The following is a 144,179-nucleotide window of genomic DNA, read 5'->3' as shown; positions in this document are numbered from 1 at the left end:
TGACAATAGCTCTAGGCTGTTTTTAACAACTTCCGGTTGTCACAGGAAGCTCTTGCTCCACACACGTTGTCTTTGGGGTAGACATAAACAGAATCCTGAATATGAAGTCTCTACCTTAAGAATTGACTGAATGACAGATGGTTGAGTTGCGTGATTTTCACTATGTGCAGGTTAAATGACAATAGCTCTAGGCTGTTTTTAACCACTTCCGGTTGTCACAGGAAGCTCTTGCTCCACACACGTTGTCTTTGGGGTAGACATAAACAGAATCCTGAATATGAAGTCTCTACCTTAAGATTTGACTGAATGACACATGGTTGAGTTGCTTGATTTTCACTATCTGCAGGTTGCTTATATGACAATAGCTCTAGGGTGATTTTAACAACTTCCGGTTGCTCCAGGAACCTTAGAATCGACACAGGTAGACCTCACAGTAGCCTGATGGATTGTTATAGAAGACAGGTTCATAAGGCATTCATAACCCACATAGACTTCAGGTTGAATTTAGGAGAATTGTCAATGTATTCCTATGGGGAGAAAAGTCATTGCACACTTTTTGATCTAAACACCTTCTTTTTACTGTGAAGGGTTAATGCCACAGGGTCAAGGTTAGGCTTGCACAGATCGGGAGGACCTCGGGAACGCTCCTGAGGTTGAATTGTGCTTCTAACCCTAACGGTTCTCTCACTGTCACCCAAAAGCACTTGACATATTGGTGCAGGCATCATTTTGGGCCTAGTTTTCTCACGGTCATGCGCTCAGACCGAGCGAGCTACGGTCAAGCGGGGCGTCTCATTGAACTCGGCACAGCCTAGAGATAATGGTAATGCCATTGCAGGCTCTTTGTGTCTTTAAGCACCGCACTGTGTCACTCCGTCCTTGCTTTGTGTGTGTGTTAGAGAGCTTTTCTTTGACATCTGATGGGATATATGACTGAATTACAGTTCACGAGGGTTGCCTAGTCACACATATGAAGTTGTGGAAAGATCTGACCTTTTTAACCCTTCAAAACAGCCCCTATGACACCATTTTAAGGCACTTCTGGTTGACACAGGAATCTGAACGTTAGGCTCTTATAGAATATTGAGTTTTAGGTCTTTATGTTAAGAACTGACTTATTTACAGAGGGTTGAACAAGTGTGTGTTGTTTCAGAAAATCACAGAAAATCACAGAAATCTCGCAGAGCTCCGAAACCCGCCTTAACGGACTCATCTGAACACGCTGCAACTGGATATGTAACTTTTTTGAAAAAAAACCTCCTGTTGTTGAATATCACCAATGTGTCATTGTACAATTTCTCTGAAATGAACATTGGTAAATGCATGGTTCCTTTTTTCCTGACACCGTAGGCTCATGTAGTTTGATGTGAAGCGGTCAAATCAGCACTCTATTTTCCTGTTTGACTTTCAATCCCAGAAAAATAGCCTTAACTCGAAAAGCGTCGAGGCCTCGACTCCATCCTGTTCGGGGCCAACTGCCCATAATGCCAAACCCACGCAGACCGAGTTTCGTCTTCGAATTCTTTTCCGTTTAGGAGAAAAAGCCATGTCGTGATTGGTGATATATGTTACATTTGCAATATGATTCCTTTCGCCCTCTCGTGGAATAATCTGGGACTGCAAAGAAATGACCAAATTTTGAAAATTTTATTAAATGGAAACGGAAGGTCCGAGAGACTCCGTTCGATGACTTCCTGGAAGATCCGGCCCCTGTGAGCGGCCCGACGCCGTCCGCGGATTTATCGGACGTAGTCGGACGTCTAGTAAGGGAGCGTACATTTGCAACATGCACTTTCTCACTAACCACACAGCTGGCGCATGAGAGTTCCCTTCATGTATGGAAGTTTTAATGTACGGTGGGGACGTGTCCGTAGGATATGCACCTGGTTTTACTAGGTCCATGCCCGGATAGGGAGCACCCTATAGGCGGCTCCCTACCCCCCTCTCACACACCCATATCTCCGGGCATGAGAGTAGAGCTTACTCCCAGGTCGAAATTTTTAAAACGGTTTTAAATACTTTTAAAGGGTATACATACCTACATACCCACCCTGAGAGCACCCTAATATGGGCCCAAGTCAATGGGGGCCGGCCTGGATGATTTATGGAAGTTTCAAAAAAGTCTCAGAAAAATGACTATGTTCAAACTGCTCAGAAAATCGGCTATGTTTTTCTTCTCAGAAATTGCACTATGTTTTTGGGTTACCAGGGGTGACATTTTTAAAAGGGTCTAAATTACTTTTAAAGGCCATCACCACCCCCAGGACACCTGTTTCAGCACCCCACTGCTGTCCCAAGTCAGTGGGATGAAGAATGAGTGTTTTATGGAAGTTTTAAGGTTTTGGTGGGGACGTGTCCGTAGCATATGCACCTGGTTTTATTTTGGGTTACCAGGGGTGAAATTTGAAAAACGGTTTTAAATACTTATAAAGGGTATAGAGACCTTCATACCCACCCCTAGAGCACCATCCTGTGGCCTCAACTCAATGAGGTACAGCAAGAGGGAATTACATAGCTTTTCAAAAAAGTCTCAGAAAAATGACTATGTTCAAACTGCTCAGAAAATCGGCTATGTTTTTCTTCTCAGAAATTGCACTATGTTTTTGGGTTACCAGGGGTGAAATTTTTAAAACAGTTTTAAATAACTTATGAGAGTATACAGACCTTCATACCCACTCTGAGACCACCATAGTATGGTCCCAAGTCATTGGAGCCAGCCTGAGGTATTTTTGGATGTTTGAAAAAAATCCCTTCTCTACTTAAGAGAGTCCCAGTTACTCACACATTTACCCCTACCTTAAGAGAGTGATTCTTACTCAGACATTTTACCCGAGTTCATTGATGGCTCATCATGTCTATATGTTGGGATGGTTCTTAATGGCTTCAGGGGGGTGATGAAGGTCCATGCCCGGATAGGGAGCACCCTATAGGTGGCCCCCTACCCCCCACTCACCCCCCCCCCCCCCAACCCGGGATTGTCCACAAGAGGGCGCCACTGGACATTTTAAACATCAATGTAAGTTAGTGACAGAGCTTTGCTGAGTCCAAAATTCTCAGAAATTGCACTATGTTCAACTTTCGCTCCAGAGACTATGTCCAGCTGTGGGCATGGTATTATTTTGGGTTACCAGGCCAAAAAAAAAGGGGGACAGAGCAGCCAACCTCCACAGAGGTTGTCCGATTTTAAAATAGCTTTTCGGTGAAAGCACATTTTGCAATATTCTCAGTAGATAGCCCGGCAGAATCAGAACGACACACTGAGCGTAAATATATATTGATTGCAATTGTTCCCGAATGAGTGAGCCTTCAATTGTCAATTGTTAATATTAATGAACCCTGTATAACTTCTCAGCCGACCTTTTATGATCCATTGTTCAACAGGCCGACCTGCCTGTTTAGCCAGTAGGGCACATTCCGATACCAATCCTTTGTGATGATAATTACTGTTTGTATGTTTTTCTGTTAATTACTTAGGGTAGTAAATAAATGATTTTAAGACAATTGATGTATGGATGATTTTAGTAAAGACTGGGTTCGTGCAGATACAACAATTTACGACGTTTTGGAATGAGACTGGACTAGAGGTAAATACACCATTTAAACTAGAAGATAATCGACCTATACTATACTATAATAGAATATAATATTATAGTACAGGAAAGTTATATTAGGAAAATTATAGCTTTGTAATCTGAATATTCTCCTTGGTGCCCCGATCTCCTAGTTAATTACAATTAAACGATTAATCAGTTTAATCGCGTGATAATAATTACAGGGAGCTAATTGATAAACATATCTTCCGTTTAATGGTACCCCCAAAGACACGACAGCTATGAAAAGCCAACTGACATTTACTCTTGAGGTGCTGACTTGTTGCACCCTCGACAACTACTGTGATTATTATTATTTGACCATGCTGGTCATTTATGAACATTTGAACATCTTGGCCATGTTCTGTTATAATCTCCACCCGGCACAGCCAGAAGAGGACTGGCCACCCCTCATAGCCTGGTTCCTCTCTAGGTTTCTTCCTAGGTTTTGGCCTTTCTAGGGAGTTTTTCCTAGCCACCGTGCTTCTACACCTGCATTACTTGCTGTTTGGGGTTTTAGGCTGGGTTTCTGTACAGCACTTTGAGATATCAGCTGATGTAAGAAGGGCTATATAAATAAATTTGATTTGATTTAAAGTGGCCCTAAAAATTGTCAAAGACCCCAGCCATCCCAGTCATAGACTGTTCTCTCTACAACCGCATGGCAAGCGGTACTGGAGTGCCAAGTCTAGGACAAAAAGGCTTCTCAAAAGTTTTTACCCCCAAGCCAAAAAACTTTGATTTGAATTACCCTTTTGCTTTCTACAATAGCTAATAAACATTACAGGGCAACTAGAGAACTTGACCAGGGTTAAAGCACATTCCTTTCTCTGTGGAGAGGCTCTGAGTTTTTTTTTATTGTGCAATGTTGTCATATTGAGTTATGTCACTGTATGAACTTATTAAGAGCTTGGCCATGGGACCTGGGTGGTATTTCATGAACAGGATGGAAGAAGTATATAGTTACCTTTTGATAAACACCCAGTAAATAACAGAGTTTATGAAGGAAGATAAAGTTGACAAAGTTTAAGGGATAGTTCAGTCAAATTACACATTTTATTTGTTTTCTTCCCTTGAAAGCAGTCTAGGCCTATGTACAAGGAGAGGCTGCAATCCACGCTTTAGTTAAAGATGCTCTCCGCAATTTTTTTCTAGATTTCCAGTTCAAAAACTATATCCCAAGAAAAAATAAGGTAATATAAACACTTAAAATGTTTTGAGCAAAGTAGTGTTTTTAGACAACTGCAAACTTCAAGGAGTAGGCCACTCAAGGAGTTGGTCTGATGTGATGTTATTGGCCTTGCTTGCGGGAACAATGGAGGACAAAAGAGAATCTCCCTAGCTCTGACATTTTGAGTTACTATGTCAAACAGTCCTCACTGGAAGTCTAACTGTGCAAGTCAGCAGGAACTGGCCACATTCATGTTGCATAAGTTAGCTATCCACACAGCTGCAGCACTGCGGTATTATAACTCACACAGAACAGGGACACATATAGGATCGGGGGGGGGGGGGGTGCTAAGGCAGCACATTGGGATCCTTCAGGCTGGATTGAGGCTGTGGTATTTTAGCTGTGCTCTTGGGGTGGCAGTAAGGGGTGTTGCAGGTGTCCTGGGGTGCCTGGGTTACTCCGCCCCAAGTCTTCACAGACATCGCACAGAGGGCACTGACTGACACTGCACCCATAGACAGAGATGAGAAAGGGTATAAACCCTATTTTCCTGGGATGTTAAGTTAAATGTCACTGTGCTACCCCAAGGGAGACACTGACAGAGCGACCCTTTTCACAGACCCCAAATCTCAGCAGCACCTTTGGCAGTGATTACAGCCTCAAGTCATCAAGAGTATGATGCTATAACCTTGGCACACCTGTATTTGGGGAGTTTCTATGGAGCCAGATAGCTGCCGAAAGGTTGAACGTAGGTATTGTTAGGATCGTAAGAAAAGCCATGCGTAAAACATCAAACGTAATCATTACATTAGACCTGTAAACATACAAACCCTAATTTACGACTTTGAAAGAACATTTACACATTCAATTCTTACTTTACATCTCCCTTTACTCAGGTACTTACAAACTTTTGTCAGGACTCGATGCAGTAATCTTTGCCAAAGGTGCTTCAACAAAGTACTGAGTAAAGGGTCTGAATACTTATGTAAATGTGATATTTCATTTTTTTAATATATAGATACATGTGCCAAAGATTCTAAAAACCTGTTTTTGCTATGTCATTATGGGATATTGAATTCTATGCGTTACAGCTGGATGAGTCAACAGACGTGGCGGGTCTGGCACAGCTCCTGGTAAATGTCCGTTACGTTTTAAGGAAGACATCCTCTTCTGCAAACCACTGGAAACCAGGACAACAGGAGAGGATATTTTTTTAAGTACTGGACAGCTTTGTGACATCAAATGGACTTTGGTGGTCAAGATGTGTTGGTATCTGTACTGATTGCACAAAAGCCATGACAGGGAGACATAGTAGACTGGTAACACGCGTGCAAGCAGCTGCTCTCGACACCACTTGGGTACACTGCAGCATCCATTGAGAGGCTCTTGCTGCCAAGGGAATGCCTGACCGCTTGAAAGATGTTTTGGACACTACAGTGAAAATGGTTAACTTTGTTAACCTCTCTAGGGTAGGTGGCACCAAATCGTCCCACCTACGCAACAGCCAGTCTAATCCCGTGGCGCGATATTCAAATACCTTAAAAATTCTATTACTTCAATTTCTCAAACATATAACTATTTTACACCATTTTAAAGACAAGACTCTCCTTTATCTAACCACACTGTCCGATTTCAAAAAGGCTTTACAACGAAAGCAAAACATTAGATTATGTCTGCAGAGTACCCAGCCAGAAATAATCAGACACCCATTTTTCAAGCTAGCATATAATGTCACATAAACCCAAACCACAGCTAAATGCAGCACTAACCTTTGATGATCTTCATCAGATGACAACCCTAGGACATTATGTTATACAATACATGCATGTTTTGTTCAATCAATTTCATATTTATATCAAAAAACTGCTTTTTACATTAGCATGTGATGTTCAGAACTAGCATACCCCCCGCAAACTTCCGGGGAATTTACTAACAATTTACTAAATTGCTCACGATAAACGTTCACAAAAAGCATAACAATTATTTAAAGAATTATAGATACAGAACTCCTCTATGCACTCGATATGTCCGATTTTAAAATAGCTTTTTGGTGAAAGCACATTCTGCAATATTCTAAGTACATAACCCAACCATCACGGGCTAGCTATTTAGACACCCAGCAAGTTTAGCCTTCACCAAAATCAGATTTACTATAACAAAAATGTTATTACCTTTGCTGTTCTTCGTCAGAATGCACTCCCAGGACTTCTACTTCAATAACAAATGTTGGTTTGGTCCCAAATAATCCATCGTTATATCCAAACAGCGGTGTTTTGTTCGTGCGTTCTAGACACTATCCGAAATGGTAAATCAGGGTTACGAGCATGGCGCATTTCGTGACAAAAAATGTCTAAATATTCCATTACTGTACTTCGAAGCATGTCAACCGCTGTTTAAAATCAATTTTTATGCAATTTATCTCGTAAAAAAGCGATAATATTCCGACCGGGAATCTGCGTTTCGGTAAATAGAGGGAAAAAAATAAAGACGGGGGCGACCTGTGCACGCGCCTAAGCCCACTGATCGGCCACTTGACAAAGGCGATAATGTGTTTCAGCCTGGGGCTGGAATGATGACATTCAGGTTTTTTCCCGGGCTCTGAGAGCCTATGGGAGCCGTGGGAAGTGTCACGTTACCGCAGAGATCCTTTGCTTTGGAAAGAGATGTCAAAGAAAGCCAATAAATGGTCAGACAGGCCACTTCCTGTAAAGGAATCTCTCAGGTTTTTGCCTGCCATATGAGTTCTGTTATACTCACAGACACCATTCAAACAGTTTTAGAAACTTTAGGGTGTTTTCTATCCATATCTAATAAGTATATGCATATTCTAGTTACTGGGTAGGAGTAGTAACCAGATTAAATCGGGTATGTTTTTTATCTGGTGGTGTAAATACTGCCCCCTAGCCCTAAGAGGTTAACCTCTTACATCTAGACGTTCCGCTAGCGGAACACCTGCTCCAATATCCAATGATAGGCGTGGCGCGAATTACAAATTCCTCAAAAATACAAAAACTTCAATTTTTCAAACATATGACTATTTCACAGCATTTTAAAGACAAGACTCTCCTTTATCTAACCACACTGTCCGATTTCAAAAAGGCTTTACAGCGAATGCAAAACATTAGATTATGTCAGCAGAGTACCCAGCCAGAAATAATCAGACACCCATTTTTCAAGCTAGCATATAATGTCACAACAACCCAGGAGACAGCTAAATGCAACACTAACCTTTGATGATCTTCATCAGATGACACACCTAGGACATTATGTTATACAATACATGCATGTTTTGTTCAATCAAGTTCATATTTTTATCAAAAAACAGCTTTTTACATTAGCATGTGAAGTTCAGAACTAGCATACCCCCCGCAAACTTCCGGGGAATTTACTAACAATTTACTAAATTACTCACGATAAACGTTCACAAAAAGCATAACAATTATTTTAAGAATTATAGATACAGAACTCCTCTATGTACTCGATATGTCTGATTTTAAAATAGCTTTTTGGTGAAAGCACATTTTGCAATATTCTAAGTACATAGCCCAGGCATCACGGGCTAGCTATTTAGACACCCGGCAAGTTTAGCCTTGACCAAAATCAGATTTACTATAACAAAATTGTTATTACCTTTGTTGTCTTCGTCAGAATGCACTCCCAGGACTGCTACTTCAATAACAAATGTTGGTTTGGTCCCAAATAATCCATCGTTATATCCGAATAGCGGCGTTTTGTTCGTGCGTTCCAGAAACTATCCGAAATGGTAAATCAGGGTCGTGCGCATGGCGCAATTCGTGACAAAAAAATTCTAAATATTCCATTACCGTACTTCAAAGCATGTCAACCGCTGTTTAAAATCCATTTTTATGCAATTTATCTCGTAAAAAAAGCGATAATATTCCGACCGGGAATCTCCTTTTCGGCAAACAGAGGAAAAATCACAAAGACGGGGGCGGTCAGGTCACGCGCCTAAGCCCAGAGTCCCTTGATCGGCCACTTGACAAAGGCGATAATGTGTTTCAGCCTGGGGCTGGGATGACGACATTCAGGTTTTTCCCGGGCTCTGAGCGCCCATGGAAGACATAGGAAGTGTCACGTTAGAGCAGAGATCCTTTGTAAAAGATAGAGATGGCAAAGAAGTTCAAGAAATGGTCAGACAGGCCACTTCCTGTAAAGGAATCTCTCAGGTTTTGACCTGCCATTTGAGTTCTGTTATACTCACAGACACCATTCAAACAGTTTTAGAAACTTTGGAGTGTTTTCTATCCAAAGCCAATAATTATATGCATATTCTAGTTACTGGGCAGGAGTAGTAACCAGAGTAACCTGTTGGGGATAGGGGGCTGTATTTGCACGGCCGGATAAAAAAACGTACCCGATTTAATCTGGTTACTACTCCTGCCCAGTAACTAGAATATGCATATAATTAGTAGATTTGGATAGAAAACACCCTAAAGTTTCTAAAACTGTTTGAATGGTGTCTGTGAGTGTAACAGAACTCATATGGCAGTCAAAACCCTGAGACAAATCCTAACAGGAAATGTAAATCTGATGTGTGGAAATCACTTCAAACATTTGCCATTGAAACACACAGGGGCTTATTAATAATTTAGCACTTCCTAAGGCTTCCACTAGATGTCGACAGTCTTTACAAAGTGGTTTGAGTCTTCAATGGTACAAACTGACCCAAAGAGAGGCTGTGGAACTTGGTCACAGGGGGAGGGCCACTTACCATTATGACGCGGCCGCCCATGGCTACCCTCCCCTTTCGAATCATTTAGTAAGACAATGCAATCGTCCGCCTTGAATATTATTGAAGCTCTGGTTGAAAAAGGCCCTAAAGATTTATGTTATACAACGTTTGACATGTTTGAACGAACTTAACCTCTTACATCTAGACGTTCCGCTAGCGGAACACCTGCTCCAATATCCAATGATGGGCGTGGCGCGAAATACAAACTCCTCTAAAATCCGAAAACTTCAATTTTTCAAACATATGACTATTTTACACCATTTTAAAGACAAGACTCTCATTAACCTGTTAGGGCTAGGGGGCAGTATTGACACGGCTGGATAAAAAACGTACCCGATTTACCATGAGGTATAGTTAACTTTCAGTAGAGGAATTGGATGGTCAAACCTTGGCTCTCTCTTCTGAGATAAGCTGGTCTGAAGAAAGTAACCCTGGGTGGGGGTTTTATTCGTGAACATAGAACAGGCTTGTCACATGACGCCTGGTCCTGTCTGTGTCCCTGGGGGGGCGTGCCGATGACTGATTTAAGCTTTGAACAGAAATACATTCTATCACATTAACTTCAGTACATAGCATCTCAACGTATTCCAAATAGCTTTATCCTTATTAATACATTTTATATAACCATTTAGATGCAAGTCCCATAGCTGAGGCTATTATATAAACAGTTTTATGGTAATATGGCTATATTGTATCTTCTGAGTATCACACAATTGTACCAAGCGGACCAGTTCGAGCTGGATTCTTCACCAATCTTTTATACCTTCTCCAGAACATAAATGTCGTTCGGTTCCCCAATTCTGTGAGTTGGAAGAATTTCCTTGTCTCTCTATGATACCCCTCTCTGTCTCAACTGGGCCTGTTAGGCAGGACATTTCCTTTGGAATTTATGACCGCCTTGACAGGGCCTGGGTAGGGAGAGGTAGGTAGGGGGATGGTGCAATTGGGAGGGGGTCAGCTGTGCTCCCTGTTCCCAGAGAGAGGGCAACGTCATGACAAAAGAAACAGCAGCTATGCTATCGTAAATACATTATCTTATGCATTCTAAATTACTACCCATTTGGAAAAGGAAAATGCAATAAATATTTACTCTGAGCTGCGCTCCGGTAGGTTGGTCGTAGATGCTGCCCGGGTTGGCCAACAGATCTTCCTGTCCTCGGAAGAATGTCAATGGTGGTAAAGTGGATACGTGGTGGTATCTTCGTCTGTGGTTGTTAGACTGGATCCGTCGTCCGTCCTTTCCTAGCCCACGTCTACAGCGGCCGCTGCTAACTCAACGGCTAGGAAGTATCACTTCTGTAGTGAATAAGCTCAAAGTTCATACCATTCGCCACCAAAGCTCACGCTGAGGTTGGCTTAGTTCTGTACTTGACATTTGTGTCCTTCTAACGCAGAGGCTGCAGACCTCACGTAGTGGAACATGTAGTTATCTTTTCATCAAAGGCTTATATAGTGGAGAGGGGGAGATGGATGATATTTCATCGTTTAGAACCCCTGTCTCTTCACACACTGATCAAGCAGGGCACTTTCCTTATGAAAACCCAATTCTCTCATTTGGAAGCTAAAATTACATTTAATCTCCTAACAAACAATTTCAATATCAAACATTTCAATTGCATAACAATTCCATGTGACTCTGATAAGTAGAGGGTGTATACTTTCCCAGGTACAGTTTTTGTCATCCTGTCATCAGTCATAATGTCTCAGATGACAACCGAACTGACATTCATACTCATTACGTTCCAAAGCATATTTCCAACTGGTTTTATTACCAAAATATGGTTCCTTTTCCCCATTTGTTTGATGTTCCCAGACTCTCTATATTTAACACAGGCTATTCAACAGTCCTTCAGTAGGGTCAGAAAGAGAGGGGAAGGGAGAAAGGTATTTATGGGGGGGTCATAAACCTTACCCACAGGCCAACGTCATTTACATTTACATTTACATTTAAGTCATTTAGCAGACGCTCTTATCCAGAGCGACTTACAAAATGGTGCATTCACCTTATGATATCCAGTGGAACAACCACTTTACAATAGTGCATCTAAATCTTTTAAGGGGGGGGGGGGGGTAGAAGGATTACTTTATCCTATCCTAGGTATTCCTTAAAGAGGTGGGGTTTCAGGTGTCTCCGGAAGGTGGTGATTGACTCCGCTGTCCTGGCGTCGTGATGGAGCTTGTTCCACCATTGGGGTGCCAGAGCAGCGAACAGTTTTGACTGGGCTGAGCGGGAACTGTGCTTCCACGTCATGACATGGGGCTACCGCACATTGCATCCCTATGAGCTAAATTGTTTAGGATAGATGGCCAGTCCCATATGGGCTTCTACACAATTCCTTTTTTCTATGTTTAAGGTAATTTGGGTGGGTTTCTCTTTGTGTCCTGCTATTTATTTCATGTGCATGGTCTTATTGACACTAAAGATAATTACGTCATTAATACTAAAACAAATATTTGAAACAATGGCAACACTAACTAATCTTTCTTGTAATTTTAAAGGCCTAAACTCATCTATTAAAATGTTCCAGCTGATATAGCAATGCTCCAAGAACCACACCTTCTCAGAAAGGATGCACATAGAATAGAGAACCATTTGTACAAACTGGCAGATTTTTCATCAGCCCTAAACAAAACTAAAGGTGCAATCATAATGATGCATAATAAACTCAAAATTACCATCTTGGTTAAAGGTGAAAACCAAGAAGGCAGAATCACTTTCCTTAAATGTATCCAACATGGAAATAAAATTGCCTGGATTAATGTGTATGCACCAAGTTCATATGATCCTATATGTTTTGATTCTCTGAACAACATATTGTTAGAATTAACTGAATTCCATCTGGTTATTGGGACAGACATGATTGCCGTTTTGAACATGCGGGACAAATCTAAATTAGACCAACTACAATTCTCACGTAAGCAAGTGTCACACCCTGATCCGTTTCACCTGTCTTTGCTTGTCTCCACCCCCCTCCAGGTGTATCTACACCTGTGTTCTCTGTTTGTCTGTTGCCAGTTCATTTTGTTCGTCAAGCCTACCAGCACTTTTCCCCTTGCGCCTGTCTTTTTCTAGTTTTCCCGGTTTTGACCATTCTGCCTACCCTGAGCCTGCCTGCCATTCTGTACCTTGTCACACCACCCTTGATTATTGACCTCTGCCTCCCCTGACCCCGAGACTGCCTGTCGTTCTGTACCTTATGGACTCTGATCTGGATTATAACCTTTGCCTGCCCTTGACCTGTCGTTTTGCCTGCCCCCTGTTCTAGAAATACACTTTTGTTACTTTGACACTGTCTGCATCTGGGTCTTTTCCTGAAACGTGATACCAAGGCTCTCCAGCATATACTCTCTGATTATGACCTCATTGATGCCTGCCAAGCACATAATACAAAAGCACAAGAGTACACTTTATACTCAAGCAGGCATTAAACATTTTCACAAATCGATTTCATACTGTTATCTACACCTCTATTTTCTTTCATCAATAAATTATAATTCGACATATGTGACCAACTGACTCGGTAGCAAAATTTGAAATTATGTTTATTACAATGGATAAAAGTAGAGACTCAGAGCTAGAAAATGGTATATTACACCCTAGAGTTGAGGAACAATGGGAAAGTAATTCTGCTTTAAAAGTTGATAAACTTGTTACATTACTGTTGAGAAAATGGCCCTTGTATGTTTTGGTACCTACTGAAGAGCTCTTCTTTGTCAACACTCATTCAGTATCGTTAGCCAAATCCCATCTCTTTAAGAATTTACATGTGACGCTATGTACTAAACAACCAAAGATTTCAAGAATAAAGGTTGTTTTAAACTACGGGTGTGATCGTAAATTAATTCTATCGTGCCAGTGTTCTCTGGGCGTTCGTAAATTCAGAGCGTTGTCAGATTGTCGGTTCGAAAATTCTGAGCATTTCAGTCTCGTGCATTCAGAGCTCACACTGGATGCTCTGGCCGAGGAGTAGAGTTGATCCGAGCGTTCTGACCTAACAACAGCAGTCAAGTACCCAAGCTAACTGGCTAACGTTGGCTAGCTTGCTAGCAACTTCCAGACACAAATGAGAGAACAGCTCACTTTGACCATTTTACTCGCAGAGCTGGTTAGGCTTTTCTTATGTTGGGGACAGGGTGACAGGGCCAAACTTCTTTAATTTAAGAATGATGGAGGCCACTCTGTTCTTGGGGACCTTCAATGCTGCAGACATTTTTTGGTACCCTTCCCCAGATTTGTGCCTCGACACAATCCTGTCTCGGAGCTCTACGGATAATTCCTTCGACCTCATGGCTTGGTTTTTGCTCTGACATGCACTGTCAACAGTGGGACCTTTTTTATGAGCATTGGTGACTGGAACTGTGCTGCTTGCAACAATTTAATTACTTTTTTTGCCAACATTTACTGACACCGGCCATATTCAACGGGTGTTGGGAGTTTGTAAATTCGTCAGTTATTCTGCGCTCTGAAATCGGAGTAGATTTTGCCAGCTATGTCTATCGACAGTTGTCGCAGTGACATCATAAACATTCTATTGAAATAGGTACTTGCATAGTGGAGTCTATTGTTTAGACATGTAGATAGCTAAACAATGAACCATAGGCCCAACTCATAATGTTACTACCCTGCATGAATTTCCAGGTAGCTAACCAACCAGGTTCAATGTTAGTTAGCAAATATTTGGCTTTAACTAGCTACTGCAAATGCAAATATGAATAATATTACTATACAGATCATACACATAATATTAACTAGCTAGTCAGCCAGCTAATGTTAGCTAGTTTGCTAACAGTACACTTTAACTTGAAATGAAAACAACTTCTGACAAAATTAGAAAAGTGTAATATCTGAAAATGCAGCCAGCTAGACACTCGTACACATGGATGGACGCTTCTCCCTCTCTGTCATGGATACCATTGTTGTGTCTTTGGCTATGCCGAATTAAGTGATATGACATGCTATTCTATAAAATAATTTCTCTGTAATTAATATTACCTGATTAAGCTACTCAGGTAAATAATTAACTAGAAAGTCGGGGCACCACGAAATAATGTTTATAAAGCTGTTATCTTCCGAATAAACTCTTAAAGACCTGGTAATATTTTACATCAGTAGCAGTCAATATTTAATCCTCACCTTATTTAGTCTCATCTGAAAGTTGTAAATTCTTAGTTATCTTCACGAACCCTGGCTAACAAGTTGAATCAGCAATACAAAATGTGGTTTAATTATTTATTTACTAAATACCAAACTAATCACACAGAATTACATATACACATAATGAATCGAACATTGATGGACCTGGTGAACGGAGCCAATATAGAGGCTGGTTACACAAAGAAAAGGGGGGGGGGGTTTGAGTGAAAGAGCAGGAAGACTGAGGAACAAAGGGAGAAGCTATGCTATTGTAAATACAGTATCTTATGCATTCTAAATGACCGCCCATTTGAAAAAGGAGAATGCAATAAATATTTACTCTGATCTGTGCTTAGGTAGATTGGTCGTCGTTGGAAGGCCGGTTTGTCCTTTGAAGAATGTCTCTTGGTAAACTGGAGCATGGTAGAATGGATACTCTTTCCATCCTCTCCTAGCCCACGTTTAGCGGGCGGAGGGGGTAGCACTTCTTTAGTGAATAAGAGTTCAAAGTTCATACTAAATTGCCATACTTTAAGCTCATGCTATATTCTGGCTGGTATAGTCAAAATTCATCCTTCCGGCATGTAGGTTGTCAGCTTCACATTGAAATTTGATGCTAATTTCGTTAGGTTCTCTAAGGTTGGCTTAGTTCTGTAGGTGGTCCTTGTCCTTTCAACGTGGGGACCTCAAGTCCACACGTCCTTGGAACAGGAATTATCTGAACCCTTTTAACTTCTTGCGGATTAGTGGGACGCTACCGTCTCATTTCGACAATTTCCGGTGAAATTGCCGAGCGCCAAATTCAAATTAAATTACTATAAATATTTAACTTTCATGAAATCACAAGTGCAATACATCAAAATAAAGCTTAACTTGTTGTTAATCCAGCCACCATGTCAGATGTCAAAAAGGCTTTACGGCGAAAGCAAACCAAGCGATTATCTGAGGACAGCGCCCAGCACACAAATGCATAACAAATCATTTTCAACCAGGGAGTTACGACACGAAAGTCAGAAATAGTGATATAATATATGCCTTACCTTTGAAGATCTTCTTCTGTTGGCACTCCAAAAGGTCCCAGTTACATTACAAATGGTCCTTTTGTTCGATAATGTCCTTATTTATATCCATAAAAACTCAGTTTAGCTGGTGCGCTTCAGTCAATAATCCACTCGGTTTCCCTCCTTCAAAATGCATACAAAATGAATCCCAAACAATACCAATAAACTTATCCAATCAAGTCAATCAACGTTTATAATCAAACTAATACGCAAATAAATGATAACATTTAAGACGGAGTATCGTTATTGTCTTTACCGGAGAAAAATACCAAAGAACGTGCTCTCAATCACGCGCTTGGAAACACTACAGCCAAAATGGGAGCCACCTAGAAAAACTACAATTTCTGGCTCATTTTTCCAAAACCAGCCTGAAACTCTTTCTAAAGACTGTTGACATCTAGTGGAACACTAGGAACTGCAATCGGGCACGATTTCACGCTATTATAAAAGTGCCAGCCATTTGAAATCAGTGGTAGAATGATTTTCTTTGGGGGGGATGGTTTATCCTCAGGGTTTTGCCTGCCATTTTAGTTCTGTTATACTCACAGACATTATTTTAACAGTTTTAGAAACTTTAGAGTGTTCTCTATGCACATCTACCAATTATATGCATATCCTAGCCTCTGGGCCTGAGTAGCAGGCAGTTTACTTTGGGTATGCTTTTCATCCGGACGTCAAAATACTGCCCCCTATCCCAAAGAAGTTAACGTAGGACCATCGCACTAACGTCCTCAGAACAGAAAGTTACATTTTCGTCAAGGGGATTATATAAGATTGGGAGAGAGGGCCGTGTTTCATAGTTTATAACCACTGTCTGTTCACATGGGTGGGGCCACTGAGTTGGCAGAGTTTACCCTATGACACCGTTCCCTCATTAACTTCTTAAAGTGTAGGGGGCAGTATTTTCATGGCCGGATGAAAAATGTACCCAAATTAAACTGGTTACTACTCTGAACCAGAAACTAGAATATGCATATTATTAGTAGATTTGGATAGAAAACACTCTGAAGTTTCTAAAACTGTTTGAATGGTGTCTGTGAGTATAACAATACTCATATGGCAGGCAAAAACCTGAGAAAAATTCAACCAGGAAGTGGGAGATCTGAGAATTGTAGTTCTTCTTTCTAATCCCTATCAAAACATCAGTGTCTGTGGGGTCAGGTTGCACTTCCTAAGGCTTCCATTGGCTGTCAAAAGGCTTCAGAAAGTTTTTTCATCCATCTCCTGTAACCGGGCAGAGAATAGGAGCTCAGTCAATGAGTGGACTGCCTGGGGACAAAGGGATTGATGATGCGCGATCCCGCGAGCGCGCCGTTCCTTCTTTTTCTTCTTGAATGAATACACTATTGTGTGGTTGGAATATTATCGCATTTTTTCATTAAAAATACCATAAAGATTGATCGTAAACAACGTTTGACATGCTTCTAAGAACGGTAATGGAACATTTAGCATTTTTGTGTCTCGAATTACGCTCGCGCATTATGCCTTTGGATAGTGACCTGAACGCATGAACAAAATGGAGGTATTTGGACATAAATATGGATTATTTCGAACAAAAACAACATTTCTTGTGGAAGTAGCAGTCCTGGGAGTGCATTCTGACGAAGATCAGCAAAGGTAAGAGAATATTTATAATACTAATGCTGAGTTTAGGTGACCCCAGAACTTGGCGGGTGTCTGTATAGTTTGCTTTGATGGCGAGCTATGTACTCAGAATATTGAAAAATGTGCTTTCGCCGAAAAGCTATTTTCAAATCGGACACCGCGATTGCATAAAGGAGTTCTGTATCTATAATTCTTAAAATAATTGTTATGTTTTTTGTGAACGTTTATCGTGAGTAATTTAGTAAATTCACCGGAAGTGTTCGGGGGGAATGCTAGTTCTGAACGTCACATGCTAATGTAAAAAGCTGGTTTTTGATATAAATATGAACTTGATTGAACAAAACATGCATGTATTGTATAACATAATGTCCTAGGAGTGTCATCTGATGAAGATCATCAAAGGTTAGTGCTGCATTTAGCTGTGGTTTTGGTTTTTGTGACATTATATGCTAGCTTGAAAAATGGGTGTGTGTTTATTTCTGGCTTGGTACTCTCCTGACATAATCTAATGTTTTGCTTTTGTTGTAAAGCCTTTTTGAAATCGGACAGTGTGTTTAGATAAAGGAGAGTCTTGTCTTTAAAATGGTCATATGTTTGAAAAATTTAAGTTTTCGGATTTTCGAGGAGTTTGTATTTCGCGCCACGCCCTATCATTGGATATTGGAGCGGTGTTCCGCTAGCGGAACGTCTAGATGTAAGAGTTAAGGACTTGTAAGTAAGCATTTCACAGTGAAGTCTACTCATGTATTTGGCGCAAGTTTGGTTTGAATAAAGGGCTGCTCTAAAATGTGCAGTTTTGTCACACAACGCCACAGATGTCTGCCAGAGAATTGAATGTTCATTTCTCTACCATAAGCCGCCTCCAATAGAATTCCGCAGTACGTCCAACCGGCTTCACAACCGCAGACCTTGTGTAACCACGCCAGGTCAGGACCTCCACATCCGGCTTCTTCACCTGCGGGATTGTCTGAGACCAGTCTTTCGCACAGCTGATGAAACTGAGGACTATTTATGTCTGTAATAAAGCCCTTTTGTGGGGAGAAACACATTCTGATTGGCTGGGCCTGGCTCCCCAGTGGGTGGGCCTGGCTCCCCCATGGCTGTGCCACTGTGAAATCCATAGATTAAGGCCTAATTATTTTATTTCAATTGACTAATTTCCTTATATGAACTGTAACTCAGTAAAATCATTGACATTTTTGCATGCTGCGTTTATACAGTATTTTTGTTCAGTAAACAGTGCATTCAAAAAGTATTCAGACACTTTGACCTTTTCCAAATTTTGTAACAGCCTTGTTCTGCAATTGATTAAATAGTTGTTTCACCCTCAATCTACACACAATAGCCCATAATGACAAAGCAACAGGTGTTTAGAAATGTTTGCAAATTTATTACAAATGAAAACTGAAATATGACATTTACATAAGTATTCAGACCCTTTACTCAGTACTTTGTTCAAGCACCTTTGGCAGCGATTACAGATTACAGTATGACGCTACAAGCTTGGCACACCTGTATTTGGGGAGTTTCTCCCATTCTTCTCTGCAAACCCTCTCAAGCTCTGTCAGGGTCGATGGGGAGCTATTTTCAGGTCTCTCCAGAGATGTTCGATCGGGTTCAAGTACGTGCTCCGGCTGGGCCCCTTAACTTCTCTAGGGCCAGTGGGACGATTTCGTCCCACCTACGTAACAGCCAGTGGAATCCCGTGGCGCGTTATTCAAATACCTTAGAAATGCTATTACTTCAATTTCTCAAACATATGACTATTTTACACCATTTTAAAGACAAGACTCTCGTTAATCAAACCACACTGTCCGATTTCAAAAAGGCTTTACAACGAAAGCAAAACATTAGATTATGTCAGCAGAGTACCAAGCCAGAAATAATCAGACACCCATTTTTCAAGCTAGCATATAATGTCACAAAAACCCAGAAGACAGCTAAATGCAGCACTAACCTTTGATGATCTTCATCAGATGACAACCCTAGGACATTATGTTATACAATGCATGCATGTTTTGTTCAATCAAGTTCATATTTATATCAACAACCAGCTTTTTACATTAGCATGTGACGTTCAGAACTAGCATACCCCCCGCAAACTTCCGGCGAATTCACTAAACATTTACTAAATTACTCACGATAAACGTTCACAAAAAGCATAACAATTATTTTAAGAATTATAGATACAGAACTCCTCTATGCACTCGATATGACCAATTTTAAAATAGCTTTTTGGTGAAAGCACATTTTGCAATATTCTAAGTACATAGCCCAGCCATCACGGGCTAGCTATTTAGACACCCGGCAAGTTTAGCCTTCACCAATATCAGATTTACTATTATAAAAGTTTGATTACCTTTTGTTGTCTTCGTCAGAATGCACTCCCAGGACTGCTACTTCAATAACAAATGTTGGTTTGGTCCAAAACAATCCATCGTTATATCCGAATAGCGGCGTTTTGTTCGTGCGTCCCAGACACTATCCGAAATGGTAAATCAGGGTCGCGCGCATGGCGCAATTCGTGACAAAAAAAATCGAAATATTCCATTAGCGTACTTCGAAGCATGTCAACCGCTGTTTAAAATCAATTTTTACGCCATTTTTCTCGTAAAAAAGCGATAATATTCCGACCGGGAATAGAGGAAAGAACAGAGGAAAGAAAACAAAGCTTTCTGTCGACGCGGGCAAGAGCCTGAGTCTCACAGTACTGTAACCAGCCACTACCCAAACGCGCTACTTTTTTTCAGCCAGAGCCTGCAAAGCCACGATTCAGCATTTTGCCGCCTTCTGAGAGCCTATGGCAGCCGTAGGAAGTGTCACGGGACAGCTAAGATCCTCACTCTTCAATAAACAGAGACAAGAAGAACGACACCTTGTCAGACAGGCCACTTCCTGCATGAAATCATCTCAGGTTTTTGCCTGCCATATGAGTTCTGTTATACTCACAGACACCATTCAAACAGTTTTAGAAACTTTAGGGTGTTTTCTATCCAAAGCCAATAATTATATGCATATTGTAGTTACTGGGCAGGAGTAGTTACCAGATTAAATCGGGTACGTTTTTTATCCAGCCGTGTCAATACTGCCCCCTAGCCCTAACAGGTTAACTAGCTAGCTAGCTACATTTATTGAAAGACTCTCGCCTCAGTGTGCCAGGGCACAGAATAACTGATGCGTTTTTGAACGCTCAACACCGGTTGAATATGTCCGGTGTCAGTAAACGTCGGCAACAAAGCATAATTCAATTGTTGCCAGATGCACAGTTACAGTCACCAACGCTCTGGATAACATGAAAACAGCCTAACCAGCTCTGCTAGTGTGAGTAAAATGGTCAGAGTGGGGTGTTCTCTCATTATGTGTCTGGAAGTAGCTAGCCAATGTTAGCCAGTTAGCTTAGGTGCTTAACTGTCATTGTGAGGTCAGAGCTTTCGGAACAACCCTACTTTTTGGCCAGAGTGTCCAGTGTGCGCTCTGAACGCGAAGCGCTCTGAACACGAAACGCTCTGAATTTACAAAGGACAATCTGACAGCACAGTTGCAGTCACCAACACTTTGGATAACATACTGTAACAGCCTAACCAGTTCTGCTAGGGTGAGTAATGTTCAGTGAGCTGTTCTCTCTCTTTTAGATGTCTGGAAGTATCTGGCAAGTAAGTACAGAACGCCCGGATCAACCCTTAGAGATGGGTGGGGCTAAGGCTTAACCAAAGGCCCTAAAGTTTTTCAGCCAGCGGCTGGAATTACATCATTCAGATTTTTCCCGGGTTCTGAGAGCCTATGGGAGCCGTAGGAAGTGTCACGTTACAGCAAAGATCCTAAATTTTCAATAAACAGAGCCAAGAAGCCCAAGGAATGGTCAGAGAGGGTACTTCCTGTACAGAATCTTCTCAGGTTTTTGCCTGCCATATGAGTTCTGTTATACTCACAGACACCATTCAAACAGTTTTAGAAACTTTAGGGTGTTTTCTATCCAAAGCCAAAGTTTTGTTGGTGCGTTTTGTTCAGTAATCCAAAGGCACAAAGCGCGCTCTCAACATGCAGACGAAAAGTCAAAAAAGTACAATAAAACATGTCAAACAATGTTTAAAATCAACCCTCAGGTTGTTTTTGTCATAAATAATCAATAATATTTCAACCTGACAAAAGCTTTGTCAATAGAAAAGGAGAAACAATAAAGGCACGCTCCCGATCACGCGCTGGACTCATGTCTGTAAATTTCCACTGTCCACTCATTGAAAGTGCTGTATCTCCCTCATTTTTCAGAGTAAAAACCTGAAACAATGCCTAAAGACTGGCCACATGTAGAAGAAGCCATTGAGATCATGAACTGTGTCCTAAGTCTTTGTATGGTTTATAGGCTTTCAATGGAAAAACAGCCTTTCAAAATAATAGTACTTCCTGGATGGATTTTCCTCAGGTTTTCACCTGCCATATCAGTTCTGTTATACTCACAGACATTATTTTAACAGTTTTGGAAACTGTAGAGTGTTTTCTATGCATATCCTAGATTCTGGGCCTGAGTAGCAGGCAGTTTAATTTGGGCATGCTTTTCATCCAAAATTCCGAATGCTGCCCCCTACCCTAGTGAAGTTAACAATTGAATTCGTATTTACAGATGGCATACAAGTTTGATATTAACCTGTTGGGTCTAGGGGGCAGCATTTGCACGTCTGGATAAAAAAAATGTACCCGATTTAATCTGGTTACTAATCCTACCCAGTAACTAGAATATGCATATACTTATTATATATGGATAGAAAACACTCTAAAGTTTCCAAAACTGTTTGAATGGTGTCTGTGAGTATAACAGAACTCATTTGGCAGGCAAAACCCTGAGACATTTTCTGACAGGAAGTGGATACCTGATGTGTTGTATTGACTTTAAACCTATCCCATTGAAAAACACAGGGGTTTAGGAATATTTTGGCACTTCCTATTGCTTCCACTAGATGTCACCAGCCTTTACAAAGTGTTTTGAGTCTTCTGGAGGGAGATCTGACCGAACAAGAGCCATGGAACGGTGATGTCCCATTAGACACCTGGCGCGCTACTTCATGTTGGGTACCCTCGTTCCAATACGTTAGAAAAGAGTATGCATTCGTCCACCTTGAATATTATTCATGTTCTGGTTAAAAAAGGCCCTAATGATTTATGCTATACAACGTTTGACATGTTTGAACGAACGGAAATATATTTTTTCCCCTCGTTCATGACGAGAAGTCCGGCTGGCTTACATCATGTGCTAACGAGACGGAGATTTTTGGACATAAATGATGAGCTTTTTTGAACAAAACTACATTCGTTATGGACCTGTGATACCTGGAAGTGACATCTGATGAAGAGAATCAAAGGTAATGGATTATTTACATAGTATTTTCGATTTTAGATCTCCCCAACATGACGTCTAGTCTGTATCGCAACGCGTATTTTTCTGGGCACAGTGCTCAGATTATTGCAAAGTGTGATTTCCCAGTAAGGTTATTTTTAAATCTGGCAAGTTGATTGCGTTCAAAAGATGTAAATCTATAATTCTTTAAATGACAATATAATATTTTACCAATGTTTTCTAATTTTAATTATTTAATTTGTGACGCTGACTTGACTGCCGGTTATTGGAGGGAAACGATTTCCTCAACATCAATGCCATAGTAAAACGCTGTTTTTGGATATAAATATCAACTTGATAGAACTAAAAATGCATGCATTGTCTAACATAATGTCCTAGGAGTGTCATCTGATGGAGATTGTAAAAGGTTAGTGTATCACTTTAGCTGGTTTTATGGTTTTGGTGACCCTGTCTTTGACTTGACAAAACATTACACACAACTCTTGTAAATGTACTGTCCTAACATACTCTAAATTTATGCTTTCGCCGTAAAACCTTTTTGAAATCGTAAAACGTGGTTAGATTAAGGAGATGTTTATCTTTCAAATGGTGTAACATAGTTGTATTTTTGAAAAATTTGAATTTTGACATTTATTTGGATTCAAATTTGCCGCTCTTGAAATGCACCTGCTGTTGATGGAGTGCACCACGGGTGGCACGCTAGCGTCCCACCTAGCCCCAAGAGGTTTTAAGGCACATGAAAGTTCACATGTTTGAGAAGGCATTTCTGCCCAAAAAAACGCATTTTTATCACAACATTTTTTTACGTTCAAACAGCTCTCCTGTGAAGTCATGATTTACGACATACAAATCGTTTCCTGAATCAGGTCACATTTGTTTACATCCTTTTTAGTGAGAATTTCTCCTTTGCAAAGATAATCCATCCACCTGACGGGTGTGGCATATCAAAAAGATGGTAAAACAGCCTGATCATTACACAGGTGCACCTTGTGCTGGGGTCAATAAAAGGCCTTTAAAATGTGCAGTTCTGTGACACAGCACAATGCCACAGATGTCTCAAGTTTTGAGGGAGCCTGCATTTGGCATGCTGACTGCAGGAATGTCTACCAGAGCTGTTGCCAGAGAATTGAATGTTAATTACTCTACCATAAGCCGCCTTCAATGTCGTTTTTGAGAATTTCGCAGTACGTCCAATTGGCCTCATAACCACAGATCATGTGTAATCACGCCAGCCCAGGACCTCCACATCCGCTTCTTCACCTGTGGGATCATCTAAAACCAGCCACCCGGACAGCTGATGAAACTGTGGATTTGCACAACCCAAGAATTTCAAACTTTCAGTAACCGTCTCAGGGAAACTCATCAGCGTGCTAGTCGTCCTCATCTATGGGATTATAATGACAGAACTACACAAGTTTGTATTTCACAGTTGCACATTGAGATTCATGGTTGCAAGTACCATTCACAAATGTGTAATTTAATTTCGCAAGCTTGTATCATGATGTGTGAAAGATTTGACAAGGGTCGCAAACTTGTAACTTGACATTTGAATACATTCAATAAGATTTGCAGGTATAATTTATTTTCAGAATTAAGTCCAGCTACGAGTATGAATATTCTGTTGTGAATCAAAGATACACTTGCAGATTTTCAATCTGCGCTTGCTCTGAATTCTGTCACTGTTGTCACGTTACCGAGAGATTTGTAAGCTTGTAAAAAGTTTTGTATGTTTGTAGGAAGATATTCGCAGGTAAAACATTTGATTTCCGCTCTGAGGGCAGTACATTTTACTCCTGACCAAACAGTTCCCTTTGCCAAAACCACAACTGCCTAACCATTGGCTGGATTTATTTGCACCAAAGAAAATAAGTGATCGACAACAATACAGATAAAAACACATTAAAAAAACGGTGTGCAGTTGTGGTTGGAAGCCCAAGGGCTTATATGAAAACCACAACACAAAAAAACAACATTAGTACAAAAATAAATAAAAAAAGGTTTTAAAACAGATAACAAAACCTACTAATTATGAATGTATAAATGAATTGATCAGTAATCACAAAAAAAATATATATATGCAGTATTTTTGTTTTGTTTAAATATGTGTGTGCATGTGAGTGTGTGTTAGGGTATATGGAGGAGATTATTAAGTAGTTTGGTTCATCAGGCTGACCCCCTGTCTTCGCTTGAAGTTATTGAGGGATGATGATGTTTTGGCAATGTGAAGATAAGAATTCCAGAGTATGGTACCTTTGTATCTGATAGAGAATTGACTATGTGAGGAATGGCATTGGGGAGGGTGAAGGTTATCGTAGTGTCTTGTGTTTTATATAGACGGATTTCAGAATTAACCAGAAAGAATCAATTGAAGGGTTTAGATAAACTATCTGGGAGGTCTATTTGTAGATGAAAGTGCATAATTGGCATACGTAAAAAGACAAGATATTACATTTCTTTACAAAGGTGCGGATGGAGCCAGGTAATTAGTGGTGTCGTCTAGTCTTGCAAATGTATTTTGTATGACGAGTAATTTGTGTAGGTAGCGATTGTCACAAGCGTCGCAGTGAACAGACCAAGGCACAGCGTGTTGAGTGCTCATTCTTAATTTATTATATGAGAAACTGGGTGCGCAGAGCAGGCACGGGGCACACTGGGCCGTGGAGGCGCACCGGAGGTCTGGAGCTCAGGGCTGGCACACCCCGTCCTGGCTGGATGGTCACTGTAGCCCGGCACGGGCGGAGCGCTGGCACAGGGCGAACTGGGCTGTGCTGGGGAATGAGGGCTGCCGTGCGTAGAGCAGGCGCAGGATAAACTGGGCCGAGGAGACGCACTGGAGGCCAGATGCGTTGAGCCGGCGCACTTCTTCCTGGCTGCCGGCCAACTCTCGCATGGCAACGCTGCTGAGCCCGTACCGACCACACTGGACTGTGCGTGCGGATGGGCGAGATAGTGCGCATCACACCGTAATGCATTTCTCGCCCCTCTGCACGCCCGCTCCGCAGTGCCCTTTCCGCCAGCACCATTTCCCGGAATCTTGCGTCGAACTCAGCGCTTGACTCCTTAACTGGCTCCGGTTTGCTCCACGGCTCTCTCCTATATGCCCGGTCAGGGCTCCCCCCTGACCTAGCCAAACTACCCGTATGCTGCCTCTCAGCCTCCTCTTGCAGTTCCAGCCATTCCTCCCAGTAACGCCGTTCCGCCTTCGCTGCCTCTATCTCCTCCGGCGGGCGGCGATACTCTCCCGGCCTTGTCCACAGTCCTGCCCCATCCAGGATTTCCTCCCAGGTCCATGACTCCACGTACCTCCTCCCACGCTGCTTGGTCTTCTTTTGGTGGGTGGTTCTGTCACAAGCGTCGTAGTGAACAGACCAAGGTGCAGTGTGTTGAGTGCTCATTCTTAATTTATTATATGAGAACACTTAAACAGCAAAATAACAACGACCAACAGCTCCATCAGGTAAAACAACTAAATGGAAAATAACCACCCACAAAACCCAAAGGAAAACAGGCTGCCTAAGTATGGCTTCCAATCAGAGACAACGAAAGACACCTGCCTCTGATTGGAAACCATACTCGGCCAACATGGAAAAATGAAGCATAGAAAATGAAAACTAGAACAAATTCCCTTTAAACCAAAAAACCCCAAAACACACAAAACAACCCCCCTGCCACGCCCTGACCATTCTACAATGGCAAATGAACCTTTTCACTGGTCAGGACCTAACAGCAATTTTAGCATGTCAATCTTGGTGGGGGGAAAAAGAAACGTGATGCATGCCAGCAAAGCCACAACACAACACTAAACAATACATTAATTGCACTATAACAGTGACAAACGGTGCCCACAAACTGTTAGGGCCTCTACATAAAGCTGTCCCAACAGCAGTCCCAACACCTTACCACTGCTACATCTGGCTATCAGCAGAGCCTTGTCTGGCAGTGAAACAGTTAGTTCAGCCTCATTTACTGCCTTTTAAAAAAACATAGCTGATATGGCTGACTTGCTTACACAAATGTGGTTTCTACTGACAATTGAGATGTACAAACTATGGCATAAGGGGACGACAAGCGGATTAGAGGCAATCCGTAATTTCGATTAAGACATTACTGAGCGAGCTAGGACAGACGTAATCAATATAATTATTTGTACAGCACTTTTGAAATATACAGCGACAGAATTCAGAACATGGCCAGTTCTTACAGTGCTCTCCCTGTACACCAAGTCAGAACCGTAGGATAAATAAAGGGGGCATATAAGCAGACAATGAAAGCTCTTACAATATTCGATGATTACATTTCTCAAAAACAGTTTATAGGCTACATGTGCACCACCAAGTCAGAACCGTAGGTGAAATTAAGAAGTGAAAATAGGGTGAGGCACATGGGCTACTAACAGTTTACTACACAACATACATTTAGTATTACATTCTTAGCTACAGTATACATATCTCCCTGGCATATTACATCATTTTTGCAGCAGCATACAATACATTTTTGGACATTTCTGAACAGGAAGGTAGTGCGGCGGTCCTTCTCTGGATTTATGGTGCTTTCAAGACAACTGGAAACTCAAAAAAATAAAATAAAAGTTGAATCATGATGACATCAGTGATCTTCAGGTCGTAGCTCTAGAAAGAGGCCAGAATTCCCAATTTTCAATTCCGAGTTGGATGAAAGTTCAAAATGTATTTTCCCCATTGTAGCTCGTTTTTCCCAAGTTCCAAGTTGTCTTGAACTCACTAAAGTCAGATTTTGCAGATCCGAGTTGTTGTTTTGTGCGCGGCACAAATCATGGTTCATTTGACAGCATGGCCAATGTTGAATGTTTATAATTTTAAACTAGAAAAAGAGACCCTTAATCTTAAACTTGGGACCACACAGCCACTCCACTGAATAGCAGGCTAATGATTGCTTTGCAATGCTTGCAGTTAGCCACTGATTCCTTCCAAACCACTCATTGTTGAACTTGTTGTGTAATGTTTATGTCCAATGGCCGATGAGCACTGATACATTTTATCTATAATTTCACGCCATTATTTCCCTTCATATGACAAGGATTAAAAATGATTTGCCAGTAGATTGTCAAATTGATTCATGATGATGACTGCTAGCTATGATTTTGAAAGAATTATGTTAATATGATCTGTCCAATCAAAGTTACTGTACATATAATGTGATTTGACGTCATTTTATCTGTGGCCAATGACCTTGTGCCTTCTTGGATGGGCACTTCTTATGTAACTCTATGGCAGCACCAAATAAAACCGCTTCTACAGTGCCTTGCAAAAGTATTCATTCCCCTTGGAGTTTTTCTTATTTTGTTGCATTAGAACCTGTAATTTAAATGGATTTTTATTTGGATTTCATGTAATGGACATGCACAAAATAGTCCAAATTGGTGAAGTGGAAAAAATGTACTTGTTTCAAAAAAGAAAGAAATAATTAAACCGGAAAAGTGTGTGTGCATATGAAGTCACATAATTAGTTAAATAAAGTCCACTGTGTGCAATCAAAGTGTCACATGATCTGTCACATGATCTCAGTGTATATATACACCTGTTCTGAAAAGCCCCAAAGTCTGCAACACCTTTAAGCAAGCGGCACCATGAAAACCAAGGAGCTCTCCAAACAGGTCAGGGACGAAGTTGTGGAGAAGTACAGATCAGGGTTGAGTTATAAAAAAATATCAGAAACTTTGAACATCCCACTGACCACCATTAAATCCACTATTAAAAAATGGAAAGAATATGACAGCACAACAAACCTGCCAAGAGAGGGCCGCCCACCAAAACTCACAGACCAGGCAAGGAGGGCATTAATCAAAGAGGCCAAAGATAACCCTGAAGGATCTGCAACGCTCCACCTCGGAGATTGGAGTATATGTCCATAGGACCACTTTAAGCCATACACTCCACAGAGCTGGGCTTTACGGAAGAGTGGCCAGAAAAAAGCCATTGCTTAAAAAAAGAAATAAGCAAACGCGTTTGGTGTTCACCAAAAGGCATGTGGGAGACTCCCCAAACATATGGAAGAATGTACTCTGGTCAGATGAGACTAAAATGTAGCTTTTTGGGCATCAAGGAAAACACAATGTCTGGCGCAAACCCAACACCTCTCATCACTCCGAGAACACCATCCCCACAGTGAAGCATGGTGGTGGCAGCATCATGTTGTGGGGTTGTTTTTCATCGGCAGGGACTGGGAAACTGGTCAGAATTGAAGGATGGGGCTAAATACAGGAAAATTCTTGAGGAAACCTGTTTCAGTCTTCCAGAGATTTGAGACTGGGACGGAGGATCACCTTCCAGCAGGACCTTGATGCTAAGCATACTGCTAAAGCAACACTCGAGTGGTTTAGGGGAAACATTGAAATGTCTTGGAATGGCCTAGTCAAAGCCCAGACCTCAATCCAATTGAGAATCTGTGGTATGACTTAAAGATTGCTGTACACCAGCGGAACCCATCCAACTTGAAGGAGCTGGAGCAGTTTTGCCTTGAAGAATGGGCAAAAATCTCAGCGGCTAGATGTGCAAAGGTTATAGATGCATACCCCAAGAGACTTGCAGCTGTAATTGCTGCAAAAGGTGGCTCTACAAAGTATTGACTTTTGGGGGGTGATTAGTTTTGCACGCTCAAGTTCTGTCTTTTTGTCTTGTTTTACAAAATATTTTTTTTATTGTGAATCTTCAAAGTGGTCGGCATGTTGTGTAAATCAAATGATGCAAACCCCCAAAACATCTATTTTAATTCCAGGTTGTAAGGCAATAAAATAGGAAAAATGCCAATGGGGTGAATACTTTACACAATATTTTTACACTGTAATTAGAAATTACAATACTATTATGACACAGCCTGACAATGGATCACAGAAAATAGATCTGGATGAAACTTGATATTGCATTTATTGACCAAGGTCTTTCAACGCAATATTTTCCAGACTAGTATGTCAAACAACTGACCAATAAACATGCATGTTGGCGTGGGCTGGCACATAAATGCATATACATCAGACACATATTTATTGTAAACTAACTTTAGTACATACTCAACATATGCAAGCACATTCAGATTGACCACACGGTGGCACTACAATAGGCACATATTTATATCTCTTGATCTGTTTGACTCGGTATTGAAAAAACATTGATTTTCATGTGCTGTGAAAATCTGACTAATTGTAACTACTTCTTATTTTTCTGCTATTCAAAGGTGCTGTCAGGAGAAACACTTTCACATCCAAGGCTACAGATGGCGAGACGGAAAAGTTCGTCATAAGGTGGCTGCAGTTTGCACCAGACGGAGACGGAGGCAGAAAGGAGAGGACCGAGCACAGCAAAGGGCAGATGGACAGATACATGTACAGTATGTATGTAAATGTAAGACATAAACACTGATGCTTTGTACATTTATCTGGAAATAATCGGTACTGCTCAAGTTTATTAGTTCCAGATCATGTACAAAGCGGAGGCGTTTATCCCGCAATACCACGATTGCCAAAGAAAACAAGCACACATTTACTGGTAAAACTGACCTGTTTTCTCCGATTTAAATTCATACTATTTTTATCCTTCTACTATACCTGGTTGTTTGTTCTATTGGTTAGGTTGCTAGAGAAGCGGACTTGTTGTTCATTCTATTTGTTTGATTGCTATGCAGGCTGGCAATGTTCTTATCCCTTGCTTGCTAGCTAGTCAACTAGTCACAGTCGTGTCAACTGCAAAGAGAATGACATCAAAGTTGCTGCATTTGCATTTAAGCTCTTTTCTAGTGATATTTATTTGGATACATCCATGCTACTGTACTGTACTGTTGAGGGATGACACCCACCTCAACCCTATCGAACACCTTTGGGATGAATTGGAACGTCAACTGCGAGCCAGGCCTAATTACCAAACATCATTAATGCTCTTGTGGCTGCTGCGGGGACTTCCGTTCAATGTTCCAATATCTAGTGAAAAGCTTTTCCAGAAGAATGGAGGCTCTTCTTAATTAAGGCTAGGCGTCCCGCTAGCAGGACAACTTCCGGTGAAACTGGAGGGCTCGCAATTCAAAGAAATAATCATAAAAATTATGGATATTAAACATTTATGTACATACAAGTGTCTTATATCGGTTAAAAGCTTAAATTCTTGTTAATCTAACTGCACTGTTCGATTTACAGTAGGCTTTACAGCGAAAGCATGTAATCTTGTCATCCAAAGGGTCCCAGCTACAACATGTAGTGTCGTTTTGTTAGATAAAATCCTTCTTTATATCCCAAAATGTCAGTTTAGTTGGTGCCATCGATTTGAGTAATCCCCTCATTCAACCTGCAGAGAAAGGAATCCAAAAAGCTACACTAAACTTTGTTAAAACATGTCAAAATATGTTTCTATTTAACCCTCACATACCCTAAAATGTAATTAAACTATAATATTTAATACAGAAAGAAGTATGTTCAATAGGAAAACGATATTAGCAGGTGCGTGTCCTCTTCATGGCGTGCGCATACAGTGATTTCCAAGTCTGTGTTCCTGTATCAAAACTCATTATTCTTCCTCGTTTGGGAAGAAACAAGTCTGAAACCTTGAACAAAGACTACTGAAATCAAGTGGAAGCCATAGGAATTGCATTCTGGGAGCTAGATTTCATTTTTTACCTATACGTTCCATTGGAAGAGCATACTCTCAAAAGAAAAACAAAATTCTGTTTGGTTTTTCTTAGGATTTTCTGCTACCATATCAATTGTGTTATAGTCTCCTACATTATTTTAACATTTCTACAAACTTCAGAGTGTTTTCTTTCCAATGGTATCAAGTATATGCAACAGGCAATTTACTTTGGGCACGTCAGTCAGGCGGAAATGGAGTAAAATAGACCCTATCCTGGAGAAGCAGCAAAAAGGTGACCAACTTCCTATTAATACCCTTGATTTTGGAATGAGATGTTCGACGTGCAGGTGTCCACATACTTTTGGTTATGTATGTGTGTATATATATACACAGTATTCAGACTCTTTTCCTTTTCCACATTTTGTTACATTACAGCCTTATTCTAAAATTGATTAAATACTTTTTTCCTCATCAATCAACACACAATACCCCATCATGACAAAGCGAAAACAGGTTTTTAGATTTTTTTTTAATTTATAAAAATACCCAATAGAAATACCTTATTTACATAAGTATTCATACCTTTTGCTATGAGACTCAAAATTGAGCTCAGGTGCATCCTGTTTCCATTGATCTTCCTTTAGAATGTTCTACAACTTGACTGGAGTCCACCTGTGGTATATTTCATTTGATTGGACATGATTTGGAAAGGCACACCTGTCTTTACAAGGTCCCACAATTGACAGTGTACATAAGAGAAAAAACCAAGCCATGAGGTTGAAGGAATTGTCCGTAGGGCTCTGAGACAGGATTGTGTCGAGGCACATACAGTTGAAGTCGGAGGTTTACATACACCTTAGCCAAATACATTTCAACTCAGTTTTACAATTCCTGACATTTAATCCAAGTAAAAATCCCCTGTTTTAGGTCAGTTAGGATCACTACTTTATTTTAAGAATGTGAAATGTCAGAATAATAGTAGAGAGAATTATTTATTTCATCTTTTATTTCTTTCATCACATTCCCAGTGGGTCAGAAGTTTACATACCCTCAATTAGTACTTGGTAGCATTGCCTTTAAATTGTTGAACTTGGGTCAAACATTTCGGGTAGCCTTCCACAAGCTTCCCACAATAAGTTGGGTGAATTTTGGCCCATTCCTCCTGACAGAGCTGGTTTAACCTCACTAGAGTAGGGGGCAGCATTCGGAATTTTGGATGAAAAACGTGTCCAAAGTAAACTGCCTGCTACTCAGGTCCAGAAGCTAGGATATGCATATCATTGGTAGATTTGGATAGAAAACACTCTAACGTTTCCAAAACTGTTAACAAAATGTCTGTGAGTATAACAGAACTGATATGGCAGGCAAAAACCTGAGGAAAATCCATCCAAGAAGTGCCTTTATTTTGAAATGCCTGTTTTTCCATTGAAAGCCTATCCACCATACAACAACTTATGACGCAGTTAACGATCTCTATGCCTTTTTCTACATGTGGCCAGTCTATAGGCATTGTTTTAGGCTTTTAATCTGAAAAATGATGGAGATACAGCACATTCAATGAGAGGACAGTGGAAATTTCCAGACATGAAGCCAGCGCACGACCGGGAGCGCGCCTTTCTTGTTTCTCCTTTTCTATTGACGAAGCTTTTGTCCGGTTGAAATATTATTGATTATTTATGACAAAAACAACTTGAGGATTGATTATAAACATAATTTGACATGTTTCTATGAACCTTTATGGTACTTTTTAGATTTCTTGTTTGTCTTTTGTAACCACGCTTTGTTCCAATGGAATACTGAACAAAACACACCAACAAAACAGAGGTTTTTGGATATAAAGAGGGACTTGATCGAACAAACAAACATTTATTGGGTAACTGGGAGTTTTGTGAGTGTAACCATATGAAGATCATCAAAGGTAAGTGATTCATTTTATCGCTATTTCTGACTTTTGTTACTCGTCTACTTGGCTGGTTACTGTTTGTAATGATTTGTCTGCTGGGCGCTATTCTCAGATAATCGCATGGTTTGCTTTCGCCGTAAATTATTTTTGTAATCTGACACTGTGGTTGGATTAACAAGAAGTTTATATTTAAACCCATGTAAATCCATGTTTCATCAATTGTTATAATGAGTATTTCTGTTTTTGAATTTGGCGCTCTGCAATTTCACTGGATGTTGGCCAGGTGGGACGGTAGCGTCCCACAGACCCTAGAGAAGTTAACTGAGTCAGGTTTGTAGGCCTCTTTCCTTTCACACGCTTTTTCAGTTCTGCCCACACATTTTCTATAGGGTTGAGGTCAGGGCTTTGTGAAGGCCACTCCAATACCTTGAATTTGTTGTCCTTAAGCCATTTTGCCACAACTTTGGAAGTATGCTTGGGGTCATTGTCAATTTGGAAGACCCATTTGCGACCAAGCTTTAACTTCTTGACTGATGTCTTGAGATGTTGCTTCAATATATCCACATACATTTCATGATGCAATCTACTTTGTGAAGTGCACCAGTCCCTCCTGCAGCAAAGCACCCCCACAACATGATGCTGCCATCCCCGTGCTTTGCGTTTGGGATGGTGTTCTTCGACTTGCAATCCTCCCCCTTTTTCCTCCAAACATAACAATGGTCATCATGGCTAAACAGTTATTTTTTTGTTTCATCAGACCAGAGGACACTTCTCCAAAAAGTATGATCTTTGTCCCCATGTGCAGTTGCAAACTGTAGTCTGGCTTTTTTATGGCGGTTTTGGAGCAGTGGCTTCTTCCTTGCTGAGCGGCCTTTCAGGTTATGTCGATATAGGACTCGTTTTACTGTGGATATAGATACTTTTGTACCTGTTTCCTCCAGCATCTTCACAAGGTCCTTTGCTGTTGTTCTGGGATTGATTTGCACTTTTTGCACCAAAGTACATTCCTCTCTAGGAGACAGAACGCGTCTCCTTCCTGAGCGGTATGACGGCTGCGTGGTCCCATGGTGTTTATACTTGCGTACTATTGTTTGTACAGATGAACGTGGTACCTTCAAGGCGTTTGGAAATTGCTCCCAAGGATGAACCAGACTTGTGGAGGTCTACAATTGTTTTTCTGGGGTCTTGGCTGATTTATTTTGATTTTCCCATGATGTCAAGCAAAGACGCACTGAATTTGATGGTAGGCCTTGAAATACATCCACAGGTACACCTCCAATTGACTCAAATGATGTCAATTAGCCTATCAGAAGCTTCTAAAGCCATGACATAATTTTCTGGAATTTTCCAAGCTGTTTAAAGGCACAGTAAGTGTATGTAAACTTCTGACCCACTGAGATTGTGATTAAGTGAAATAATCTGTCTGTAACCAATTGTGTCATGCCCAAAGTAGATGTCCTAACCGACTTGCCAAAACTATAGTTTGTTAATAACAAGAAATTTGTGGAGTGGTTGATAAACGAGTTTTAATGACTCCAACCTAAGTGTTTCCAAACTTCCGACTTCAACTGTATCTGGATAAGGGTACCAAAACATTTCTGCAGCATTGAAGGTCTATTGTGACGTATTATGGGTGTCAAATAAAGCCTTACCTGTATGTTTCTTTCAAATCTTGGAATGTTCTCAAACTGATATCCATGATATCAGTAAGGATACGGATTCCACATTTGGACCATTGGGGGAATGCAAAAGGCCACCCTCCAGATCGCAAGGCATTATTGTGGTATATTGGAGTATGAGCATAACATTTTGGATTCACAGTAACGTTGTTTTCAAATTTTGTGCAAAATATAAATTGTGTGAGCAATAATTAGACCAAAGTGTAATTTGGGATATATCAGTGAAGACCACCTCTTCCAGGGCAATAGGAGACACAATATTTATCTCAACTCAGCAAGGTGGCAGTCATGTTTAAACCAATTTAGGATGGGGCGAAATGCTGGAGCCTGGAAATAGATTTTTACCTTTTCACACACATCAACAAACGGGTGTGATCATTCTACAGTGGTCCCTGCAGCGTACACTCAAACCGGTGTGATTAGAACCCTTATTTAGAATGTCCAGTTTCAATTGACACAACAGTCAGTGCTTGAGCTGGTAACACAGTTTTTTCACAGAAACATTTTGCACAAACACTGTCCTTACAAAGTTATGTCCTGAATGAGACAACCTTTGTTTTTGGATGCAGTGTTCAGACATTCACAGAAGTAGCTACAGCATAACACAATCATCCAAACCAGAAAATGTAGGCTACATTTGTCCTAGTGCTAACTAAGGAAAGATTGACATAATATAAGCAGTCAAATTTAGATAACTCTCGGCTGACAGAAACTACAATATTAATTAGCTAATAGCAATTATTATTTATAATGAATTACATCACAGGTGAGCTCACCATTGACTGAAATAATTTAGTAAAACACTTTCTAGAAATCGAAAGAAATCCTTTGGGACAAGTCTCTGAATGTCCTTAAGAGAGTGTGAACAATGCTGAATGGGTGTAGACAAAGAAGGGCTCTCCACTAGTAGTACCAAAACATTGAAAGACGGTTTTCTCAAAGTGAGTTTACAAGTTGATCAACTTTCAAAGCAGAATTACTATCCCATTGTTTCCTCAAATGCAGTGAATGATATACCATTTTGTAGCTCTGAGTCTCTACTTTTATCGAATGTGAAAAAACGGAACTTAAAATGTTGCTACATAAGACTGAATCCAGGTGGTGAGTCACAAATGTGTGCACAACATTTGAGAGAAATAAGCTTTTTGTGTATGAAACATTTGTGATCTTTTATTTCAACTCATGAAACATGGGACTAGCACTTTACATGTTGTGTTTATATTTTTGTTCAGTATACTTGACTCTGTAAAGAGCAATCTCAGCTAAAGCCACACACATACAAACCAGTTAGTGCCTTTAGAAAATATTTTTGACATTTTGTTGTGTTGTTGCCTGAATTTAAAAGTAATTCAATTGAAATTTGTTGTCACTGGCCAACACACAATTCCCTTTAATGTCAAAGTGGAATCATATTTTTTGTATTATTCTTTTGTACAAGTTAATAAAAAATGAAAAGCTGAAATGTCTTGAGTCAGTAAGGGCTCCCGAGTGGCGAAGCGGTCTAAGGCACTGCATCTCAGTGCTACAGGCGTCACTGCAGATCCTGGTTTGATTCCAGGCTGTATCACAACTGGCCGAGATTGGGAGTCCCAAAGGGTGGCACACAATTGGCCCAGCGTTGTCTGGGTTAGGGTTTGGCCAGGGTAGGCCTTCATTGTAAATAAGAATTTGTTCTTAATAACTGACTTGCCTAGTTAAATAAAAATATATTCAACCTCTTTGTTATGGCAAGCCTAAATAGGTTCAGGATTAAAAATGAGCTTAATTAAGAAATCACATAAATTGCATATAATAGTGTTTAACATGATTTTTGATAAGACTACCTCATCTCTGTACCTCACATCTCAATTTCAAACACAGATTCAACCACAAAGACCAGGGTAGTTTTCCAATGCCAATTGTGCGCCGCCCTCATAAATGACACCTCTAGCACTGCGATCAAATCAAATCAAAGTTTATTTGTCACGTGCACTTATAGTAAAATGCTTACTTACAGGCTCTAACCAATAGTGAAAAAAATATTAGGTGAACAATAGGTAAGTAAAGAAGTAAAAAGACAGTAAAAAATAACAGTAGTGAGGCTATATACAGTAGCGAGGCTACATACAGACACCGGTTAGTCGGGCTGATTGAGGTAGTATGTACATGTAGATATGGTTAAAGTGACTATGCATATATGATGAACAGAGAGTAACAGTAGTGTAAAAGAGGGGTTGGCGGGTGGTGGGTGGCGTGACACAATGAAGATAGCCCGGTTAGCCTATGTGCGGGAGTACTGGTTGATCGGCCCAATTGAGGTAGTATGTACATGAATGTATAGTTAAAGGACTATGCATATATGATAAACAGCGAGTAGCAGCAGCGTAAAAGAGGGGTTGGGGGGGCACACAATACAAATAGTCCGGGTAGCCATTTGGTTACCTGTTCAGGAGTCTTATGGCTTGGGGGTAAAAACTGTTGAGAAGCCTTTTTGTCCTAGACTTGGCACTCTGGTACCGCTTGCCATGCGGTAGTAGAGAGAACAGGTCTTTGACAATTTTTAGGGCCTTCCTCTGACACCGCCTGGTGTAGAGGTCCTGGATGGCAGGCAGCTTAGCCCCAGTGATGTACTGGGCCGTACGCACTACCCTCTGTAGTGCCTTGTGGTCAGAGGCCGAGCAATTGCCGTACCAGGCAGTGATGCAACCAGTCAGGATGCTCTATAAGGAATTTGAAATGGTTTATACTTTTACTTTTTCTACTTAAGTTCATTTGAGCAATTCCATTTACTGTTGATACTTAAGTATATTTAAAACCAAATACTTTTAGACTTTTACTCAAGTAGTATTTTACTGGGCGACTTTCACTTTTACTTGAGGCATTTTCTATTAACATATCGTTACTTTTACTCAGGTATGACAATTTAAGTACTTTTTCCACCACTGGTTGCCATACTGGCAAATCAAAGAAAATGTTAAGACAGATTACATATGACATATAAAAGAGAGTCATCAAGGTCCTCTCTACCTGGAACTTTGCCAGTTTCCTGAGACAAAAAAAGGCGTTGTTGGCCTTTCTTACACAGCATGTCAGTGTTACACTCGAAGTTGAATTTATTATCAATCATTGTGCCAAGATACTTGAAGTTGTTGTCTACTGTGACCACCACCTGGCCCTTGATGGTAGTGTTCTGAGGGGTACGTGGTTGACGCCTGAAATCAATTCAAGGCTTTGTTTTTGTATCATTCAGTAAAAATGCACTGTCACACCAATGCACAAAATCATCCAGAAGAGGATGATGCAAAGGTAGAACCAATGTTGCTGAAGTGTTGAAACAACACTGTATAACCCAGAGAAAGACTGCATGTTTAGCAATCTGTGCTACCGTAGACCTCCTTAGTTCGGTATGGGTCCAGCAGAGGGAACCTAATGCTAGTCACTGGGTGTAATAGTTGAGAGGTGGGGATGGTAACGCACACCCAACAAGACACCCAAGGAGTTGAGCCCTGCCCTCCCTAAGAGGGACACGTGCACATTCATAGCCTACTTTCTTTAACTTCTTTCTTCGAATGACTATCTGTAATTGCGTATGGCACATGCTAGGGAATGACACTGCAGGAATTAATGTGGCCAAGAATAGAAAAGTACTGTATGAACTAAAGGGGAAACGTTTGAGTTGATAGATCCCGTTGGTCACAGAACATGGGCAAATGTGGCATTTTTCGATCTAAAACTTCTAATATTTCCTTTACCCCTCACCTTATTGGGGTTATGAAGGGAAGGCATATTGATGGACAGAGCGTATTGACGGACGAGTGTTGATGACAGCAAGACGTATGAATGAAAACAGAGACTGGGAAATACCGAAAAGAGAAACATATTTTTTTATAAATATAGAATGGAGAGTGTGAAAGAGTGATCTAGCAACACAGGATCAATATTTATTTGAATTACTTAAAAAAATTACATTTGCACATTTTGTTCTTGCAGAAGTACAGCAAGCGAACAGTCAAATGCTACAGCATCGAGTAATGTGTTCCGTTGTTCATTTATGAGTTATAGCATGACTCTCGAGATTTTGTCGTAAGCCATTCATTGACAATGACCATTAACCAATGAGCAACGTTTACCATACAAAGTCCAATGACCTCTCACGTAACTGCACATTCTACCTCAACCCACTTCAGTCTGGCAACTCAGAACACCACTCTATGGACATCGGCTAGACAACACTTAGTGTTTGGCAGACATGTGACTAACCTATTGGAAGGTATTTCAAGATGAAACGTGAACCCACAGCACCATGCGTCTCTCATTTGAAGTGTCTAAAGCATTTGACACAGTAGAGCATGATATATTGATGTAGAGATTGTCAAACATAGGCCTTTCAAGTAAAGCTTTTGGTTGGTTTAATGATTAAATGACAATGTGTACAGATTGATTGCATGACATTTGACAAGATTTTTTGTAAATACTGGAGTGCCACAGGGTTTCATTCTTGGGCCGTTATTGTTCACTATTTATATAAGTAACTTTTGAAAACATTGCTGGTGCAAAGGTACGTCTACATGCAGATGACACCATCTATGGTACTGCTCCCACGCTAGATGAGGCATTTCCCAAAATCAGGAAGCGTTTGCTGTCCAACATAACCTCTTTCAGCTCAAATTGGTCTTAAATGCAGATAACTAAACTAATGGTATTTTCAAGATCAAGAAAGCAAATCTGCCTCAGTCACTTTGCAAAATAAGCCAATAGAGGTGGCGTCATCATACAAGTACTTGAGATTTCACCTTGATAAAGCTCTATCTTTAAAGCCCAACATTCAACAGCTCACTAGAAAGCTTAAAGGGGCAGTGCAGTCAAAAACGTGATTGTCCTGTGTTTAATATACTTATATTTTCACACTGAGGTTGGAATAATACTGTGAAATTATAATAATGCACTTTTAGTGTAAGCTGTTTGAAAATAAAATTTCAGCTTGTTTGGCTGGGTGGGGTTTTTGGACCACCTGTGTATAAGTTAATAGTCCAATAACAAAGAGTTTTCCCTCCTCTCTGCCAATAACAGCTAGTTTTCAGGTTTCACATCCCTCCCATTAGGCTCCTCCAATTAGGCCCCTCTCTCAGACCACTCCTGGACATTCCTAGCAAAATGATTGCTTGAGAAATTTTATTTTGCTAAGAAGCTATTTTAAAACAATCACGATAAGGTACTTAATTGTTACCCATAAATGATTTGATATTTAGATGAAAATGGCTGCATTGGTACCTTTAAATTTAAGTTGGGCTTTGTCTTTAGAAACAAGTCTTGTTTTTAATTTCAAACTAGAAAATACCTTCTTGCAGCCAGTTTTTTGGTTTTATTGGATTATGGTGAAATGCTGTACATTAATCCCCCAGCGTCTTACCTTCACACACTCTACCATGCTGCTCTTAGATTTGTAACAAACACAATATCTTTTACATATCAATGTACCTTATATCAGTTAGCTGGAAGGCCAGCCCTAACTGTAAGCAACAGACTCACTGGTACGTTTGTCTATAAGGCCATCTTAGGGTACCTGCCAATATATTTAATCACTTTATTCATCCTACCGAGTCATGGATATTACCATCTGAGATCTCAAAACTGTATTTTATATAGTATTCCTAACACAACAATGAAGTCTGGTACGAGTAATGTTAGTTTTGCTGCCCCATAATCTTGGAACACTTTGCAGAAGGAGCTGAAACTAGATCATTTTATTCCAGATTGATGAGGGTAATAGGGGTATTATTTTCTATCAGACAATAAACTGCATTGACAAGATGGGGTTGGTTAGCAAAGATAAAAGAAAATCAATGAAAGAAATATGTAATTCAGATTCTCACTTTATTGGTCAACTTGATGAAGACAAATCTTTTTCAAGTTATCAAATCTGTACAAACCTAAATTGTGTGTTTTTTTACAGCTCTGGCTCTTATGCATCTGATCTATGAAAAGGGTAATTGTATGTGTGTGCATGTGCGTGCGAGTGGAGGGGATGCTTGCTTTCCTTTGAGACAATCGACACACTTAACCTCTACTGCTCGAGGATATTCAAACATCTTACATGAAGCGGGAGAAGTCACACGGCACACACACATATTTGTTTGACATTTTACAGCACAGGGAAAAACAAAGCAATCCCCCTTGCACAAACACACACACACACAATCTGTTTGCAGGAGTTTGCTGCTAAATTCATCAGGTCAGCTGTGGCCACTGTCTCCCGAACGCAGATTTTAACATAGAGGCTGACACTGGTTTCATCCTTTCAATGGGGCAAAGTGGGTAGAGAAGGGGATTGTACAAATCTCGCACATTTTCGCACATAATGTACACACACTTTGTAATGCTCACACGCAGACGGAAACACACCCACTCTTAGAAAATTCATAGCATTAAATGTTTTTCTTAAGAATTACAATAAAAAAATTAAAAGCCATGGGTACTTGTTTTATGTCTGGCTGTTTGTTAAAAGAGAGGAAAGAGAGGTAGAGAGGGCAGGCAGGGTGGGGCGCAGGTGGAGGCTGAGAGAGGGGCGGTCATGTTTTGGCTTTCCTGGGGGGGAATGTCTGGCTGTTTTGGTGAAAGAGAGGTAAAGAGGTAGAGAGGGCAGACAGGGTGGGGCGCAGGTGGAGGCTGAGGGAGGGGCGAGGGGGCGGTAATTTTTTGGCTTTCCTGGGGGGAATGTCTGGCTGTTTGGTGAAAGAGAGGAAAGAGAGGTAGAGAGGGCAGGCAGGGTGGGGCGCAGGTGGAGGCTGAGAGAGGTGCGGTCATTTTTTGGCTTTCCTGGGGGGAATGTCTGGCTGTTTGGTGGTAGAGAGGGCAGGCAGGGTGGGGCGCAGGTGGAGGTTGAGGGAGGGGCGAGGGGGCGGTCATTTTTTGGCTTTCCTGGGGGGAATGTCTGGCTGTTTGGTGAAAGAGAGAAAAGAGAGGTAGAGAGGGCAGGCTGGGTGGGGCGCTGGTGGAGGGGCGGTCATTTTTTGGCTTTCCTGGGGGGGAATGTCTGGCTGTTTGGTGAAAGAGAGGAAAGAGAGGTAGAGAGGGCAGGCAGGGTTGGGCGCAGGTGGAGGCTGAGAGGGGCGGTCATTTTTTGGCTTTCCTGGGGGCAATGTCTGGCTGTTTGGTGAAAGAGAGGTAGAGAGGGCAGGCAGGGTGGGGCGCAGGTGGAGGCTGAGGGAGGGGCGAGTGGGCGGTCATATTTTTGGCTTTCCTGGGGGGGAATGTCTGGCTGTTTGGTGAAAGAGAGGAAAGAGAGGTAGAGAGGGCAGGCAGGATTGGGCGCAGGTGGAGGCTGAGAGAGGGGCGGTAATTTTTGGGCTTTCCTGGGGGGAGTGACGGGCCATCCGGAACCTATGCCTCCTCTGCCCCCGTAGAACAGCTTCTTGTCTGCAGGCTTGAGGATCTGGGGAGGATTGAGAAGAACAAACAAGACACTTGCGTTCGAAAAAATAACTATAATAAATGCCAACTATAATACAACATACACTCCCCTGCGTACAGTATGTAACTGCACAGTGATGCAAAAACAAAATATTTGGCTATGTATTTACTGGCGTTTATGACATCTTCAAATGTGGGGACGAGGTACAGTATAAAGTGCTTTCATTTCTATTTTCATTTCATTTCTCAGATACGTTTGAAAATACCCTGAAATAAAAGGGGACATTCTGTACTGTCACCTCACATGTAACATTTGCTCTCAAATCCAAAATGCTGGAGTATAGAGCTAAATGTAAAAATGTTGAATCACTGTCCAAGTACATATGTAGGGGAGTGTATACTAACACTTAAGATAAGAAAGTACTTTATGGATCCCCAAACTGGAAATTTGTTCACACCAGCTAATACAGACAACTACCATTACAGCCAATACAGACAATGGACACAGACAACAACAAAAACACATTACTAAATCACATTGAGATATTGTTCAAATTAATTATCTCAGTAATTTCAGTAATATCCCTTTACCTGAAAGGAGCACGAGGGTCTCGTCCATGTTCATCATGGCTCCGGCGTTGTCAAACTTGCCACAGTAGTTTGGGGCCAAGAACAGCGTCACCAGCCTCTTCGCAAAGAACTCGTAGCCGTCCTCAACCACCTGAGAAACCAAGCAGGGCTATGTTCAGTAGGCATGAAACAAAACAAAATGGAGCGAAATGAGGTGGTACGATCTGAATTTGACCAATAAGACATGCTCACTTTTGTATTCCATTGCAAAACATTTTGCTATGGTGTGCCCTAATGTACCTGACCCCGGTTTGGAATGGGTTGACAGTAGTGTTATATCTAGCTTAGATGTCAAGAACGCACATCTGCACAGTTTCACATTGTACATCACTCAATCGTTTAATGACATGTGCCACTCATTCTGACAACCCATTCATCCGTAGAGCAGTACACTGTCGTAAACCATAACAACGTACAGTACGACAAACAGCACGTCGTACCGTACATAGCATTTCCCACCCTTTCCAAAACCAGGGACTAGTACCATATATAAAAATGTCCTTTGGAAGCCCACAGAGGCTGGGGCTTGGGTGGTAGTAGTGGAGGAGGTCCATCAGGTGGCGTCTCTGGCCTGTATGTCAGTTTTGTGGGCATTTGTATTTCTTGAGGGGCAGCGACTTTTCTGAGGCAGCTGGCGTGCCAGCGTGATCCATTGCTCAGTAGGAAGGTGGCAGACACCAGTTGTCGACTGACCTGCAAGGGGTCCGACCAGAATGAGGCCATTTTGTTTAACCGCTGAGGCCGTCGGGCTCGGACCAGTCTGACACTTGGATGATCGGCTTCTTCATCCTATGGGCCTTGTCGAAACGCTGTTTCATTGCTCTTTGGTGCCTGCCTGCTTTTCTTGGGTGCGCCTAGTCGCCGGTTCTGCTACTCTCTGTGTTCTGAGTCTGTCCAGTGGCAGTTCCATCTCACGACCTAGCATGACAGATGCCGGGTAGACCTGTGTTGTTGGGTGTTTGCTTGCTCTGTAGTGCATTTGCGTTTGGTTCAAAGTAGTTTGGAATGTGCACCCCTGGACCAGGTGCGCTCTGATACCATTCTTCAGCATTTGGGTAGCGTGTGGGTTGTAGTAGGCGGATGAGTTTGATTCCCTTGTTGCTGAGATAGGAGGATAACGCAACAGAGGTTAGCTGGGGCCCATTGTCCGTGGTGAGGGGTAGGCCCCACCTTGTGAACAGGCTGTATAGGATGTCCTCGATGGCCTGTGCTGTGACAATTCCGACAGGAACCACTTCTGGCCACTTAGCCTGTTTAGGATAGGGGGCAGTATTGACACGGCTGGATAAAAAACATACCCGATTTAATCTGGTTACCACTCCTACCCAGTAACTAGAATAAGCATATACTTATTACATATGGATAGAAAACACCCTACATTTTCTAAAACTGTTTGAATGGTGTCTGTGAGTATAACAGAACTCAAATGGCAGGTCAAAACCTGAGAGATTCCTTTACAGGAAGTGGCCTGTCTGACCATTCTTGAACTTCTTTTCCATCTCTATCATTTACTAAGGATCTCTGCTCTAACGTGACACTTCCCACGTCGTCCATAGGCGCTCAGAGCCCGGGAAAAAACAGAATGTCGTCATTCCAGCCCCAGGCTGAAACACATTATCGCCTTTCTCAAGTGGCCGATCAAGGGACACTGGGCTTATGCTCGTGACCCCGACCGCCCCCGCCTTTGGGATTTTTTCCTCTGTTTGCCGAAAAGGAGATTCCCTGTCGGAATATTATCGCTTTTCTACGAGAAAAATGTCGTAAAAATTGATTTTAAACAGCGGTTGACATGCTTCGAAGTACGGCAATGGAATACTTAGAATTTTATTGTCACGAATTGCGCCATGCGCGTGACACTTCTTTACTATTTCGGATAGTGTCTGGAACGCACGAACAAAACGCCGCTATTCGGATATAACGATGGATTATTTTGGACCAAACCAACATTTGTTATTGAAGTAGCAGTTCTGGGTGTGCATTCTGACGAAGACAACAAAAGGTAATCAAACTTTTATAATAGTAAATATGATTATGGTGAGTGCTAAACTTGCCGGGTGTCTAAATAGCGAGCCCGTGATGCCTGGGCTATGTACTTAGAATATTGCAAAATGTGCTTTCACCAAAAAGCTATTTTAAAATCGGACATATCGAGTGCATAGAGGAGGTCTGTATCTATAATTCTTAAAATAATTGTTATGCTTTTTGTTAACGTTTATCGTGAGTAATTTAGTAAAATGTTAGCGAATTCCCCGGAAGTTTGCGGGGGTATGCTAGTTCTGAACGTCACATGCTAATGTAAAAAGCTGGTTTTTGATATAAATATGAACTTGATTGAACAAAACATGCATGTATTGTATAACATAATGTCCTAGGGTTGTCATCTGATGAAGATCATCAAAGGTGAGTGCTGCATTTAGCTGTCTTCTGGGTTTTGGTGACATTATATGCTGGCTTGAAAAATGGGTGTCTGATTATTTCTGGCTTGGTACTCTGCTGACATAATCTAATGTTTTGCTTTCGTTGTAAAGCCTTTTTGAAATCGGACAGTGTGGTTAGATTAACGAGAGTCTTGTCTTTAAATGGCTGTAAAATAGTCATATGTTTGAGAAATTGAAATAATAGGATTTTTAACGTTTTGAAAATCGCGCCACAGGCTTGCAGTGGCTGTTACGTAGGTGGGACGAATTCGTCCCGCCTAGCCTAGAGAGGTTAAAGTGGAGGTCATATGCCACCACCAGGAAGCGCTGATGGTGAGGGACTGCATGCCCACGTATCTCGCCACAGATGTCCAGCTGGATGTGCTTCCAGTGGCGGGACGCCCACGCGAGAGGCTGCGGAGGAAGGGGGGAGAGAGATTTTCCTGTTTCCCCACTGAGGCGGCATGCAGCACAATCCCTGACCAGGGCTTCAATGTCGTGGTCAATGCCTGGCCACCACACAAGGTCTGGACATCGCTGCTTGACCTTCGCTATGCCCAAGTGACCCTTGTGCGCCATTGATAGAACATGCGCACGCAGGCCACTCGGGACCACAGTGCAAAACTCTCAAGACAGACTTCTTCCCAGCAAGAAAGTTTGTGCTTCACCCTGGTGAAAGTCGCCAGCTCTTCTGGCAAACGTGCTGGCCATCTAGTGCATATGTAGGTGTGCAGGGTAGACAGTGGGGGATCCTGTTCCGGTGTTTGCTTCAGCTCCTCCAGTGAGACGGCTGACTGAAGGGGAGCGTAGAGCATTTGTACGAGCTCTGTTCCGTTGTCGTCTGGCAAGACGGTTGGAGTAGGAGCGTCAAAGGAGCGTGAGAGGTCTGCCACCACGTTACCCCTCTCCGGAGTAAACTACAGCTGATAGCCATACTGTCTGAGGCGGAAGGCCCATCTGTGCAGCTGAAGTGGCCTGTCTATGTAAGGTCCCACAGTTGACAGTGCATGTCAGAGCAAAAACCAAGCCATGAGGTCAAAGAAATTGCTCAGAGGCAGGATTGTGTCGAGGAACAGATCTGGGGAAGGGTACTAAAACATGTATGCCGCATTGAAAGTCCCCAAGAACATAGTGGCCTCCATCATTCTTAAATGGAAGAAGTTTGGAACCACCAAGAATCTTCCTAGAGCTGGCCACCTGGCCATACTGAGCAATTGGGGGAGAAGGGCCTTGAACAGGGAGTTGACCAAGAACCCGTAAGTCAAGTTTGACAGAGCTCCAGAGTTCTTCTGTGGAGATGGGAGAACCTTCCAGAAGGACAACCATCTCTGCAGCACTCCACTAATCAGGCCTTTATGGTAGAGTGGCCAGATGGAAGCCACTCACTCCTGAGTAAAATGCACATGACAGCCTGCTTGAAGTTTGCCAAAATGCACCTAAAGGACTCTCAGTCCATGAGAAACAATATTCTCTGGTCTGATGAAACCAATATTGAACTCTTTGGCCTGAATGCCAAGTGTCACATCTGGAGGAAACCTGCCACCATCCCTATGGTGAAGCGTGGGGGTAGCAGTATCATGTGGTGGGGATGTTTTTCAGCATCAGGGACTGCGAGACTAGTCAGGATCGAGGGAAAGATGAACGGAGCAAACCAGAGAGAGATTCTTGATGAACGGATGACTCAGGACCTCAGACTGGGGCAAAGGTTCACCTTCCAACAGGACAATGACCCTAAGAACACAGCCAAGACAATGCAGGAGTGGCTTTTGGACAAGTCTCTGAATGTCCTTCAGTCACCGAGCCAGAGACCGGACTTGAACCTGAAAATAGCTGTGCAGATCAAATGGTAAATTGTTAAATCATTTAACGGTGCATTTGACAATGGGTCAATTAATTTAACCAGCAATTAATGTGAGCCCCAGCCATAAAATGTTCCTATTCGTGCAAGACTGCTCAAATGTCTGCATACTTGATCTGCGGAAACATTGGTGAAGTGCTTGGGCTCTCCTCGAAGAGAGAAGTTTGTTTGTCTCAGTAAAGCCTCAAACATAAATTGTCCGCAACACTGAAATGGGTTACTTCTATTTGAATTAATGAGGAGGCGGAACACACCTCAATTCAAACTGTTGTTAGAAAATAAAACTTGTTAAAAAATAAATTGAAATTGACAAGTTGAAACATAGCCTATAGATAATTACCACATGCTTCAAGAGGGCCACCATTGTTCCTGTTCCCTAGAAAGCTAAGGTAACTGAACAAAATGACTATCGCCCCGTAGCACTCACTTCCGTCATCATGAAGTGCTTTGAGAGACTAGTCAAGGACCATTTCACCTCCATCCTACCTGACACCCTAGACCCACTCCAATTTGCTTACTGCCCCAATAGGTCCACTGACGACGCAATCACACTGCACACTGCCCTCTGTAAGAATGCTGTTCATCAAGAATGCTGTTCAACTACAGCTCAGCATTTGACGCCATAGTACCCTCCAAACTCGTCATTAAGCTCGAGACCCTGGGTCTCGACCCCGCCCTGTGCAACTGGGTCCTGGACTTCCTGGCGGGCCGCCCCCAGGTGGTGAGGGTAGGAAACAACATCTCCACCCCACTGATTCTCAACACTGGGGCCCCACAAGGGTGCATTGTCAGCCCTCTCCTGTAGTCCCTGTTCACCCATGACTGCGTGGCCATGTACGCCTCCAACTCAATCATCAAGTTTGCAGACGACACTACAGTGGTAGGCTTGATTACCAACAATGAAGAAACGGCCTACAGGGAGGAAGTGAGGGCCCTCGGAGTGTGGTGTCAGGAAAATAATCTCACACTCAATGTCAACAAAACAAAGGAGATGATCGTGGACTTCAGGAAACAGCAGAGGGAGCAGCCCCCTATCCACATCGACGGGACAGTAGTGGAGAAGGTGGAAAGTTTTAAGTTCCTCGGCGTACACATCACGGACAAACTGAAATGATCCACCCACACAGACAGCGTGGTGAAGAAGGCGCAGCAGTGACTCTTCAACCTCAGGAGGCTGAAATTCGGCTTGTCACCAAAAACACAAACTTTTACAGATGCACAATCGAGAGCATCCTGTCAGGCTGTATCACCGCCTGGCACGGCAACTGCTCCGCCCACTCTCCAGAGGGTAGTGAGGTCAGCACAACGCATCACCGGGGGCAAACCACCTGCCATCCGATGTCACAGGAAGGCCAAAAATATCATCAAGGACAACAACCACTCGAGCCACTACCTGTTCACCCTGCTATCATCCAGAATGCGAGGTCAGTACAGGTGCATCAAAGCGGGGACCGAGAGACTGAAAAACAGCTTCTATCTCAAGGCCATCAGACTGTTAAACAGCCATCACTAACATTGAGTGGCTGCTGACAACATACTGACTCATCTCTAGCCACTTTAATAATGAAAAATTGATGTAATAAATGTATCACTAGCCACTTTAAACAATGCCACTTTATATAATGTTTACATACCCTACATTAATCATCTCATATGCATATACCGTACTCTATACCATCTACTGCATCTTGTCTATGCCGTTCGGCTATCGCTCATTCATATATCTTTATGTACATATTCTTATTCATTCCTTTACACTTGTGTGTACAAGGTAGTTGTTGTGAAATTGTTAGATTACTTGTTAGATATTACTGCATGGTCAGAACTAGAAGCACAAGCATTTTGCTACACTCGCATTAACATCTGCTAACCATATGTAGGTGACAAATAAAATTTGATTTGATCTGAGGAGAAGAATATCTAAAAATTAAAGCTGCCAGTCTGCACTTTAACATTTCAAATCCAAAGTGCTGGAGTACAGAGCCAAAACAACAAAAGTGTGTCACTGTCCCGATACTTTTGGAGCTCACTGAATATACCTCACATGCGACCCATGATAAGACTATGCAGTTAGCCTATTAAAATGTTTATCTGAATTCACGAAGATGACTTAGCAATATGCAAGAGACTATAGTTACAGTAATAGGCAATCAAGAAATGTCTCAGAATAAAATTCTAAATAAGTATTTTTAATTACTTTGTAAAAGGAATGAAATCACATACAAGGCATAAACTTAAGTTACAAAGTATTAACAAGCATTACAAGGCATTAATCTAGGCATGACCAGAGAGAGGCGAGAATGAGAGAGAGAAGTCCTAGCCTGAAAGGCCATGCCCCAAAAACTCCCTGGGGTGGAGAGAGAAAGAAATAGAGAATGTATCTCACCAACGCAGGTCAGGAACAAAAGAGATAAAGAGACATTGCATCTAAGACCCATATCATTATAGTTAGGATTCAAAATCTGAGTTGATCACTCGTGAGCTAACCTCCAATCAGATATCAGACCAACAGGATGTAATGACAACAGACCCTCTGCTACCCAGAAGTGTGACAGTGAGGGTTGGTGAGATCAACACAGAGAATGTTGAATTCCTAAGACAACACAGAGGAAACCTTGCATACAGTTGATAAGAGTCACTTTGGGGGCTTGGCCACCCTACATAATCCTTCCCTTGAACACATCTGATTTTGCGTCAGATGGAAGTGTTGTCTGTAGTCACTGTAGACAATCTTCAGACCAGCAGTTCAGGGTCCTAGCAGCATCACTTCAGAAGTGTCCTTTTGGCGGGTAGCATTGTCATTATTTAGACATGCAAATGTCCTTAGGTAACACCTTCCTGCAAGCATGCTAGAAAGGAATGCTCCATTCTTCTTTGTGAGAGCAAAACAAAGAATTGAAGGTACATCTAAGGAAGTCTCGAGCCATTGCTCGCCTGAAGTAGAGTATCTCATGATAAGCTGTATACCATACTATCAACCTAGAGAGTTTTAATGTATATTTCGTAGCTGTTTACATACGACCACAGTCAGAGGCTAGCACTAAGATAGCACTGAATGAGCTGTATTCCGCCATAAGCAAACAAGAAAACGCTCACCCAGAGTCAGTAATACCAACATGTTTTAACCTGTTGGGGCTAGGGGGCAGTATTTGCACGGCCGGATAAAAAACGTACCCGATTTAATATGGTTACCACTCCTGCCCAGTAACTAGAATATGCATATAATTATTGGCTTTGGATAGAAAACACCCTAAAGTTTCTAAAACTGTTTGAATGGTGTCTGTGAGTATAACAGAACTCATATGGCAGGCCAAAACCTGAGAAGATTTCTTACAGGAAGTGGCCTGTCTGACAATTTCTTGCCCTCCTTGATCATCTCTAACAAATACAAGGGATCTCTGGCATGACGTGACACTTCCTACGGCTCCCATGGGCTCTCAGAAGGCGGGAAAAAGCTGAACGATGTAATTCCATCCCCAGGCTGAAACACATTAGCGCGTTTGGCAAGTGCTCTATCAGAGGGCCGTTAGACTGAGGCTCGTGCATGAGAGGATAGCATGCTTTTACTTTCACTCTCTTTGTAATAAAAAACGATTTCCCGGTCGGAATATTATCGCTTTTTTACGAGAAAAATGGCATAAAAATTGATTTTAAACAGCGGTTGACATGCTTCGAAGTACGGTAATGGAATATTTTGATTTTTTTTGGGCACGAAATGCACCATGCTCGTTACCCTTATTTACCCTTTCAGATAGTGTCTTGAACGCACGAACAAAACGCCGCTATTTGGATATAATAATGGATTATTTGGGACCAAACCAACATTTGTTATTGAAGTAGTCCTGGGAGTGCATTCTGACGAAGAACAGCAAAGGTAATAACATTTTTCTTATAGTAAATCTGACTTTGGTGAGTGCTAAACTTGCTGGGTGTCTAAATAGCTAGCCCTGTGATGCCGGGCTATCTACTGAGAATATTGCAAAATGTGCTTTCACCGAAAAGCTATTTTAAAATCGGACATATCGAGTACATAGAGGAGTTCTGTATCTATAATTCTTAAAATAATTTATGTTTTTTGTGAACGTTTATCGTGAGTAATTTAGTAAATTCACCGGGAATGCTAGTCACATGCTAGTCACATGCTAATGTAATTTTTTTTTTTTTATATAAATATGAACTTGATTGAACAAAACATGCATGTATTGTATAACATAATGTCCTAGGGTTGTCATCTGATGAAGATCATCAAAGGTTAGTGCTGCATTTAGCTGTGGTTTGGGTTTATGTGACATTATATGCTAGCTTGAAAAATGGGTGTCTGATTATTTCTGGCTTGGTACTCTGCTGACATAATCTAATGTTTTGCTTTCGTTGTAAAGCCTTTTTGAAATCGGACAGTGTGGTTAGATTAACGAGAGTCTTGTCTTTAAAATGGTGTAAAATAGTCATATGTTTGAAAAATTGAAGTTTTTGCATTTGTGAGGTATTTGAATATCGCGCCACGGGATTACACTGGCTGTTGAGTAGGTGCCCATAGAGGTTAAGCAGGTCACCATAGTCTCTGTGCCCAAGAACACTAAGGTAACCTGCCTCAATGACTACCGACCCGTAGCACTGACATCTGTAGCCATGATGTGCTTTGAAAGGCTGGTAATGGCTCACATCAACACTCACTCCAATTTGCATACCGTACCAACAGATCCACAGATGATGCAATCTCTATTGCACTCCACACTACCCTTTCCCACCTGGACAACAGGAACACCTATGTGAGAATGCTATTCATTGACTACAGCTTAGCGTTCAACACGAATACACTCAAAGCTCATCAATAAGCTAAGGACCCTGGGACTAATCACCTCCCTCTGCAACTGGATCCTGGACTTCCTGACAGGCCGTCCCCAGGTGGTAAGGGTAGGTAACAACACATCCACCACGCTGATCCTCAACACAGGGGCCCTCAGTGGTGTGTGCTCAGTCCCCTCCTGTACTCCCTGTTCACTCATGACTGCACGGCCAGGCACGACTCCAACACCATCATTAAGTTTGCTAATGACACAACAGTGGTAGGCCTGATTACCGACATGACGAGACGTCCTATAGGGAGGTGGTCAGAGACCTGGCCGTGTGGTGCCAGGACAACAACCTCTCCCTCAACGTGACCAAGACAAAGGAGATGATTGTGGAATACAGGAAAAAGAGGATCGAGCACGCCCCCATTCTCATAGACGGGGCTGCAGTGGAGCAGATTGAGATCTTAAGGAACTTAGGTGTCCACATCACCAACAAACTAACACGGTCCAAGCACACCAAGATAGTCGTGAAGAGGGCATGACAAGCCTATTCCCCCTCAGGAGACTGAAAAGATTTGGCATGGGTCCTCAGATCCTCAAAATGTTCTACAGCTGCACCATTGAGAGTATCCTGACTGGTTGCATCACAGCCTGTTATGGCATCTGCTCGGCCTCCGAGGGTAGTGCGAACGGCCGAGTATGTCACTGGGGCCAAGCTCACTGCCATCCAGGACCTCTACACAAAGGTGGTGTCAGAGGAAGACCCTTAAAATTGTCATACTCCAGCCACCCTAGTCATAGTGTCACACCCTGATCTGTTTCACCTGTCCTTGTTATTGTCTCTACCTCCTCCTGTCGCTTGTTTTCCCCAGTGTATTTATCCCTGTGTTTCCTGTCTCTCTGTGCCAGTTCGTCTTGTATGTCCAAGTCAAGCAGCGGTTTTTCCCTTTCTCCTGCTTTTGATATTTCTCCTTTTTCTAGTCCTCCCGGTTTTGACCCTTGCCTGTTTCTGGACTCTGTAGCAGCCTGCCTGACCATTCTGCCTGCCTTGACTTCGAGCCTGTCTGCCACTCTGTACCTCCTGGACTCTACTGGTTTTGACCTTTTGCCTGTCCACGACCATTCTCTTGCCTACTCTTATTTGGATAATTAAACATCTAAGACTCCAACCATCTGCCTTCTGTGTCTGCATCTGGGTCTCGCCTTGATTTATGATACATAGACTGTTCTCCCTGCTACCTCACAGGGTACCGGAGCGCCAAGTTTAGGTCCAAGAAGCTTCTTAACAGCTTCTACCCCCTAGCCATAAGACTCCTGAACACCTAATCAATTGGCTACCCAGACTATTTGCATTGCCCCCCCCCTTTTACCCCCCCGCTGCTACTCTCTGTTATCTTCTATGCATAGTCACTTTAATAACTCTATCTACATGTACATTATACCTCAACTAACCGGTGCCACCACACATTGATCCTGTACCGGTACCCCCTGTATATAGTCTTGCTATTGTTATTTTCCTGTTGCTCTTAAATAACTTGTTACTTTTATTTCTTATTCTTATCCATATTTTAAAAAACTGCATTGTTGTTTAGGGGCTCATTAGTAAGCATTTCACTGTAAGGTCGACACCTGTTGTATTCCGCGCATGTGACTAATAACATTTGATTTGATTTCATCACTTATTAATTCACATTTCAATTAACATAAAATAATGTTTGTCTTATTGGATTGGTCAATAGCAACTTCACATGTGGTTTTATCAAATCAGTCAGATGACTACAAAAGAGATCAAAGATCACTGCATCATATAAGACAGTATAATTGAAAACAATTCTTGAAGTTAAATCAAACATTTTTCAAGCAACTGGTTTCACAAGCAATTTGAAAATTATGTGTATTATCATCTCAGTTTACAGCACCAAACATTAGCATACCAATGGTGAAAGTTCTAAAGCCATTTTGTGATAAACAAATCAATAACTTTACTCGCAGCACACACTTTTATACATTCAGATGGACATAGCCTTGTGCACTAACCATAGGAAAACAAACTATTTGTGTCTTATTAACAGAAGCCATTACACAAGCATTTCGCTACACCCACAATAACATCTGCTAAACACGTGACAAGTAAAATTTGATATGATATTTTGTCTAGTGATCTGTATACATCAAAGAAAACACATTCAAAAAAGTAACCTATATAGTAGCTGTTACGAATGAATGAATATAGAAATTATTGAGTTGCAAAGGAAGAAATTATTACCACATCATCGTCAAATAATCAGCCTAAATTTTAGGAGAAAGCTCCAAATCTACCCTATGCTGCAAGTAGAATGGAGACGGTCTGCCCTTCCGTAAATCCCAAAATTTCTGCATCCTTTGACCACTTCTGTGACAAGAGTTACAAACGGAATAGTTGGTCTTTCTGTGGGCATTCAGGCAGAAGGATTCGATCTGCCTAGGTTTTAACAGTGTCTGACTAGAAATTCCCTTTTACAGAAATCACAACAACACTTTGTGGGATGTTTGGGATTAGCCTCTATACCTGTCCCAATAGCTGCAATAGGGGCTATTTTGGTAGCTTGGCCCGCTTGCACACTAGCGAGCAGCGTCCATACCACTATCTGTATCCAAGACATACAAGTCAATTTGGAGTCTATTCGTGTTCTGTTCTAAAAAATCTCGCTGCGCGTCATGTAGAAATGACCTAGTCAAATGATGCTCTTTTTTGCATGCTTGAAGTTTTGATTGCAATTGCTCTATTTTGTGCAATGATGTCCTCTAGGACCTTACAGTGGTATCAAGCATGTTCATCACTAGTGTTATGCCCTTCAGCCACTACCTGTTGTCCAAATGGACCGAAACACTTACCTCTGATCAACTGTCGAAGGTAACCACTTTCTTAGGAGACAACTGTGATGTGTTAAGCACTACTTCAACTGCCTTTGGTAGAACTGAGATGATTAAACACAAGATTCACAGTCCTGCTTTAAATGACGTGCAGCTTATAAAGCCTTCATAAAACCTTCATTAACACTACATCAATGTGCCACAAATCTTCTATAGCCGTATGTCATGCTCTATAAAGGTTTCATAAATGTGGTATAACTGTGACATAACCACCAATGTAAAATGTGACATAACCCACTATGTGAAATATGACATAAACCTGGGCTTTATAAAGGGTGGTATAAGCACCGCTTGATAAAGGCCTTATAAATCGAATTAAATTGAGGCTTCACAAAGCATTTATAACCTTGTCATGCATCTTGGTAGAGCATTGCAACGCCAGGATAGTGGGTTCGATTGCCGGGACCACCACCCATACGTAAAAATGTATGCACGCATGACTGTAAATTGTAAGTTAACCTTTATTTATTGTAATTTTTATTAATTTGTACTGCTCTACGAAGCAGAAAGGGAGTAACTGCTCATAGCTTGGAAATTAGAAAAATTGCTTCAAAGTTTAACCTCTTAGGGCTAGGGGGCAGTATTTACACCGCCGGATAAAAAAACGTACCTGATTTAATCTGGTTACTACTCCTACCCAGTAACTAGAATATGCATATACTTATTAGATATGGATAGAAAACACCCTAAAGTTTCTAAAACTGTTTGAATGGTGTCTGTGAGTGTAACAGAACTCATATGGCAGGCAAAAACCTGAGAGATTCCTTTAAAGGAAGTGGCCTGTCTGACCATTTATTGGCTTTCTTTGACATCTCTTTCCAAAACAAAGGATCTCTGCGGTAACGTGACACTTCCCACGGCTCCCATAGGCTCTCAGAGCCCGGGAAAAAGCTGAATGTCGTCATTCCAGCCCCAGGCTGAAACACATTATCGCCTTTGTCAAGTGGCCGATCAGGGGACAGTGGGCTTAGGCGCGTGCACTGGTCGCCCCCGTCTTTCTTTTTTTTCCTCTATTTACCGAAACGCAGATTCCCGGTCGGAATATTATCGCTTTTTTACGAGATAAATTGCATAAAAAATGATTTTAAGCAGCGGTTGACATGCTTCGAAGTACGGTAATGGAATATTTAGAATTTTTTTGTCACGAAATGCGCCATGCTCGTAACCCTGATTTACCATTTCGGATAGTTTCTTGAACGCACGAACAAAGCGCCGCTGTTTGGATATAACGATGGATTATTTGGGACCAAACCAACATTTGTTATTGAAGTAGAAGTCCAGTGAGTGCATTCTGACGAAGAACATCAAAGGTAATCAAACTTTTGTAATAGTAAATCTGATTTTGGTGAAGGCTAAACTTGCTGGGTGTCTAAATAGCTAGCCCGTGATGGCTGGGCTATGTACTTAGAATATTGCAAAATGTGCTTTCACCAAAAAGCTATTTTAAAATCGGACATATCGGGTGCATAGAGGAGTTCTGTATCTATAATTATTAAAATAATTGTTATGCTTTTTGTGAACGTTTATCGTGAGTAATTTAGTAAATTGTTAGTAAATTACCCGGAAGTTTGCGGGGGGTATGCTAGTTCTGAACGTCACATGCTAATGTAAAAAGCTGTTTTTTGATATAAATATGAACTTGATTGAATAAAACATGCATGTATTGTATAACATAATGTCCTAGGGTTGTCATCTGATGAAGATCATCAAAGGTTAGTGCTGCATTTAGCTGTGGTTTGGGTTTATGTGACATTATATGCTAGCTTGAAAAATGGGTGTCTGATTATTTCTGGCTGGGTACTCTGCTGACATAATCTAATGTTTTGCTTTCGTTGTAAAGCCTTTTTGAAATCGGACAGTGTGGTTAGATAAAGGAGAGTCTTGTCTTTAAAATGGTGTAAAATAGTTATATGTTTGAGAAATTGAAGTAATAGCATTAAGGTATTTGAATATCGCGCCACGGTATTAGACTGGCTGTTGCGTAGGTGGGACGATTTTGTGCCACCTACCCTAGAGAGGTTAAGCCAAATGAATTCTAGGGAGATCATTGGAGATGTAGCGATCTGTTGTCTTACTAGGAGTACATTTTTTATTCATGCTGACCCTGACTGTAACGGCTGTCGTGAGAGAGAGTAGACCAAGGTGCAGCGGAGTTAGTGTTCATCATTGCATTTAATAACAGAAAGAACACTATACGAAACAAAACAAGAAAACCGACAGCCAAACAGTCCTGTCAGGTGCAAAACACTAACAGAAACAATTACCCACAAAACCCAAAGGAAAAACATGCTCCTTATGTGTGACTCCCAATCAGCAACAACGAACTTCAGCTGTGCCTGATTGGGAGCCACACACGGCCCAAAACAAAGAAATACAAAAAACCTAGAAAACGAACATAGAACGCCCACCCAATGTAACACCCTGGCCTAACTAAAATAAAGAACAAAAAACACCTCTCTATGGCCAGGGCGTTACAGTCCCCCCCCCCCCCAAGGTGCGGACTCCGGCCGCAAAACCTGACACTGAAGGGGAGGGTCCGGGTGGGCCTTCTTACGGCGGCGGCTCAGGTGCGGGACGTGGCCTCTGCTCCACCCTCGGCGTCGCCCTCTTAGGTGGCGCACCTGGCCGCGCCGAAGGTCTGGTGGGTGACCCTGACTGCCCCCGGCTGGCGGGCGGTGATAGCTGCGCCCGGCTAGCGGGCGGCGATGGCTGCGCCCGGCGGTGATGGTTGCGCCCGGCTGGCGGGCGTCCCTGGCGGCTCCGGCGGCACTGACCCAGGATTCACCAGGCTGAGGAGACATGTAAGAGGCCTGGCCCTAGGCGCAGGGACAGGACTCACCGGGCTGGCGGGCGGCTCTGACTGCTCCGGACAGGCGGGCGGCTCTGGCGGCCCCGGACAGGCGGGTGGCTCTGGTGGCTCCGGACTGGCGGGCGGCTCTGGCGGCTCCGGACTGGTGAGACCCACTGGAGGCCTAGTCCTAGGAGGCGGCACAGGACGGACCAGGATGGGGAGACCCACTGGAGGCCTAGTCCTGGGAGGTGGCACAGGATGGACCGGGATGGGGAGACCTACTGGAGGCCTAGTCCTGAGAGGTGGCACAGGACTGACCAGGATGGGGAGACCCACTGGAGGCCTGGTCCGTGGAGGCGACACAGGACTGACCAGGATGGGGAGACCCACTGGAGGCCTGGTCCGTGGAGCAGGCACAGGACTGACCAGGATGGGGAGACCCACTGGAGGCCTGGTCCGTGGAGGCGGCACAGGATTCACCAGGCTGGGGAGACATGCAGGAGGCCTGGTTCTGGGCGCAGGCACAGGATAGACCGGCTCCTGAAGACGCACTGGAGGTCTAGAGCGCACGGCCTGCACAACCCGTCCTGGCTCGATGCCCAATCTCCCCCGGCAGATGTTAGGAGCTGGGATGTAACGCACCGGGCTAACCACGCGTACTGGGGACACCGTGCGCTTTACTGCATAACACGGTGCCTGACCAGTACTACGTTGCCTCCTGTAAGCATGGGGAGCTGGCTCAGGTCTCCAAACTGACTCTGCCACACTCCCCGTGTGCCCCCCCCAAAAAATGTTTGGGGCTGCCTCTCAGGCTCTACCTGCCTCCCAGGCAGGTTGTCACAGTGGTCCCGCAATTGCTCCCATGTCCAGTCAATCCTTGACTCCAACACCTCCAGCGACCAGGATGCCATCTCCTCCCGAGCGCGCTGCTTCCAATAGTCCTCCTTGACTTCCATCTGCCCTCTTCTCCGCTGCTTGGTCTTTTTGTGGTGGGTAATTCTGTAACGGCTGTCGGGAGAGAGAGTAGACCAAGGTGCAGTGGAGTTAGTGTTCATCATGATTTTAATTTAATAAAGAACACTATACAAAACAAAACGAGAAAACTGACAGCCAAACAGTCCTCTCAGGTGCAAAACACTCAACAGAAACAATTACCCACAAAACCCAAAGGAAAAACATGCTCCTTATGTGTGACTCCCAATCAGCAACAACGAACTTCAGCTGTGCCTGATTGGGAGCCACACACGGCCCAAACCAAAGAAATACAAAAACATAGAAAAAGGAACATAGAACGCCCACCCAATGTAACACCCTGGCCTAACCAAAATAAAGACCAAAAACCCATCTCTATGGCCAGGGCGTTACACTGACATGACCTTTAACCCTTAAACGGCAGTTACTGCCTTCTTCCTTGGCATGATACGTTACAAATTGTAGGGTAATAACAAAGCAAATCAGCAGTATCTGCCATTTTCATTTGTTAGTTTACTATACTTCTCATTTATGCTATTAATAAAAGAACAGTGTAATTAATGACAGTGTAACAGAGTTGAAACTGCATTATTTGTCTTCCCCTAAGATGCCAGTTGCATTTACACGGAGATATAGGTTCTGCGTCAGTCACATTACATACTGTGTTTTACAAGTAGAATATGTCTTGTTACAAGAATCAATGTGAAAAGCAGCACTGCAATTGTTTAAATTACATAAAATTATTACCTTTCTTGTAATATATAATGATGTATTGGAACATGAGAAGTATGACGTAGTGTAATAATAATTATAAAAAATTTACCATGGGATTGCAAATTAAAAATAGTTTATCTAATTTGTTTTTCAAATGACACTTAGAGACAATTTTTAATAAATAACAGCTTAATTTTAACATATTTACATTTTCATGACATTAACATGTTATGGCTAGGGGGCAGTATTTTCACGGCTGGATAAAAAACGTACCCGATTTAATCTGGTTACTACTCCTGCCCAGTAACTAGAATATGCATATAATTATTGGCTTTGGATAGAAAACACCCTAAAGTTTCTAAAACTGTTTGAATGGTGTCTGTGAGTATAACAGAACTGAAATGGCAGGCAAAAAACTGAGAAGATTTCATGCAGGAAGTGGCCTGTTTGACAAGGTGTCGTTCTTCTTGTCTCTGTTTATTGAACAGTGAGGATCTTAGCTGTCCCGTGACACTTCCTACGGCTGCCATAGGTTCTCAGAAGGCGGCAAAATACTGAATCGTGGCTTTGCAGGCTCTGGCTGAAAAAAAGTAGCGCGTTTGGGTAGTGGCTGGTTACAGTACTGTGAGACTCAGGCTCGTGCCCACCGAAAGCTTTCTTTTCTTTCCTCTGTTTAGCTAAATGGACATTCCCGGTCGGAATATTATCGCTTTTTTACGAGAAAAAATGGCATAAAAATGGATTTTAAACAGCGGTTGACATGCTTCGAAGTACGGTAATGGAATATGTCGAATTTTTTTGTCACGAATTGCGCCATGCGCACGACCCTGATTTACCATTTCGGATAGTGTCTGGGACGCACGAACAAAACACCGCTATTCGGATATAACGATGGATTATTTTGGACCAAACCAACATTTGTTATTGAAGTAGCAGTCCTGGGAGTGCATTCTGACGAAGACAACAAAAGGTAATCAAACTTTTATAATAGTAAATATGATTATGGTGAGTGCTAAACTTGCCGGGTGTCTAAATAGCGAGCCCGTGATGCCTGGGCTATGTACTTAGAATATCGCAAAATGTGCTTTCACCAAAAAGCTATTTTAAAATCGGACATATCGAGTGCATAGAGGAGGTCTGTATCTATAATTCTTAAAATAATTGTTATGCTTTTTGTGAACGTTTATCGTGAGTAATTTAGTAAAATGTTAGCGAATTCCCCGGAAGTTTGCGGGGGGTATGCTAGTTCTGAACGTCACATGCTAATGTAAAAAGCTGGTTTTTGATATAAATATGAACTTGATTGAACAAAACATGCATGTATTGTATAACATAATGTCCTAGGGTTGTCATCTGATGAAGATCATCAAAGGTGAGTGCTGCATTTAGCTGTCTTCTGGGTTTTGGTGACATTATATGCTGGCTTGAAAAATGGGTATCTGATTATTTCTGGCTTGGTACTCTGCTGACATAATCTAATGTTTTGCTTTCGCTGTAAAGCCTTTTTGAAATCGGACAGTGTGGTTAGATTAACGAGAGTCTTGTCTTTAAATAGCTGTAAAATAGTCATATGTTTGAGAAATTGAAGTAATAGGATTTTTAACTTTTTGAAAATCGCGCCACAGGCTGCAAGTGGCTGTTACGTAGGTGGGACGAATTCGTCCCGCCTAGCCCAGAGAGGTTAATCTGGTTACTACTCCTGCCCAGTAACTAGAATATGCATATAATTATTGGCTTTGGATAGAAAACACCCTAAAGTTTCTAAAACTGTTTGAATGGTGTCTGTGTATAACAGAACTCATATGGCAGGCAAAAACCTGAGAAGATTTCATGCAGGAAGTGGCCTGTCTGACAAGGTGTCGTTCTTCTTGTCTCTGTTTATTGAACAGTGAGGATCTTAGCTGTCCCGTGACACTTCCTACGGCTGCCATAGGTTCTCAGAAGGCGGCAAAATACTGAATCGTGGCTTTGCAGGCCCTGGCTGAAAAAAAGTAGCGCGTTTGGGTAGTGGCTGGTTACAGTACTGTGAGACTCAGGCTCGTGCCCACCGAAAGCTTTCTTTTCTTTCCTCTGTTTAGCTAAATGGACATTCCCGGTCGGAATATTATCGCTTTTTTACGAGAAAAAATGGCATAAAAATGGATTTTAAACAGCGGTTGACATGCTTCGAAGTACGGTAATGGAATATGTCGAATTTTTTTGTCACGAATTGCGCCATGCGCACGACCCTGATTTACCATTTCGGATAGTGTCTGGGACGCACGAACAAAACACCGCTATTCGGATATAACGATGGATTATTTTGGACCAAACCAACATTTGTTATTGAAGTAGCAGTCCTGGGAGTGCATTCTGACGAAGACAACAAAAGGTAATCAAACTTTTATAATAGTAAATCTGATATTGGTGAGTGCTAAACTTGCCGGGTGTCTAAATAGCTAGCCCGTGATGGCTGGGCTATGTACTTAGAATATTGCAAAATGTGCTTTCACCAAAAAGCTATTTTAAAATCGGACATATCGAGTGCATAGAGGAGTTCTGTATCTATAATTCTTAAAATAATTGTTATGCTTTTTGTGAACGTTTATCGTGAGTAATTTAGTAAATTGTTAGCAAATTCCCCGGAAGTATGCTAGTTCTGAACGTCACATGCTAATGTAAAAAGCTGTTTTTTGATATAAATATGAACTTGATTGAACAAAACATGCATGTATTGTATAACATAATGTCCTAGGTGTGTCATCTGATTAAGATCATCAAAGGTTAGTGCTGCATTTAGCTGTCTTCTGGGTTTTTGTGACATTATATGCTAGCTTGAAAAATGGGTGTCTGATTATTTCTGGCTTGGTACTCTGCTGACATAATCTAATGTTTTGCTTTCGCTGTAAAGCCGTTTTGAAATCAGATAGTGTGGTTAGATAAAGGAGAGTCTTATCTTTAAAATGCTGTGAAATAGTCATATGTTTGAAAAATTGAAGTTTTTGTATTTTTGAGGAATTTGTAATTCGCGCCACACCTATCATTGGATATTGGAGCAGGTGTTCCGCTAGCGGAACGTCTAGATGTAAGAGGTTAACCTCCCTAGTCAACAGCCAGTGGAATCGCGTGGCGCGAAATACAAATACCTAAAAAATGCTATAACTTCAATTTCTCAAACATATGACTATTTTACACCATTTTAAAGACAAGACTCTCGTTGATCTAACCACATTGTCCAATTTCAAAAAGGCTTTACAGCGAAAGCAAAACATTAGATTGTCAGGAGAGTACCCTGCCAAAAATAATCACACAGCCATTTTCCAAGCAAGCATATATGTCACAAAAACCCAAACCACAGCTAAATGCAGCACTAACCTTTGATGATCTTCATCAGATGACACTCCTAGGACATTATGTTATACAATACATGCATGTTTTGTTCAATCAAGTTCATATTTATATCAAAAAACAGCTTTTTACATTAGCATGTGATGTTCAGAACTAGCATACCCACTGCAAACTTCCGGTGAATTTACTAAATTAGTCACGATTAAGGTTCACAAAATGCATAATTATTTTAAGAATTGTAGATACAGAACTCCGTTATGCAATCGCGGTGTCAGATTTTAAAATAGCTTTTCGGTGAAAGCACATTTTGCAATATTCTGAGTACATAGCCCGGCCATCACGGCTAGCTAATTTGACACCCACCAAGTTTGGCCCTCACCAAACTCAGATTTACTATAAGAAAAATTGGATTACCTTTGCTGTTCTTCGTCAGAATGCACTCCCAGGACTTCTACTTCAACAACAAATGTTGTTTTGGTTCCAAATAATCCATAGTTATATTTAAATAGCTCAGTTTTTTTTGTGCGTTCAGGTCAGTATCCGAAGGGTGACGCGCGAGTGCATTTCGTGACAAAAAAATTCAAAATATTCCATTACCGTACTTCGAAGCATGTCAAACACTGTTTAAAATACATTTTTATGCTATTTTTCTCATAAAATAGCGATAATATTCCAACCGGGCGTCATTGTATTCATTCAAAGGCTGAAAGAAAAAATGGAGAATTCTCATGAACACGCTTCTCAGTCTCACTGTTCCCAGCCTGACCACTCACAAACAGAGCTGCTGTACTTCGCCCAGAGACTGCAGACACCCCATTACACTTTCTGGTGTCTTCTGAGAGCCAATGGAAGCCTTAGAAAATGTCACGTTACAGCAGAGATGCTGTATTTTTGATAGAGATGCCACAGAAGGAGAACAAATTGACAGACAGGGTACTTCCTGTATGGAATCTTCTCAGGTTTTGGCCTGCCATATGAGTTCTGTTATACTCACAGACACCATTCAAAGAGTTTTAGAAACTTTAGAGTATTTTCTATCCAAATCTACTAATTATATGCATATTCTCATTTCTGGGCAAGAGTAGTAACCAGTTTAAATAGGGTACGTTTTGTTATCCAGCCGTGCAAATACTGTCCCCTAGCCCCAACAGGTTTTAAGCTACAATTGATAAAATACATTTCATTTGTAAGTAAATTAAAAATATATATTCTTCTCATTTTTAAGTAAAACTTCTTCAGTGGTCTTCCATAACACTCTTCACACTCAACTGAAATAAATACAGCAAATAATCAGGGACATGCATCCTAATGATTCTATTCTGTCATGGATGATAATAATTAATACTGACATTTTGTCGTATGCAAACATAATATGATAATCCTTTTCAGTTATTCTATTCTATAATATAGGATATAATCAATGTTGATCTTATCTTGTGCGAACATTATCATGATAATCATAAATCAGTTAATCTATTAATTTCATACCTGCTCCCAAAAAGGCTCTTAAATGTGCATCTTTCTTTACAAATCTAACATTAAGATCATAAGAATAGCACTCTTAATAGCCCTAATGCTTATTTAGATTGCATGGATAGACATTGACAGGAATAAATCCTATTATTGACGTGGTTGTACAGTCCTAAAGCACCCTCACATGGCAACTTTGATCGGCACAAATACTATAATCATATAGGCCACAGGGATTGGTGGAAGTCATTTTGGCAAAACAGTTTTTTCCCAGATTAATGTAGTGATGGCACTGAAGCAGAAACGTTGAGCATACATTTTGCATGCCAAAGCTTACATACTCCACCAACAATGGTAACAGATAACATTTTGGATTTGAACTTTCCTGAAAGGCTGATTTGTAATTCATGTATACAGAAAAGAAACGATGAATATCTAACTCCCTTCATCTGCATTAATCTGAGGACACAGGACAGTATTTAAATAAGATACTTAATTTCAACCAGTGGAGAATGTGAAACGCTTTATTGAAAGAAGTTCATTATCCAGGTGTTATAAATATATAATACATGCATTATAAATATTATAATTGTAATATTATAAATACAAGTTCAATCTGTACTTCAACGCACATATGGTGTGCATTATAAAACAAGGAAGAAAGACAAGGTGGAGAGAGAGGTGTAGAAGACAGAAAGGGAAAGAGGTAAGAACAGAGGCAGACAGCATATGATTAATGAATTACAGTGCTACCCTAATATTCTCTCTGTTCATCACAATTACAGTGTCTCCTAACCAGCCTTGGGCCCCCAGTTGTCCCGAAGGTTATCTTAAGAGCATGTGAGGTGGCGATGACGGGACTGTCATCATCATAATCATCAGGAGGTAAATTGGTAAATTGCCCTTGGATAGTTAACTCTGGGACTACTACATCTCTATCTGTATTCAATGTAAATCATCTCTTCAATAATACTTCCTGTTGACCTGATCTCTCACCTATGATCATGCTGTGCCCTCTGTGTCAGCCAGTTCAGATGCGGGACGGTTCACCGACACAGCAGACGACACCATTCTGTATACCTTTGGCCCTTCGTTGGACACTGTGTTAACTAACCTCCAGATGAGCTTCAATGCCATACAACTCTCCTTCCGTGGCCTCCAACTGCTCTTAAATGCAAGTAAAACAAAATGCATGCTCTTCAACCGATCGCTGCCCGCACCTGCCCGCCCATCCAGCATCACTACTCTGGATGGTTCTGACTTAGAATATGTGGACAACTATAAATACCTAGGTGTCTGGTTAGACTGTAAACTCTCCTTCCAGACTCACATTTAGCATCTCCAATCCAAAATTAAATCTAGAATCGGCTTCCTATTTCGCAACAAAGCATCCTTCACTCATGCTGCCAAACATACCCTCGTAAAACTGACCATCCTACCGATCCTCGAAAATGTCATTTACAAAATAGCCTCCAACACTCTACTCAACAAATTGGATGCAGTCTATCACAGTGCCATCCGTTTTGTCACCAAAGCCCCATATACTACCCACCACTGCGACCTGTATGCTCTCGTTGGCTGGCCCTCGCTTCATACTCGTCGCCAAACCCACTGGCTCCAGGTCATCTACAAGTCTCTGCTAGGTAAAGCCCCGCCTTAGCTCATTGGTCACCATAGCAGCACCCACCCGTAGCACGCGCTCCAGCAGGTATATCTCACTGGTCGCCCCCAAAGCCAATTCTTCCTTTGGCCGCCTCTCCTTCCAATGACTGGAACAAACTGAAACAAATCTCTGAAGCTGGAGACTCTTACCCCCCTGACTAGCTTTAAGCACCAGCTGTCAGAGCAGCTCACAGATCACTGCACCTGTACATAGCTCATCTGTAAATAGCCCATCTAATCTACCTCATCACCATACTGTATTTACTTATTTATCTTGCTCCTTTGCACCCCAGTATCTCAACTTGCACATTCATCCTCTGCACATCCTACCATTCCAGTGTTTAATTGCTAAATTGTAATTACTTTGCCACCATGGCCTATTTATTGGCCTATTTATTTATTTCCTACTGTATTATTGATTGTATGTTTGTTTATTCCATGTGTAACTCTGTTGTTGTATGTGTCGAACTGCTTTGCTTTATCTTGGCCAGGTCACAGTTGCAAATGAGAACTTGTTCTCAACTAGCCTACCTGGTTAAATAAAAGGTGAAATAAAAATAAATAAAAATATAACCTAGGGAGAAGGGGGAGAGGGATGAAGTGAAGGAGAAAGACTTATTGTGTGTGTGGTCTCACCTGGTGTCCACACTAAGTGGCTACAGAGTACTTTACGCTGAAAAACAGACACATGAGGACAAACAATAGAAGATGTCATTATTAGACATAAATACCACTTGAAGGTTGATGATGACTTGATCATTTGAATCAGCTATATAGTGCCAAGGCAAAAACAAAAATGTGCACAGGTGTTTGGAGCATTCCGATATGCCACAGCAATAAAGCTTCCACGGCCTGTTCCTCGGACAGTGAACATCTGGCAATATGTATATTTTTGACCCCTTGATCAGCTCGCACTCAGAGTAAAGAAAACAGCTTATTTTTTGTAGATATGAAAACAATAACTGATATATGACCGTTCAATCTAAAGCAGCAGATGTCATTTTCAGGATACGTCAATACAGCACAGAGAGCCTAACACCAGACTGGTATTGTGGTTGTTCATTAGGTGATGGGAAATTTGCAATATGTATACATAATAATATACTTACCTGTTGAGCAATGCAACGAAGCTGGATCATTCTGGCAATGATACCTGCACCACCTACACGCTGCAAAGACTCCCTAACTCTTCTCCATTGTACACGATGGCCCATTGCTCTGAGACTTCCTTTGACCATTCTAAACCCCACATGGGGCATCCTTGCCTTCATGGCACTGACTTTCTGGTCTAACGCTCCATCTGACATATCAGAATAGCATTCCTTGACAGACATAGTGTTCTTTCATCCTCTGTAAAAAAAAGCTAACCTTTACACTGTCATGAAATATCATTATATATCGACTATGAAACAAATAGGACATGGCCTGCTTATTAGTTGCCATGAAAGAAGTTAGATTAATTCAACTGAAAATGGCGAGAACGGGCATCCGTAGCTAAAATGCTTTTGGTTAGCTTGAGAATAATAATTGAATGATTTATCATTCTACGGTGTGTATGTATGTATGTAATATAGTACAATGTATGAACCGGCACTGAACCGTAGGAGGTATGTAAAAGTTGGACAGAAGAATGCCCAGTGCTGCTTACCTGAGATGCAATCATCACACAGTCCTTCTTCGTAGGTGTCCGCTATGACTTCCTTTGTGTCGGAAAGAAAGGCTGAACAGTATTGGTTGTAGCCAACTGACACTCAAAAAATTGCCAAAATGGAGGGTGGTTGACAGCGAAAATAAATTTGAGTTTTATTTTCAAAATATTTTGAGAATTTTGCGCTCCATTACAAAATATTTGATTGCAAAATCTTTAAAAAAAAACTTTGAACCCTCGTTTATGCTTTCAGAACAACTATTTTTGATTGAAAACAAAAAAAGTTGCTTTCAGAAAAATTATTTTGTACTTGAAAATAAAGTTTTGCTCTCGACAAAAAGACATTCATTTGTTGCAAGTTGGGGAGGGGGGCTAATAGCTGAACAATAGACGATTCAACCTTTACTAAAGAATAGTTTAATAGCCGAGCTAGGTATGAGAAAACCCCGTCCTTTCACAGACCAGATTTGCCCTAACGACCAAGGGGAGTTAGAGCACTGATTATGCTTTTGGGTCCCAATGCACTACTGTCTCTAACCTGTTGGGGCTAGGGGGCAGTATTTGCACGGCCGGATAAAAAACATACCCGATTTAATCTGGTTACTACTCCTGCCCAGAAACTAGAATATGCATATAATTAGTATATTTGGATAGAAAACACTCTAAAGTTTCTAAAACTGTTTGAATGGTGTCTGTGAGTATAACAGAACTCATATGGCAGGCCAAAACCTGAGAAGATTCCATGCAGGAAGTGCCCTGTCTGACAATTTGTTGTCCTTCTAGGTTATCTCTATCAAAAATACAGCATCTCTGCTGTAACGTGACATTTTCTAAGGCTTCCATTGGCTCTCAGAAGGCGCCAGAAAGTGGAATGAGAGCTCTGCAGCCTCTGGGCTAAGTACAGCAGCTCTGTATCTTACTGGCCTGCCTGGGGACAGTGGCACTGGAGATGCGTGTTCATGTGAATTCTCCATTTTGTTCTTTCAGTCTTTGAACGAATACAACTTCGCCTGGTTAGAATATTATCGCTATTTTACGAAAAAAATCGCATAAAAATTGATTTTAAACAGCGTTTGACATGCTTCGAAGTACGGTAATGAAATATTTTGAAACCTTTTTGTCACGAAATGCACCCGCGCGTCACCCTTCGGATAGTTACCTGAACGCATGAACAAAACGGAGCTATTTCAATATAACTATGGATTATTTCAAACCAAAACAACAACTGTTGTTGAAGTAGAAGTCCTGGGAGTGCATTCTAACGAAGAACAGCAAAGGTAATCCAATTTTTCTTATAGTAAATCTGAGTTTGGTGAGGGCCAAACTTGGTGGGTGTCAAATTAGCTAGCCGTGATGGCCAGGCTATCTACTCAGAATATTGCAAAACGTGCTTTCGCCGAAAAGCTATTTTAACCTGTTAGGGCTAGGGGGCAGTATTGACACGGCTGGATAAAAAACGTACCCGATTTAATCTGGTTACTACTCCTGCCCAGTAACAAGAATATGCATATAATTATTGGCTTTGGATAGAAAACACCCTAAAGTTTCTAAAACTGTTTGAATGGTGTCTGTGAGTATAACAGAACTCATATGGCAGGCCAAAACCTGAGAAGATTCCATGCAGGAAGTGGCCTGTCTGACAATTTCTTGCCCTTCTTGATTATCTCTATCCATTACAGAGGATCTCTGCTGTTACGTGACACTTCCTACGGCTCCCATGGGCTCTCAGAAGGCGGCAAAAAGCTGAATCGTGGTTTTGCAGGCTCTGGTTGATTAAAAGTAGCGCGTTTGGGTAGTGGCTGGTTACAGTACTGTGAGACTCAGGCGCGTGCCCGCGTCGACAGAATGCTTTGTTTTCTTTTGTCTGTTTACCTAAACGCAGATTCCCGGTCGGAATATTATCGCTTTTTTACGAGAATAATGGCATAAAAATGGATTTTAAACAGCGGTTGACATGCTTCGAAGTACTGTAATGGAATATTTAGATTTTTTTTGTCACGAATTGCGCCATGCTCGTGACCCTTATTTACACTTCGGATAGTGTCTTGAACGCACGAACAAAACGCCGCTATTTGGATATAACGATGGATTATTTTGGACCAAACCAACATTTGTTATTGAAGTAGCAGTCCTGGGAGTGCATTCTGATGAAGAACATCAAAGGTAATTAAACTTTTGTAATAGTAAATCGGAGTTTGGTCAGGGCTAAACTTGGTGGGTGTCTAAATAGCTAGCCGTGATGGCTGGGCTATGTACTCAGAATATTGCAAAATGTGCTTTCACCGAAAAGCTATTTTAAAATCGGACATAGCGATTGCATTATCCGCTATTCAGTCTGTATCTATAATTCTTATAATAATTATGTATTTTGTCAACGTTTATCATGAGTAATTTAGTAAATTCACCGGAAGTTTGCGGTGGGTATGCTAGTTCTGAACATCACATGCTAATGTAAAAAGCTGGTTTTTGATATAAATATGAACTTGATTGAACAAAACATGCATGTATTGTATAACATAATGTCCTAGGAGTGTCATCTGATGAAGATCAAAGGTTTGTGCTGCATTTAGCTGTGGTTTGGGTTTTTGTGACATATGTGCTTGCTTGGAAAATGGCTGTGTGATTATTTGTGTCTATGGTGTAAAATAGTTGATTGTTTGAGAAAATTGAATTGTGGTATTTTAGTTGGTTTTGTATTTCGCGCCGTGCGATGACATTGGCTGTTGGCTAGGGGTTCCGCTAGCGGAACGTCTGTCGTCAACAGGTTAACAACATTGCATTTTTTTCATAAACATCCAAATTATCCAAACCACAAGCTAGAATGAGCGCATTTTGATTACATTGGTAGAATCGGGAACTTTCAATTTCCTGTGTATTCATCTGCTCATAGTGAACCACAGAGTCTGGCATTTATAGCGAATGCAAATACTGCCCCGCTAGGTAGATGGGGCATGCCCACAAACTTTGATGATAGCGTTGTCTACTTCAAACAACCAACACACAGTAATTACAGAACATCTCTAGGCAGGATGTTTTTGAAAACGTTGGTTTGTCACAATGCATGTGTGGTGTTGTGTGTCTGGCTGTGCTAATTACAAACAAGCACAATATTGAAATGTCCATGTTAGGTATGCTTAGCTAGCCAGTCTAATAGAGATCAATACAATTAGTGGGGTGGTTAAATTGTGTATTGTTGTGTGTTTTGTTGTAGGTGCTACAGAATCTGATTCCACCAGCATGTGCATCTAACCCCTAGCTCTGCACAAGGAGAACGTAAGTTGGTGATGGCATAAAATAGCTAAATTTAGCCTGAGGACTACAGAGTACCTTCCAGACCATGTAACACATTTTGTCTACCCCTTGTCTCTTTTTACCATTTCCCTTTGTAAAACTCAGCTTATCTAGAGTCCTTCCACAGTGCCCTGCTAAAAAAATACCCCAAAGTGGCGCCATTTTATGCACACGAGCATGAGGGAGAGGACACATCTTGCAGTTATGGAGCACAACAAGATTGTTGGACAAAAACAAGGGACACTGAAAGCTATAAAAACAGGACTACAACAGTACTGATACAACCACCTCATTCTTCTGTCTGCAGATTCTCAACACAATACAAAGACATGTCTACAAAAATCCCATGCCAAGGGCTACTATTGACAAGAATGATATCTCAAATTCAATGGGCTGGGGGAGGTTTACAGATATGTCTTTGAGATGAGGAAGGGATTTTGGAGGCTTGTGCCATTTCTACTCAATCTCCCATACACAGCAATACATACTGTGTAAGAACTGCCCACCTAAGACAAATCAAATCAAATTGTATTGGTCACAAACACATGGTTAGCAGATGTTAATGTGAGTGCAGCGGAACACTTGTGCTTCTAGTTCTGACAGTGCATTAATATCGAACAAATAATCTAACAATTCCACAACTACAGTGAGGGAAAAAAGTATTTGATCCCATGCTGATTTTGTACGTTTGCCCACTGACAAAGAAATGATCAGTCTATAATTTTAATGGTAGGTTTTTTTTTAACAGTGAGAGACAGAATAACAACAAAAATCCAGAAAAAAACACATATCAAAAATGTTATTAATGGATTTGCATTTTAATGAGGGAAATAAGTATTTGACCCCATCTCAATCAGAAAGATTTCTGGCTCCCAGGTGTCTTTTATACAGGTAACGAGCTAAGATTAGGAGCACACTCTTAAAGGGAGTGCTCCTAATCACAGTTTGTTACCTGTATAAAAGACACCTGTCCACAGAAGCAATCAATCAATCAGATTCCACTCTCTCTCACTATGGCCATGACCAAAGAGCTCTCCAAGGATGTCAGGGACAAGATTGTAGACCTACACAAGGCTGGAATGGGCTACAAGAACATCGCCAAGCAGCTTGGTGAGAAGGTGACAACAGTTGGTGCGATTATTCGCAAATGGAAGAAACACAAAAGAACTGTCAATCTCCCTCGGCCTGGGGCTCCATGCAAGATCTCACCTCGTGGAGTTGCAATGATCATGAGAACGGTGAGGAATCAGCCCACACCTACACGGGAGGATCTTGTCAGTTATCTCAAGGCAGCTGGGACCATAGTCACCAAGAAAACAATTGGTAACGCTCTATGCCGTAAAGGACTGAAATCGTGCAGCGCCCGCAAGGTCCCCCTGCTCAAGAAAGCACATATACATGCTCATCTGAAGTTTGCCAATGAACATCTGAATGATTCAGAGGACAACTGGGTGAAAGTGTTGTGGTCAGATGAGACCAAAATGGAGCTCTTTGACATCAACTCAACTCGCCATGTTTGGTGGAGGAGGAATGCTGCCTATGACCCCAAGAACACCATCCCCACCGTCAAACATGGAAGTGGAAACATTATGCTTTGGGGGTGTTTTTCTGCTAAGGGGACAGGACAACTTCACCGCATCAAAGGGACAATAGATGGGGCCATGTACCGTCAAATCTTGGGTGAGAACCTCCTTCCCTCAGCCAGGGCATTGAAAATGGGTCGTGGATGGGTATTCCAGCATGACAATGACCAAAAACACACGGCCAAGGCAACAAAGGAGTGGCTCAAGAAGAAGCACATTAAGGTCCTGGAGTGGCCTTGCCAGTCTCCAGACCTTAATCCCATAGAAAATCTGTGGAGGGAGCTGAAGGTTCGAGTTGCCAAACGTCAGCCTCGAAACCTTAATGAGTTGGAGAAGATCTGCAAAGAGGAGTGGGACAAAATCCCTCCTGAGATGGTTGCAAACCTGGTGGCCAACTACAAGAAACGTCTGACCTCTGATTGCCAACAAGGGTTTTGCCACCAAGTACTAAGTCATGTTTTGCAGAGGGTTCAAATACTTATTTGTGTGGTATGACTTAAAGATTGCTGTACACCAGTGGAACCCATCCAACTTGAAGGAGCTGGAGCAGTTTTGCCTTGAATAATGGGTAAAAATCCCAGTGGCTAGATGTGTCAAGCTTATAGAGACATACCCCAAGAGACGTGCAGCTGTAATTGCTGCAAAAGGTGTCTCTACAAAGTATTGACTTTTGGGGGGGTAAATGTTTGTTTCACAATAAAAAATACTTTGTAAATCAAATGATACAAACCCCCCAAAAATCTATTTTAACCTGTCTGGGAACCTGGGACGTTTGCGTCCCACCCTAGTCAACAGCCAGTGGAATCGCGTTGCGCGAAATACAAATACCTCATAAATGCTATAACTTCAATTTCCAAACATATGACTATTTTACACCATTTTATAGATACACCGCTCCTGAATCGAACCACGTTGTCCGATTTCAAAAAGGCTTTACAGCAAAGGCAAAACATTAGATTATGTTAGGAGAGTACCCAGCCCAAAATAATCACACTGCCATTTTCAAAGCAACTAGCATGCATCACAAATACCCAAAACACAGCTAAATGCAGCACTAACCTTTGACAATCTTCATCAGATGACACTCCTAGGACATCATGTTACACAATACATGCATGTTTTGTTCGACAAAGTTCATATTTATATATAAAAACAGCATTTTACATCGGAAAAAATTAATAAAAAAAAATCAAAGAAAAATAAAATATTTTCCCTCAAATGCTTCCGGTGGATCAGCGCTACAATTTACAAAATTACTATTCGAAAACATTGTTAAAATGTAATATTGTCATTCAAAGAATTATAAATTAACATCTCGTGAATGCAACCGCATTGCCAGATTAAAAAATTACTTTACTGGGAAATCACACTTTGCAATAAACGAGGTGCTATGCTCAGAAAAATAGGCTAGGCGATACAGGTTAGCGCCATCTCGGAACCATCTAAAAACAAATATACTTTTGTAAATATTCCCTTACCTTTGATTATCTTCATCAGAAGGCACTTCCAGGAATCCCAGGTCCACAACAAATATAGTTTTGTTCGAAAAAGTTAATCATTTATGTCCCAATAGCTCCTTCTTGTTAGCGCGTTCCGAAGGCTATTCATAATGTACGAGGCATGCTGGACTTGTCGTCACGAATGTGCAAAAAATATATATTTACGTTTGTTCAAACATGTCAAACTTTGTATAACATAAATCTTTAGGGCCTTTTTCAATCAGAGCTTCAATAATATTCAAGGCGAACGATTGCATTGTCTTACTAAACGTTTCAGAATGAGAGGGTACCCACGGGCGCCGGCGTCATAGTAGTAATGGCCCTCCCCCTATGACCAAATTTCCAAGCCTCTCGTTCAGTCAGTTTTTACCGGAGAAGACTCAAACCACTTTGTAAAGACTGTTGCCATCTAGTGGAAGCCTTAGGAAGTGCTAAATGAATCCTAACTCATGGTGTGTTTCATAGGCAAAGTGTTGAAGGTGATTCCACAAATCAGATTTCCACTTCCTGCATGGAATCTTCTCAGGTTTTGGCCTGCCATATGAGTTCTGTTATACTCACAGACACCATTCAAACAGTTTTAGAAACTTTAGAGTGTTTTCTATCCAAATCTACTAATTATATGCATATTCTAGTTACTGGGCAGGAGTAGTAACCAGATTAAATTGGGTACATTTTTTATCCGGCCGTGCAAATACTGCCCCCTAGCCCCAATAGGCTAATTCCAGGTTGTAAGGCAACAAAATAGGAAAAATGTCAAGGGGGGGGGTGAATACTTTTGCAAGCCACTGTATGGCCGACATTTGATTGTGAGGAATTCTAGGTCAGGTGAGCAGAAGGACTTGAGTTCCTCTATGTTGTTATGATTACACCATGAGTGGTTAATCATGAAGCATACACCCCTGCCCTTCTTCCCAGAGAGATGTGAATTTCTGTCGGCGCGACACATGAAGAAATCCGGTGGCTGTACCGACTAAGACAACATATCCAGAGAGAGACATTTTTTCCTTAAACAGAGAATGTTACAATCTCTGTCTCTTTGGAAGGCAACCCTTGCCCTATTTTCGTCTACCTTGTTGTCTAGTGACTGGACATTGGCGAGTGATATACTCTGAAGTGGTGGGTGGTGTGTATGCCTTCGAAGTCTGACCAGAAGGCAGTTCCATCTATCTCTTCTGCGGCGACATTGATTTGGGTCTGCCTCTGGGATTAGATCCAATGTCCTGGGTGGTGGTGCAAATAAAGATTCCGTTTCGGGAAAGTCGTATTCCTGGTCAATATGTTGGTAAGTTAACGTCGCTCTTATATCCAATAGTTCTTCCCGGCTGTATGTAATAACACTGCATAGTTTCCTGAGGACTTGAAGTGAGGCAACCGTATCTGTCGGCGCCATCTTGCTGTTCAGACAGACTTTTCACACCTTCTGCAGCCTCCCAACCCATTCACTTTGTTGACAGACTTTTACACTCAAAAGCAGCTCCTAATGTCCCTCATTGTCCCTAAACAATACACTAGTCTGTCTCTAAACACTTAAGTCCCAATTGGTTGACACCATTATCAACAAAGGTGTGTTGCCCTACGTCCCTTCTACAAAAAGTGTAAAATGGTAACACTACAACTATGTGTTTCCAGGAGACGTAAAGTACCAGCAAATCTTCTGCAAGGGGCCAAACAGCTGGTGGTTAAGGTCTACAAGCCCTACACTAATTCCGACAGTCTTATCCAGCTGGCCGTACACCGCAGACAGGGCAAGACCATTCACAACAAGCACAAAGAGTCAGTTTCCACAGTCCATCACGCCAAACACCATTACCAGTGTACCGGATAAAGGACAGTGTGTATCAGCACATGATCATATAGAACCCCCCCATAAAATAAATATGGATATTTTCTATCATTCCTCAAAATTTGTCTGCCTTTATGGATTCACAGAATATATTTATATAAGCTGTACAGGGCTCTGTATAATCAAACGGATGTTATACATTCAGATAAATCCAAATAACAGTGGAGTTTAAAATATTGAATTCTAACTCAGAGAGAACTGGGTATTCAAAAAGAATGTTATATGATAAAAGTAACAACATTTTTTAGTATGAACATTGTAGTACAGTTCAGTGTGTCTGAGTGTGCCTCAGGTGTAGTAAAGTGCAGAGAACTGTAGCTACAGTGTTACACCAAATAATGTGATTTAACCAAAGGTTTTGGTATCCATTTTCTGGGAGTTACAGGATATGTACGCTTTGGTGTAGTAACTGACTGGTTGTTGGATTGGGGATGGAATCTGGAGGACAGGCTGACCCACGACCCAATAAGTGTGCAGAAGGACTTCCAGAACTGAGGACCCCGGTCGGAGACCATGTCCACCAGGGAGTCCGTGGATCGTGAAGACGTGCTGCACCATGAGCTGGGCGTCTCTTTGGCGGAGGGTAGTTTGGGGAGAGGGATGAAATGGGTGGCCTTGGAAAACCGATCCACTACTGTCAGAATGACAGTGTTGCCATCAGACGGAGGGAGCCCAGTGACAAAGTCCAGAGAGATATGGAACCAGGGACGATGAGGGACAGGTAGTGGCTGAAAGAGGCCGGACGGGGCTTGCCGCGAAGTCTTATTCTAAGCACAAATGGTGCATGCGGCGACAAAGGCAGAGTTGTCAGGAACCATTGTGGGCCACCAGAAACGTTGTTGGAGGAAGGCCAGGGTTCGACGGGAACCCGGATGACAGGTAAGCCTGGAGGAATGAACCCATTCCAGGACAAGGGAACCGGACTGAATTAGGGATGAACAACTGGTTAGCCGGGGCCCCTCCAGGGGCAGGCTGGGACGTTGTGCCTTGCGGACCAGGGTCTCAATACACCAGCCAACAGAAGCCGCAAGGCATGGGGTAGGGCGGATGGTCTCGGAGTCAGAGGATGTGGCAGCGGGACTGTATAGGCGAGCGAGGGAGTCAGGTTTCACATTCTTGGACCCTGGGTGATAGGAAATGGTGAAGTTGAACCTGGTGAATAACAGAGCCACCGGGCCTGCCTGGAGTTAACCTCTCTAGGGTAGGTGGGACGAAATCGTCCCGCACTATTCAACAGCCAGTGACACATCAGAGCACCAAATTTAAAACCACAAAATGTCATAATTCAAAGTTCTCAAACATAGGACTATTTTACACCATTTGAAAGATAAGACTCTCGTTAATCTAACCACACTGTCCGATTTCCAAAAGGCTTTACAGCGAAATCAAAACATTAGATTATGTCAGGAGAGTACCCAGCCAGAAATAATCAGACACCCATTTTTCAAGCTAGCATATAATGTCACAAAAACCAAAACCACAGCTAAATGCAGCACTAACCTTTGATGATCTTCATCAGATGACACTCCTAGGACATTATGTTACACAATACATGCATGTTTTGTTCAATCAAGTTCATATTTATATCAAAAACCAGCTTTTTACATTAGCATGTGACGTTCAGAACTAGCATACCCACCGAAAACTTCCGGTGAATTTACTAAATTACTCACGATTAACGTTCACAAAAAACAAATTATTTTAAGAATTATAGATAAAGAACTCCTTTATGCAATCGCGGTGTCCGATTTTAAAATAGCTTTTCGGTGAAAGCACATTTTGCTATATTATGAGTAGATAGCCCGGCCATCATGGCTAGCTATTTTGACACCCACCAAGTTTGGCACTCACCAAACTCAGATTTACTATAAGAAAAATTGGATTACCTTTGCTGTTCTTCATCAGAATGCACTCCCAGGACTTCTACTTCAACATCCAATGTTGTTTTGGTTCCAAATAATCTATAGTTATATCCAAATAGCTGCGTTTTGTTCTTGCGTTCAAGACACTATCCGAAGGGTGACGGGCCGGCGCATATCGTGACAAAAAAATTCAAAATATTCCATTAACGTACTTCGAAGCATGTCAAACGCTGTTTAAAATCAAATTTTATGCGATTTTTCTCGTAAAATAGCGATAATATTCCGACCGGGAGACCTTGTTTTCGTTCAAACACTGAAAATGGAAAATGGACTCTTCACATGCACGTGCGCACCCGTGTCATTGTTCTCAGATCGACCACTTTCCAAATGCCCTACTGTTTTTCGCCCAGGGACTGCAGAGTCATCATTCCCCATTCTGGTGCCTTCTGAGAGCCTATGGGAGCCTTAGAAAATGTCACGTTACAGCAGAGATCCTCTGTTTTCGATAAAGAGGCTATAGAAGGCCAAGGAATGGTCAGACAGGGCACTTCCTGTATAGAATCTTCTCAGGTTTTGGCCTGCCATATGAGTTCTGTTATACTCAGACACCATTCAAACAGTTTTAGAAACTTTAGGGTTATAATAATTATATGCATATTCTAGTTTCTGGGCAGGAGTAATAACCAGATTAAATCGGGTACGTTTTTTATCCGGCCGTGAAAATATTGCCCCCTATCCTAAACAGGTAAAGGTGCTGTGTGGAGATATTCCAAATTCTTGTGGTCGGTCCAAACCAGAAACTGATTTTCTGCTCCTTCCAGTCAATGTGTCTCCACTCCTCCAGTGTCATCTTGACCGCCAGGAGTTCTTGGTTACCCACGTCGTAGTTTTTTTCTGCAGAGTTAAGTCGATGGTACAGGAAGGCACAGGGATAAAGCTTTTGGTCCTGGGCAGATTGCTGGGACAGGATGGCCCCCACTCCAGCATCAGAAGCATCAACCTCAACCACAAATTGATGGGTCCGGATGGATGAGGATGGGTGCTTTTGTGAACCGATGCTTCAGTTCCACAAAGGCTTTGTTGACAGCTGGAGACCATGTAAACGGTACTTTGGGGAGAGGTGAGTGCAGAGAGGGGGGCCGCCAGGGTGCTGTAACCCCAAATGAAACGGCGGTAGAAGTTAGCAAAACCCAGGAAATGTTGCAACTGCACCCTGGACATAGGTTGAGGCCAATCCACCACTGCTTTCACCTTTCCAGGATCCATTTGGACATTTCCCTCAGCAATGACATATCCCAGAAAGGCGATGGTAGAGCGGTGGAACTCACACTTCTTGGCTTTCACAAACAATTGGTTCTCCAGGAGGCGCTGAAGCACATGTCTGACATGCAGAACATGTTCTTGGGCAGACCGGTAAAAACCAGGATGTCGATGAGGTAGACGAACACGAAACGATTTAACATGTCCCGGAGCACATCGTTTACCAGGGCCTGGAAGACCGCGGGGGCATTGGTGAGTCCAAACGGCATGACTAGGTACTCATAATGTCCACTGGCAGTGTTGAAGGCTGTCTTCCACTCATCCCCTTTGCGTATCCGAACAAGGTGGTAGGCATTCCGAAGGTCCAGCATGGAGAAGATGGTAGCCCCCTGGAGAGGTTTGAAAGCCAATGAGAGGTAGGGGGTAACGATTCTTGATCGTTATGTCATTAAGGCCCACGGTAGTCAATGCACGGACGCAGGATCTTGTCCTTTTCTACAAAGAAAAACCCTGCTCCGGCAGGGGATGCAGAAGGACGGATGCCTCCAGCAGCCAGAGAGTCCTCAACGTACTCTTCCATGGCCTTGGTCTCTGGGCCGGACAAGGAATATAGCAGACTGCGAGGCGATGTGTTGCCTGGGAGAAGGTCAATGGCACAATCGTAGGGACGATGCGGGGGAAGAGAAGTAGCACATGCCTTGAAGACCTCCAGGAGGTCATGGTATTCTGCAGGAATGGCAGAGAAATCCGAGGCTTGACTTAAGCCCTGAGGAGGTGATCTTGGGGAAGGCTGCGACGCTTTGAGGCAATGGGAATGGCAGAATGGACTCCAACCCAGGGTTGAACTCGTGGTCCAGTCAATAATATCGGGGTTGTGAGCCAAGAAAATCCCAAAACAACAGGAACATGGGGGAATCAATGAAAACCCGTAGATTAACAGGCACAGTGCTGTAGGTAACTCTTCCAATGGAGCGGCCGTCCAGTGCTCTAGTGTCCATTGGAACAGAGATGAGTTGAGTGGGGATACCTAAATTCAGACACTAGAGTAGCATCTATAAAACTCTCATCCGCCCCAGAGTCAATGAGCACCTGTAGAGACTTGTCTTGTGGAGACATTGGTCTCCCCACAGCAGTATCACAGAAAAGGGAGTGCAGGTGATGGGAATTAGAGGATTCTCAGTCTGGCTCACCAGAGTATTTGTACCTACTAAAGAAATAGGCCTCTTAACCGGGCAGGTGGCTATTTAATGTCCCGCAGCCCCACAGTACAGACAACAGTTGGTGCTCAGCCTATGGGAACGTTCCCTAGGCGATAGTCCAGCTCTGCCCAGTTGCATAAGCTCAGGGGTAACCGACTCAATCGTCGCCGATGATTCGAGGGAACTCGGGTGGCTTCGGCTGTCCTCGGAAGTGCACACTTTGGGGACTTCCGGAGTCCTTCGGAGGTGAGCAGGCAGCAGCGGATGAGTGAATGTTCCCGAGATCCGACCTCCTCTCACTCTGGCGTTCTCATAGACGCCCATCAACCCTAATCGTGAGGGCAATGAGGGAATCGAGGTCCAACGGTAACTCCCGCGTTGCAAGCTCGTCTTTAATTTCCTCTGACAGCCCGTGACGGAAGGTTTCGAATAGAGCCTCCGGATTCCAGGCACTCTCGGCAGCCAATGTGCGAAACTACCGCGCAGTCTGCCACACTACGGGAGTTCTGATGTCCCTTCAGTAGTTTTCGGGCCGCCTCTCTCCCGGGAACCGGAGAATCGAATACCTTCCTCCCCTCGCCATGAAATCTTCCAGGTTATGGCAAATGGCGGATTGCTTTTCCCAAACGGCCGTCGCCCAGGAGAGTGCCCTCCTGGACATTAATGTAATTAGATACGCCATCTTCGATCGATCCGAAGGGAACGAAGATATCTGGAGCTCAAAAATGAGGGAGCACTGGGAAAGAAACGCCCGGCAGGTTCCAAGATCGCCAGCATATCGCTCCGGAGTAGGATCTTGGGGAGCCGGGGTAGGCTGAACAAACCCACCACTAGAAGGGAAGTTACTGAGTGGCTGAGAAGTCTCAGATGTGGTGTAATGCTTGCAAGCTAATTCACGGAATTGCTCCGTCAACGCCGTAAACCAGGTCGTGGCGTTCCGCCAGAGATTGGAACCCCTCCATGAGTTCTGAAGTAGCTTTCATGTCTCTTAATGGTAGCTCCTTGCAGGAAGACAGTGTTTCGGAGCTGGTCCAAGTCTCCTGGGTCAATCATGGCCAGTTCATACTATCACGACACAAGGCGAGACCCAGATGCAGACAAAGGAGGCAGATGGTTCAAGCTCTGGTATTTATTATAATCCAAGGGATAGACAAAAGGCAGGTTGGGGACAGGCAAGCGTTCATAGCCAGGGCAGAGTCCAAAATGGTAGAGGGCGGCAGGCAGGCTCGAGGTCAGGGGCAGGCAGAGTGGTCAGGCAGGCGGGCTCAGAGTCAGGACAGGCAACGGTCAAAACCAGGAGGATGAGAAAAAGAAGGCTGGGAAAAACAGGACCTGAGAGAAAAACGCTGGTTGACTTGGCAAACAAGACGAATTGTCACAGACAGACAGAAAATACAGGTATAAATGTTTTCTAACCTCATCTGGATGGATCCATAATGAATTACTATGGGAATAAATATCAATGAATAACAGAAAAATATGAATAAAGTAGGCTAATTAAGGCAACAAATTGTTGCTTACTGAAACTCCCAAAGTCATCCAATTGTTATAATAGGATTTGAAGCAACAGCCTACCAACGTGTGGTCAACTATTTCAGCAACATTTTGTGCTGCTCTGAGACAAGCATGGGTCTTGATAAAGGAATGAGATTATTATTTTTCACTGAATCTCCGTTTGGGTATTGATTAGCCTACAATTAGTGTGTGGAAATGTTAGGATTACTTTGCTCCACAGCGCCATATTTTCTTAATATTAAAAACAGTCAAGCATTCCCGAATTTAAATCACTTTAGCCACATGTTGAGGTTTATTTACCTCGAGGTTTATTCACTTTCTCCCTTTCTACACCGGCTGACACCTCGTCAGCAGCCCCAAGGCTCTCATTCCATTGTGCTTCCTACATGATCAGCCATACATACTGTACAAATACTGTACATGCGTTTGTCCCAGGAAAATCTTAAATAGCCCCGCCCTGTTTAAGCATGGGATTTCATGAGCTGTCAAATGTAGACGACAGTCCGCAATGATTAAAACGGTTACACGTTGATAGTCATATGTAAAACATATTTATTCAGCGTTTGGCGACATGCATCTCCGACATCTATTAAAGAAGCATTCAACTAAATGAGGAAATTAGCAAATTATGGTGCACTGCGTTATCGTTTCATGTTAAAGACATGGCAGTTCATTGTAATGGAGTGAATGTATTCTAATATGTTGAATTATACGAACTTGTTAAGCTAAGATTCATGAAATAGGAATTTATGAGTACAAAAATACTGACCCAACAGACACCCAGGTTGACACAATCTCAATCGCTCTCTACACTGCGCTTTCCCAAATGGACAAAAGGAACACCCATGTGAGAATGGTGTTCATTGACTACAGCTCAGCGTTCAACACCATAGTGCCCACAAAGCTCATCACTAAGCTAAGGACCCTGGGACTAAAGTCCTCCCTCTGCAACTGGATCCTGGACTTCCTGACGGGCCGCCCCCAGGTGGTAAGGGTAGCCAACAACACGTCTGCCACGCTGATCCTCAACACTGGGGCCCCTCAGGGGTGTGTACTTAGTCCCCTCCTGTTCTCCCTGTTCACCCACGACCTCGTGGCCAAACGCAACTCCAACACCATCATTAACTTTGCTGACGACACAACAGTGGTAGGCCTGATCACCGATAACGATGAGACAGCCTATAAGGCGCTACAGAGGGTAGTGCGTATGGCCCAGTACATCACTGGGGCCAAGCTTCCTGCCATCCAGGACTTATATAATAGGCGGTGTCAGAGGAAAACCCCCAAAATTTTCTGAGACTCCAGTCACCCTTGTCATAGACTGTTTTCTCTGCTACCACATGGCAACCGGTACCGGAGCGCCAAGTCTAGGACCAAAAGGCTCATTAACAGTTTAAGACTGCTGAACAATTAATCTAATGGCTACCAGACTATTTACATTGACACCCCCCCATTTGTTTTGTACACTGATGCTACTCACTGTTTATTATCTATGCATAGTCACTTCACTCCTACCTACAAGAAAAAGTATGTGAATCCATTGGAATTACCGGATTTCTGCATAAATTGGTCATAAAATTTGATCTTCATCTAATTAACAACCATAGACAAACAGTGTGCTTAAACTAATAACACAAATATTGTTATTTTTCTTGTCTATATTGAATAACAATTTAAACATTCACAGTGTAGGTTGGAAAAAGTATGTGAACCCCTAGGCTAATGACTTCTCCAAAAGCTAATTGGAGTCACGAGTCAGCTAACCTGGAGTCCAATCAATGAGACGAGATTGGAGAATTTGTTAAGAGCTGCCCTGCCCTATAAAAAAACACTCACAATTGGAGTTTGCTATTCACAAAAAGCATTGTCTGATGTAAACCATGCCTCAAACAAAAGAGCTCTCAGAAGACCTAAGATTAAGAATTGTTGACTTGCATAATGCTGGAAAGGGTTACAAAAGTATCTCTAAAAGCCTTGATGTTCATCAGTCCACGGTAAGACAAATTGTCCACAAATGGAGAAAGTTCAGCACTGTTGCTACTCTCCCTAGGAGTGGCCGTCCTGCAAAGATGACTGCAAAAGCACAGTGCAGAATGCTCAATGAGGTTAAGAAGAATCCTAGAGTGTCAGCTAAAGACTTACAGAAATCTCTGGAACATGCTAACATCTCTGTTGATGAGTCCACGATACGAAAAACACTAAACCAAAATGGTGTCCATGGGAGGAACAACCCGGAAGAGCCACTGCTGTCCAAAAAAACATTGCAGCACCTCTGAAGTTCGCAAAAGTGCAGTTGGATGTTCTACAGTGCTACTGGCTAAATATTTGGTGGACAGATGAAACTAAAGTTGAGTTGTTTGGAAGGAACATCAAATCAAACTTTATTTGTCAAATGCGCCGAATACAAGTCTAGACCTTACCTTAAAATGCTTACTTACAAGCCCTTAACCAACAGTGCAGTTCAAGAAGAGTTCAATATTTACCAAATTGACTAAGGTAAAAAATAATAAAAGTAACACAATAAGAATAACGAGGCTATATACAGGGGATACCGGTACTGAGTCAGTGTGCGGGGGTGCAGGTTAGTTGAGGAAATTTGTACATGTCGGTAGGGATGAAGTGACTATGCATAGATAATAAACAGCGAGTAGCAGCAGTGTAAAAAAAGGGAGGGGGGTCAATGTAAATAGTAAGGTGGCGATTAAATTAATTGTTCAGCAGTCTGAACAATTACACTTAGGTTGGAGCCATTAAAACTTGTTTTTCAACCACTCCACACATTTTTGTAACAAACTATAGTTTTGGCATGTCAGTTAGGACATCTACTTTGTGCATGACACAAGTAATTTTTCCAACAATTGTTGACAGACAGATTATTTCACTTATAATTCCCTGTATCACAATTCCAGTGGGTCAGAAGTTTACATACACTAAGTTGACTGCCTTTAAACAGCTTGGAAAATTCCAGAAAATGATGTCATGACTTTAGAAGCTTCTGATTGACTCAAATGATGTCAATTAGCCTATTGGAGGTCAAACTGTGGCTGTATTTCAAGGCCTACCTTCAAACTCAGTGCCTCAGTGAATTTTTACTAGGATTAAATGTCAAGAATTGTGAAAAACTGAGTTTCAATGTATTTGGCTAAAAAGTGTATGTAAACTTCCGACTTCAACTGTATGTGACCAAAACATTTAATTTGATTTTAGATACATCCGTTCTTAAGTTTCATTTTTGCTTCTTTTACGTACGTTTTTTTTTTTTTACACCAGCTTCAAACACTATATTTTTTGTTACGGGAAATATATTTCACATCGGTTTAGATGGTAAAATGATACTTGCTTGTTTTGTCATGAACTTCAATTAAGCAAAAACTATTAGAATTTTAGAAAACCAGGAAATGGTGGAGTAATTTCTGGAAAGTGCATCTTTAATGGCTGTGATAGGAGAAAACTGAGGATGGATCAACAACATTGTGGTTAGTCCACAATACTAACCTAACTGACGGAGTGAAAAGAAGAAGCCTGTATATTCCAAAACATGCATCCTGTTTGCAATAAGGCACTAAAGTAAAACTCCTAAAAATGTGGCAAAGAAATTAACATTATGTCTTAAATACAAACCGTTATGTTTGGGGCAAATGCAACACAACATCACTGAATACCAACTTCATATTTTCAAGCATGGTGGTGGCTACATCATGTTATGGGTATGCTTGTCATCAGCAAGGACTAAGGAGTTTTTTTTTTTAGGATAAAATGTAATGGAATAGAGCTAAGCACAGGCAAAATCCTAGAGGAAAAAATGGTTCAGTCTGCAATCCAAAAGACACTGCGAGACAAATTCACTTTTCAGCAGGACAATAGCCTAAAACACAAATCTATACTGGAGTTGCTTTCCAAGACGACATTGAATGTTCCTGAGTGGCCTAGTTACAGTTTTGACTTAAATCGGCTTATAAATATATGGCAAGACTTGAAAATTGCTGTCTAGCAATGATCAATAACAAACTTGACAGAGCTTGAATAATTTTTTTAAGAATAATGTGGAAATATTGTACAATCTAAGTGCAAAGCTCTTTGAGACTTACCCATAAAGACTTGTAACTGTAATCGCTGGCAAAAGTGATTCTAACATGTATTGACTCAGGGGTGTGAGTATTTATGTAAGTGAGATATTTCTGTATTTTCAATAACTTTGCAAAAATAACTTTTTGTCTTCACTTTGTCATTATGTGGTATTATGTGTAGGTATGTGCATTTTTTTATATTTAATACATTTTGAACTCAGGCTGTAACACAACAAAAAGTGGAATAAATGAATACTTTCTGAAGGCATTGTAGCACATCTGGGAGCTAGATATCGATGTCCGCTATGTGGCTGACTTTCCCTTTATACGTTTTTGTTCCATCATTCTTTATTTCATTGATCTTGTCTTCATAATACAGTTTCTTCTTTTTGTTGAGTTTGGTCATATCATTTCTCAATTTGAAGTCAGATGTGCAGCCAGACTTATTAGCCACTCCTTTTGCCCCATCTTTTTCAACTACACAGTTGTTCAATTCCTCATAAATCCATGGAGCCTTAACATTTCTAACAGTCAGTTTGTCATGCTGCATGTTTATCAATAATTGGAAGAAGCAATGGGTACGGATATAGCTTTAGAATAAAGTTCTACAGTATTAGTAAAAATGTGATCGATACATGTGGATGATCTTGTTCCTGTAGTGTTTGGAAACACCCTGGTAGGTTGATTAATAACCTGAACTAAATTACAGACACTGGTTATAGTAAGACGCTTCCTCTTGAGCGGACAGCTTGATGAAAACCAGTCAATATTCAGGGCCCCAAGAAAGTAGACCTCTCTGTTTACATGACATACAGTATCAAGCATTTCACACATTATTTAGAAACTGACTGTTAGCACTTGGTGGCCTATAGCAACACACCAAAAGAAAAGGCTTTAGATGTGCCAAGTGAACCTGCAACCACAACATTTCAATAACACTTGACATAAGATCTTCTCTAAGCATTACAGGGATATGGCTCTGAATATATACAGCAACACCTCCCTTGTAAGCATCTCTGTCTCTTCTATAAATGTTATATCCTTGTATTGCTACTGCTGTATCATCAAATGAATGATCTAAATGAGTCTCAGAAATTGATAATATATGAATGCTCTGATGTTAACAAGTTATTTCCAAGGCTACATATCAATATGGGCTATTTTCAGCCCTTTCCTGGGTAGCTTATCAGAGATAGACATAATGATATGATATGGATAAGAGAAAACAAAGCAAGATAAAAAAATATACAAATCAGCAGTCCATTAATCAATTGGTGTGTGTTGTGCAGTTGAAGCTACGAACCCATAGGCTTGACTCTCTCATCCCTTCCAGGCTTCTGGGATGGACAATGAGTCTGTCATAGCGGATGTAAGCAATGTCCCCACGCACTCTGGCAGCATTCATGGCTAGGATAAGTTATTTCCCCTTCTGGGGCACAGCTTCAGGATTAGTCCTCGTTGAGGAAGATATAGTACGTTCCTCTCAAGTTCTTGGCTCTTTTCAGAACAGCTACCTTGTCCTTGAACCTCAGGAACTTGACCACTATCGGCCTGGGCCTATCACCTGGGTTTTCTAGTCCTGTGGGTGCTCTCTACCTCAATCTTCCTGTGGCCCATCTTCAATTTCTTAAAGATCATTTCCCTCACTTTGTCCTCAGACTCCGTCCAGGTCTCATGGAGATTCTGCAATTCCGTCCACAACCATGTTATTCCGCCTTGACTGTCCCTGATTAATCGGTCATTGTTATCATGGACTCACACACAGAACTGATGTCCTCTCAATGACTTTCAGATTGAGATCATCTTGCCATTTTCCTGTATCAACTCATCGAGCTGACCCTGGGAGAACTGCAAACTGTTCTTCAGGTCCCGGACCTCTCTGGTCAGGTCGTCCATTCTTTTATTAGTAGAATTCACCAGTATTTGGACAAAATACTTGAAACTATTTTCTTGTTGTTGTTGTAACAACTGCTTGTAGGTCTCTTTTTGTTTGTTTAAAAGATCCTTCACGTGTGATTGACACCACTGGCACTGTCCTCAATGGTACTCCCGCTGGCTTCGGTCTTTGTCATGGTAGCTAGCAACGCATGTTAGGCTGTTACTCCTCACAGTTCCAGACAGGGCAGGTCACGGGGAAAATTGAAAACAACAAACAGCAGGGATCTAGACAGCCACAAACCCGGGACAATCCACGGTCCCAGCCACAATGGCTAACCACATCGCAGGCTGCGTTCAAGAACACCTCGCTAGCTTGATGTCCAGCTAGCTAGCAGCTAAGCTAGCTGCAAGGCCAAATAGCTCCTCAGACCCATCCTTGGTCGGCATGATCACTGGAAAGATACAAGCAGTCCCAGCAACTGATGTCAACTGCATCGCGGTATCCAACATAAGCTAGGTAGGTACCAAGAAATGTCCAATATTATATTAACCTGTTATGGCTAGGGGGCAGTATTTTCACGGCTGGATAAAAAACGTACCCGATTTAATCTGGTTACCACTCCTACCCAGTAACTAGAATATGCATATACTTATTACATATGGATAGAAAACACCCTAAAGTTTCTAAAACTGTTTGAATGGTGTCTGTGAGTATAACAGAACTCATTTGGCAGGCAAAAACCTGACAAGGTTTCAGGCAGGAAGTGGCCTGTCTGACAAGGTGTCGTTCTTCTTGTCTCTGTTTATTGAAGAGTGAGGATCTTAGCTGTCCCGTGACACTTCCTACGGCTGTCATAGGGTCTCAGAAGGCGGTAAAAAGCTGAATCGTGGCTTTGCAGGCTCTGGCTGAAAAAAAGTAGCGCGTTTGGGTAGTGGCTGGTTACAGTACTGTGAGACTCAGGCTCGTGCCCGCGTCGACCGAAAGCTTTGTTTACTTTCCTCTGTTTAGCTAAAAGGAGATTCCCGGTCGGAATATTATCGCTTTTTTACGAGAAAAATGGCATAAAAATGGATTTTAAACAGCGGTTGACATGCTTCGAAGTACGGTAATGGAATATTTAGATTTGCGCCATGCGCACGACCCTGATTTACCATTTCAGATAGTGTCTGGGACGCACGAACAAAACGCCGCTATTCGGATATAACGATGGATTATTTTGGACCAAACCAACATTTGTTATTGAAGTAGCAGTCCTGGGAGTGCATTCTGACGAAGACAACAAAAGGTAATCAAACTTTTAGAATAGTAAACCTGATATTGGTGAGTGCTAAACTTGCCGGGTGTCTAAATAGCTAGCCCGTGATGCCTGGGCTATATACTTAGAATATTGCAAAATGTGCTTTCACCAAAAAGCTATTTTAAAATCGGACATATCGAGTGCATAGAGGAGTTCTGTATCTATAATTCTTAAAATAATTGTTATGCTTTTTGTGAACGTTTATCGTGAGTAATTGAGTAAATTCTTAGTGAATTCGCCGGAAGTTTGCGGGGGGTATGCTAGTTCTGAACGTCACATGCTAATGTGAAAAGCTGGTTTTTGATATAAATATGAACTTGATTTAACAAAACATGCATGTATTGTATAACATAATGTCCTAGGGTTGTCATCTGATGAAGATCATCAAAGGTTAGTGCTGCATTTAGCTGTCTTCTGGTTTTTTGTGACATTATATGCTAGCTTGAAAAATGGGTGTCTGATTATTTCTGGCTTGGTACTCTGCTGACATAATCTAATGTTTTGCTTTCGTTGTAAAGCCTTTTTGAAATCGGACAGTGTGGTTAGATAAAGGAGAGTCTTGTCTTTAAAATGCTGTGAAATAGTCATATGTTTGAAAAATTGAAGTTTTTGTATTTTTGAGGAATTTGTAATTCGCGCCACGCCTATCATTGGATATTGGAGCAGGTGTTCCGCTAGCGGAACGTCTAGATGTAAGAGGTTAAACAACAAACAAAACCGAGCTTTTCCGCATACAACAGGAAGTTACGATGAGTGTCCTGGGGATTTATTTAGGTGTTCTAAAACTATGAAGTCCATCCACACTAGCAAAAAGTCTAAATAAAATTACACACCTACCAATGACTCACAGCTATTTGTAAAATGTCGTTTAAATTTGTCAAATCTTACATTTCTGAATATTTTTATTAATCAAATAGATTAATCTATTATTCTGTGTTCCTGTGCCCAAAGACACAACTAAATATTAGCAAAACACAAGGCATTGGTTATTTTCCAAAGTACTTACATTTATTTGAGAAGAGAGAACCACAAGGAGGTGAATACAGTACAATAGTGTCAACCTGGTGCACAACAGTTTAGGCACTTTATTCTCAGGTAAAAAGATCCCGGCAACCTGTCTAACAGGGATATTAAAACTGAAAAAAACAATGTTTTTTTTCCTAAGAAAGGAGAATTCCATAAAACTTAAGAGAATAACAATTATTTGGTCATCGAGTTTAGAGGTATTGTTGTGTCAAGGGGGAGGGGGCTAGTCTGTAACAAGCGTAATTTGTCAAATAAAACAGATTATACATGGTTCAAAGAAAGTGTTAACAGAACTCACTCTACTACTACAAAACAAATGTATTGGGACATTGGAAATTAGAGGTGTTCAATTAGCATAAGATCAGAAACACAAACTTCAATGAAATGTACAAGGAAAGTAGCTAATCTGCTGGTGTGGTTGCTGCTTAAACTGTGGTTTAGTCTTATTTTGTGCATGCTGTTTTACCAGTCTTTCATGAAGCCATATGATATTATTTTGTAGGCCTATTAATTTTCAACAACTAGTACGGCTTTGATCATGGGGAACATTTTCCTGCCCGCTAAACAGTACTAAATGTGCAAAAATTATTGTAAAGTATCACTCATGCAATAATTAATCAGTTGAGTTATTTTTGCATACTGAACACAGATGTGGAAACAAATGACAAACAGTTACGAGAGCTAAAATCAACATAACTATGTTATGACTAATGCTAAAGTCAAGCACTGACAATTAAGATATTAGACAAATGGGGTTGTGTTATCGTAAAAGCTAAAACATCGGTCACCGCAGAAATAAAAACAGGTAAAATAGTGAAACAAACCGGGATGTATATAGGAAGTACTGTTTGTAACGGCTAAAAAAAAAACATTTCCACAAGGACGACCCATTTGTATACCTGTAAATCTATTTCTTCACAACTATTTCTGAACATAAAAAAGAACGTGAATAGAACATGAATAAGAAAATGAAGAGCATCAAAACACAAATGACCACAATGTTCTCTCAAACCTATGAAAAGATAATAAATGTAAAATAATTACTTACAGTTGAAGTCAGAAGTTTACATACACCTTAGCCAAATACATTTAAACTCCGTTTTTCACAATTCCTGACATTTAATCCAAGTAAAAATTCCCTGTTAAGGTCAGTTAAGATCACCACTTTATTTTAAGAATGTGAAATGTCAGAATAATAGTAGAGAATTATTTATTTCAGCTTTTATTTCTTTCATCACATTCCCAGTGAGTCAGCAGTTTACATACACTCAATTAGTATTTGGTAGCATTGCCTTTAAATTGTTGAACTTTGGTCAAACGTTTCAGGTAGCCTTCCACAAGCTTCCCACAAAAAGTTGGGTGAATTTTGGCCCATTCCTCCTGACAGAGCTGGTGTAACTGAGTCAGGTTTGTAGGCCTCCTTGCTCGCACATGCTTTTTCAGTTCTGCCCACAAATTTTCTATAGGATTGAGGTCAGGGCTTTGTGATGGCCACTCCAATACCTTGACTTTGTTGTCCTTAAGCCATTTTGCCACAACTTTGGAAGTATGCTTGGGGTCATTGTCCATTTGGAAAACCCATTTGTGACCAAGCTTTAACTTCCTGACAGATGTCTTGAGATGTTGCTTCAATATATCCACATACATTTTTCTTCCTCATGATGCCATCCATTTTGTGAAGTGCATCAGTCCCTCCTGCAGCAAAGCACCCACACAACATGATGCTACCACCCCCGTGCTTCACGGTAGGGATGGTGTTCTTCGACTTGCAAGCGTCCCCCTTATTCCTCCAAACATAATGATGGTAATTGTGGCCAAACAGTTCTATTTTTGTTTAATGAGACCAGAGGACATTTCTCCAAAAAGTACGATCTTTGTCCCCATGTGCAGTTGCAAACCGTAGTCTGGCTTTTTTATGGCGGAGCAGTGGCTTCTTCCTTGCCGAGTGGCCTTTCAGGTTATGTGGATATAGGACTTGTTTTACTGTGGATATAGATACTTTTGTACCCGTTTTCTCCAGCATCTTCACAAGGTCCATTGCTGTTCTGGGATTGATTTGCACTTTTCGCACTAAAGTACGTTCTTCTCTAGGAGACAGAACGCGTCTCCATCCTGAGCGGTAAGACGGCTGCGTGGTCCCATGGTGTTTATACTTGCATACTATTGTTTATACAGATGAACGTGGTACCTTCAGGCATTTGGAAATTGCTCCCAAGGATGAACCAGACTTGTGGAGGTCTACACATTTTTTTTTTTTTAGGCCTTGGCTGATTTCTTTTGATTTTCCCATGATGTCAAGCAAAGAGGCACTGAGTTTGAAGGTAGGCCTTGAAATACATCCACAGGTACACTGCCAATTGACTCAAATGATGTCAATTAGCCTATCAGAAGCTTCTAAAGTCATGACATAATTTTATGGCATTTTCCAAGCTGTTTAAAGGCACAGTCAACTTAGTGCATGTAAACTCCTGACCCACTGGAATTGTGATACAGCGAATTATAAGTGAAATAATCTGTCTGTAAACAATTGTTGGAAAAATTACTTGTCATGCACAAAGTAGATGTCCTAACCGACTTGCCAAAACTATAGTTTGTTTACAGGAAATGTGTGGAGTGGTTGAAAAACAAGTTTTAATGACTCCAACCTAAGTGTATTTAAACTTCAACTTCAACTGTATGTTACAAAGCAGATTAGTTGAATCAGAGAATATGAAATCACCTGAGGAATTTGGTACATTTCTGAATACAAAAGAATCTAGCAACAGTGCTCCGTCAAATATACTCCATTACAGTGTGCCAAGTTTTCACAGTTCAATTCCATCTGTACAAACGAGTTTAAGTCATACTTACATAATCGTATTAGAATATCTATACATACCAAAAGGCTTCAGGTTGTACCACACATCAACAGCCTCAAAATCGGTGATTCAAACATAGCTATTAGGGCATTTGTGGGAATAGAAACTGCTGTAAGAATAAAGTATACTGATGAGTCATTTGAAAAATATACAACTTTAACCTCTCCATAGGCTTTAAAACGGCTTATTCCAGTCTCTGGTTGCCTCCATGAGATGCCGTTGGCCGTGGCCTATCCACTCCTCTTGGTTGTTGAAGAGTCGACCACAAAACCAACAGGCGAACATTGATGACCTCTCTGCACATCTAGATAAGGACTTCACCACCTCGTACTTTTTCCTGCTAGTCTTTTTAAACTTCAGTTTTAACAGAAATCGCTCTCGGACTCTGCTTTCTGAACGCCAAAGTCTCGACCCACTGCTTTGTGATGAGGGACATTTCACCTTGGAGCTTTTCCCCAGAAGTCCAGTCGGGCCGATTTCAGAGAGAGCTTGAACTGTTTTTTGGGACAGTGCCACCTTGGAAACAGCACCTTTGTACTTGTTAGCAGACCTCATGATACTGGCCACTTCAGGAATGTCGGCATCGGGATGGTTGAGGACCACTACCGGCTGATTTCGTCGAGGGCATTTTATCTCCTGTAGTGAACTGAATGGGTACAGTCTCAGAGTCCTCTCTGCATCTTTGGGTACAGGCACCCAGAGCGAGGGAGCTCCTTTCTCAGTTACTGCCTTGCTCGAGAGCCTCTTCACTTTAGGCAAGTGCTCTGGGAGTTCATCAAACAATGCTTTCCTGTGCCTCTTCCTTTGACTTAGCTGGCGACTTGGCCTTGGGGTAAGGGGCGATTTATTCAGACCATCTACGCCCACTTGCTGCCTGACCCTACCTTGCATGTTGGATTGGGGGGACAGAAGATTTGAGAGCTTGGAGGCTGTGACAGGTTTGTGGGAGGCATTTTGTATGGGTACTAGTTTTTGCCCTCCAGTAGAGACATTATTTGATGACATCAGAAAACAGGGCATTGGTGTGGAATTTGTGGCCAGATAAATGGGCTTGTTGGCAGAAGAGTGTGCAGCACCAGCAAGAAACGTGCTACAATTGGCAGTTCTGACTATCTTATAAACAACTTTATTTCCTCGATTTTCATTAGGTTGACCTTTCTGGTTCACAGACTTCGCATCAGGACTATTGAGAAGCATCCCTGACGTAGCTGGAGAAATATATCTAACCAAGAAAGCTTGTCGCCCAGTGTGCAATGGAGTTAATTTGTTCACCGAGTTCGCAGACATTGCCAGAACTGGACGGGACATAAGTGGAGATTGAGACATTGAGCTTGCTAATTTGCTACCTGCATTGTTGGGGGGTTGGGTTACAGGGACTGGCCTCTGGACTAAGTAACAAGTCTGCAGTGACTTTATGGTATTTTCTCCAGGAGAACTATGTGCTGTGTCTGACAACAGCATATTTCCTTTAAAAGCTGTGCTGTTGACTAGGTAGTGGCTTGCACTAGTACTGGCTCCAGGCTGAATAGCAGATAACGGCATTGCACTTTTTTCACTAGCACCTACAGTATGTCCTGGAATGCTGAACCTTCCACCATTGAGGGTGAGTGCCAACCCTGTGGTGTGATTCTGTATTTCAATTCCTGGCTTAACATAGGACACATTGATCTGAGGAGCAGAGGATTTGGTTATCAGCTTGAACCCTGTGTTGCCTTGGAGCTGCACAGGTACAGCAAACCGGTTCTCTGCAGTCTGTAAGAACATCTGTTGCTTTCCCTCTGCAGTTTTAAGGATCCTTAGCATAGTCTTAGGTGGCTTGACAGAATCATGGCTAGCAGCTGAGCAGCCTATTCTATCTTTCTCAAGCTGGTGGCTAATGATAGCATCTGAATGCTCCTCCAGTATGCGGCCCAAGACGGCCAAACTATTTATGCTCCCTGTCGCCCTTTCTGACACAGGAACACTCTCCTCCTCCATTTTTACTGTAGTTTGGACTTGGTGTTTAGACCCAGAGTGTCCATGATTATCTCTCTCAGCTGCCACTGGGGTGGCCAGATCTACAGTAGCTATGCACTCATCAACCTCAATGTCACTGTCTGACACTCTTTCCATTGCAGTCTCAGTCTCTTCTGCAGACTCCACTTCCCGATTTCCCTCATCTGGAGGTTGTGGGGATGCAGCCAATGTCAAGCTCCATTCAGGTGACTCTTTCATCCAAACACTTTCATCCTCTGTCGAAAGCTCTGATGGATGTTCACAAGGTTGTGTTGAGTTGGAGGAAATGCTTGATGTTTCCTTTGAGTAATTATGAAAACTGAACACCTCTTTGTTGGGAGAATTAAGGTTTTCAGCATTAGTATCAGTCTCTTTGGAGTTGTCAGATTCAGCTGGGTGTGACTCCAGTTGGGGCATCAGATCTGGGGATAAAGTTTCAGTTTTAGTCTTAGTTGCTACACAGGAATTAATCTTATTGGCAGTAAAATCAGAAGGAACCATCTCCTTGATAATTGAATGATTATTTTCAACAGTATCATCAGAAGGTAGAATGTCACCAGTCATGGGTTCTGAGGGAGTCTTCTTAGGTTTGTCATTGGAGGGTAACATCTCTCCATTGGCCACAGGGGAATTTTCAGTGATGGGGTCACTGATCTTATCAGCTGTAGCTGTATTCAGGTCACCAACTCTAAGCATGCTGATAGTTTCTTCAGAGACTGGTTTGGGAAGCATGGTCTCATAAGCTGATTCAGAGGGCATGGTCTTATCTGTGAGCATTTTGGCTGGGACGACCTCCACAGCAGTCACATTAGGGCTTGAATAAGCAGAAATTTTGTCTCCCAACTCAGAATCATTCGGCTGATTAGCAATTGATGATGTATTGTTATTCAGTTTACCGTTCTGAATCGTGGAGTGATCTGACTCTTTGGTCATTGGAGAAACTGCCAAGGAAGGAATCTGTTCATCCTTAAACTTATGTTGTTCACCATTCCTCTGCTGCTCTGTGTGGTTTGCTTTCTGTGCCATTTTCTGTGCTAGTTTCTCCAGTATGGGCAACGTCTCCTCAATGCTAATGTCCTCTTCCTCTGGTTTCACTTGAACTGAAATTGCAGCATCTCGATCAGTCCCTGAGGGGCTTAGAACTGTCAAGTAAGGGAAGATGGTACTTGAATTTTCCCAATTTTCAGTCGAATCGGAGCATTGATTTCCATCGGAGGTAGCGTCTATAATTGGGCAGCCTCTCTCTTGCGCTCTACATAACATTTTATTTTCTGCAGAGGACTCAGGCTTTGCTGTTGGTATAACTTTGAGAACTAAATGCTTTTTGCCGTCAACCATTTTGAACCCCATTACTTTTGTAGTACAGTTAGGTGGAATAGAGATTTTATTTTTGACCATGAGAACTGTTAGTCCATTGGAGTTGTTCGGGTTTAGGGTGTCAGCCCCATAACTATCATCACTTTCCTGGGACTTAGGTGGTGGTATAGATGATACAGCCTGGGAGTCAAATTGTTGCTCATTCTTAAGAGTCCCTTTGACCCGCTTCTTACAGTCCTTTTTCACACCCACAGCCCTTTCAAGGAACTGTTGGGTTTCCTCCAATGTTTTCTCTGGGTTCAACAACCTTCCATTTTGGTCAAGTAAACCTACTCCAGGAAGAGAATTCAGTTTGGACATCCACTGGGATTCCTTAGATTGACCACCTGCAGCAGGGCTTTTCTTCAGCAGGAGTTTTAATCCTGAAGAGGAGTTTGCCAGGGTATTGTTGCTGTCCTCCGTTGCTCTCCATATATTTTTCTTGCCTGCCTCCTCACCATGGACAGTTACCATGTGCTTTGTGAGGTATTCTCTCCGTGCTGCCCCATATCCACAGACCTGACACGTGAAGGGGAAGGTACCCGAGTGGAGTTTCAGGTGCCTCTGGTGCTCACCTCGGCTAGAGCTCACATGTTGACATTTCACACATTTGAGCCGGCTCTCATTGTGATGATGGATGTGCTGCACAAATGTCCCTGCGTCAACAGTTGAAAACTCACATTTTTCGCAGTGAAAGTGGCCATTTTGGCTGTGAGACATGATATAGTGTCTAGTGAGCAGGAGGAGAGAGTACTGTACATCATCATTACAGATCTCGCATGTGACTAAAGTGTTCCTGTGCCCGATCCGATGGCGCTGAAGTGCAGGGAACTCATTTGTGACAAAGCCACACAAGTCACATGGATACGTCGGCAGGGTCCCCTTGTGGGCCCCCTGAAAATGTTTCAGGAGATCATTGGGGCTGTAGGTAGCGTCACCCTTACACTCTGAACACCCAAAGCTAAGTATTTTCCCAGAGAAGACTGCACCTTGCTGTATTTTACATGGGGACTTAGATGCTTTTCTGGCTGTCTTGCGACTACCTGACTCTTCAACAGATGTTTCATCAGGGTCACATTGGTCACTACATGGCAACCCAGGAGATTGATCTAACTTCTGGCCGGTGTGGTCCTTTGCCGATTCCTTTTCTTCCTCAGCCTCCATGTCGTCATGGCTTTCAGCAGGATCATCCAGTGTTTTCAGGTCCTCTTCCATGCTTCAATATACAGGCTCCTATGAACAAGAGAAGAGTGTCATAAATATGCTATCTAGTGGCACAAGACCATTTTTTCTCACCACGGAATCCATTTTTGATTAAACAGTCAGTCAATCACAACTTGGGAATTCTGACTAACCTTGCAAATCAGGCATTGATGTCAAAGAAGAAATTATGTGATGCATCAAATCAGAACTTTAGTCACCCGACACATTTGAACAAGAAATTTAATTCAGGTTCGTGGACGAAAATAAAGTGGTATTTATGCTTAAATCCCAAGACCCTCTATAGCAGGGATCATCAACCAGATTCAGCCGTGGGACGGAACAATCACAAATAATGTGTAGACTGAAAACATTTAAATATTTGACTAAAACAATAATTTCAAGCCTTGCTTGCATTTGTATACAATCACATACAATAAATGGCCAAAAGTATGTGGACACCACTTCAAATTTGTGGATTAGGCGATTTCAGTCACACCAGTTGCTGACAGGTGTATAAAATCGAGCACACAGCCATGCAATCTCTATACACAAACATTGGTAGTAGAACGGCCACAGGATGCCACCTTTCCAACAAGTTAGTTTGTCAAATTTCTGCCCTGCTCGAGCTGCCCCGGTCAACAGTAAGTGCTGTTATTGTGAAGTGGAAACGTCTAGGTGCAACAACAGCTCAGCCGCGAAGTGGTAGGCCACACAAGTTCACAGAACGGGACAGCAGAGTGCTGAAGCATGTATTGCGTAAAAATCATCTGTCCTCGGTTGCAACGCTCACTACCAAGCTTCAAACTGCCTCTGGAAGAAACGTCAGCAGAAGAACTGTTCATCCGGAGCTTCATGAAATGGGTTTCTATGGCTGAGCATTCGTACATAAACCTTAACCTGTTAGGGCTAGGGGGCAGTATTGACACGGCTGGATAAAAAACATACCCGATTTAATCTGGTTACCACTCCTACCCAGTAACTAGAATATGCATATACTTATTACATATGGATAGAAAACACCCTAAAGTTTCTAAAACTGTTTGAATGGTGTCTGTGAGTATAACAGAACTGAAATGGCAGGTCAAAACCTGAGAGATTCCTTTACAGGAAGTGGCCTGTCTGACCATTTCTTGAACTTCTTTTCCATCTATCTTTTACTAAGGATCTCTGCTCTAACGTGACACTTCCCACGTCTTCCATAGGCGCTCAGAGCCCGGGAAAAAACAGAATGTCGTCATTCCAGCCCCAGGCTGAAACACATTATCGCCTTTCTCAAGTGGCCGATCAAGGGACTCTGGGCTTATGCGCGTGACCCGACCGCCCCCGCCTTTGTGATTTTTTCCTCTGTTTGCCGAAAAGGAGATTCCCTGTCGGAATATTATCGCTTTTCTACGAGAAAAATGGCGTAAAAATTGATTTTAAACAGCGGTTGACATGCTTCGAAGTACGGTAATGGAATATTTAGAATTTTATTGTCACGAATTGCGCCATGCGCGCGACACTTCTTTACCATTTCGGATAGTGTCTGGAACGCACGAACAAAACGCCGCTATTCGGATTTAACGATGGATTATTTTGGACCAAACCAACATTTGTTATTGAAGTAGCAGTCCTGGGTGTGCATTGTGACGAAGACAACAAAAGGTAATCAAACTTTTATAATAGTAAATATGATTATGGTGAGTGCTAAACTTGCCGGGTGTCTAAATAGCGAGCCCGTGATGCCTGGGCTATGTACTTAGAATATTGCAAAATGTGCTTTCACCAAAAAGCTATTTTAAAATCGGACATATCGAGTGCATAGAGGAGGTCTGTATCTATAATTCTTAAAATAATTGTTATGCTTTTTGTGAACGTTTATCGTGAGTAATTTAGTAAAATGTTAGCGAATTCCCCGGAAGTTTGCGGGGGGTATGCTAGTTCTGAACGTCACATGCTAATGTAAAAAGCTGGTTTTTGATATAAATATGAACTTGATTGAACAAAACATGCATGTATTGTATAACATAATGTCCTAGGGTTGTCATCTGATGAAGATCATCAAAGGTGAGTGCTGCATTTAGCTGTCTTCTGGGTTTTGGTGACATTATATGCTGGCTTGAAAAATGGGTTTCTGATTATTTCTGGCTTGGTACTCTGCTGACATAATCTAATGTTTTGCTTTCGTTGTAAAGCCTTTTTGAAATCGGACAGTGTGGTTAGATTAACGAGAGTCTTGTCTTTAAATAGCTGTAAAATAGTCATATGTTTGAGAAATTGAAGTAATAGGATTTTTAAGGTTTTGAAAATCACGCCACAGGCTGCAAGTGGCTGTTACGTAGGTGGGACGCTTGCTAAGATCACCATGTGCAATGCCAAGCGTCGGCTGGAGTGGCGTAAAGCTCGCCGCCATTGGACTCTGGAGCAGCGGAAACATGTTCACTGGAGTGATGAATCACACGTCACCATCTGGCAGTCGGACGGACGAATCTGGGTTTGGCAGATGCCAGGAAAACACTACCCGCACAAATCAAGGTCCATACAGAAATGGTTTGTCGAGATTGGTGTGGAAGAACTTGACTGGCCTGCACAGAGACCTGACCTCCACCCCATCAAACACCTTTGGGATGAACTGGAACGCCGACTGCGAGCCAGGCCTAATCTCCCAACATCAGTGCCCGACCTCACTAATGCGGTTGTTGCTGAATGGAAGCAAGTCCCCGCAGCAATGTTCCAACATCTAGTGGAAAGCCTCCCCAGAAGAGTAGAGGCTATTATAGCAGCAAAGTGGGGGGGGATCCAACTCCATATTTATGCCCATGATTTTGGAATGAGATGTTCAACGAGCAGGTGCCCACATACTTTTGGCCATGTAGTGTATTTCTCTATTATACGTGGGAATACTTTGGATATTTGTTGCAGTATTACCAACTGACAAGTATAGTTTCTATTAATGTTACTGCTGTTCTTGTTTTGGTCCGGTTCTGACTTACAATCTTCATTGAATCACCCAATAGAATAACGTCCAGCGGAGGGTATTTTATTAGGATTCCAATTAGCTGTTGCAAAAGCAGCAGCTACTTTAAGGGTTCTATATAATACTGTATGCTTTCTTGAATTTGTTCAGGATTTGGGGACTCTGAAAAGACCCCTGGTGGCATGTCTGGTGGGATAAGTGTGTGTGTCAGAGCTGTGTGTGCAAACAATTAGGGATTTTCAACACAATGTTTCTTATAAAAAGAAGAAGTGATGTAGTCAGTCTCTACTCAACTCTTAGCCAAGAGAGACTGGCATGCATAGTATTTATATCAGCCCTCTGATTACAATTAAGAGAAAATCGTGCCACTCTGTTCTGGGGCAGCTGCAGCTTAACTAGGTCTTTCCTTGCAGCACAGGACCACACGACTGGACAATAATCAAGATTAGACAAAACTAGAGCCTGCAGATCTTGCTTTCTGGAGTGTGGTATCTTTATTACAGCTAGACCTCTCCCCATCTTTACAACCATTGAATCTATACGTTTTGACCATGACAGTTTCCAATCTAAAGGTAATGCCAAGTAATTTAGTCTCCTCAACTTGTTCAACAGCCACACCATTCATTACCATATTCAGCTGAGGTTTTAGAACTTAAGGAATGATTTGTACCAAATGCAAAGGTCTTACTTTTAGAGATGTTCAGGACCAGTTTATTACTGGCCACCCATTCCAAAACAGACTGCAACTCTTTGTTAAGGGTTTCAGTGACTTCATTAGCTGTGGTTGCTGATGTGTATATGGTTGAATCATCACCATACATGGACACACATGCTTTGTTTAATGCCAGTGGCAAGTCATTGGTAAAAATAGAAAAGAGTAAAGAGTAAAGGGCCTAGAGAGCTGCCCTGCAGTACACCACACCTTACATGTTTGACATTAGAGAAGCTTCCATTAAAGAAAATCCTTTGAGTTCAATTAGATTGCCATATCGTGGATTCAGAGCTGAGGTTGAAAAGCCATAACCTGTTGTTGAAAAAACGTATGTGCTATGGTCAACAATATCAAAGGATGCACTGAAATCTAACAGCCCAGCTCCCACAACCTTCTTATTATCAATTTCTTTAAACCAATCATCAGTCATTTGTGTCAGGGCAGTACATGTTGAGTGTCCTTCTCTATAAGCATGCTGAAAGTCTGTTGGTAATTTGTTTACAGAGAAATAGCATTGTATTTGGTCAAACAATTTTTCCAACAGTTTGCTAAAAGCTGGCAGCAAGCTTATAGGTCTTGGGTAGCGGAATTACTTTGGCTTCCCTCCAGGCCTGAGGACAAAGACTTTCCTCTAGGCTCAGATTAAAAATATGACAGGTAGGAGTGGCTAGAGTGTCAGCTACCATCCTCAGTAGCTTTCCATCTAAGTTGTCAATGCCAGGAGGTTTCTCATTTCTGATCAATAATAATTTTTCCACCTCTCCCACAGTAACTTTACAAAATTTAAACTACCACTGCTTTTCTTTCATTATAAGTTGTTTTTTATGAATGAATACACTGTTTGTCCTGGGCATTTCCTGCCTAAGTTTGCCCACTTTGCCAATGAAATAATCATTAAAATAATTGGCAACATCAAATGGTTTTGTGATGAATAAGCCATCTGATTCGATGAACGATGGAGTTGAATTTGAATTTCTGCCCATAGTTTTATGTAAAGTACACCAAAGTTTTTTCCCATCATTCATCTTGGCATCATAATAAAGTTTCTTCTTCTTTTTGTTGAGTTTAGTCACAAAATTTCTAAATTTGCAGTAAGTAAGCCAGTCAGATGTGTAGCCAGACTTATTAGCCACTCCTTCTGCCCCATCTCTTTCAACCATACAGTTTTTAAATTCCTCATCAATCCATGGAACCTTAACAGTTCTAACAGTCCGTTATTGGAAGAAGCAATTTCATAAATTCATCAAGTGCAGCGTCTGGATGCTTCTCATTAATCACATCAGACTAACAAATATTTTTAACATCATCCACAAAAGTCACAGCAAAATCTTTTGTATGACCTTTTATATACTATTTTAAGCCCAGCTGTTGGAACTTTGGCTTTCCTGGACATAGCCACTATACATACTCCATCTGTAAATAGCCCACCCAATCTACCTACCTCATCCCCATATTGTTTTTATTTACTTTGTTGCTCTTTTGCACACCAGTATCACTACTTACACACCATCATCTGCTCATCATCATCATCTGCTCATCTATCACTCCAGTGTTAATCTGCTAAATTGTAATTACTTTGCTACTATGGCCTATTTATTGCCTTACCTCCTCATGCCATTTGCACACACTGTATAGAGACTTTCTTTTTTTCTATTGTGTTATTGACTGTACGCTTGTTTATTCCATGTGTAACTCTGTGTTGTTTCTGTCGCACTGCTTTGCTTTATCTTGGCCAGGTCGTAGTTGTAAATGAGAACTTGTTCTCAACTAGCCTACCTGGTTAAATAAAGGTGAAATAAAATGTTTTATAATAATTGTGATCACTGCAACCAATGGGTACGGATGTAGCTTTAGAATAAAGTTCTACAGCATTTGTAAAAACGTGATCGATACATGTGGATGATCTTGTTCCTGTAGTGTTCGTAAACACCCTGGTAGGTTGATTAATAACCTGAACCAGATTACAGGCACTGGTTATAGTAAGACGCTTCCTCTTGAGCGGACAGCTTGATGAAAACCAGTCAATATTCAGGGCCCCAAGAAAGTAGACCTCTCCGTTTACATCACATACTCTATCAAGCATTTCACACATTATTTAGAAACTGACTGTTAGCACTTGGTGGCCTATAGCAACACACCAAAAGAAAAGGCTTTAGATGTGCCAAGTGAACCTGCAACCACAACATTTAAATAACACTTGACACAAGATCTTCTCTAAGTATTACAGGGATATGGCTCTGAATATATACAGCAACACCTCCCTCGTAAGCATCTCTGTCTCTTCTATAAATGTTATATCCTTGTATTGCTACTGATGCATCATCAAATTAATTATCTAAGTGAGTCTAAAAAATGAATAATATATGAATGTTATCTGATGTAAGCAAGTTATTGATTTCATTTACCTACATATATTAATATGGGCTATTTTCAGCCCTTCCCTGGGTAGGTTATCAGAGATAGACATAATACTGAAAAGAGCAAACAAAGCAAGAGAAAAAGATATACATTCAGCAGTCCATTAATCAATTGGTGTGTGTGTGCGCTGCGGGGTTGAGGCTACGAACCCATAGGCTTGGCTCTCTCATCCCTTCCAGGCTTCGGGGAGGAAGGGTGGACAATGAATCTGTCATAGCGGATGTACGCAATGTCCCCACGCGCTCTGGCAGCTTTCATGGCTGGGATCCGTTCTTTCCTCTTCTGGCACACAGATTCAGGATAGTCCTCATTGGGGAAGATATACGTTCCTCTCAAGTTCTTGGCTCTTTCCAGAACAGCTACCTTGTCCTTGAATCTCAGGAACTTGACCACCATCGGCCTGGGCCTGTCATCTGGGCCGGTGGTCGGTTTTCCAGTCCTGTGGGTGCGCTCCACCTCAATCGTCCTGTGGCCCATCTTCAATTTCTCAGAGATAATTTCCCTCACTTTGTCCTCAGACTCAGTCCAGGTCTCATGTGGAGATTCTGCAATTCCATCCACAACCATGTTATTCCGCCTTGACTGTCCCTGATTAATCGGTCATTGTTATCATGGATTCACACACAGAACTGATGTCCTCTCTCAATGACTTACAGATTGCGGTTATCTTGCCGTTCTCCTGTTTCAACTCATCGAGGTGACCCTGGGAGAACTGCAAACTGTTCTTCAGGACCTGGACCTCTCTGGTCAGGACATCCATTATTTTATTAGTAGAATCCACCAGTATTTGGGCAAAACACTAGCTAGCAACGTAGGTTATGGTGCTACTCCTCCCAGTTCCAGACAGGGCAAATCATGGGGAAAATTGAAAACAACAAACAGCAGGGATCTAGACAGCGACAAACATGGGACAATCCACAGTCCCAACCACAATGGCTAACTGCATCGTGGGCTGCGTTCAAGAAAACCTCACTAGCTTGATATGCAGCTAGCTAGCAGCTAGGCTAGCTGCGATGCCAAATAGCTCCCACAGACCAGCCCATTGCAAAAAATCTGGAACTTTCCAAAAATATAAAAGTATCCATGCTTTTGTCACTTCTAGATTAGACTACTGCAATGCTCTGCTTTCCGATTACCAGGATAAAACAAGAAATAAACTTCAGTTAGTACTAAACACTGCTGCTGAAATCTTGACTAGAACCCCAGAAAATGATCATATTACTCCAGTGCTAGCCTCTCTACACTGGCTTCCTGTTGAGGCTAGGGCTGATTTCAAGGTTTGACTGCTAACCTACAAAGCATTACATGGGCTTGTTCCTACCCCTCTCTCCGATTTGGTCCTGCCGTACATACCTACACATACGCTACGGTCACAAGATGCAGGCCGCCTTATTGTCCCTAGAATTTCTAAGCAAACAGCTGGAGGCAGGGCTTTCTCCTATAGAGCCCAATTTTATGGAATGGTCTGCCTATCCATGTGAGAGACGCAGACTCGGTCTCAACCTTTAAGTCTTTACTGAAGACTCATCTCTTCAGTGGGTCCTATGATTGAGTGTAGTCTGGCCCAGGAGTGTGGAGGTGAATGGAAAGGTACTGGAGCAACAAACCACCCTTGCTGTCTCTGCCTGGCCAGTTCCCCTCTCTCCACTGGGATTCTCAGCCTCAAACCCTATTACGGGGGCTGAGTGACTGGCTTACTTGTGCTCTTCCATGCCGTCCCTAGGAGGGGTATGTCACTTGAGTAGGTTGAGTCACTGATGTGGTTTTCCTGTCTGGGTTGGTGCTGTGGGGGAGATCTTAGTGGGCTATACTCGGCCTTGTCTCAGGATAGTAAGATGGTGGTTGAAGATATCCCTCTAGTGGTGTGGGGGCTGTGCTTTGGCAAAGTGGGTGGGGGTATATCCTGCCTGTTTGGCCCTGTCTGGGGGTATCCTCGGACGGGGGCCACAGTGTCTCCTGACCCCTCCTGTCTCAAACTATTGCAGCATAAATACTGGAGGCTGTGTGTCGGGGGGCTAGGGTCAGTCTGTTATATCTGGAGTATTTCTCCTGTGTGAATTTGAGTTCTCTCTCGGTCTCTCTCTCTAAGCCCTAGGACCATGCCTCAGGACTACCTGGCCTGATGACTCCTTGCTGTCCCCAGTCCACCTGGTCGTGCTGCTGCTCCAGTTTCAACTGTTCTGCCTGCAGCTATGGAACCCTGACCTGTTCACCCCTTATAGCCTGTTTCATCTCTCGGTTTCGCCCTTTCTAGGGAGTTTTCCTAGTCACCGTGCTTCTACACCTGCATTGCTTGCTGTTTGGGGTTTTAAACTGGGTTTCTGTACAGCACTTTGTGACATCAGCTGATGTAAGGGCCTTAGAAATACATTTTATTGATTGATCGGTCGGCAGGATCACTGGAAAGAGACAAGCAGTAGGGCTGGGCGATATGGCCAAAATCTCATATCCCGATATAGGTCACTTCATATCCCGATAACGATACAATTTGCATTTGGTACCTTGGGTCGAGTGTTAGCGCCAACTCACGAAACCCCCGTTTCTTGACCGTGTAAATTGGGGCCATGTCTTTGCAGATGTAAGTTGTAACAGCAGCTGTTATCTCCTTCCATCTTCGTGATTCTTTGCCATATGGTTTGCCGCAGGCAATAGCCTCTTGCAATGTTCTGAGTTGGGGGTTTGTTTTGAGCACTCTCCTGTACTTTTTTTGGGTCTCATCCGTAGACCCGCTCCGTAGTGTTTCACATGATTCTTGCGTAGGTGGTAGAAGAGGTTAGTGGTGTTTGAGCCTGTTGTCGGGACCGGCCTGCGGCATAATTTGCAGAGGACTGTTTTCTGGTTTGTGTCAGACTTCCATGCGAAGTCTCTGTGTCAGACTTCCATGCAGAGGACTCTTTTAGGTACGAACTCCGTGTCTCATTATCTCCTCCATGTTTGTGTGTGTTGCAAATTTCCTTCCACACGAACGCAAAGCGTAGTCCAATTGATGAAAAATATTGCCGTAAAGAGTGTGATATGCAACAACGAAATAAATTATAGATATATTATGCTCCATCATCACACAATATATATCGTCATATCGACCAGCCGTAACAAGCAGTCCCAACAACTGATGCCAACTGCTTCACGGGATCCAAACTAAGTAGGTAGCTAGCAAGAACTTTAGAAATCACTTTTAAAACAAACTTTCCAAACAAACAAAATCGAGCTCTTCCTCATTCAACAGTTAGTGTTGCTTAGTACAGGAGGCTTACAGGGGTGCCAACCTCCGAGGGCTCCCGAGTGGCACAGCGGTCTAAGGAACTGCATCTCAGTGCTAGAGGCATCACTACAGACCCTGGTTCAATTCCAGGCTGTATCACACCTGGCTGTGATTGGGAGTCCAATAGGGCACAATTAGCCAGATTCGTCTGGGTTAGGGTTTGGCCGGGGTAGGACGTCATTGTAAATTAAGAATGTGTAATTAAAACCTCAACGGGATCGATGTCCCCCCCACGGGACGGTTGAGCTAACGCAAGCTAATGTGATGTCATGACTTTCCTGTTCAGATCTTAAGGATCAGGTTACAGCAGGTCCGCTCTACAGCTCTCTCGCTCTCTCTCGTAGAGCAGGAAGTCAGCTGTTTTATGACAAAACAAAACTCCTTTCCCCACTCTGCCAAAATGTAAGTTGAGAATCCCTTTGTTACCACAGAGAAAGACTTCGCAGTACGATAACCTCAAAAGGTTGAATAATGTAACAATATTTCTGTATTCCAACCAGTTGGAATAATCTATGGGTATTTAAACAATAATCATGTCAAACATTTAATGTGTGGTGATATCATTAAAGACGTTATAATGGAAACATTGTAAATTTAAGGGCTTTCACAATGTATTTATCAGATTTATATCTAAATGTTGTGGATCTTACATGATTAAATGTGACTTTAGTCTTCTAAATGAGAAAACTGTTTTCTTCATGTAAAGTTTATCCAGTCACTGGCCACGCCCTCGTGAGCACATACATTATACCCAAACGTCATGGAACACCCCTTTCCACAGTTGATGTATGATCTACTATCTAATGTATGTATGATCTCCTGTGTGTGTGTTTATGTAATTGATTAGTTAGTAAATAAATAATCATGCCAATTTGTATTTCGCTGATTCATAATTTATGCTAGGGTTCGTGCAGATATCCAAGGGTTTGCGACGTTCAGGAATGAGACTGATGAGGTAATAATACATTAATATAAATCTGTAATAGATAAGATATGAAAATATCTTAAGAGTTAATTTGGGAAATAGACTCTTTAAAAACATTTTCCTGTAGTGCCCCGACTTCCCAGTTAATTAAAATGTACATGAATAGTTTAATCATGTAAGGAATAATTACACAGAGAACTGATTTGATAATATAACACCCTTCACATTTAATGACTGTCACGCTACGACAGTAATTAGCATGAGTTTGTAAGTAACAAAAAAAGTCCCAGGACATAGACATATCTGATATGGGCAGAAAGCTTCAATTCTTGTTAATCTAACTGCACTGCCCAATTTACAGTAGCTATTACACTGAAATAATACCATGCTATTGTTTGAGGAGAGTGCACAATTACGAACTTAAATGTATTAATGAACCAATTAGGCACATTTGGCCAGTCTTGATACAACATTTTGAACAGATATACAATGGTTCATTGGATCAGTCTAAAACTTTGCAAATACACTGCTGCCATCTAGAGTCCAACATTTAACCTGTTAGGGCTAGGGGGCAGTATTGACACGGCTGGATAAAAAACGTACCCGATTTAATCTGGTTACTACTCATATCAAATGCGTGACACGAGCTGGTAACATTTTGGATCACTGCTACTCCAACTTCCGCAACGCATGCAAAGCTCTACCTTTCGCATATCTGACCATAACTCCATTTTATTGCTCCCAGCCTATAGACAAACTAAAACAGGAAACACCCGTGCTCAGGTCTATCCAACGCTGGTCTGACCATTTGGATTCCACGCTTCAAGATTGCTTCAATCACACGTGGACTGGGATATGTTCCGGAAAGCCTTAGACAATAACATTGATGTATACGCTGACTTGGTGAGCGAGTTTATTAGCAAGTACATCAGAGATGTCGTACCCACTGTGACTATTAAAACCTCTCCTAACCAGAAACCGTGGATTGATGGCAGCATTCACGCAAAACTGAAGGCACGAACCACCGTTTTTAATTTTGGCAAGGCGACTGGAAACATGGCCGAATACAAACAGTGTAGCTATTCCCTCCGCAAGGCAATAAAACAAGCAAAGCGTCAGTATAGAGAAAGTAGTCGCAATTCAACAGCTCAAACACGAGACGTATGTGGCAGGGTTTACAGACAATCCCGGATTACAAAAAGAAAACAAGCCCCGTCGCGGACATTGACATCTTGCTCCCAGACAAATTAAACAACTTGCTCGCTTTGAGAACAATACAGTGCTACTGACACAGCCCGCTACCAAAGCCTGTGGGCTCTCCTTCACCGCAGCCGACGTGAGTAAAACATTTAAACGTGCTAACCCTCGCAAGGCGGCCAGACGTCATCCCTTGCCGCGTCCTCAGAACATGCGCAGACCAGCTGGCTGGTGTGTTTACAGACATAATCAATCCTTATCCCAGTCTGCTGTCCCCACATGTTTGTTTGAGCTGTTGCACTCACTTCTGTCATCATGAAGTGCTTTGAGAGACTAGTCAAGGATCATATCACCTTCACCATACCTGATACCCTAGACACACTCCAATTTTCTTACCGCCCCAATAGGTCCACTGACGATGCAATCGCCATCACACTGCACAATCCCATGTGGACAAGAGGAATACCTAGGTAAGAATGCTGTTCATTGACTACAGCTCAGCATTTAACACCACAGTACCCTCCAAACTCGTCATTAACCCCGCCGGACGGCCACCCCCAGGTGGTGAAGGTAGGAAACAACATCTCCACACCGCTGATCCTCAACACTGGGGCCCCACAAGGGTGCATTCTCAGCCGTCTCCTGTACTCCCTGTTCACTCATAACTGCGTGACCATGCATGCCTCCAACTCAATCATCAAGTTTGCAGACAACACTACAGTGGTAGGCTTGATTACCAACAACGACGAGACAGCCTACAGGGAGGAGGTGAGAGCCCTCGGAGTGTGGTGTCAGGAAAATAACCTCTCACTCAACGTAACAAAAGGAGATGACTGTGGACTTCAGGAAACAGCAGAGGGAGCACCCCCCCATCCACATCGATGGGACAGGAATGGAGAAGGTGGAACGTTAAGTTCCTCGGCGTCGTACACATCACAGACAAACTGAAATGGTCCACCCACACAGACAGCGTGGTGAAGGCTGCGCAACAGCACCTCTTCAACCTCAGGAGGCTGAATAAATTTGACTTGTCACCAAAAACACTCAAACTTTTACATGTGCACAACCGAGAGCATCCTGTCGGGCCATATCGCCGCCTGGTACGACAACTGCACCGCGCTCAACCGCAGGGCTCTCCAGACGGTGGTGCGGTCTGCACAACGGATCACCGTGGACAAACTACCTGCCCTCCAGGACACCTACAATACCTGATGTCACAGAAAGGCAAAAAATATCATCAAGGACAATAACCACCCTAGCCACTGCCTGTTCACCCCGCTTCCACCCAGAAGGCAAGGTCAGAACAGGTGCATCAAAGCTTGGACAAAGAGAAGCTGTTTTTTAATCTCAAGGCCATCAGATTGTTAAACAGCCATCACTAGCACAGAGTAAGAGGTCGACCGATTAATCGGATTGGCCGATTAAATAGGGCCGATTTCAAGTTTTCATAACAATCGGTGATCGGCATTTTTGGACACCGATCATGGCCGATTACATTGCACTCCACAAGGAGACTGCATAGCAGGCTGACTACCTGTTATGCGAGTGCAGCAAGGAGCCAAGGTAAGGTGCTAGCTAGCGTTAAACATATCTTGTAAAAAACAATCAATCTTAACATAATCACTAGTTAACTACACATGCTTGATGATATTACTAGTTTATCTAACTTGTCCTGCGTTGCATGTAATCGATGCGGTGCCTGTTCATTTATCCTTGAATCACAGCCTACTTTGCCAAAAGGGTGATTTAACAAGCACATTCGCAAAAAAAAGCACTGTCGTTGCACCAATGTGTACCTAACCATAAACATCAATGCCTTTCTTAAAATCTATACACAGAAGTATATTTTTACACCTGCATATTTAGTTAATATTGCCTGCTAACATGAATTTCTTTTAACTTGCGAAATTGTGTCACTTCTCTTGCGTTCTGTGCAACAGAGTCAGGGTATATGCAGCAGTTTGGGCTGCCTGGCTCATTGCGAACACCATTTCTTCCTAACAAAGACAGCCAACTTCGCCAAAGGGGGAATGATTTAACAAAAGCACATTTGCGAAAAAAGCACAATCGTTGCACAAATGTACCTAACCATAAACATCAATGCCTTTCTTAAAATCTATACACAGAAGTATATTTTTTAAACCTGCATATTTAGCTGAGGGTTTAACCTGTTATGGCTAGGGGGCAGTATTTTCACGGCTGGATAAAAAACGTACCCGATTTAATCTGGTTACTACTCCTGCCCAGTAACTAGAATATGCATATAATTATTGGCTTTGGATAGAAAACACTCCAAAGTTTCTAAAACTGTTTGAATGGTGTCTGTGAGTATAACAGAACTCAAATGGCAGGTCAAAACCTGAGAGATTCCTTTACAGGAAGTGGTCTGTCTGACCATTTCTTGAACTTCTTTGCCATCTCTATCTTTTACTAAGGATCTCTGCTCTAACGTGACACTTCCTACGTCTTCCATAGGCGCTCAGAGCCCGGGAAAAACCTGAATGTCGTCATCCCAGCCCCAGGCTGAAACACATTATCGCCTTTCTCAAGTGGCCGATCAAGGGACTGTGGGCTTAGGCGCGTGCCCTGGCCGCCCCCGTCTTTGTGATTTTTCCTCTGTTTGCCGAAAAGGAGATTCCCGGTCGGAATATTATCGCTTTTTTACGAGATAAATTGCATAAAAATAGATTTTAAACAGCGGTTGACATGCTTCGAAGTACGGTAATGGAATATTTAGAATTTTTTTGTCACGAATTGCGCCATGCGCGAGACCCTGATTTACCATTTCGGATAGTGTCTGGGACGCACGAACAAAACGCCGCTATTCGGATATAACGATGGATTATTTTGGACCAAACCAACATTTGTTATTGAAGTAGCAGCCCTGGGAGTGCATTCTGACGAAGACAACAAAAGGTAATCAAACTTTTATAATAGTAAATCTGATTTTGGTGAAGGCTAAACTTGCCGGGTGTCTAAATAGCTAGCCCGTGATGGCTGGGCTATGTACTTAGAATATTGCAAAATGTGCTTTCACTAAAAAGCTATTTTAAAATCGGACATATCGAGTGCATAGAGGAGTTCTGTATCTATAATTCTTAAAATAATTGTTGTGCTTTTTGTGAACGTTTATCGTGAGTAATTTAGTAAATTGTTAGCAAATTCCCCGGAAGTTTGCGGGGGGTATGCTAGTTCTGAACGTCACATGCTAATGTAAAAAGCTGTTTTTTGATATAAATATGAACTTGATTGAACAAAACATGCATGTATTGTATAACATAATGTCCTAGGTGTGTCATCTGATGAAGATCATCAAAGGTTAGTGCTGCATTTAGCTGTCTTCTGGGTTTTTGTGACATTATATGCTAGCTTGAAAAATGGGTGTCTGATTATTTCTGGCTTGGTACTCTGCTGACATAATCTAATGTTTTGCTTTCGCTGTAAAGCCTTTTTGAAATCGGACAGTGTGGTTAGATAAAGGAGAGTCTTGTCTTTAAAATGCTGTGAAATAGTCATATGTTTGAAAAATTGAAGTTTTTGTATTTTTGAGGAATTTGTAATTCGCGCCACGCCTATCATTGGATATTGGAGCAGGTGTTCCGCTAGCGGAACGTCTAGATGTAAGAGGTTAAAAGAAATTCATGTTAGCAGGCAATATTAAACTAGGGAAATTGTGTCACTTCTCTTGCATTCATTGCACGCAGAGTCAGGGTATATGCAACAGTTTGGGCCGCCTGGCTCGTTGCAAACTAATTTCCCGGAATTCGACGTAATTATGACATAACATTGAAGGTTGTGCAATGTAACAGCAATATTTAGACTTATGGATGCCACCCATTAGATAAAATACAGAACAGTTCCGTATTTCACTGAAAGAATAAAAGTTTTGTTTTCGAAATGATAGTGTCCGGATTTAACCATATTAACTTCTTGGGGCTATGTGGGACGCTAGCGTGCCACCCGTGGTGCACCCTATCAACAGCAGGTGCATTTCAAGAGCGGCAAATTTGAAACCAAATAAATGTCAAAATTCAAATTTTTCAAACATACAACTATCTTACACCCTTTGAAAGATAAACATCTCCTTAATCTAACCACGTTGTCCGATTTCAAAAAGGTTTTACGGCGAAAGCATAAAGTTAGATTATGTTAGGAGAGTACATTGACAATAGCTGTGTGTAATGTTTTGGCAATTCAAAGACAGGGTCACCAAAACCATAAAACCAGCTAAAATGATGCACTAACCTTTTACAATCTCCATCAGATGACACTCCTAGGACATTATGTTAGACAATGCATGCATTTTTAGTTCTATCAAGTTCATATTTATATCCAAAAACAGCGTTTTACTATGGCATTGATGTTGAGGAAATCGTTTCCCTCCAATAACCGGCAGTCAAGTCAGCACCACAAATTAAATAATTAAAATTAGAAAACATTGGTAAAATATTATATTGTCATTTAAAGAATTATAGATTTACATCTCTTGAACGCAATCAACTTGCCAGATTTAAAAATAACCTTACTGGGAAATCACACTTTGCAATAATCTGAGCACTGCGCCCAGAAAAATATGCTTTGCTATACAGACAAACGGCCATGTTAGAGAGATCTAAAATCGAAAATACTATGTAAATAATCCATTACCTTTGATTCTCTTCATCAGATGTCACTTCCAGGAATCCCAGGTTCATAACGAATGTAGTTTTGTTCAAAAAAGCTCATTTATATCGAAAAAGCTCCGTGTTGTTAGCACATGATCTAAGCCAGCCGGACTTCTCGTCATGAACGAGGGGAAAAAATATATTTACGTTCGTTCAAACATGTCAAACGTTGTATAGCATAAATCATTAGTGCCTTTTTTAACCAGAACATGAATAATATTCAAGGTGGACGAATGCATTCTCTTTTATAACGTATTGGAACGAGGGTACCCAACATGAACTCGCGCGCCAGAGTCTAATCGGCCATCACCGTTCCATGGCTCTTGTTCGGTCAGATCTCACAGTAAAAGACTCAAAACACTTTGTAAAGGCTGGTGACATCTAGTGGAAGCAATTGGAAGTGCCAAAACATTAATCAACCCCTGTGTGTTTCAATGGCATAGGCTTAAAGGTAATTCAACACATCAGGTATCCACTTCCTGTCAGAAAATGTCTCAGGGTTTTGCCTGCCAAATGAGTTCTGTTATAATTACAGACACCATTCAAACAGTTTTAGAAACTTTAGGGTGTTTTCTATCCATATATAATAAGTATATGCATATTCTAGTTACTGGGTAGGATTAGTAACCAGATTAAATCGGGTACGTTTTTTTATCCAGCCGTGAAAATACTGCCCCCTAGCCCCAACAGGTTAAGGCTCGTATTTCTGTGTGTTATTATATTATAAATAAGTCTATGATTTGATAGAGCAGTCTGACTGAGCGGTGGTAGGCAGCAGCAGGCTCGTAAGCATTCATTCAAACAGCACTTTACTGCGTTTGCCAGCAGCTCTTCGCAATGCTTCAAGCATTGCGCTGTTTATGACTTCAAGCCTAAAGTACATATTAGAACATCAAATAGTCAAAGGTATATGAAACAAATGGTATAGAGAGATATAGTCCTATATAAAACGACAACTTAAAACTTCTTACTTGGGAATATTGAAGACTCATGTTAAAAGGAAATACCAGCTTTCATATGTTCTCATGTTCTGAGCAAGGAACTTAAACGTTAGCTTTTTTTACATGGCACATATTGCACTTTTACTTTCTTCTCCAACACTTTGTTTTTGCAATATTTAACCTGTTAGGGCTAGGGGGCAGTATTGACACGGCTGGATAAAAAACATACCCGATTTAATCTGGTTACCACTCCTACCCAGTAACTAGAATATGCATATACTTATTACATATGGATAGAAAACACCCTAAAGTTTCTAAAACTGTTTGAATGGTGTCTGTGAGTATAACAGAACTCATATGGCAGGCAAAAACCTGAGAAGATTCCTTACAGGAAGTGGCCTGTCAGACAAGTTCTTGTTCTTCTTGACTCTCTTTATTGAAAACTGAGGATCTTTGCTGTAACGTGACACTTCCTACGGCTCCCATAGGCTCTCAGAACCCGGGAAAAAGCTGAATGATGTAATTCCAGCCCCTGGCTGAAAAACATTAGCGCCTTTGGTAAGTGGTCTATCAGAGGACAATGAGACTGAGGCGCGTGCACGAGGCGACACCATGTTTTTATTTTCTCTCTCTTTGTACTAAAACACAGATTCCCGGTCGGAAAATGTATCGCTTTTTTACAAGACAAATGGCATAAAAATTGATTTTAAACAGCGGTTGACATGCTTCGAAGTACGGTAATGGAATATTTAGAATTTTTTTGTCACAAAACGCGTCGGGCGCGTCACCCTTCTTTACCCTTTCGGATAGTGTCTTGAACGCACGAACAAAACGCCGCTATTTGGATATAACTATGGATTATTTTGAACCAAACCAACATTTGTTATTGAAGTAGAAGTCCTGGGAGTGCATTCTGACGAAGAACAGCAAAGGTAATAACATTTTTCTTATAGTAAATCTGACTTTGGTGAGGGCTAAACTTGGTGGGTGTCTAAATAGCTATCCCTGTGATGCCGGGCTATCTACTTAGAATATTGCAAAATGTGCTTTCACCGAAAAGCTATTTTAAAATTGGACATAGCGAGTGCATAGAGGAGTTCTGTATCTATAATTCTTTAAATAATTATGTTTATCGTGAGTAATTTAGTAAATTCACTGGAAGTTTGCGGGGGGTATGCTAGTTCTGAACGTCACATGCTAATGTAAAAAGCTGGTTTTTGATATAAATATGAACTTGATTGAACAAAACATGCATGTATTGTATAACAATGTCCTAGGGTTGTCATCTGATGAAGATCATCAAAGGTTAGTGCTGCATTTAGCTGTGGTTTGGGTTTATGTGACATTATATGCTAGCTTGAAAAATGGGTGTCTGATTATTTCTGGCTGGGTACTCTGCTGACATAATCTAATGTTTTGCTTTCTTTGTAAAGCCTTTTTGAAATCGGACAGTGTGGTTAGATTAACGAGAGTCTTGTCTTTAAAATGGTGTAAAATAGTCATATGTTTGAGAAATTGAAGTAATAGCATTTCTAAGGTATTTGAATAACGCGCCACGGGATTCCACTGGCTGTTACGTAGGTGGGACGAAATCGTCCCACTGGCCCTAGAGAAGTTAATCGGAATGGCCGATTAACCAGGGCCGATTTCAAGTTTTCATAACAATCGGAAATCGGTATTTTTGGACGCCGATTATTATTTAATTTTTTTAACCTTTATTTAACTAGGCACGTCAGTTAAGAACACATTCTTATTTTCAATGACGGCCTAGGAACGGTGGGTTAACTGCCTTGTTCAGGGGCAGAACGACAGATTTTTACCTTGTCAGCTTGGGGATTCAATCTTGCAACCTTACAGTTAACTAGTCCAACGCTCTAACCACCTGCTTTACATTGCACTCCACGAGGAGCCTGCCTGTTACACAAATGCAGTAAGAAGCCAAGGTAAGTTGTTAGCTAGCATTAAACTTATCTTATAAAAAAACAATCAATCATAATCACTAGTTAACTACACATGGTTGATGATATTACTAGATTATCTAGCCTGTCCTGCGTTGCATATAATCACTTCGGTACACGTTGCTCCAACCATAAACGTCAATGCCTTTCTTAAAATCAATACACAAGTGTATATATTTTTAAACCTGCATATTTAGTTAATATTGCCTGCTAACATGAATGTCTTTTAACTAGGGAAAATGTGTCACTTCTCTTGCAAACAGAGTCAGGGGATATGCAGCAGTTTGAGCCGCCTGGCTCGTTGAGAACTGTAAAGACAATTTCTTCCTAACAAAGACAGCCGACTTCGCCAAACGGGGGATGATTTAACAAAAGCGCATTTGCAAAAAAAGCACAATCGTTGCACGACTGTACCTAACCACAAACATCAATGCCTTTCTTAAAATCAATACACAGAAGTCTATATTTTTAAACCTGCATATTTAGCTAAAAGAAATCCAGGTTAGCAGGCAATATTAACCAGGTGAAATGGTGTCATTTTGCGTTCATTGCACGCAGAGTTAGGGTATATGCAACAGTTTGGGCCGCCTGGCTCATTGCGAACTAATTTGCCTGAATTTTACGTAATTATGCCATAACATTGAAGGTTGTGCAACATCACAGGAATATTTAGACTTAGGGATGCTACCCGTTAGATAAAATACGGAACGGTTCCGTATTTCACTGACAGGAAAAACATTTTGTTTTCGAGATGATAGTTTCCGGATTCGACCATATTAACCTGTTAGGGCTAGGGGGCAGTATTTGCACAGCCGGATAAAAAAACGTACCCGATTTAACCATGGGTACTCTCCCTTTTCAAAACGTTTTGAAAGACAATGCAACCATCCCAATGGAATATTATTGAAGCCCTGGTTGAAAAAGCCCCTAAAGATTTATGTTATACAACGTTTGACATGTTTGAACGAACTTAAATATATATTTTTTGCTCATTCCTGACGACAAGTCAGACGCACACGGTACATTTTCACTAGCCTTCGGAGCGCTCTAACACCATTGGGAGATAAATTATTAACTTTTTTGAACAAAACTACATTTGTTATGGACCTGGGATTCCTAGAAGTGCCTTCTGATAAAGATAATCAAAGGTAAGGGATTATTTACAATAGTATTTTTGATGGTTGATCGTTTCAAGATGGCTCCAACATTTATATCCTTGACTTTTTTTCTGGGCATACCACGTCGTTTATTGCAAAGTGTGATTTCCCAGTAAAGTTATTTTTAAATCTGGCAAAGAGATGGCATTCAAGACATGTTAATCTATAAGTCTTTGAATGACAATATTACATTTTAACAATGTTTTCGAATAGTAATTTTGTAAATTGTAGCGCTGATCATCGGAAGCATTTGAGGGAAAAGATTTTCTGAACGTCATGCGCCGATGTAAAATGCTGTTTTTATATATTAATATGAACTTTATCGAACAAAAAATGCATGTGTTGTGTAACATGATGTCCTAGGAGTGTCATCTGATGAAGGTTGTCAAAGGTTAGTGCTGCATTTAGCTGTGTTTTGGGCATTTGTGATGCATGCTAGTTGCTTTGAAAATGGCTGTGTGATTATTTCTGGCTGGGTACTCTGCTGACATAATCTAATGTTTTGCTTTTGCTGTAAAGCCTTTTTGAAATCGGACAACGTGGTTCGATTCAGGAGAGGTGTATCTATAAAACGGTGTAAAATAGTCATATGTTTGAGAAATTGAAGTTATAGCATTTATGAGGTTTTGCATTTAGCGCGACGCGATTCCACTGGCTGTTGATTAGGGTGGGACGCAAGCGTCCCACTGGCCCAGACAGGTTAATGACCTAAGGCTCGTATTTATGTGTGTTATTATGTTATAATTAAGTCTATGATTTGATAGAGCAGTCTGACTGCGCGGTGGTAAGCACCAGCAGGCTTGTAAGCATTCATTCATACAGCACTTTTGTACGTGTGCCAGCAGCCCTTCACAATGCATTGCACCGTTTATGACTTCAAGCCTGTCAACTCCCAAGATTAGGCTGGTGTAACCGATGTGAAATGGCTAGCTAGTTAGCCGGGTGCGCGCTAATAGCGTTTCAAACGTCACTCGCTCTGAGACTTGGAGTAGTTGTTTCCCTTGCTCTGCATGGGTAACGCTGCTTCAAGGGTGGCTGTTGTCGATGTGTTCCTGGTTCGAGCCCAGGAAGGAGCGAGGAGAGGGACGGAAGCTATACTGTTACACTGGCAATACTAAAGTGCCTATAAGAACATCCAATAGTCAAAGGTATATGAAATACAAATCGTATAGAGAGAAATAGTCCTATAATTCCTATAATAACTACAACCTAAAACTTCTTACCTGGGAATATTGAAGACTCATGTTAAAAGGAACCACCAGCTTTCATATGTTCTCATGTTCTGAGCAAGGAACTTAAACGTTAGCTTTTTTACATGGCACATATTGCACTTTTACCTTCTTCTCCAACACTTTGTTTTTGCATTATTTAAACCAAATTGAACATGTTTCATTATTTATTTGAGGCTAAATTGATTTTATTGATGTATTATATTTAGTTAAAATAAGTGTTCATTCAGTATTGTTGTAATTGTCATTAATTCAAATCAACAAATACATTAAAAAAAATAATAATAAAAAAATTGGCCAATTAATCGGTATCGGCTTTTTTTGGTCCTCCAATAATCGGTATTGACGTTGAAAAATCATAATCGGTCGACCTCTAGTTACGGTGTTGAGTTTGTTATAACCAATTTGATGTGATTATGATATGCTATAGGTCAGGCCCTATTGGTCACGTGCTTGCAAAGCATACATGTGTCATGTAAAGAGAGCAATGGTTAAGGGAATAGGGAATGTTTTTCCTAAACAAATTAGGGATTTCGGTATCAGAACTTTTCAGTCAGAAATGGCTGTAATTACATTGCAGTTTCAGCAACAAGGACCGTGATAAACACTTGATGTTCTGGGTGATAGTCTGGGTGATTTATTCGAAGAAGAAAACAATTATATACAGTGCAGCAAGTCTGAGTCCGGCCAGCACAATCAAATCAACTGCAGTTGGACTACCTCTAGTAATGTGTGTGCGTCTTAATTATTTAATCAAACAGTGCGCTTAAAGCATCAGACAAGCTCAGTGAATACAGTTGATCTGATTAAAACAGACATCCTATATATGAAAAATAAGTTTAAAAACGTCAACCAAATGATTGGTCGAAAGAACAGACGACTCTCGGTCAACTAAGATTTATTTATTTTATTTTTTTACTCTGGAACAGCCCTGAGCCTTAGTCTCAAGTTGCCATGCCTCCCTTGGAGGTCTGGAGAATTGTATATTGCATAAACGGTTTGAATGGTCTGCTGGCTCCCAGAGGCAAGATTTTGATTGGACGTTACATTTTTTAAAATCCTCCCCCCACACTCACGTATATGTTATGTACTTCACTGTTTTCTGTCTGGGTAGTTGTTGCCTATACTAGTGTCAAGTGTTCGTTTTCAAGATATCAAGTGTGGTTGACAGTTTGCAATATATATTTATTGAAATTTAAAAGTGGATTACGCTGGTAAACAAGACATGAAAATGAACACCCGCCAAATGCGGATAGATTTAGGTATTGGTGGGTAAGAATGTGTACTTCGCCAGTCATGTTGGCAGGTGGTCAATTTGCAGGGCTCTACAGTGCGAGCATTACATTCGCATTTGTGAATAAAAAGAGTCAAAAGTGAAGTACGTGCGAGTTGCGATTTGTAGCAGAAAAATGCTTAAGTAGCTGTTTTCAAAGTGTTTCTGATGTTTTGTTTCATAGCTGCTAATGGCACAAAGAAATACAAATCGTACAACCACCTCACGTATCAACAGCTTTGCGAGTGAAGCACTGATAGATACATTTTTGGAGGCGCTGGCACAGGCATAAAAGTTGGTCTAATTTAAGAAAGTCAGCAAAGTGAGACTGTCAGTGTTTCTTGGCTATTTACAAGGTTTTGTTCACAAGCTTGGTTGTTTTTCAATGTTAGTTTGAATCTGTTGCTTCAACTGATAGCAAAGAGACATCTCTCTCACCCATACACTGAACCTTTTTGTCTTATCTGACACTTTGGTAAAAAGAAAAAATGAAATTGAGCAATATACCACATCACTCCTTACTAATAGATTTATTGTTTTGGAAACATTACAAAGCATGGTCAGTTTTTTTATGCATTTATGGTGAAAAAATATTTTGGCTGGTAGATTTTTCTCATCTACCTGCCACTGTGGCTTGTGAAAGAAAAAGTGCATTTTAGGCCCTGCTGATAAAGTCAAACGTCACAACACATTCTAAACCGCTCTGGTGACAAACCAACTTTTTTCATAATCTGCATTCATCCAGATGGCTGCGCTTTGCTACTACCAAAAACAGTGAAGATTGCCCACTATTTTGTAAAAAGCTAACTATACACTGTTTAGCTAAGTGAATTAAATGTCATCAGGTAGCCAACTTCCTATTAGCTAGCTATCATTGTAAATTAAAAAGTCTCCAAATGCATTTGTAGATAACAGCAATGGAAGCTGCCTAGTTAAAAAGGTTAAAGAAAAAAAGAAACAAATAAAAATAAGGAAGAAGGTGAATTTGCAGCTCCAGCTTTCAGTAAAGGGAGAGTGTAGGCTACTGTACTGGATAGGGCAGGTCATTTTGTGGGAGGACATCATGAAAAGATTCTCCAGTGCCAGTCCATGGAAGGGAAACTGAGGACTGAGCGATAACAGCAACATAATATTCAGTGCGGTCTAATTTTAGTATAATGAAGCCTGTTTCTTTGTGATGTTTTCTGTCCCCTGATATGGAAAGCTGTGAAAGCCTGTTATCAGATGAAGAGAGATGTCCCAAGAGACAGGTGTATCCTATATTTATTATAATTTTAATTTATTTTACTAGTCAAGTCAGTTAAGAACAAATTCTTATTTACAATGACGGCCTACACAGCGAAACCAAAACGACACTTGGCCAATTGTGCGCCGCCCTATAGGACTCCCAGGATCGAACCAGGGTCTGTAGTGAGGCCTCAATCATTGAGATGCAGTGCCTTAGCTTCTGAGTGGCGCAGCAGTCTATGTGCCATGGGTTATATGTGTAAGCCCATTTGTCAGCAATTGTTGTATTTAAAAATACAGTTAAACATCACAATGTATAAACCCATTACAATTGGAGGAGGCCCAACCCTGCTGAAGGTTTGCAGGGCTGTTTCAGCCCAGCAAATAACACACCTGATTCAATTTATCAAATCTAATGAGATGACAATCAAGAGTACTATTGCTGGGCTGGAATAGAAGTCTGCTCACCCAGTAGATTGTGGCGCAAGGTTGGTCACCGCTGGTATGTCGTTTTTCATAATAGCCTACTTGTTCCTCCTCAATTATCTATTGTTGTTTACACGAAGATGTCTAATCTGACATACAAGTTATTTGCTTATTTGCACATTTTGAAGTGATGTGTTGATTCTTAAGTGTTTAAACTTATTTTAAAGCTGCAATATGTAACTTGCATTATTTTTATGCTTCCAGTGATAAAGTTTAGTTTTAGTGTCTTACTTTTGTACACCAGCTTCAAATCAGCTGAAATTATTATTTTTGGTTATGGAAAATACATTTCACAGCAGTTTAGATGGTACAGTGATTATCTTAAGTACACTATACTTGCTTGTTTTGTCACAAACTGAAATTAGACGAACCATTAACTTTTGCAACCAGGAAATGGCAGAGCGATTTCTGCATATTGCACCTTTTAAGAGTTAAACTATTATTCCAAATGATCTAGTATCAATGTTGCTTAATCACATATCACAATTATACCAGATTTTGTACATGCCTTTTTAGTGCTGACAAAAAATAGCTTAGTGCAAATCCAACCCTTGTAATTTACAGTATGAAAATAACGAGATGACAACTAGACTACAGGAGATGAGCATTACAGGTAACATTTTATGAGGTTCATTTCATTCATTTTAGCAATGTTACATGCAAAATTACTGCAGTTGTTCTCATAGACAGTAAATGGTTGCTTTATGTATCACTGACCCTGGATAAGATAGTGACTGGACTAACACAGCTAAACTTTTATGTTAATAATATCCTGTTTTTATGAACATTTTGTTGGCTTTATAATCATGACAGAAATTTTACTCTAGTTAGTTATACCTAGGTAGCTTACAAGGTTAGCTGACTTTCTTCAAAACAAACCTCATTGTGGCTAGCTACTTCTTGTCCCTGATGCTAGCCTTTAGAGCCAAATATCACTTCAGAAACAGCTAAATTAAAAATATTGATATGGCCAGCATTGTCGACCATTTCTCCCCTCTTGCTGCAGCTTTAGCGCATCTCAAAATAACAGAGAAAAGCTGTGAAATCCAGCGTGCTACAAACGAACTGAAATGTTTTGTTACCAGTGTTTTGTAGACATTTTAGTCCTCAAGCACTGTTTCTCCTATGGCACTAATCTGGTGAGCACCTTCGGAGCTCTGCCAAGCAAGGCATTTGATTGGTTTGACGTGTTAGGAGGAGTCACTGATTTACACTAGGTTCTGACCCATCTTTAGCCGATTTCTGCCAAGGCATAGCCCCAGGCATCCCGTTATAGGGAAGCCAGAGGTGCGTTCAGTTCGCTTGAACGTTCGCTACATTGCGGAACGGTTTGTTGTGAGCGACACGTTTTTCCAAAACGTTATTGAACACAGTTTGCTCCCGTTTGGTGTGTGTGGCTTGAGGCAATGAGTGATGTATTTATAGGGCAGTTGGAGCTTTCAAGACAACTGGGAACTCGGGGAAAAAAATAGGTCAAATGATAAAGTCAGTGATCCCCCTCAGTTGTCTTGAACCCACTGAAGTCGGAGAGTTCCGGATTCCCAGTTGTTTTGAACTGGACAAGTGACCATGCTGACATCTTCCCCAACCCCTCCCCATTTTTCAACTGGTCGATCAGTATAGTACCGTTTCCATTCAATTGAACGTAAAAACATACTGAACGCAGCCCTGGTTCGCGAGGTGGCTAAGCTATCCTACAGATGGGTTGGCTGACAATGTCACAAAAAACGATGTGCGCGCTTCCATGTTGTGATTCTGGATGGCTAGATTGCTTGCAAAATGTCAAGAAACTGCCATGTGGTGAATCGTAAGTGGCTCGTTTCAAATTGTTATTGATACCATGTCTCGTTTTGACTGATTTCATGTCAATGCTAATAAGGCTAAAATTCTAGTTCAATAGCTAGTTAATTAACAACTAACGATGTATTTGTGAAACAACAAGTGGTCATTGTGCAAATGTATGTTTTCAAAACACAGTGGAGACAAAATACAGCTTACACGTTGTCAACAATCTAAGCCAACCTCATCCGTTTTGCCCCATGGGTTGGGCGCATCTCATTTTTGTTGCTAAACAACCAACCCATCTATAGAGCCTCTACATTATCCAACTTTTAGAAACGTGGACGTATACAAAACCAGTGTAAGGAAGCATTAAACAATGTTTGTCTTGCGAATTCCCACTGTTCTAGCTAACGTTGCTTAACTAACCAACTTCATCCTTGATACTGATATAATTACTTTACGTTGTGACTTTGGTGTAACCGGTTGGAATACAAAAATAGAGCTTACCCACTCGAGAAATAACACCTCACAATGGAAATATGGTTAGAAATTAGACATTCTTGACTGCTAAAATTAAAAGGGGTTTACAGTTGATTAATTTACCTTCCTTTTCTCTTCAGCCTTGCAGTTCAGCGACGGCGGCCATGACAGTCCCATCCGGGTACTCCGTTGCTGATTGACTGAGGTTGGTGAGGCATCTAAAGCGGATGAATATGGATTACTTGCTAGACTCGATTCAAGAGCTGTTCGAGCATTTAGAAAATAATTTTCCTATGCGACCGATTCAGAAGAGTCAAATTCATATGAAGACAATGTTCACAGGCCCGTGTTCTACATCCATCTGTTTCGCTAAATTATCATGGTAGTGCTTCCCATCCGAAACAGTTCCTGCATATATTATGACGACATTTTGTGACGTTGTGGTCTTCTGCAATGTTTTTTTCCGGCTGTTACATTTACATTACATTTAAGTCATTTAGCAGACGCTCTTATCCAGAGCGACTTACAAAATGGTGCATTCACCTTATGATATCCAGTGGAACAACCACTTTACAATAGTGCATCTAAATCTTTTAAGGGGGGGGGTTAGAAGGATTACTGTTCGTGCCATAGCACTAGAATGAATAGAACGGTTATCCCCATTCAATTGAATTATGCATAATGGATGGACTGGCGGCCATTGCAAGCGTACCCATAGTGGCAAAGCCGGAAGTGTACCCATCAATTTGGGCTGTGATTTGTTTTAGCAACTCAACGGACATAAAATAAATTACATTCCATTGCTGGAGCCACATCAGTTAGCATAAGTTAAATTAACATTCTACTGTACCATGTAAATTCTTGCGTCACAATACCAGGCAGCCATTGCAAGTGTACCCATGATATTCCATGTATTTTCTATTAATTCAATTTCTATGGTTTGTGCGCACAATTTATTTTTTTTCGAGGCAAGCGGAAGTTCGTAGCTGTAGTCTACACCCCGTCTGAGGGATCCTTCAACCAAACGTTTTGTTGTCTTTGAAGGAGAGACTCGTTTTCATGCAAATGTTTTCACCGGAGAAATACTGCACCAAACATCTTGGTTAGATGTAAAATTGCGCGACTAAAACCTCCTAGACAAAAAAACGTAAAATTGAATTCAGACGATTTTGAGGAAGTAACACCTACAGGCTACAGCGAATCAAGAGGGACAAACAGTACTATTGCCGACGTGCGCCTATTTGTCGATTGCATGAACTTCACAAAAATGTGATCAGGTTAATTTTTTGGTTATTGCATTACACGAACATTGTACAAAACAATATACAGATATCATACATAACAAAAAACACATTAAATAAATAAATCCAGAGACACAAAAAGTATTATGCTTTAGATAAGTTACATTTTTACAAATACTGTAGACACTTATTTGATAATTTGGTATTTATATATTTTTGGGATGTTATATAATATTGTAAATTGATTATAAAAATATTGAAAATAGTTGTTTACCCATGAACTTGCAATGAAATTAGTAAATTCACACTGTATTGGCAGTCACTGTGTGTATGTAAAATAAAAAGGAACATCAAATTTGGTAATGCTTATAGGTTTACCCATTTTATCACTAATATATATTTTCATGTGTCCAAAATATTTCACTATGTAAACAATCTCAGAATAAATGCTCTATAGTCTCATTTTCCAATTCACAAAAGCTGTGTTGCAAAATGTGACATTTTAGCACTTATAGATGCAATGAGTCCTAGATCATGTGATTAGAGTGTCATGATGTTTGACTGCAGTGAGAGAGGCCCAACTCAGCGGGGGGCGGTGGCCTCAAGATGGCGTCATGAGAGGGTGAGGAACGATTTTAGGGTTTTCTCACAAAGTTTATAGTTTTAGACTGCAGTTGCAATTTGTTTTTTTTTTCACACAAAAAAATGAAATCTAACCATACAATGTAGCTATTTTGAATAATTTTGTAATTAATCAAACCATTGAAATATATTTTTGACGATTTCCAACTAACAAGCTAGCTATCGAAAAGTTTCAGCGTGTGTAGTTAACTTAAGCCTTCTAACGTCTTCATAGCTAGTAGCATGGAATCAGGACATGACCAAACTGTTGCTGAGATAATGGATGTTGAAACTTTCAAGGAGAAAAGAGGCATTGTTGAAACTCACTCATATGCTTGCAGTGTAAAAAAGGGGGGTGAATGTGATCCATACCCAAATACCCCAACCAAGGAGCAACTTCCAAAGAAGCTGAGAAGTGAACCATCAATGAGCCAGCTACAGGACAACATCGTCCGCATCCTCACTGCTAAAATCAAAGAGAGCGCAGATGACATCATGGATTTGGTGAAAAAGAACACTATCAGTATCGTTAACCTGAAGAAATCGATTGAGTTCAGTGCTGAGGAAGTAAAAACTCTAAAGCAGCACAATGCAACATTGAACATTCAGGTTGCAAAGCAGGAGAAGAAACTCACTGAAATGGAGTCAAAGGTAAACGAGAATGACCGGTATAGTCGGAGATGGAATCTTAGAATTTATGGAATAGCAGAAAAATCTGACGAGAACATCAAAGCAAGAGTGAAGGACATTTGGAGGGCAATAGGAGGAGTGAAATGTTGTTGCAGGTTCTCTGGATGTAGTGCACCGCCTGGGTAGGCTGAGAGATGGGGAAGACAACCAGCCACCACGAACAGTGATCATGAGATTCATCTCCAGGACAGCGAGGGATATGACATGGAAAAGTACAAAGAAAAATTACTATTTAAAGAAAAACAACCTGAGGTTCAAGGAGGATCTGACAGCGTTTGACAAAGAAGCTCGGAATCGTCTGTGGCCGATGATTGAGAGAGCAAGGAAGGGAAAAGTGCATACTTTGCGGAGCTAAGGCTTTTGTTAATGGAAGGGAAATTCACGCTGACGCCTAGCTTGTTGACTGCTGGATTTGTTGAGTGAGTTGTGCAGGACTGAGTTTTATTTGCATCTGATAATACTTTATATTTCTTGAAGAAAGAGCATTGTTTGTGTGAGCCTTTTTTATATATTTTTATATATTTTTTTACGGCAGGGAAATTCACACTGACACTTAATGTTAGCTTGATAGCTATTTGTTTTACCAATCTATGGTACAATGTTATTTGCAATTGTATAAAAATATATATATATATAATTTAGGTCAACCACTTGCGTGGTGCAAAGGACTGTTTTTATTTGCAACTAGTAAGAACGTTTCTTTTTGTGAGAACCCGATTCATGTGAATGTATACAAGTTTAATATTATTCATACAATAAAAGTGATAGTAAATGTCCATTTCTGTTTTTTCTATTAATGCCAGGGGAATCCGTAATATTTTTAAAAGGAAATCTTTATTTTTGTACTGTAAGAGTGCCGACTTTTATTTAATTCAAGAAACTCATGCCTGTTCCACAGATAATGCGTTTTTGGAAGTGTCAATGGGGGAATAATATTTGGTTTTCATTTGGTACTAATCGGTCAGCAGGTGTCGCTATTTTAAAAGGCAACTTTAAGGGTCATATATTGAGTCATGAAGCAGATAATACAGGGAGATGGATTATACTATTCGTAGATGTCAACCATGTTCAATTCATTGATGTAAATACTTATGCTTCCTATAACAAGTCAAGTAACTGTATTTTATTTAGAGACATTGAGAGGAAAATAAGTAAAATTGTCTAAATTTCCATTGGCCAAAGTAATATGGGGTGGAGATTGTAATACAGTATTACATAATAATCTAGATAGATGGCCTCCTAAGGATAGCAATTCTGTTTGTGAGATAAGGAATATATGTCCAAGGTTAGGTGTTCTAGATATTTGGAGACATAAGAACCCAGATAAGATGATGTTTACATGGAGTACTAAAGATTTATTTATACAATCCCGTATTGATTTCTGGCTGATATCTGAAGATATGGCTGACAAGGTTGATACAGTCTTGATTGAACCATCGATTTTAACAGACCACAAAGGGATCTCAATAAAGATAAATATGCATGGTTTGTCAATAAAAAAAAGTTACTAAAGGTTACTGGAAAATGAACAAGACTTTACTAGAGAATGAAGTATTTAAGAAGGAAGTAGCAGGAATTAATGATAAATACTGGAATTGTGCCTGTGTTATGAATCCGTTTGGAAATTACTGGGAGCTAATGAAATTTGATTATAAGGCTTTTGGCTATTTCAATGGGGAAAGAAATTGCTCGTGCCAAGAGAGAGAAAGAATATGACATCATAAAGGGAATAATGGATTATACTAAAAAAAGTTAACTAACTAATCAGGAATTACTGGAGCTATTATCATTGCAAATGCAGTTAGACTGTATCTACGAGGAAAAGGCCCGGGGAGCGTTTGTAAGATCAAGACGAAAATGGATGGAAGATGGAGAGAAAAATACAAATATTTCGTTAATTTAGAAAAAGGGCAGGCAAAAATACTTCCATATGTAAATTAATGATTTATAATACTCCCAATGAAAATCCAAAAATAAATCTCTCAGCATGTTGCCCAGTTTTATCAGAATCTGTATACATCAGCCCAGCCAACTTCCAATATAGATATTTTCTTAGACAATGTAGCAAGCATTGCTAAGAAGATAGATAATGATTTCAGAGGTTTTGTGATGAGTTATCTGAAATTGAGATAAAAGACTGTATTGAAAGCCTTAAGGACAATAGGTCCCCTGGAAATGATGGTTTAATAAGCAAGTTTTATAAAGCATTCAATGATAAATTGATTCATTTCATTCTTGCTATGTTTCAAGAAACAATAGAAAAAGGGGAGTTACCGGCTTCCTTATTAAAGCAAGGTGTAATTACTTTGATTCACAAACCTAATACGGATACTCTTTATATAGACAACTGGAGACCCATTAGCCTGTTGAATAATGATGGAAAATTATTTGCCCTTGTATTTGCTAAGAGGGTGAAACAAGGCTTGCATCATATAATTCATGAAGAACAATCTGGTTTTATGCATGGTCGACACATTAGTAATAACATCAGGTTGATCTTAGATATGATTGACTATAATGACCTCATCCTTGATGATAGTTTTCTTATGTTTGTTTATTTTTATAATGCTTTTGACACTGTAGAACATTAGCTTTTTTATATAGTGGTTGTTCTAGCTCTGTAAAATTAGCTCACGGGACATCCCAAAGATTTGATATTGGCCGTGGCATTAGGCAGGGCTGGCCAATTAGTCCATTTGTATTTTTATTGGTTACTGAAATTATGGCTCTTCATATCAAGAAAGGGAATTTAAGGTGTTTCAGCACTTGGCAAGGAATTTAAACTATGTCAACTGGCTGATGATACCACCATATTTTTAAGAGACAGGAATGAGGTTTCTAAAGCAGTTTCCAGTATTGAAGACTTTTCCTTAGTTTCGGGTTTGAAAATGAATATCAATAAGTCAGTCTTATTTCCACTCAAGGATTGTGTTTTACAGGAAGTATATGGTATCCCAATTAAAGATAAGGTTACTTATCTTGGAACTGTTATATGCAAAGATGAAAAACAAAGGAGTGAATTAAACTTTAACCCCATTATTGAGAAAACAAAGAAGAAATTAAACCTTGGGTTGCTGAGAGATATTTCGTTATACGGTCGGGTTTTATTGTCCAGAGCTGAAGGGTTATCCAGATCAGTTTATGTCTCGTTATCACTTGAATTATCCCCTAAAATGGTAAAGGACTTAGATAAGATTATTTATAATTTTATTTGGAGGAACAAGCCTCACTATCTATGAAAATATATTCTCACTAATACCCATGAACAAGGAGGTATTGAGGTTTTAGATTTCAATACTCTAAATAATACTTTAAAATAAATTGGATTCTGAAGTATGTTAAGATCAGAACAGTATTTGGAATGTCTTCCCTAAGTATTTATTTGACTGTTGGTGGTTTAGAAATTTTGCTTCAATGTAATTTTGATATTGATAAAATCCCAGTAAAGTTGGCCAAATTCCATAAGCAGGCAATTTTACCTTGGATGTTAGCGTAAAAACACAATTTTTCCCTCCACAGATACTTTATATGGAACAACAAAGATTTATGATTTAAAAATAAGTCTCTTTTTTTTTTTTCATAACTGGTTTGAGAACAAAATTATTTTGATTGGTCAGTTACTGAATGAGGATGGATATCTACTCTCATATGGGGAATTTCTTGATAAGTTTTAAATTCCAATAACCCTGAAAGAATATGCAATTGTTTTTGATGCGATTCCAAGGGAGGTTGTATCTCTTTTAAATTCCTCTGTGGTTGATGTAAGTAACATAAATTTACATGAAAATATATTAATTGGCAATATTAACATCAAAGATATATATGCAGTAATAAACAGATCAGGAATATTGTTTGTGATACTACAATTCCCTCAGCAAGATTATTTTGGTCAAATATCTATGGTGAAATACAATGGGGGAAAGCATGGAAAATTGCTCACAGATATTGTATCAGTAACAGGGTAAAGGAAGTTTCATTTAAAATGTTAAATAGAATTTATCCTGTGAAACATGTTTTGGAAAGATTCAACCCGAATATTGACAATAAATGTGATTTCTGTGGAATGGAGAAGGAGACCATTTTGCATTTGTTTTTTGCCTGTATTTATAGCAGAATGTTTTGGATTGACATACAGAATTTTGTTACAAAATAAATAGGACCGGTTGTACTATTTAATTGTTTTGATATAATTATTTATTTCAGAAATTCTGACGTAGATAAAGATGTAGTATATTTAATTAAACTGCTAATAATACTAGGTACATTTCATATTCACAAATGCAAATAGTCTAATTCAAAACCGAATTTTTTCACTTTATAAATGAATTTAAACAATATGGCACTACTTTAACTAAAATGAAAAACAAAAAAGCAATTAAAACTTGTTGTATTATTAATGAATATAAGTTGCTTATTTAGGATTCCTGGCAATGTAAATAGTTTGTATGTATGCTTGTTTGCATGTGATTATTCCTATTTTATTTGTTGATATTTGTTAATAAAAAATAAAATAAAAGGCCCAACTCAGCGGAAAATCTGTCTCCCTCCAGCAGGTGGCGTATTTCATTGTTTCGCCCACCAAGCAAGGAGTTTTTGTATGGAGGCCAATGTAAGAGTGTTGAATTTGGTCCACATAAAATGAATGGCTTATTTGCTACGTGAGGTTTATTTGATCGAATAGAAGTTTTGTAATCCTTTATGTTGTTACGGGTGTGCTGATATAAGTAGGACACGCAACTTTTAGATATAAAGTGTTTTATCAGAGTTGTCTCGAGATGGCTATGCATATTCATGGCATGTGGCTAGTAGCATAGCGTCTCTCTCCATTGAATATAGGTGGTTGATGTCAACAACCCTCATTGAATATTCAGAAAAGGATTGCAATAATGAGATGTATCCAAATAAAATGTTATTTGTCACATGCGCCAAATACAACGAGTGTAGACCTTGCCGTGAAACGCTTACTTACAAGCCCTTAAGCCAAAGAAAGTATAGGCGGGAGCTAGACAGAGTGCCACTTTGTGTACAACAAATTCCATTGTTAGGGCGGAGAGACATGTATCTTTTCAGTATATCCATAAACTTTGCTGCAGTCGACTGCAAGTTTCTGCAGTTGCTCTTCAACTTCATCCTGTATTGTGGGAGGCTCTATTTTCAACCAATCATTAAGGTGTTTTTGTTTGATCCATGTGAACGTGACCTAAGACATGACTGAATCAGGCTAGAAGGGACTAGCAGGGAACCAGCTTTTGTAAAATGAATGTCAGAATTGACTTTTCGTAACAGGTTATGGGAACTTAAGCATCAGGTTAGGAGAATTCACTTAGCAGGTTAGGAGAGATAGGTTAAGATGAGTTAAAATGCAAAAAAAAGCTACTTATGATGTTCATTTGACAAAAGATGGATCCCTTCTAGCCATGACCATATACAGTGGATATGTACAAATGTATTTGAGTCTCTCTCTAACCATTTAACTGTACAATGTACACACAAATATTTTCAGTTTGTAATTGTGTAATATGGGGTGTTGGAGACATGTTTATTTCAACATTATAAAGAACAATTTTAATAAGCAATAGTGATGAGCAATTCATACTTTTTGAGTTTTTTTTCGGTTCGATTATTAAAAAATAATCACGGTTTTAGATTTAGATAAGAAAAATATTAAGTTCACTATGCATTATGAGGGTTGAATGCTGTAACAACACAGAATAAAACAATTGCTAACAGTTCCATGATGGTGGTTACTGCCCATTGCTGATTATTAGTTATTAAACATTATTTATTCACATTACTTTAATAAAATATTTGTTGTTGTGTAAATTACATTAATTTGTTTCATCTGATGACTTTATTATTTCATTCCAAGTCATCATCTCATCTCTATAGAGCTATGCTATCTGACAAAACCACTATTTTAGTAGTTTTAAACAGAAATGCACTTTGATGGTTCTTTGCTCAGTCGATAGATAATGTTTGCCTGGAGTTTAACACCCTCTGCTAGTTCCAGTTATAAAACAATAACTTGAATGAAATACTTTAAAAAAATAAGCCAGTTCCACATGATTTGGAGACTTTAGAAGCTGTGGTCAAAATGTGCTCTTTGTACAGTACTGTAGTAGTTATACAATGTATTCAAACTTTCCTTTGTGACGGACAGAAACGTAGTTTTTTGTATATTAGAATATTTTTTTAAATTACATCCGAAATCAATACAGTATTTTAATATTAGGATTTGCTCTGACCTCCAGTTTGTGTGCACCTGTTCTAAAAAACCCTTGCCTTGTTAGCACAATTATCCCCAGTATGTCTTTGATAGGGGTGTGCCGAGTATTTGGACAAAACCATTATTGTTACCGATATTAGGACTTTGCAGAACACATATGTATAGATTATTAACATCATTATCCGGTGATTGTAAAACGTTTCTGAAAACAGAATTTCTCAAGTCGACCTCAAGTTTAACAAAACATTGTTTTTGACATTGTCACATAAGTCGCCATTGATGATGGATGTAGTCCTATCCCCCAGCACTAGTGGTAACTATACAACTCTTATCTCCTTCTTTCTCTCTCTGTCTCCCTCACTTTGTCACTCTCCCCTTCTATCTTTCTCCCCCTTTCTAAGTATAGTATATTAGATTTGAGTTTTGGACTTAGTCAAGCATATGTTCTCTGCCTAACTTTCAGATTCACGTTTAGATAAATGCTTTGTTCATAAAGTATTATCTTGAAATATAAACTGTTGTATTGCCTTCTTTAATGTTTTCATCATCTATGTTAAAAGGGAGGTTCATCAAAAAAATACATTTAATCTCACTAGAACATTTTCCTTGGCATTAGCCTTCACCAGAGACAGTTTTTAGGTTGGTTGGATAAGTATTTAGTTTAGCTCATCAGCGAATTCTACTTCTCCCTCTCCCATAGAAACCCCATTTCATAAATATCATATCACATCATAAATACCTTCGAAAGACACCACCGGTGCCTTCAATCACTGCAATAGCCCTTGTAGTTAAAATCTCGATAAGATTACTTTGCTAAAATATTTACCTAGCCTAATATTTCCCAATGATATCGGTGATTTTTTTCATTAAAATCCAGGAAGTAATTTTCGATTGAGCTGCGACTTGAGTCAGAGTCAGAACTTACTTACTCTTCCTCTTGGTTCAAAGATTTGTATCAACCAGATGACACAAACTGAAGAAAACATTAGCTCTAATAGGTCGATTTTTGTAACATGTTTTAAAGCAAAACAGATCGTTTTGCTTTAAATGACGAGACAACATTTGTTGCATAAAGTGAGGATAAATACATATCGTTTTTCAGATAAGATCGTAATTGTCGCATTTTGAAAATAAAATTGCAGAAATCTAAATACTGATAACTGTCTCTGGTAAAGGCTAATGCCTAAGCAAATGTTCTAAGGAGGTTAAAAGTATTTTTCGATGAACCACCCCTTTAAGTAAGTAAATGTATTTGAATTATAAAACCATTCTCGTTCTCGTCCTTTCTGCCGTGACTCAAGTTGTTTGCTTGCTGTACGTCTTTAGATAGTTTTAGTAGTTAACGAGAAATAGTTTTTTGAATGTGTTTTGCATAATCCAATATGGTGCTCTATAAATTATAACACTTATAAGACAAATTATCATTGTACTACAATATGCATTAAACATTTACATTAAATTAAGCAAAACTGCACATGCATACAGTATTTTTCTGCTTTCTGTATTGTTACAATGTTAATACACCTGCTTTTCAAATTGTGACAGTTTGTGACTAGTGTGGATCTACCAGCCATGTCTGGGAACACACAGTATGACAGACAGTTAAAGAGATTTAATACAGATTCATTCAACCAACTCCTTCCAACTTCTAATCATATTGTTTTACTTTTGATCTCAATTCTTCATATTCTTATCATCATGCTTAAACCAAACACACACACCATTAGAAACTGTGTTTCCTCTCTCACCATTGTGAGTTCTGAAGATGGGTGTGGATCCAATATGCCTTGTATACTGTTGTTTAGGGCAGCTCTCATTGATTTATTGCCCCACCCCCCACACATGCGGAGACCGCACCGAGCTTAACTGGCGCCTCCAGAGATGCAACCTCTCTCATCATCACTCAATGCCTAGGTTTACCTCCACTGTACTTGCACCCTACCATACCCTTGTCTGTACATTATGCCCTGAATCTATTCTACCACGCGCAGAAATCTGCTCCTTTTATTTTCTGTTCCCAACGCACTAGACAACCAGTTCTTATAGCCTTTAGCCGTACCCTCATCCAACTCCTGCTCTGTTCCTCTGGTGATGTAGAGGTTAACCCAGGCTCTGTGTGTCCCCAGGTGTTCTCATTTGTTGACTTCTGTAACCGTAAAAGCCTTGGGTTCATGCATGTTAACCTCTTGGCGTTCCCCTAGGATAGGGGACGCTAAAGCGATTTTTGAAAAAAATTCGTGCCCATTTTAAACGGCCTCCTACTCAAACTCAGAAGCTAGGATATGCATATAATTAATACTTGTGGATAGAAAACACCCTAAAGTTTCTAAAACTGTTTGAATGGTGTCTGTGAGTATAACAGAACTCATATGGCAGTCAAAACCCCGAGACAGATGGAAACAGGAAGTGGAATTCTGAATTGCGAACTCAACTTCATCACGTTGCCTATTAATCACACCGTGAGCTATGGTTCATTGAGCACTTCCTATTGCTTCCACTAGATGTCCCCAGTCTTCACAAATTGGTTTGAGCCTTCTACTGTTAAAATTGAATGAATGAGACGCTGTGGAACGTGGTCACACGGAGAGGCCATCACCATTATGACGCCGGCGCCCCTGGTTACCCTCCCCTTTTGAAATGTTTTGAAACACAATGCAATCGTCCCCCTCGAATCTTATTGGCTCTCTTGTTGAAAAACGCCCTGAAGATTTATGTTATACAACGTTTGACATGTTTGAACGAACCTAAATGGGGAAAAAATGCATTTTCTCGAAATGGCTGTTCCGTGGCCGACGAAGCATTTGGATCAGCCTTCAGACGCGCTAACAAGAACAAGCTCTTGGAATATAAAGGAGTCATTTTTTTGAACGAAAATACATTTGTTGTGGACCTGGGATTCCTGGAAGTGCTTTCTGATGAAGACAACCAAAGGTAAGGGATTATTGACAATAGTATACAAGACTAGATGTGATATGTGATTGTTCCAAGATGGCTAGCCTATTGCTATTGCTAGCCTATTGTTCTGAGTATCGCATCCCCATTTATCGCAAAGTGTGATTACCCAGTAAAGTTATTTTTAAATCTGGCATTACAGGTGCTTTCAAGAGATATTCATCTATAAATCTTAGAATGACAATATTACATTTTAAAAATGTTTTCGAATAGTAATTTAGTAAATTGTAGCTCTGTTTCATCGGATGCATTTGAGGGAAAATAGTTAGTCAATGTTACGCACCGATGTAAAATGTTGTTTTTATATATAAATATGAACTTTATCGAACAAAAGAATGCATGTATTGTGTAACATGATGTCCTAGGTGTGTCATCTGATGAAGATTGTCAAAGGTTAGTGCTGCATTTAGCTGTTTTTTGGTTATTTGTGATGCATGTGGTTGGTCGGAAAATGGCTATGTGGCTACTTTTACGATATACTCCTCTAACATAATCTAATGTTTTGCTTTTGCTGTAAAGCCTTTTTGAAATCGGACGTGGTTCGATTCAGGAGAGGTATATCTATAAAACGATATAATTTGATTTTTTTTTTTTTAAATGTTAAATTATTAAATTTTGTTATGCTAATGGCGATATGATTTTTCACTGGATGTGAGGCCGCACAGGGGTTAACATTAGCAGCCTCCTCCCTAAGTTTGTTTTATTCACTGCTTTAGCACACTCCGCCAACCCTGATGTCCTGTGTCTGAATAATGGCTTAGGTAGGCCACTGAAAATTCTGAAATTTCCATCCCCAAATACAACATTTTCTGTCAAGATAGAATGGCTAAAGGGGGCAGAGTTGCAATCTACTGTAGAGATAGCCTGCAGAGTTCTGTCATACTATCCAGGTCTATGCCCAAACAGTTCAAGCTTCTACTTTTAAAAATCCATCACTCCAGAAATAAGTCCCTCACTGTTGGCCTTGTTATAGACCCCCCTGTTGCCCTGGACACCATATGTGAATTGATTGCCCCCCATCTATCGTCAAAGTTCGTACTGTTAGGTGATCTAAACTTGGATATGCTTAACACCCTGGCAGTCCTACAATCTAAACTAGATGCCCTCAATCTCATACAAATGATCAAGGAACCTACCAGGTACAACCCCAAATCCGTAACCATGGACACCCTCATAGATATCATCCTGACTAATTTGACCTCTAAATACATCTCTGCTGTTTTCAGCCAGGATCTCAGTGATCGCTGCCTCATTGCCTGCGTCCATAATGGGTCCGCGGTCAAACGACCACCCCTCAAGACTGTCAAACACTTCTGCAAGCAGGCCTTTCTAATCGACCTGGCCCGGGTATCCTGGAAGGATATTGACCTCATCCCGTCAGTAGAGGATGCCTGGTTGTTCTTTAAGTGTGCTTTCCTCACTATCTTAAATAAGCATGCCCCTTTTGAAAAATGTTGATCTAAGAACAGATATAGCCCTTGGTTCACTCCAGACTTGGCTGCCGTTGACCAGCACAGAAACATCCTGTGGCGTACTGCACTAGCATCGAATAGTCCCCGCGATATGCAACTTTTCAGGGAAGTCAGGAACCAATATACACAGTTATGAAAGCAAAGGCTAGCTTTTTCAAACAGAAATTTGCATCCTGCAGCACTAATTCCAAAAAGTTTTGGGACACTGTAAAGTCCATGGAGAATAAGAGCACCTCCTCCCAGCTGCCCACTGCACTGAGGCTAGGAAACACTGTCACCAACGATAATTGAGAATTTCAATAAGCATTTCTCTTCAGCTGGCCATGCTTTCCACCTGGCTACCCCAACCCCGGCCAACAGCTCAACACCCCCCGCAGCAACTGGACCAAGCCCCCCCCCCCACTTCTCCTTCACCCAAATCCATACAGCTGATGTTCTGATAGAGCTGCAAAATCTGGATCCCTACAAATCAGCTGGACTAGACAATCTGGAACTTCTCTTCCTAAAATTATCCGCCGCCATTGTTGCAACCCCTATTACTAGTCTGTTCAACCTCTCTTTCATCTGAGATTCCTAAAGATTGAAAGTGGCCACGGTCATCCCACTCTTCAAAGGGGGAGACACTCTAGACCCAAACTGTTACAGACCTATATACATCCTGCCTTGCCTTTCTAAAGTCTTCGAAAGCCAAGTTAACAAACAGATCACCAACCATTTTGAATCCCACATTACCTTCTCCACTATGTAATCCGGTTTCCGAGCTGGTCACGGGTGCACCTCAGCCACGCTCAAGGTCATAAACAATATCATAACCGCCATCGATAAAAGACAGTACTGTGCAGCCGTCTTCATTAACCTGGCCAAGGCTTTTGACTCTGTCAATCACCGTATTCTTATCGGCAGAATCAACAGCATTTGGTTTCTCAAATGACAGCCTCGCCTGGTTTACTAACTAATCAAATCAAATTGTATTGGTCACATACACAGGGTTAGCAGATGTTAATGCGAGTGTAGCTAAAATCTTGTGCTTCTAGTTCCGACCGTGCAGTAATATCTAACACCGTAATCTAATATTTTCACAACTACCTTATACACACAAGTGTAAAGGAATTAATAAGAATATGTACATATAAATATATGGATGACTGATGGCCGAACGGCATAGGCAAAATGCAGTAGGTGGTATAGAGTACAGTATAAACATATGAGATGAGTAATGTAGGGTATTGTGGCAGACCAGGGGGTTTGGTCAAGACGTTTACCCATATCAGACACGGACAGAGAAGGATAAGCTCAGTTAAGGGTGTTTATTTAAATAATAGATCAAAAAGAAAATGATAGGGCTCCCCTATGAGACCCTCTCCGGGATGCCGTCTTCTGGTATTCCGTGTCTGGCTGTATCCTGTCTGGCACAAAACTGAACTCCCTCTTCTTACCTCTGCAACTGTCAACAATACCACGGGAGTCCTTTCTTCCCCCATTCCTCCCGTGTGCTGCCCTTCTGGCAGCTTTATGGGCCTTGCACAGCTGGTGAGCAATCCGCCCTTGATTACTCACCAGCTCCCAATCAGCCCCAATTAGTCCTGGCTGGAGAGCCTGTCAAGACCTGGCACATCCAGCAGATGGAGCCATCGCCTCGATGTATACTCCATCTGTTACCAGGCCTCGGTGAGTCTCCCCCTGGTGGCTGACCTGCTGTACGCCACAGTATGTAAACATTATATAAAGTGGCATTGTTTAAAGTGACTTGTGATACATTTATTGCCGCCTTATCTCAGCTCACTGGTCACCATAGCAACACCCATCCGTAGCATGCGCTCCAGCAGGTATATTTCACTGGTCATCCCCAAAGCCAACATCTCTTTTGGCCGCCTTTCCTTCCAGTTGTCTGCTGCCAATGACTGAAACGAATTGCAAAAATCACTGATGTTGGAGTATGTATCTCCCTCACTAACTTTAACCTCTCTAGGGGGTGTGGGACGCTACCCTCCCACCTGGCCAACATCCAGTGAAATTGCAGAGCGCCAAATTCAAAAACAGAAATACTCATTGTAAAAATTCATGAAACATACAAATATTATACATCGGTTTAAAGACGAACTTCTTGTTAATCCAACCACAGTGTCAGATTTCAAAAATACTTTACGTCGAAAGCACACCATGTGATTATCTGAGAACAGCGCCCATCAGACAAATCATTACAAACAGTAACCAGCCAAGTAGAGGAGTAACATAAGTCAGAAATAGCGATAAAGTTAATCACTTACCTTTGATGATCTTCATATGGTTACACTCACAAGACTCCCAGTTACCCAATAAATGTTTGTTTTGTTTGATAAAGTCCCTCTTTATATTCAAAAACCTCCATTTTGTTAGCACGTTTTGTTCAGTAATCCACTGTCTCAAACAACATCCGGTGAAATTTCAGAGCGTGAAACTCAACAAAACAGAAATTCTCATAATAACATACATAAAAGATACAAGTGTTATACACCAGCTTAAAGATAAACTTCTTGTTAACCTGTTAGGGCTAGGGGGCAGTATTGACACGGCCGGATAAAAAACGTACCCGATTTAATCTGGTTACTACTCCTGCCCAGTAACTAGAATATGCATATAATTATTGGCTTTGGATAGAAAACACCCTCAAGTTTCTAAAACTGTTTGAATGGTGTCTGTGAGTATAACAGAACTCATATGGCAGGCCAAAACCTGAGAAGATTCCATGCAGGAAGTGGCCTGTCTGACAAGTTGTGTTTCATCTTGGCTCTTTTTATTGAAGACTGAGGATCTTTGCTATAACGTGACACTTCCTACGGCTCCCATAGGCTCTCAGAGCCCGGGAAAAAGCTGAACGATATCGAGGCAGCCTCTGGCTGAAACACTTTATCGCGTTTGGCAAGTGGCCGATCAGAGTACTATGGGCTTAGGCGCATGCCCGAGTCGACCCCATGCTTTATTTTCTTTTGTCTGTTTACCTAAACGCAGATTCCCGGTCGGAAAATTATCGCTTTTTTATGAGAAAAATGGCATAAAAATTTATTTTAATTAAACAGCGGTTGACATGCTTCGAAGTACGGTAATGGAATATTTAGAATTTTTTTGTCACGAATTGCGCCATGCTCGTCACCCTTATTTACCCTTTCGGATAGTGTCTTGAATGCACGAACAAAACGCCGCTATTTGGATATAACAATGGATTATTTTGAACCAAACCAACATTTGTTATTGAAGTAGAAGTCCTGGGAGCGCATTCGGACGAAGACAGCAAAGGTAATAACATTTTTCTTATAGTAAATCTGACTTTGGTGAGTGCTAAACTTGCTGGTATAGCTAGCCCTGTGATGCCGGGCTATATACTGAGAATATTGCAAAATGTGCTTTCACCGAAAAGCTATTTTAAAATCGGACATATCGAGTGCATAGAGGAGTTCTGTATCTATAATTCTTAAAATAATTGTTATGCTTTTTGTGAACGTTTATCGTGAGTAATTTAGTAAATTCACCGGCAGTGTTCGGTGGGAATGCTAGTCACATGCTAGTCACATGCTAATGTAAAAAGCTGGTTTTTGATATAAATATGAACTTGATTGAACAAAACATGCATGTATTGTATAACATAATGTCCTAGGGTTGTCATCTGATGAAGATCATCAAAGGTTAGTGCTAGGGTTAGGGTTAGGGTTAGGGTTAGGGTTAGCTGTGGTTTGGGTTTGTGACATTATATGCTAGCTTGAAAAATGGGTGTCTGATTATTTCTGGCTGGGTACTCTGCTGACATAATCTAATGTTTTGCTTTCGTTGTAAAGCCTTTTTGAAATCGGACAGTGTGGTTAGATTAACGAGAGTCTTATCTTTAAAATGGTGTAAAATAGTCATATGTTTGAAAAATTGAAGTTTTTGCATTTTTAGGAATTTGAATAACGCGCCACGGGATTACACTGGCTGTTGAGTAGGCGTCCCACCTAGCCCATAGAGGTTAATCCAACCGCTGTGTCAGATTTCAAAAAGGCTTTACGGCGAAAGCAAACCATGCGATTATCTGAGAACAGCGCCCAGCAGACAAATCATTACAAACAGTAACCAGCCAAGTAGAGGAGCAAACAAAAGTCAGAAATAGCGATAAAATGTATCACTTACCTTTGATGATCTTCATATGGTTGCACTCAAGACTCCATGTTACACAATAAATGTTCGTTTTGCTCGATAAAGTCCCTCTTTATATTCAAAAACCTCAGTTTTGTTGGTGCATTTTGTTCAGTGATCCATTGGAACAAAGTGCGGACACAGCAGGCAGATGCTCCCGGTCACGCACAAGACTCATGTCTGGAAATTTCCACTGTCCTCTCATTGAAAGTGGTGTTTCTCCCTCATTTTTCTAAATAAAAGCCTGAAACAATGCCTAAAGACTGGCCACATGTAGTGGAAGCCATAGGGACCGTGAACTGGGTCATAAGTCTTTGTATGGTGGATAGGCTTTCAATGGAAAAAACAACGATTTCAAAATAATAGCTGTTCCTGGATGGATTTCCCTTAGGTTTTTGCCTGCCATATAATTTCTGTTATACTCAGACATTATTTTAACAGTTTTGGAAACTGTATAGTGTTTTCTATCCAAATTGACCAATTATATGCATATCCTAGCTTCTGGGCCTGAGTAGCAGGCAGTTTACTTTGTGCACGCTTTTCATCCAAAATTCCGAATGCTGCCCCCTACCCTAGTGAAGTTAAGCATCCGCTGTCAGAGCAGCTTACCGATCGCTGCAGCTGTACACAGCCCATCTGTAAATAGCCCATCCGACCAACTGCCGACCTCATCCCCATATTTGTTTTTGTTTTTCTACTCTTCTGCACACCAGTATTTCTACTTACACATCCTCATCTGCACATCTATCACTCCATTGTTAATTGCTAAATTGTAATTACTTCGCCACTATTGCCTATTTATTGCCTTACCTCCTTACTTCATTTTGCACACACTGTATACAGATTTTTCCTACTGTGTTATTGACTGTTCATTTGTTTATCGCATGTGTAACTCTGTGTTGTTGTTTTTGTCGCACAACTTTTCTTTATCTTTGCCAGGTTGCAGTTGTAAATGAGAACTTGTTCAACTGGCCTACCTGGTTAAATAAAGGTGAAATTAAAAATAATTTAAAACAATCTTGTTTAACCAGTGTCATATCGTATTAGTCTGCTAGGGACTTGTTGTCATCGTATTAAGTTTCTAATCAATGACCCACACCATGTGTATCTTATGTTATCGTTTAGCTTGTTAGTAAATAAATAATCAAATTAATTTGTGTGGTACGGAATGATCAGTGAGACCCGGGTTTGTGCAGATTAACGGAGTCCACGACGTTCAGAATGAGACTGATATGAGGAAATGACACCTTTTTTTAAATGGGTGGATTAGCTTTAATATTGTGGACAGATGTTGCTTGCATCAATGTAATTGTCTGCATCATTTCCAATCCCCCATATATTTTGGGGTATATATATATATATATATATATATATATATATATATATATATATACGTTTTTTTGAATATACCTTTATTATTCCTCACAAACTCTACCACTCCTCCCCCAATTGGAATAAACTAATAAACAATAACCTTCAGTTTATACATACTATACACATTTTACAGACAATCTATTTCACAATAGTTATATTTTGTTTGTTTTTAGTCCTTTCTCTGTTTCTAATGTCCATCCAGTTTGATTTCTATTTGTAACTGTGCTCTTTCACATCATTTCTGAACCTATATACATATATATACATATATTTTACAGACCTCGTATGTTTTACATTGGTTATCTTGTTGTTATTAGTCCCACCCTTCAGCTCCATTCAATCCCTCCCATCTATCTCTTAACACCATCCATTTTGGATTTCTATTTTCCATATATATTTCAACTGTGCTGTGATGCTTCACAAAAGTACTGAACCTTTCTAATCTCATAGCTTCTACAGGTTGTAAATTAAAGATAAACATTTTTGCTAAATAATTATTAGATTATTGATTGATTATGACTTTTCAAATCACCCAGTATTGCTATCTGCAGCATTAGTTCAAGGTAAATGTTGTAATTCTTCATCCATTCCTGGACCTGTGACCAGAAATTAGCTACATACAGTGAGGGGGAAAAAAGTATTTGATCCCCTGCTGATTTTGTACGTTTGCCCACTGACAAAGAAATGATCGGTCTATAATTTTAATGGTAGGTTTATTTGAACAGTGAGAAACAGAATAATAACAAAAGAATCCAGAAAAACGCATGTCAAAAATGTTATAAATTGATTTGCAATTTAATAAGGGAAATAAGTATTTGACCCCCTCTGAATCAGAAAGATTTCTGGCTCCCAGGTGTCTTTTATACAGGTAACGAGCTGAGATTAGGAGCACACTCTTAAAGGGAGTGCTCCTAATCTCAGCTTGTTACCTGAATAAAAGACACCTGTCCACCAAGCAATCAATCAATCAGATTCCAAACTCTCCACCATGGCCAAGACCAAAGAGCTCTCCAAGGATGTCAGGGACAAGATTGTTGATCTACACAAGGCTGGAATGGGCTACAAGACCATCACCAAGCAGCTTGGTGAGAAGGTGACAACAGTTGGTGCGATTATTCGCAAATGGAAGAAACACAAAAGAACTGTCAATCTCCCTCGGCCTGGGGCTCCATGCAAGATCTCACCTCGTGGAGTTGCAATGATCATGAGAACGGTGAGGAATCAGCCCAGAACTACAAGGGAGGAACTTGTCAATGATCTCAAGGCAGCTGGGACCATAGTCACCAAGAAAACAATTGGTAACACACTACGCCGTGAAGGACTGAAATCCTGTGGCTCAAGAAGAAGCACATTAAGGGCCTGGAGTGGCCTAGCCAGTCTCCAGATCTTAATCCCGTAGAAAATCTGTGGAGGGAGCTGAAGGTTCGAGTTGCCAAACGTCAGCCTCGAAACCTTAATGACTTGGAGAAGATCTGCAAAGAGGAGTGGGACAAAATCCCTCCTGAAATGTGTGCAAACCTGGTGGCCAGCTACAAGAAACATCTGACCTCTGTTATTGCCAACAAGGGTTTTGCCACCAAGTACTAAGTCATGTTTTGCAGAGGGGTCAAATACTTATTTCCCTCATTAAAAT

The 144,179-nt window shown here is 41.1% G+C and overlaps 1 protein-coding gene across 3 annotated transcripts; it reads right to left on the bottom strand.

The window, feature by feature from the left end:
- Nucleotides 1-40,684: 40,684 nt before the first annotated feature.
- On the bottom strand, nucleotides 40,685-124,954 carry LOC106578366 (uncharacterized). Of its 3 annotated transcripts, XM_082965587.1 has the most exons (4): nucleotides 124,675-124,954; nucleotides 123,948-124,042; nucleotides 42,818-42,947; nucleotides 40,685-42,248 (listed from the first exon to the last, which is right to left on the bottom strand). In XM_082965587.1, the coding sequence occupies exons 2-4, from the start codon at nucleotides 123,999-124,001 to the stop codon at nucleotides 42,040-42,042; spliced, it is 393 nt and encodes a 130-aa protein (XP_082821713.1). In that variant the 5' UTR covers nucleotides 124,002-124,042; nucleotides 124,675-124,954; the 3' UTR covers nucleotides 40,685-42,039. The 3 variants fall into 3 exon arrangements, 1 of the variants encoding a protein (XP_082821713.1); XR_014381600.1 differs by lacking the exons at nucleotides 40,685-42,248; nucleotides 42,818-42,947 and adding an exon at nucleotides 89,706-97,187; XR_014381599.1 differs by lacking the exons at nucleotides 40,685-42,248; nucleotides 42,818-42,947; nucleotides 124,675-124,954 and adding an exon at nucleotides 89,706-97,187 and having other exon boundaries at nucleotides 123,948-124,225.
- Between the last annotated feature and the right edge of the window lie 19,225 nt (nucleotides 124,955-144,179).

Source organism: Salmo salar, chromosome 19, assembly GCF_965601325.2.
Source record: "Salmo salar chromosome 19, fSalSal1, whole genome shotgun sequence".
Classification (NCBI taxonomy): domain Eukaryota; kingdom Metazoa; phylum Chordata; class Actinopteri; order Salmoniformes; family Salmonidae; genus Salmo; species Salmo salar.
This window is presented reverse-complemented; position numbering and strand designations above follow the sequence as displayed.

Coding starts and splice junctions, on each gene's coding strand:
- LOC106578366 (XM_082965587.1), bottom strand. CDS start 124,001: ATGGGACTGTCATGGCCGCCGTCGCTGAACTGCAAGGCTGAAGAGAAA. Junction 42,948..123,947: donor AGGCTGAAGAGAAAAGGAAG/GTAAATTAATCA, acceptor TTGGTTTCTCAG/GTGGTTGAGGACGGCTACGA. Junction 42,249..42,817: donor GACCCTCGTGCTCCTTTCAG/GTAAAGGGATAT, acceptor AATCCTCCCCAG/ATCCTCAAGCCTGCAGACAA.